Source organism: Pithys albifrons, chromosome 12 (assembly GCF_047495875.1).
Source record: "Pithys albifrons albifrons isolate INPA30051 chromosome 12, PitAlb_v1, whole genome shotgun sequence".
NCBI lineage: Eukaryota > Metazoa > Chordata > Aves > Passeriformes > Thamnophilidae > Pithys > Pithys albifrons.
Genome location: NC_092469.1, coordinates 8,293,730 through 8,437,908, shown reverse-complemented (window position 1 = coordinate 8,437,908; position 144,179 = coordinate 8,293,730). Strand labels below are relative to the sequence as shown.

The window sequence follows — 144,179 nt, the reverse complement described above, 5'->3', positions numbered from 1 at the left end:
TTGTAATCATGTGTTGAGTAGTCCAATGTCCCTATTATTCATCTATTTTCTGATATATGTCTGTTAATTGCTCACATAACTGGAAGGTTGTTTAACAGCTCAGCTTATCACTTTCAGTGGTGGAGCCTGTTAGAGCACACACTTTGCAGTCCACTTTCACAGCCTTTCTTGTTTAAAACTTCATTTTTTTCAGTGAGATGATAGCTGATAAGCACAGTGTCACTTCTGAGGTTTCAGAATCAATCACTCTTTATTCAAGTACCTCAGATTGGCACAGCTAAGCAAAACGAGCACTTGCAGCATATCCATGTGGCCATTTCCCTGCAAATGTTGAGTGTGCTTTGGGTTTAGATGAGTTCACTTACCTATCAAATATCCCTGCTTCAGGTTGTGGTGTCTGTTTCTTCAGTGCAACTTGTTTCTTTCTTTTTTTTTTCTTTCTTAGTTTGTTGGGTTTGGGTGTTTGGGTTTTTTTCCCTTTCAGTTAAATCAGGTCACTTTACTGTTAAGGTATAATCATGTTACTAAAATTTCCCCCTAATCTCTCAGTCTCCCTGATACTTTCTGAGGGTACCTCTGCTACGGTGACTGGGGTCTGTATAGGTCTAATGAAATAAGTAATTCAAAACTGCCCTGGGTTCTCGCAGTTTAGCTGGGAGAATGTGGAGTCGATACTGCTAATCATGTAGGTATTTGCACTGTTTATTGAGTGAATTCTCCCCAAGTCAGGTTCTGTTCTACAGAACTGTAGCAAGAATATTTGGCACATCTTCTGGAGTCTGTGGTTTTCTAAGAGCTTGTGTTAACATCTGCTATTAGTTTTACTTCTGGGGAAATTCCCCTGCATCAGATTCTCTTCTTTCAGGCTGAGTTTAGTTGAACTGTTTTTTCAGTACAGATTTCCCCTTGTCCATAAGTGATTCCAGAAAAAAAATCCTTGTGTCTTAACTGTAAACAGTTAATTCTATGTTTGCTGGTTTTGTGGCTTTCTGCATTTTAGCTACGTGTTGATGATCTTTACAAGGAAGGGAAGTTGAAACAATCAGAAAATGTGCTGTAATCATCTAGAAAATTCCACCCTGGTCTTGTTGCAAAAATTGCATCGTAAAACAGTTGCCGTGAGGGAAAAAAACCCACCAAAACAAAACAAAAAGCTGTCTCTGTGTTGTGCAGTGTAAGGGGAAGAGTTCTCAGCTCCCGTTGGATTGGCAGTGAATGCTGGTTGTAGCTCAAATGGGTTTACTAATTAATCTTGTGATTCCTGATGTGGTGGCATAAAGCGCCTCTTCCAAGGCAGTTTGTCCCAGGCTACAAAGGTGAAGGACAAGGATGTGCTACCTTGTTATTTAACACTATTGGTGGAACTCTCTTGCAGGTTGCTCCAGTACACCTTTGCTGGTGACATATTTATGGTTCCCGACGATCCTTTGGGAAGAAATGGACCCAGATTAGACGAATTCCTTCAAAGTGAAGGCTGTTCTAGGTATAAGCATTGCTTTCACTTTTGTTTCAGACAGTTCCAATTTCACATTTGGAATAAACTTTACGTGGTTCACTCAGACACTGTAGAAGCACAGTAAAATTAAGCATGAACATTGTAGGATATAGTAGCTTAACAAAAAACATGTTCTTCCTGCTCAGAAACTGCTGGTGACATTTGTGACTAATCAAGAGGTCGATCAGAAAAGTAAGACAAGAACTTCCTTTGAGATTTGTTGGTGGTGGTTTTCATGCAAAGGTGTGTTAACAGCACTCTGAGGTGCCAGTCATTTGGGTATGTGGTAGTCAGGCATCCTGTTAATGACACCGATATTATCTCAAACACCTTGGTTGGTCACTTACAGTGGGACAAGGTGCTATAAACACTTTACACTCTTTTTTTTTGTCATGGAAGTGACAGTTCACCTCGGGTTGAGGGTACAGGACTGCTGTTAAAACAACCTCTGAGGGTCCTGAGGCATTGCTGATAAATGCATTTTATTTAAGTAATAATTATGAATATTAATGAAAGTATATTGTTCCTTTAAGATTAACATACTTGTAAAATGTGCATATATTCAAACTATGAATTTTTTTTGCATTAACTACCAAGACTTGAAGATTACTTTGCTCTTTTGCACAAGAAAATAATCTGCTCTTCTTTCACCAGCTTACAAATGATAAGTGGTAATAATCTGAGGAGTATGGAGAGAGCTTTTAAAAACATGTGAGGTCATAAAAAATTGGCAATAGAAAAGGTAAGCTATACTTAAGGATTAATATAAAGAGCAAGCAAGAATCTCATCGACTGGAAACATTTGAGGAAAGTGAAACATGGATATACCAGTAGGTCACAATCTGATTTGAAAATGTGTGTTGACATTAAAAAAGCAAGTGCAGTTCTAGAACTCCAGTAGGAAATGCTAAGAAAGTATTCAAGCTCTATTACAAAACTCTTATGTTATTTGGAACACTGTTTTACCTACCTGTGTCTGAGAAAATCAAAATGAAACTAGAGTGTGTTGTGAGAGGTGAGTGTGATGATTGTAGGAATGGAGAGAGACTCCTTTGAGAAGACTGCAGAAGAGCTTGAGTTCTTATTTGGGAACTTGCAACTGGAACTAGGCTTTGGGGTTTGTTTGGTTTCAGTTGGGGGTTTGTTTGGGGGCGTGCCAGGTGAGGCAGAAAAGCTGCCAGTGTAAAGAGTTAATTTTGTGCCTTCCCTGAGACTTTTCTAAATGAGTTAAATGATGCAGAAAGCATAAAGGGCACCAGGAATAAAATCCGAAACTAGAAGGATCTGAGCAAATAGAGAACCTTTCCACGTGAGCAGTAGGTGGTGTCATAACCCAAATGCCTTTAAAATACAGCGCTGTCATTTAGATACTGTTTCCTTGGTGGTAGGAAACTAGACTACAACATGAGTTCCAGTTCACATTTCTGTTACCAGTTGTGGCATCTGAAGTAGACTGGGCTTTAAATTTTGTACTGCTGGCAGTTTATGGAGTAGCAATAACTTTTCAAAGTCTGAAATAAAAGGTCAATAATGAAGGAAGAGTATTCAAATGCTGACATTGCTAAAATACTTCATTGCTCCCTTGAAGATATCATACAAGAGAAAAGAGGCCTTGGTCTAAATATGAGCTGAGCACAGCTCACAGTCAAGAGCAAAAATAGATGCGGAATAGTCTTGTGGGGCACTTGGAAACCCCTTTGGTCTGTCAGTATTTCCACATGTTCTGACTCTGTGTACATGTGTCTTTTTATCTGCACCTGTATTCTGTCAAATAAAGTACTCAGCATATTGAGGTGATACCGATGTTGTTAGTTGTGCCAGATTCAGATTGAGAACTGTTAAACTTACTGTTTTGTCTGACTTTGAAAGAATGCTTGTCCCTTGGTTCCATCAGTGAAGTGTGTCACATACATTGCTCTTGTACAGAGACAGCTACAGCTACGATCTGCTTTAGCTTAATCTAATTGAAATTTGTATTTTGTTTCACAGAGATTTTCGGTCAGCACAACAGACTTTTCAGAGCAGTGGACAAGGTTTTCCTGAGACACCTTTCTTCACCCCCAGAGCCTCCAGCAGCAGTCGACAGCCCGAAGGCAGAGCACATGATGATCACTCATCACCGTGGCTTCCCATGGAAGAAAAGCAGGCTTATCCACCACAGAGATCTGTCTCAGAAACTGTACAGCTGAGAGAAGCCCTGATAAAAATCTTTCCTGATTACGATCAGAGACAGAAGATTGATCAAATTCTAGCAGCTCATCCATTCATGAGGGATCTTAATGCACTGTCTGCCATGGTGCTTGACTGAACATTGTACAGAGCTTTTATGTCACAACTCATCTGACTAACAAATATCAACGTGAAGAAGCATTTTGCTCTGTTATGTTACTTTGTGAATATTCAAAAGTTAATTTTATTTGTATAAACAAAGATATTTTTGTGTATGTTCTCTTGCTAATAGTTGCAAGGTTTTAGTAAATTAAAAACTGCTACTACTACAGATTTGTAGTAATATTTTCTATGAAAAAACCCAAAACTTCTCTTTCATTTGAATTGCTTATTGAAGCAGTAGCAGTACTCCTTTAAAGCCCCTTTCCAGGAGGGAGGAATGTGGCGAGCCCCGGGTGGGGCGGCGCGCCGGGTGCGCTGCTCAGCGCTGCCACCAGGTGGCGGCAGCGGGCCCGGCACTGCCCGGGAATGGCGCTGGGAGCGCTCGGGATGCTGGAAGGAAGGACTGAAGGCAAGGCAGGAGCAGGAAGGGTGTTATGGGCAAAACTGCGTTACATGAATCACTTAGGGACACTGAGAAGCCTTTTGATACCTCGAGCAACTAAGAAACTTTGTATATGAGTAAATCTTGGTGCCTGCAGAGCGAAATCCAAGAAAATCCATTTGTATGCTCATTCAGGCTGGGAAATGCTACGCTGAGGAGTTAGAAGAGAAAGCATAAATTCACAGCTCTCACCAGCAGAGGTTATTTTGAATGCTTTAAAAGAGCTGTTGTACCTACCTTGGCTTTTGAGTTGGAAATTCTCTTAACCATCAGTGCTCTTTCAGAATAGTTTTAATATCCTTAACAATTGCACTGATACCTGTTTGTCCTTGCCCTGCCTGTTCTAAATCTGAATGTTGTGATGTTAACAGAATGTGATGCTGTTTATATAGACATGACATGTTTGTGCAGAGCTCACACACTGCAGTTAGCATTCAGCTCCATCCCTTTAAATCTGTTCTGGGATCCATCCCAAAAGTAACGTGATAAAAAAGAACACAGTTTATGAAAGCTGACCAATAGGACCACTTTCAAGAGCAGAGCAAAGTGAAGGCTACTGTGTGTCTGTGTCTCTGTACACAATTATATCTGTTATATCTTTCCTCTGGTGCTAAGTAAAATTAGTAAAAATCGAATTGGACCATAAAGAAAACGTGGGCTAGGAGAGCCCATGTTAAACTTCAGATGTACTGAGCCTTATCTCCAGTTCCCTGTGGTCTGAAATCAGTCTTTGCTTAAATGCAAAAGAGCTGAAATATACTGAGAAAAAAGGGTGTTGAGAGTCTGTTGTGTTGCATGGCCCTTTCACATGTCTTGTGAAGTCAGAAGGTTAAGTCTTACTCTTCCCTTGAGCAACCTGAAAGATAATTGCAACAAGTAAAAAAGGAAAAGTTTTAGCAACAGTTATTACACAATCTCAAAAATGTTTTTAATGTGTTTCTACATCCAAACAGACACATCTTAATTATTTTTATTCTGTTTAAATGAATGGGGAATTCATTATGCAGGTGGGCAGAGCCATTCTGAACAGCATGTTTTTCCAAGTGTTTCACAATCCCCAAGTTTCACCTTGCCTGAAGCCTGTGCATGTCTGAACATGCTCCTTGGAGAATCTCTTCTTTTGCTTATGTACATCCTGGTTACTTGTGTGGCCAATTTTATGTGCTAGTGTGGGGGTATACATGCATTGTAATCTTTATTTCATAGAATATGCTGAGTTGGAAGGGATCCATTTAGGATCATAGAGTCCAACTCCGGCCCTGTGCAGAACTCTCCAAGAATCCCATCCTGTGGCTGAGAGTGTGGTCCAAATGCTCCCTGAGCTCTGGCAGCCTTGGTCCTGTGCCCATGGGAAGCCTGTTCAGTGCCCAACCACCCTGTGGAGGAAGAACAACCTTTTCCAGATACCCATCCTAAACCTCCCTGACTCAGCTTCAGGCCGTTCCCTCAGGTCCTGTCCCTGGTCATAAGAGTGGAGATATCGGTACTCTTTCTTCTCTATTTCTTTAGTAGAGTCTGTTTCTGAAGTGCTTACTTTGTACTGTTCAACCTTTTGTTGCTGAAACAACGCAACTAGAAGCGGTGTTTTGAGTGGAAAATAACAGGAACCTTCCCTTCTGCGTGAGTGATGTGGCATTTCCCTCTCCCTCCCTTTAAAGGGGTAAAGTCCTGAGACTTTATCTCTGATTCCTGGTGTGAGGCTGACTACGAGATTTCTGTGACAAATACAGTTTTCTGTTGAAGGGAGCTTTTTCTCTTAAGTTTTAAGAGTATGTAATAATTTTATTCCAGTTGTAAACAAGCAAAGCTCCAGTGAGTCCCAGTAGTCAGTGCCAGTGCTGCTGTTTTTCCTTTCTGTTTCAGTGCCATATTAGGGGAGCTCGTGTTTTGGAAGAGCATTTCTGAACTGGCTTTTGCAACAGCAGAGAAAGTGCCTGTGAAAGTTCCATGACAAACGGTGACTCATACAGTGTCTTTCTAATGCTGGCAGTGTCGCCTTGTGTTTTGCAAGCTTGCAGGCTCTGTTTGATATGAATGCCTTTCTTGCTAGAATTTTGTGTAGCTGCATCCAGTGCTATTTTTAGACCTGGGCCTGATTTATGTCCTGGATGACTCTGTTTTATTGGGAAGCTTGTAGCTCTGCTATAATTAATGGACAGGACCTGTTATTTTCATAAATACAGTTTTGAGTAAGAATGACTTTGCAGATTCAAGCTTGATCTGCTGTGAGAAGCAGTAAAGTTATCACGAGGTATTCAGGTATTTGGAGAAATCTGGTTATATAAGTAGGTGTGTCTGATGTGTTTAGTTTCTGGGTTTGATCACAGAAAGGAAACTCGGGTGCCTCACAACAGTGCAACTCACTGTGTTCAGAGTCTCCTTAGTGCCCCGACACCCACTGGGTGGGCTCAGTTCTGTACGTACATGCTGCTGTGCTCAAGCAGATGGGATAGGCATAGAATTTAAAAAAAACAGATTTTAGAGTTGGACATTTTTCACCTATGTGTGTATGCATTCATGTTTAGGATGTGGTTCCATGGTACTACTGAAATTACAGCTGTATATGAAAAAATCAAGTTTTCCTGTCTGCCTTATGGATAGGTAAAGTCTGTCACATTGCATTATATAATTTTAAATGGTTAATTCAAATGAAACCTTTTTTTAAGAAGATACTGGGTTTGAATGCAGTGGGTCCCCTTTTCAGTCTCCACTGGAGTATTTTTAACTGTTTCAGGAATGGTACTTTCAGTGTACATAAGAGAACTAAAATATTATGTATTTTTTAATAAAAAATCCCAGAAACTACAGTCTAAAGACTGATATCAGAGTTCTGCTGAGTATACCAATAGAGTTTTATTTTCTTATCATTTGTCACTAAATGTAGGAATAATTGTGATTGAAATCCAGTGTAATGTATAATTTTTCCCCCTGGCTGTTGAATGAGCATGCAAAGTATTGAGTCTTAGAATTGTAATTTTAAGATAAACTTTGCTGAGCAAAATATTAAGAGGTTATTCATAAAAAAATACAAGGCTGGCTTGCATGTGTTTTATACAGAAACAAAGGCATACATCCTTCTTAAAAAGAATATTAAAGGCGAGTCCGGACTGTGAGCGTTTCACTTCTTCAATTTTATGTAATTGTTTTGATGGTCACAGAAAGGTTTTAGTGCTTCTGGAAAGAAATAGCAGCGCTGACATCGGTGTGACAGCAGAGGGTGCCACGGGCTCGCTGTGCCTCCCCCCAGCCCCGCTGCGGCGATGGGAGGGGGGCGGGGGGATGTCAGAGCACAGCCTGTGCCTCACTGCACACCTGGACTCCTGGGTCTTACTTTCTCTTTTTACTGTTTTATTGTACCCTTACAGCTGTATGTGAGGTTTCATTTGCTTCCTGGCTCAGGTGCTGTTCCTTTGTTTGTTAATGGTTTGGGGTTGATATGCAAATGAATTTGGTAGTGATGTATTTACCTTCAAAATGAGTTCTTCGAATTCAAACTTGCAGCCAGAAGTCTGTTGTTTGAACAGTTCCGGTTGCCAAAAGTTATGATATCAGCGCAAGAGAAATTGGATTTTTTTTAAAAATAAATCAGATAAATTCAGAGATTCAGAGGCATTCCATTAAAAAGAAGACATCGCAGAAACTCAACATAGCATGAGGGCAGAGCGGCTGCCTAAAGCCTGGGGAGGAGCAAACAGGACCCGAGAGTAGAGGCAGGGAGGGACCAGCCCCCTGACTGGGACACGGACTGGGGGCCACAGGACTAAGCCCAGTCAGTGTCGGGGAGGAACCAGCCCCGTGACTGGGACAGGCACTGGGGGCACACAGGACTAAGGTACGAGCCCAGTCACTGTGACCCCGTTATGTGAGGGGCATCACTGCACCTTGAATCCTCTGTACCCAACCAAAGGGGTTTTGCAAAGACAGAAGGAAATTGGGAATATCTAAAAGGCAGAGCATGAAGGTCTGGCAATATTTTCTGCAAGGAGGAGAAGATACATTGTGGTTTATAAGCACTTTGTGTGGGAGGTCTTTGCAGCAGAGCGCCTTGAATTAAGAGAGGCGCATCAGAGTCCTTTGCCAGATATCCCGCTGGCAGAACACCAAGAATATGGATAAGGACATTCCTGACATTCTGAAGTGAAGGGGCATTAAAATAGTAATATTTGACATTCACTGAGAACAAATTAATGTTTTTTGTTGCATTTGTAGCTCCCCAATAATTCTTTACATTAGAAAAACTGAATTTGTCGTATTTTAATTTTTACCAAACTTTTATTTTCTTGGCATTTGTGTCTACCAGCTGTCAGCACCTAATCTAAAGAGAAATTTCCTGGGCTGAATGTAACTTGCTGTGGAACATGTTACATCAACATGCAGCTTCACAATGTTCAAACTTATTTCCCTTCCAGATTTGAGCCAGAAACAGACCTTGGATAAATGGATAAGTAGAAAGAACTAGAAATCAAATGGTTTAAGACAATGGCAGCATGATCATGAAATTAATTTGGATTAAAAATTATGTAGGGCTCTGATTAATAAGCGATATATGTTGTAGTGACCTAAAATGTTACTGTGGGTGTTTGCAGGAAGTTCCCTCCAGCTGCCCTTGCTCCTGCTCGATGCTGTGCTGGTTTCCCAGTTGTCACAGCTGGCATATTGGTTTAAACTGGCACAGGTCATGAGCCTGAGCCCTCAGTTCTCTGCTGTCAACAAAAATGCAGAGAAGATAAAGACATAGTAGCTAGATTGTTATCCTTTGTTTTATAGCATCCGTCAAAGCCCTACTTTGTAAATGGAAATCAAATTAAGCTTTCCAGTATTACAGCAGCTATGAGTCTTCCAAATGATGATGGATTGAAATAATTCATGCAAAAGCCCAGGATATCTCATCTATCCCATCTGGTAGGTTTAGTCTCAGGGCCTTTCAGGGACATTATTCAAATGTTTCTGGTAGGAGGTGTATGTAATTGCTGCTTGAGGAGCTATTTGGGAGGGGAGGTTATGATTTCTTTTAAAACAATATTTAATTATATACAAATAATAAAGCAGCTTAAATAAGTTTGTAATGTTCCCGTAAAAATATTGTAACCTTTCATTTCTTTCTTCACCAACAGGCTCTTGCTTGTCTTTTGTTACTGCACTCCTGGTGAGTGGTGTGTAGCAAAAAGGATGCACTGGGAGTCTGCCCCAAACTGTATCTGCCCCAAACTGTGAGAATCTGCCCCAAACTGTGAGTATCTGCCCCACAGGTGGGACAGGAGGAGCATTAGCAGAGACACCAATGGTTAGTCAGTGCTGTAATGGCAGAGACAAAACAGAACATGTTTCTTTTTTCCCCCTCTAAGGTACATGTGACACCACCTTGTTACTAGGACTGCTATTCAGTTCTGGTCGTTCTGGATTAAATCCTAGTGTAGCATTCATGTGTTCTCTTCCTCCTGTAAAACAAAGGGGGGCTGCACTTTGAAAAAATCTTGTTAGGATTGTATCTCTAATGCTGTAAACATAGAGAAGAGGAATTCAGCTGAATTAAAGAGAGCAGGCTGGTGTGCAGGGAGTTTCCTTGTTTGGTATCAAACAAACAGTGGAGATTGTGTGCTGTTCTATCTAGAAAGGCCTTTCTACTGCAAAGGATGACATCCTGACACAACAAAGTGAATAGTCCTACACCCTGCCACAAAAGTGGGGGTTTTTCCTAAAGATGAAAAATTGAAGTTATAAGTGTTTGTTTCCACAAATCTCTCCATTAGACTCTTGTCTCAGACTCTCTTGTGGTTAGTGAATGCAGACATGGAGAGAAGGTCTGATCAGATATCAAAGAGCACAAGGGTGAGGAATGCAGCAGCATTTAGCAGAACCCTCTGAAACACTCTGTGTGTGTATGGAGTCAATTCTATTCCATGAGTAAAAATTTGAGAGTATATTTGAAAACTGAGGTTATATTTCAGAAAAGATTGTGTTTGTCAATTCTAACAACTTATTATACTACCATAGAGAATGCTGCTGTCTCACTCTGTACAGACTGTGAAAAGGGCTGGGTATTGAATCATATCTTACTGTACAATACAAGTTCAACAGGCTTAAAATTTTACATTTTCTAATATTTGATCTGAGTTAATGGCCTTTCTGAGAATTGTCTGTTCTACTAATTGATATGACATTCCATGGTATTGAACAGTCTTGGAAATAGAAGCACATTTTCTGTTGTGTGTATCTCAGAAGAAAAAGGCCTTATACATATGTATATATAGGTGTGTGTGGATAGATCTATATTTATATACTGTGTGGCTCTTATGTGGTGCACCCATTGGCTTTAAGGGTGTGTGAAGGTCTGTGCCAGGACCTGTCATTATGCAGCTCATCAGGGCAACACTTGCAAAAAGGTAAAACTGCTTCTAAGACATTCTTGCCAAGATGGGAAAAAGAGCAGGGAGGATTTTACCACCTCTCAATAGAGCTATGGGGAGAAAACAGGGCACAACACACTGTGATGGGCTGCAACCTCCTATATGCTCCCTTTCAACCAGGTTGCTCCCTGAACCTTTCTGCAAGCATTCTATTGAAGATGTCTGTGCTACCCCCCTGCCCCTCGGCCCCTGAAGGGAGCTCTGCTCTGACAGGGTAGTGTAGCTCACAGGGAACACAGTATGTGCTGGGATGGTTGGTAATTGGTAACACCTGACAGGCCCACCTGAATTAAGTTCTGCTGTGCCACCTTATCTGCAAATTCAGAGTAAAAGATAACCATGCTATGAAGAGACTCTTTCTGAACAGAAAATTTGAAGAATGAGGAGGGCGATATAGGCATGTAAAGAGTCTGATGGCTGTTTTTCCATATAAGGTTTGAGGGTGTTTTTTCACCTCTAATTTCCTAGTTATCTTGTAGTTCTGATTGTTGTTTTTAATCAGTTTCTTGCTTTTTAGCAATCTATGAAGTTATGGCTTTAGTGTAAGCCTATGATGTTTTGGTTTTGATTCTAGTGCATTGGTGAACGACTGGGGCTGGGAAAGAATTTAAACCAGTGCTGGAAAATCTGAATTCTGACCTTGAAAAACATATGACCAACTCTTATGTGTAAGGACAGTTTTTAACGAGACATTTTTGTATGCCTGTGCAATTCCATTTTCATGTTGGCCATAGTCATCTTGCTGCGTGTTAAATAGTGAGGTATGTCATAATGTTTTAGTGAAAAAAAAAGAAATGTAAAAAAAGAAAGCTATTTATGGTTTATTTATAAATAAGCTAGCAGGTTAGACCTGTTATTCCATCATGTTGGGTTCATTTCCCATGACAACTCTGATTCAGAGTAGAATTAATTTAAAAGTAAAAATAGCTACTGAAAGTCTTGCTATGATTCTCACTGGTATCCTCAGGTGCCTCTATGCCATTTGAGCTAGTTACATGTAATATTTCTCTCAAAGATGTACCAACCCTGATATAAATTAATGCACTTACTTGGCTGAACTTTTGTCTGTGCACATTTTTCCCAAAGACTGAAAAAGACTAAAATCAAGGAGCCCTAAAAGTGTTCCCTTATAAAAGCAAAAAAATCAAAAGCTTTTTGTAGGTAGAAATCCATTTAAAGGTGCTGCAGAACAAAATATTTTCAGACTAACAATACTTTTGAGATATAGAGAGGATTATTCACAGGTAAACTCTAGAGAATTATTCTGAAGGACATACTATTTACTTACATTGATGGGTAAAGGAGTTAAAGTGCCAAAGAGCCAGGGGTTTTGCCAAAAGGGTTCTGCTTAGGCGATTTGGAAACCCTGTAGTTTGAAATGGTAATAAAGAAAACTCTAGGGAAAAAAATCCTGTACATAAATCTCAGTTTGTACTGTTGGGACTATTTACCTTCAACTCATTCCAACCCCCTGCCTTGGGCAGGGACCCCTCCCACTGGAATAAGCTGTTGGGAATTCCCAATACAAAGCTTGCAAGCACCAGAATGTTTGCAGCCAGGGAAGGAGCATCCTGGTGGTTTGGTGTCCTGACAGGGCTGTTAATCTGCCCAGCCTGGCATTGGGAACTAAGCTCCTTACACAGGCTTGTCTCCTCAGGAATTCCCCTCTGCTTAACCACTGATAAAGAGATGACGGTCCATTTAGCCAGAAAGGCTTCTCTGCCAGCTGCCTCTGTATTCATTAGCACGGTTTCTATAACATAAGAATAATTTATAGTACAATGCCATATCTGATTACAGAAGCATTTTGTGATATTCTCTGGTTCCTGTGAATTGTTTAATATGAAGCAGCCATGCAGAAATGCTTGGATGTGTGAAGTTAGTGAGGCATTTAATTAAGTTGCAAGACCCAATGCGCTTGCAAATGGAATATTGAACATACCACTTATTTAATTCATGAAAGAAAATTGGTCGTGGATTTGAAGAGGAAAAGACTTGCAGACGTGTCCTTCTGAATTGTAGAGGCATCATAACTGGGCTGTAGTTTGGGTTTAATTCGTAACTGCCCTAATTTGGGGGTTTATATTTTAACTAGTTTAATAAAGTCAATCCACCCTTGACTCTGCTTCAAATGAATGAAAAATAAGTAAATATCTTTGTTTCTCTTTGAAATGAAAATTTAATTCTTTTTAAAAAAGAAAACAAAATACTTCCTGTGGAGTTTCTCTTTGAGTGGGGGTATCTTGCTTTCTGGTGGGAGGTGCCTTTTGGAGGGGTAGGCTTGGGGTTTGGGGGTTCTTTGTTTACTTGGGGGATTTTTTGAAAGAGGGGAACTCTATTAGTTACTCCTATTGCCTACAAAGGTGCCATCTGTGGGTTTTGAGTTCACACAAACTGGGTTAATCTGGGGCTCTCATAAAGGGCATATGGTCTTGGAAGGAGCATATGGTGTGGAAGAAGGCATTCCTTGTAGTGCTCCAGAACCATCCTGGCTGGTTTATCTGTGGGGTAAACTGAGGTGTTCCCTGGGCAAGACTGGGGAGCCAGTCTAACATTTCATTATTTGAGCCAGGATGCTCAGCTCCCATTCTAACTTATTTATTGAAACTGTTTTCCCTCCAAAAATAGCTCAGAAATTAAAGAAAAACCCTGGCACAAAGACAGTCTTTGGAAATAATCCATATGCCAGTGAAATTGCTACTTGGGAAGCTTATAGCCATGTGAATTTCACTAACAATGTCTATTAAATACTACAAAATTTTATTTGAATATCATAGATCCTCTTTCCACATGTCATTCTCCTGACCTTTAATAGGACTACCTGCTTGTTTGGAATTTGTAGAATTGAGGAAGCCATCTGAAGATCTAAATTTCAACATGAAAATTCTTGTTTCCATGAATATCACAGTATCCTGTCTATACAGCTCCTCTTTCCAAAGTGGCAAAGCCAGCATCTAGAATGTTTAGTCCTCCTCTTTTACTTTTTTCAGTATGTTTTTACTTAGGCCTTCTCAGTACTCATGTTCCTTACATTCTCTGAAGTGAATGCTTTTATGAAGCCTAAGCATGTCTGATGAAAGATCTTAACCTGCTCTTGCATTCAATTAACAGTTAGTGCAAGACAGGGCTCAGTTTTTCTTACTAAGGCAATAGAAGCCCAGGTTAATTTATAAGCCTAGGTTAATTTGAGTTAAAGACCTCAGGACATCACCTAGTCCAGACTTACTGAAAGCAGGGTCAGCTACAAGATCAGGCTGCTCAGCACCTTGGCCTGTTGGGTCTTGGAAACCTCCATGAGCTGAGACCAGGCAACTTGTTCCACTGCTTGGCTGTGCTCAGGATCAACAGATTATTTTTTTTTGCTTGCATCCATGTGACCTTCTCTTGATTCAAGCTGTCTTTACCTCTGATCCTTCCACCCTACATCACTGTGAGGGGCCTGCTCTGTGTGTTTGACAACCTCCTTGTAGGCACTGGGGAGCTGCTGTCCAGTCCCTGCAAAGACCTTCCTTCTCCAGCTGTTAGTGGACCAAAACTTAAGTTAAGAAATCTGATGTGTTTCTGTGCAGAAACAATTAAGCCACAGCAGTTTTTAGTAGGGTCATCTTTTCATGTTGATTTTATGTACATACATTAGTTGGTAGATGCAGTTGCAGACACAGCAGATCTATTTTGTGGAAAGGAAATAATCTTCCTCTGCAGCATTTCAGTCTGATCTGGCATTTTCAGAAAGACCAGGACATGTGGAACAGGGAAATCACACACAGAGAAAACCTGTGTGTCAGTGTACAAGCCTCAAAATACAGCCCAGTTTTGGCAACAGAAAATCCTGCCAATGAAAAGGAGCTGGATACCTAAGCAGAACAAATCAACAGGAAACAGCCCATGAAAAGTTTTCCAGCCAAAAGCCATTGGGGGATTTTAGCACAGTGAGAATAAATTTCACAGATTATATGCTTGTTTAGTCATCAAGGTAAATCTGGGTAAGACAAGATCTGCTTAACGGTAACACAATTAGCAAATGGTATGGAATTGTTTAATGTTCCATGTATTAACATTCTGGTTTTAACTTTTTGAGACATTCTTTGCCAGTCTAAGTGCACTGCATTTGGTAATTAACTCCATCTGCTGAAAGTCTGGTCTGACAGTTTAATAATATAATGAGTTGCTTTATTAAAAAATTGTGCCTGAATGTGCTACTGTTGGTTGAGACAAAGAGAATTTGAGGCAAATTTATCTTGGAAATATCCTTATTTTGCTAGTGGTGTCAACAAATCTTTACCTGTTATAACTATAGTTCTTCACATTTGAGGTTTATAGGAAATGATATGACATGCATTTCATTATGCAAAATATTAAATTTAACAGAATAATATTTATCTCATTGGCCTTATTATGTAGATTGTGTTCAGAAATGTAAAGAAATCTGCTGAGAGCCTGAGAGGGCTTGAATTTTGCAGGTTTGAAACTGCAAGAGAGAGAAAAGAGCTGCTCATAACTCACTTCACATCTTCTTGATGGATTGTGTTTGAATCTGGTAGAGATACTTGTATTCTATTTATTAGACCTTATTCCATAAGTGATTCTCTACTGTTACATTCTTAATGACCATGGAGAAGAAAAGGATGTGATATTTATATTCATTGGATCCGTATGTTGTAAGTCCATATTGCTATTGTTTGTGTAAGTGCTATCATTTGAAATACATCCTGAGGCAAAATGATGCCTTGATGTAACAACTTAATTATTCCTATGGAATACCAAGCAAATTTCTGACTTGTTTTTTAACTCTGGCTTCTTCATTACATATAATTAATTGTAAATAAGTGATATCTTTTAAAATACTTAATGTTTGCTGTTCAAGGGATGGCTGTGTCTGGTTCTCCAGAAGCCACTAACTCTGCTGTGTGCATAATTAGTCTGCAGGCTGTTATGCAGTTGGTAAATACAGTTATATTGCACTTCCATGGAGTTTACAGCCAAGCAGCCAGGAGATTGCACAGCCTGACATGGGGATGACAGGCAATTGTAGTTCACCCAGTAATTTGGCTGATTGTCCTGGGGTTCAGCTCTTGGATTCTGGGAGATTAAGTGCTGCAGATGGAGATTTAGGAAAGAGCATGCTATTAAGGCCCATCTAATGATGAGTAAATGGATAGGTGAGAGACTCTTCTGCCACCCACATAGATAAAAATGTTTATCAAAAGCAGTGGAACTCCACCAGTAGGAAATACTGACATTTTCATGCACACAATTCTATTTATCAGCAGAACTGAAAAGCTTTACTGAGATTTAAGCTCCTGTCCCCTGTGTCACTCTTGGGGTCTCTGTGCATAATGTCCAAAATATTCTTATAGTTGAGGGGAAGTTGTCTTTCCAAATGTCAAGTGTTATGTTTCTATTTGATATTCTTGTTTAAAAATATGCAAAAATCAATGGTAAAGAACTCCTGAAGTAATAAAATTATTAATGTGTGGATTGCAGACTCTTTTTATTGCACAGTTGCACAAAGAGCTGCATTGTGTTAGTTACAATGACCCTCAGGCCTTCCTATGAATTGCTGCTTTTCAGAGTGGCTTCCATCTTAACCACATGTTTTTGTGTCCTTCCTTCCTAGATATATTGTATTATGCTCAATGATATTAATATTCAACATGACCATCAAACATGTTTAACATCCTTTGTGTAACTTGACATCCTATATAATTACTGACAGTAAATATTTTGCACAACTGTTTATTGCCCATAGGAGTATAAATGACATGATCATCTGGTAACCTGCAGATGTTGGTCATTATGTTTAAAAATCTATTGCCAGCCTGCTTTTAGTCCTTTTAGTATTGTCCCTGCTCCAAACAGAATGTTTTTATATATATGTATCTCATGTATATGTGCCATATATATGTGTATATGATACTAAAAGAAATGCTCCGGTACAGGCAGGACGAGTCATAGTTGCCTTAAGTGCTGATCTTTTCCCCTATAAATTACACAGATTATTTGCCACGGTCTACTCTGTATAACTGGAGCAAGAGCTGACCATTTGTCAGGGGTTTGTGTAGACTGGTGATGCTTGCAACAAGGTAAGTGGTAGTTGGTGGCAAACACCCAGAATTCTCACCAGTTCTACCTCTTACCTGCTCTTGGGTACGTTAATCACAGTTATAAGCTCCTAATTCAGACTGCTCCTTAATTGCTTAAGCTTCAGGAAGGTATATTTGCAATCACCTATTCATATATTTTTAATAATAAATAACTAAATCTTGGGGAGTTGACCTGACTATAACCATTAAGCAAATCCTGTCTGTAAGTAGATACAGTTGTAACTTCTTTTGTTTCACTGAAAGTGTCTAAATGGAAAGTAAACTCTGCCTATGTAATTGAGCTCATGGAGATAATTAGGCTGAAAATGACATTACAGATTAAAAACAGGGTCCATGGGTTGCTTATTTATGATGTAGCCTGACTGTTCTCTATCTGTATGTACCTGCCCTAATGTCTTTTTGTTTTCTGGGAATAGGATGCTTTTTATTAAAAACATGAGTAATTTATGTTACACTAGGACATGATCTCTATTGACTTCTTTGAAATCATACAAAGAGTACATTTGGATGTTCTTTGCTTCAGAAGATGCATTTCTCTTCTTTAAAGTATAATCCACAGCATCAGCTACCACAATGGGTCATAAATATGCAGCTTACTCAGGCCACTATAGTTCATTGAAAATTCTGGCTATAAATACATTTCTGGTAACTGAATATTCAGATATACCCAATAGAATTTTCAGAACTGCCTAATTGGCTCCTTCCCATTGATTTCAAGGGAAAACAAGTGCTTTTGGAACACTACCCCTCTGCCAGAAGTTTTTCATTAATTGAAAACAGGTTATATACTATGAGTGCATTTTAGTTTGATTACTCTAAGTGTCTCCATAATGTCAAGGCAATATTTATTTGGCCTGAGAGAGTTAAAAGCGATTGCACAACTTGACTAATTTACTGTTTTAAGGGATGCCTGGCTAAGGGTGTGTTGTTTGGCACAAGTTCAAATGTAGTAACTAATTAGAAAACAATGTGAGGGCCAAGGTGATGGCTGAAAAGGCCTTAGTTTGCTAAGCTCCATCAAGCATTACTTAATTTTGTCAGTGTTTGAAGAGCCTTTTAGAACACCACAGGAACATGTATGGCCAAAGTGGTGTTTCAAGGGAATTTTAGCATCTCAAAGCAAAGCAGATGGGGTTTTAAGCAATTTGGAAGAAATGAGAGTAGTCAGCTTAATAAAGTAGAAAAGGGGAATTCTCTGTGTGCCCAAGGTAAGACCATCAGGCTCTGACTAATGATTATTGATTTATTAGAAAAATTAATTTTGAAAGGAAGACGTTACCTACTCAGAGCTGGTTTGCATTGTAGACTCTCAGAAATGACAGTTCTCGTAGCCACCTTGTGCCTTCTGTATCACATGCAATATTGCTCCTTTCAATGTACCTCATTTGCATTTAGTTATCTGGTTGTTTACAATAAAGTCCAATTGAGCCATGGCCAGGACTGCCGAGTGACTCTTGAAGGTGTCTGGGGTGGGTTACTCAATCCCTTGTGTTGTGCAATGTGATTCAAGGCAGAGAGGGGTTTGTGCTGACTGTGAACTTCATCACTTAATGTTATGAATCACAGCTAAGGAATCCTAAAACCCAAAACCTCAGAAGGCCTTTTTTTGAGTGCTTCCTGTCAGTGCACATGTCTTTGATGGCTGGTTCAGGATTAAAAACTGCAATGTTGCTTTGCTTTTTACCCTGAATTGCTTACAGAGACCTGGAAATATTGGGCTACAATTTTTTTCATGATGTCTAATTTTTTCAAGTCAAATGTGATACCCAGTGGTGTGAGAATGGCAAGTAAATGTTTCCTTTGGATGACTACACGTGCTTTCTTCAGACATGATGTGATTTTTTGCTATGCTTTAGTCTTTTTGTAAAGAAAATGCAACTCTCGTGTCTTTTTCAGATGTTTCAGTTCTGCTGAATGCTTTGCAGGAAAACAACTGACAAAACTGTGTCTCTTAAGAGTAACCCCAGCCTGGGGTCTGGGTGACACCTCCAGTCAGCCTTTCCAAGCTGAATGATACCCAAAGAACAAAGGAAGGGAAAACAAGGAACAGGGGGAAGTGCTTATAATCTACAATATTCATGAGTCCTTGGTGTGGTTTTGGTTGCAGAAAATGTAATCCCCTGACCAGACTTGCCCATTGGGCTCTAAACACTCAGATGGACTTTGGATCTTTCTTTTCCTCTTTTGCCTTTGACTGTAAGAAATAGCAACAGTGCAGTGTCCTGCATGTTAAATCAATGCATAGACCTCTAAGGAAGTTGGCAATATGTGTGCAGAAGGCTTTAGGAATGCAGTGCCAACAAATAAGGAAGAATAACATCACTCCTGAGATCAGCTCAGTTGGTTAAAACTTGGTTGTAATAATGCCAAGGTCATGAGTTCAATCCCCTGTGTGGGCCATTGACTTAAGGGTTGGACTCAATGATCCTTGTGAGTCCCTTCCACCTCAGAATAGTCTGTGATTCCTGATCAAGGCAGAGCAGGTGTACATGGGAAATGGAGGTTGGGCTGTTTCCTCAGCCATGTTTTTCTATACAAAGCTGGCAAAAGTTTGGCATGCCCTGGAACTGAAAGCTACACTCCAGAACGAATAGAATAGTACAGCAAAAATGTGGGAACTAAACGTAGAAGGTGTGTCTTCATCTGTAGGGAAGCATGACATTTTTTAATGTCTGTAGAAACCAGCCCTGTATTCTTTTTGTAGTGGTTTCAGTTGTTCAGGGTGAGATCAGGAGGTTTTGTCCCACACTTGAGGAATTTAAATATTTGGTTTTCTTTAGTGCATTCCATTGCAGAGCATCTTGTTTTGCTTTGCCTCTCCCACTTCCTTTCAGAATTGTCCGAGCAGCCTCCAGGCTAGTTCAGCATTTCAAAGGGGCAATCTGAGCACTGGTTCAGGGGTGTCAACAGCAGACACTCTGCCCAGTGTCACTTTTTTGTGAGTTGTTTCTTTGTTTACACCGTGAAATGAGAAGGGGGGAGGAAAATCAAATTGTGCACAATAGTTTCCAGTAAATGCCAAGTGACAGCGAATGCCTTGTTTATGGCCTGGGCAAGGCTGGTAACTTGCTGGATTTCCATGGAGGCTCCTCCATAAAGGAGCAGGCTCAGATCTCCCTTGGAGCTGGTTATGCAATGGCTGGGGCAGGGTTTGGCTTCTGGAGCAGCAGCCCTTGCATAACAGGGTTTATAATCCAGCACTCCCTTCCCAGCCTGAAAGGACCTTTTTCATGAGGCATTTCCTACAACAAAAAACTGCTTCCAGATTCCTACACAATTACTGAAATAATGGTACCCTGACTCCTAAAAAAAAATTGTTATACAAGAGATTTTTGGCCTCATCTTTCTGTATATAGGCACTTTTTAAAAAAGTAATGAATCATTTATAAGCTCTCTTTTTTTTTCCTCATACCATGAAGGCTACTTTGTCTTTTCTTAGCAGAATTCTTGTTGATACAACACTGAAGAAATTGAATTATACTAACTAAGCATTTCTTGGAGGTCTTAGCACAAACAGGCTGGTTTCTGAGAGTTTAATTTTTTTACATGACCTATATATGAAAGCACAGGTGACTAAACCTGCATCTAGAAGGTTCAGTCTGTGTACCTGGGGGAGGAAGGCGTGAACAACAGCGTGACATTAATGCCACAAAGCTGCTGTCTGTGGAGATGGCTGCACTGGTTACTTAAGGACACTGGGATGGGGATGGCTCGTTCTTTGTTGCAGCCTGGGGGCACACATTCTTCTTGCTCTAACAAGAAACTTCCAGCTATTATTCTTCCACTCCCTTCATAACATAGGCTGCCCATCTCCAGATGTTTGATTATTCTGTGCATGTTTCTGCCCTCACAGAAAAGTATGCATCTCCCTGTTAGTGGGATTGAATACTCCAGAGCAGCCCATGGGTGGTGTTTGTGCAGTCCAGGTCCTACACTGTGCAAATTCACATGGAGGTTACTTAGGGACAACGTGAGGAATCATGCAGCATAAACTGGCATAAATGTTCATATTACTATTTTATCTTCCAGTTGTCCTAGTTCAGCAGGTGGGACCAGCTATCACTGTGTAGGGGTGATCAAAGCTGTGTATTCTACCCCCTCTATTCATTTCCCAAGGACAATGGACCATTAGCAGCAGCTGCCCAGGGAGTCATTAGCACCTTCACACCCAGCCTGGGGAGGCGTGGCTGCTCATGGGCCATCAACGGTTCAACACCCCCTGGCTCCCAGAGTTAATCACCCATTGTGTGAGTCCCCACCCAGGGGGAGGGACTGGGTGCTCCCTGAGGGTACATAAGTGGTGGGGAAGAAGACCTCGGGAACCATTCGTTGGATCCAGAGCAGCAGCAGGACCTTGACAGGAGGAGACCACCACTCTCGACCAGACTACAGCCCTCGCCTGCACCAACAGGTTTCTCACTTCCTTTTGCTTTGGACTTGGGGGACCCACGCAGGTCTCAGCACAAGGGCAAACAAACCCCTTTGGGTTTGTGCCCCAGGGCACTGGGTTATACTGCTGAATTTTGTGGGTTGAAAGCAATTTCTCTTTGTGTCAGTGTATTTATTGTAATATTTTTCATTAAATTGTAACTCTGACTTATAATCTCTCTTATGATTGGGTCCATTTCTCCTGCTGGTTTACCTTTAAACCAGCACACCAGTTTATAGAACAAAAGTCAGAAATGTAGGAAAAACGTGTAGATGTAGTCTTCTTGGGAATTGGAAGTAGGCAATTCAATAATCCTTCTGTCCTGTCACTGAACTGCCCGGCAAGAAAAATGTTCCAAGCTTGTTACATGTTTTGGGGGTTGTCTGGGTACTCATAAATTAGGAACTGGTGACTTGGAAAGAGCTGAAGTTATGTATGCATCTCTCATCACTGTCAGCTGTAATTGCAGATGATTGGTCTTTCTGAAAATATCTTTGGTGGCAAAGAGGTGACAGTGCTATTTCAGAAGGCAGCAATCAGAGTGAGTTGCATGAGGTCCCATGAAGTCTGTTATTATCATGTCTGAGCAGTCATTACTTGCTTTCCTTGTGTGAAAGGAGAAACTAAGAAATGTGTTTATTTAGATATTATTACTTTAAGGTTTTGGATCCTAAGAATTCTAAACCTAACTGCTGAAATCCTCCTTCCCAGAAGGAGCAGTATGGACAGCAGAACTGAAAGCTCCATGACTGTTGCACAAATATGAGTTGTCATATATTTATGGTTTTTTAACCCTCTCTCTTCAAAAATTGGACTCTGCCAAGGGAAGGTTTTACTGGAAAATGTTCACTGACAGGGAAATTTGTTTTCCAAGTCTTGCTTTCTGCATTGTGCCTTTTCTGGCACGAGCATTGTAACCAACACCTCTGCTGCTTCCTTACACAAACTGTGCAGCACTTCTGGACTCCTTTCACAATATCTAGATTATACCTAATGAGGTGGGACTGCTGTTTTTATTTAGTGGGTTCGCTGACACTCAGGGAGATGATTATTGGATCAATCACAGTATCATAATAATTTAATGTAGGTCTCTTGGATTCACTAAGTGTTGGGGTTTGATTTGGATGTGAAGGGATAGAAAATTATTGTCTTTCAGAATCAACTTCTTTCAAGTCCCGAGGGTGTTGGCAAAAATAACACTAAACCTGCATCAGGAATTGTTCAGATTCATATTTTGACAAGTCAATAGTTTGGTTGTAGTAAACAAAATCTGAGATATGGGATGGGAAAATTGAAGTAAAATCTCAGATTATTTTGGATTTTATTACTGAAAGGCATTCTTAATATTTATCTGAATCTAAATCAGGAGGTATGTTTAGAGGTTACTAATAACAGTTAAATCTTTTATGAGAAACTCCACATTTTTAATTTGTGGTTACCTAAAAGGCAGAGTATGTATCACAGCACACAGTCTGGCTGATCTCCACCAAGCAGCCCCAGAGTTTCATCTGGGAGAAACTGGAACCCAATCAAACATACTGTTTATGCAATCTATGTTATTTAATGACCTACTAACTCTAGAGTTATTTGATCTTTGACAGTGTAGGGTGGGGATGGGAGGTAAAGTTGCATCCTCACCAGCAAACCCCACAAGAATTTCAGAGTTTTGAAGTGAAAGAAGTGTAGGGTCAAGTCGGTCGTATAACAACACATTCACTAAATTTTGTATGATTGCTAATCCAGTTCTTACAGTAAAAACAACTAAAGTCATGTGGATTCAATGTTAAATTCAGCCTTTCATGTTCTGAAAGTCTGCAGTGACTAATAATGAAAGCAAAACCTACTTCTGAAATTTTGAGTTGCCAGATATGTTTCCATGGACAAGACTCACTAAACAAAAGAACTCTCACTTTTACTCCTTTAGGAGCCCTCAGCTCTGTCTGGCTCTTTAGGAATAAGATGAAAAACTTCAGCTCATCTCTCCTTGAAACTGTTCCACTGAACTCAGGAGCAAGTCCAGGACAGAATGTGTGCAGCTCTGGGATTATCTTAAAGCTGTGAATTAAACTAGAAGCACATTATTAATATTAGAATATTTATATGCTGTAGTAGCATTTTTTATGGACATCAATATTGATGACTGCAAAGTTAGTGTTTGGGTTTTTTTCCCTTAGCTATGGGGGGAAAGTCTCTGTGTGGACTGAATAAATGATATCTGTAAGAGTAATGTTAATGTAGAACAGCTACACCCATACAATGAGCTCCCACCAACTCAACAACACCTGCCCAGCTGTGCCATGTCTGTGCTGTAGATCTGTGTCAGTGCAGGCCCCTGATCTTACACTCCTCCTCTTCTGCTACCCAAGATGTATTACTGCTGTATAAATCAATCAAAAGTATAAAGTATGTTTATTAAAAAATCATTATATCCTCACTTTACATTCATCATGGTATGTAGTGGATGCTTTGAATGAAGGTTATTTGCAACAAACAAAATTTGTCTTATCAGATTATCTAGTTATGTAGCAATCTGGGATAATTCATGGCAAGCAGAAAGGCCAGATAATGGTACATATAATGGGGAAAGTTTTCTGTTTATTGGAAAAAAATCAAATTAGCAGCTTCAGAAATAGCCCTGAGTCAGACAGCTAGCTCTATTATTATGTTACTTGGAAGCTAATGTATTATGAACAAGTGCCAAATATTTCTGTGTAATGCAGAGGAGATTAAATGGAAGCTTCTATTTCTGAGATCTGCTTTGTGGCGTCCATGTAATCAACAGAAAGGCCCAGATAACAAGCAGTGCACAGATAGACCTGCTAATTATTAATAATTATGTAAATGGTTATAATCTGAGAATTGTACTTATCCAGGGGATTAAGAATACATACAAATCAACAGGAAAGTTTTGAAAATGAGTTTACAAGAAGTCAGTTAGCAGTTTATTTTTAGAAGGTGATGTGGGAACACAATTCACTATGTAGTTTTGTTTCAAGTTGCATTCCCAACGTGAGGAAGGAGAAAACTCCCCAACAGGGCTGACCTGCAGGAGTGGGTCAGGTTTGGGATCTGCTCAAGTAACTTGCAGGGTACTTGGTTGTCAGAGATGACAAAAGCTGTGAGTTTCTGAACACATTTCTGTGCAATCCTTGGCTAGCTCAGTGTGGGATTATACTTTGTGTCCTTTCTGTGCTGGGGAGGTCACTGTGTAGGGCCATGGTTGGATATGGAAAGAGTTTCTTCAGGTAATGCATTGCAGGGGCAGCTCCAGAACTATTGTTGGTGCACATATTCCTATTTCTGAGACCAATGCCAACATTGATTTCAAAGATCTCTCTGTTCTGCCAAGTTCAGATCCAGTTAACTCTCTGCATAGCATTGTCAGTAAGGGGGTTAAACTGATTTGCTCTATTTTGAAATATGATTTGCTATGCAGTTCTTACTGTTAAGAAATGTTCAGGACTGAACAGAAGTGTCTAGGATGTGTTTCATAGGAATGGGCCTATTTAAAAATTCTCCTCCAGAGCAAGTAGATGGCCTAGTTTTGAGTGAGAAAAAGCTGCAGCAAGTGTTGACTCACTCAAAATTGACCTCCTATCTTTCTAAGTCTGTGCTTGTGGAGCCAGGGCATGGAAGACATCAGGGAATTTATGCTTCTAGCATGGACTTAGAGGCTCTGATTACATTTGTATTTTCTGAATAGTTATCCTTTTAGGGCATGTAAAAAATGTTGCTGAATTTAGAGGTGATTAGCTAAGATTTTGTGAGTAGCAGTAGTTATTTGTGTGCAATTTTAAAGTGCTCATTGGAGGCTCCAAAGAAGTTGCTGAACTGAGTGTTATCATTTCAGCTCCACCTCTGTAGACGAGGATCCAACTCTGCAATGCCCTGTAAGGAAAATCTGAAGGGATTGTTGTGGCCATGGAGGAGGCAATAATTAAGGCCCTGGGAGAAGGAAGGGAAGGGTTCATTCCCAGCATCCCAGCGGAGCAGCAAGCGTGGCAGCACATTGCTGATTTGAAGAGAACCCTAAAGGCAATTACTGCTGCTCATTAAAGGGATTAAAAACACCTTCCTAGTACTGAGAACCTTTTCTGTGACGGCTCTGCAGGCTTTCTGAAAGTGGTTGAACAAGAAACCAAGTTGTGTTTGGGTTTTCTTTTGTAAGAGGACTATTTAAAAAGGACCCTACTCCTAAATCAGAAACAAACTGTCTTTTCAATAGGTGTTTGTTACAAATTCTGAAGAAGTAAAATGTACAGAGACACCTTGTTCCCCCGGCTTTCAAATGTTTCCAAGTTATTTAAAAAAAACTACTTGAGAGCTTAAGCAAGTTCAATTAGGAAGCCTTTGAAAAAGTTTTTTCAAAATGTATTAAATTCACTGGGTTTTTTTTTTCCCTTTAGGCTACCAAATAAGTTATTCTTCATAGAGGAACATTTTTCATACATAAAGATGGTTCTTTATGGATTAAATCCAAAAACTTTCACTTGGGCAAATTCAGTTTTGGTTTTAATGATGAAGTATCTTCAGTTTAGCTTTTTAAGTTTTGAAATTCAAAGTACAACATATCACATGATGTAGCAGTGGATACAAGATGATAATTATGCTATTTCTAAGTATTTTGATTTTAATAGATGAAAGTTTAGGGCTTTTTCCTTCTACCAGACAATCTTGATATTAGACATTCATTTTCCCTCAATATGCATTTACACATTTGTGCAATCAGTAGCTCATTTGGATGAAAATTAAGAATTGCATCATTCTGTCTCTGAATTTCTCTAAAGGCCAATATTCATTTGAATTTGACTTTCAAATTGTTACCAAATGGTTGGATAAAGTTTATTAACGGTCTGTTCATGAGTAGGAAATAATCCTGTGATCACTGTGGTGAGATTGTGGTGTGTTTGTAGCATGTGCCAGAATTCATCCACAGCAGCCTCCTGGGAGCTGTGATGTGATAGGAACAGAACTTGCCTTAAAGGAGCAATTTTGGGTTAACATGAGTTAACCCAAAATTAATGCTCTGAGAAGTGGTAACAGGCAGAAGAGGAGGATCTGAGGTAAGACAAAGGTCACTGAAATGAAAAATTAATGCACAAGAACTTTTTTATACCCATTTCAAGTACTTAAGTTTAGGCAAGGAGGGTGTTATTTGTCAAAGCTTAGGAGGGTTTTTGGTTCCTCTCTGAATGTCGGAGCTCTCCAGTGTGTGTTTCTGGAGCTGTTCTCTTGAATGAGTCGTCATTTCTGTTCATGAATCTTTATGTACAAAGGACCACTAACAAAGATGCATATTCTGAATATGAGGCTTTTTCTGTAACTGCCTGTTACTGCATTTTGGGTGTGGGAGACGTTCCATTGCCTGTGTCTCCCAGGAAGCCCCACACTCATCCCAGCACATCTGTACGAGGCTGTGCTGATACTCTTAGACTCTGATCCCTGACATTTCTCTGGTCACTGGAATTCTCCAGTTTCCAAGTGGTGACACACTCCCTTGGCTGCCTGGTTATCTCAGCACAGTGACTGGACCTCATCACTCCTGTCCCTGAGGCAGCTCCTGTGCTCTCAGGCCAAGAAGGACCATCTGGGATAACTTTGCAGATAAGTTCCAGTGCTTTTCTTACAGACTTGTATCGACCTTAAAGCACCATTTTTGTTTAGGCTGTGAAGCCTTGGGCAGAGATATTTGCATCTGAACTTGTTGCTTCCTCTTCTTTTTAACATACTTCATTACTTTAAGTCCAAGCTGCTCATGACATTGATTCCTCCCTTGTGGCAGCTCTGCTCTTCCCAACAGGAAGTTTGCCTCTTGTGTGGTTGTTATTTACCACATAATTTCCTTCTCAAGAGGACTGTACTCACTAAACATATTCTCTGGATGTGTCTTCTGTCATCAGTGCTGTGCTTGAATTGTTCATTATCATGTGTCTGACTCTTGTCATCTCTCACTGATGGGGCTGTTCAGGCTCTTTCCAAGCCAAGCTCAGAGCTCCAGATCTTGCAGCAGCCACACTCAGGGAAATGTGGATTTCTCCAGTGGTAATGCTTGCCTAAACAGTGTTGCTGTTACATGGATTCAATTTACATAACACATTGTCTTCCAAGATTTTTTCATTAATTTGGTGACAAGGCACAGTAGTTAATAGATCAAACCACAGCCACGCTGAAGATGCAGTTTCAGCCTCTGAAGTGCAAAGACAACAGCTGTGATCCCACAGGACAATGGGGATCATAAAGTCCTGGATAAAGGTTTTTTCATTGAAAAGGTTCTGGCTTAGAAACATTATTGCAGGGCAGATTAAACCCAGGCACTGAACATCTTGGGGAACTTCTGCAAATCATCTTCATGGGAAGCATCTTCTTACAGTTGGAAGTACATCTGGATATCAGCTTCAGCCCAACAAAAACAGGCAACACCAAATAATTATTTTGAGTTGGAATGTCTTAGTTTGAGGGAAAAACCAAAATGTTTAAAAAGCAGAGGAGAGGATTCATCCACAATAATCACTTAACTCTTTATTAAATTTAAGAAAAGGAACTTTAATTAGAAAATGGATATAAGAAGGATAACTGTTCTTAACTACTATATGTATACATATAACTGTAAACAGACCAGAGCAAACTATTTCCCCAGCACCAAAGGTAAAACAAAACAAAAGAGAACAACGCCCAAAACAGTAGATTCCTCCTGGATCAGTTATATTTATGGACAGGGTCAATGTCACACCTTGGCTGGCTGTGAAGTGAATTCTCAGTCTTTTTCCCAGCGAGGCAAAGGATGAACTCACGTGGACACTCTCTCTTTCTCTCTGTCCTCTGTTCCAAACGAAGAAGGAAAGCTGGGGGTGGAGGAAATGGTGATAATTCCCAGGAATCTCCTTTCATTCCAAATCGGTCCCCAGGACGAGGGGAAAAAAGGTCTGCAGTGTCCTGAAAGCAGCTGTGTCTCTCCCTTCTTTCTCTCTGAAACTCAGGGTGCCCAGAGATGGAGAGGGAAAAGCAAAGAGCAGAGACAGCTAAAAAAGAGCTCACCAGCAAGCAGTGGCTCTTTTTTCTGCTGCTACCCAAACAAAATCCCCCAAAAAGTCAAACCAGCACACAGGGAACAAAAAGAGAAAGAAAAAAAACTTCTCCCCATCCCCAGGTGCTGGGCTTCTGTTTTCTCACCCCACCCAACCATTAAGCTTGAATCTAAAAGTCATCAGCTATCTTTTGTTTAACTCCTGAGACTCCAAGCATAAGCCCTTTGTGTTGGTAAGGTGAGAAAAATTCTCTGAGGGGGCTCCTTCCAAACACCACCTTCCTTCCAACCTTTAAAAGGAAAAGAATTGTATTTTTAAAGTAAAGGTGTCTCAAACATTTGAGCTCTCAAGAAAGAGACGTGACAAAGTGGGTTTTTTATGGAATATGCTTTGGATTTCACTAATTTGAGTGCAGGAAGCATTCAGACACCATAAGTAGGTGAAAGCAGAGCAGGTGTGAGCACAAGTCCCAAGCAAATCTCAGCTGTTCAGTGGAACAGGATCTGGCCCAGCAAAGATTGCAAACCACTGTGAAAATCAGAACTTGAAGTTTTACAGCCAAATCAATCTGATATTCTTGATTTTTATCTAAGCTTAAGAGGTAGTGCTGACTTTCTGGTGGTATCTGCATTTTGTGTTTAATTTGTGTGCAAGTGTATCCCAAATCAGCCCTCTCCTTTTTGATGAATTCTTTGCTTTCTTTCCCTGGTTTCTGTGTGGTAATGAAAACACTGTTAGATGGTCTAACCTCCAGATATTTTTCCTTAGTGACAGCTGCAAAATACACTCTCCAAGAAGGACTAGGCAAAACACCAACGCCAAAAGACCTCTGACTAAAAGGAATGTAGAAGTTTAGAGCTACAACCATGTTTTCAAATACAATCTAAGTAGGAGACTACTAACTGTTGCTTTTTTTTGTGAAGTAAATTTCCATTGCATCAGGAGGATGTCTGGGCTGACTGAAAATTTCCAAATACGTAAAAGAAAATACAGGCTACAGGGGGTATCTTCTAAAAGAGAAATAAAAAGAAGCTAGAGAGAAATGGAAGATATGGACAGAGAAACATGTTTAGATTCCTTTTTTCTATGCAGGGGACCAAGAGTCTCTGAAGTGGTTAGGAATTTTGTTTACTGTCTGTTCCTTATAGATTAATCGAAGTTACTGGATCATTTACTGTTCTTGTTTTGTTTACAGGCTGCAAATGTTTACCTATACTGAGAAGCTAAAATAGTGAGCACTCTTTTCTTGACTCCCTGAGGATTAAAGGTACCATGAATTAATGGTTAGAATAAGATATTTTGGTCTGAAAAGGTTAAGCTCTTTTTCCTACCAAAGCACCTGTGTAAATACAGACAAATCGAGAATCAACAGAAGCTACAAATGTTATATGATGTGACTCAGCAGAAGCACAGATTGCAGATCCATATGTGAATGTTTAAATTCCAACCAGCTTTGTCTTTCATATAGATGAGTGTCATGACCATTAAAGTCAGAAATTGCTTTTCCCTTTTACTATTTATTATGTATTTTCAGTTCAGTCCTGAGTACCTGTAAAAATTTGTAAAAAATGTGAAAGTGCAGGGATGTGTGTGCTACTATTGCATTACTTTTACTCTGTAGCACTTGCAACCCATAAGTACAGTCAGTCTCTGACTCCTTTTTAGCTCTCAGCCATTATCTAAGTTCCACAGTGAAACACTTTGAAGATGCTATAAATAATTTTCTGGAACTAAACATGAAGGAAGATTAATTAAACTGCGAGGTCTGGCATGGATACCTCGTGCTCTGAGCACCCTCCCCTTGATTGCATTGCAATGTGAAACTATTGAGAAAAAGAAATGGTAGGACAGATCCTGTCACTTCGTTTTAAAGATCTGGCATTGGAAACAAGATGTGATAATTGGGAAGCAAGCAATGGCTGCAATGGAAAGGGAGTGGCACTCTCTGTCTCTGCCCACAGTTTTGCACCAGGTCTAAAATAACCAGAAGCTTCCATTGGGAACCTGAGTGCATAACCTCCTTAAACTAATGGACTGGGCCCCTCCAGGGAGCAGAGGGGCCTGGAAGGAGTGCACTGTAATCCAATTCTTATGGATTTGTGTTCTGCAGTTATCTCAGAGTACCTTCCTGGAAACTACTGCTTTTCTGTCAGCTAGGGAGTATCACGAGTCTGGCTTCCAAATAAATGTAGGCCTAAAGCTTGTTCTCCAAATGGTATAAATATGGAATATTCTGAGTGACACCAGCTATGTAGAGGAGATAAGAATCCTCTCTGTGACATCCCTTCCATATCAAACACTAGACTTTTTTTTTTTATTGGCATGCTCCCTATCTCATTTCAGTGACTGATATGAAATTCAAGTAGAAGAGAAGGCAGCAGCCCTGTGTGCATCTCTGGGTGGGCAGGTTGCTCAGTCTGTTCCCCTGGGAGAGCTCTGAGAGGAGCCCTTGGGAGCAAACCAGAAAGCAGGACTAGAAAGTCTCCTTGCATCGTTGCCTGTTTTAGTGTGCAAAGGAGATCGAGGAATTTGGATTCCTGACGTAGTTTGAGGTTGCAAAACTCATCTGATCCCTCCTGCTGCCCTTGACACCAGATAGGGCTGGGAAGGGCTTCACCATCTGTGTTTGTGTTGGCCTGGGCTGTGCATGGCTCTGGGTTGGGCCCACAAGTTTGCTCTGGGAATGGCACTCGGGAGTCTCAGCTGATGCATTTTTGCATGTTCCTTTGTCTCTCCACATGGCAAATGCACTGAAAGCTTTTAACAAGTCCCAGATATTTCCATGCCTTCTTTTAGGGAAGTTATTAAACAGGATGGTAAAACTCTCCAGTGTGTTGATGTCACTGAGTATTCTTTGAACTTGGTAATTCTTCACAGCATTTATGTACAAAGGCACTCTAGAAATGTCTGTGCCTTACATAGAATTTTAGCTTTTCTACCTATATGTTGCATTTTAACAGACATGTAATGCAAACAGTTTTCCTGGTTACAGAAGTGCTTTCTCTTGAAGTCTCTGGGACATGTTTCTACTCGTGATACAGCACATTTTACCACTCTTATGTGGTAAATCAGAAAGCTAAAGGTTCCTTGCATGCAACATGGTTGTAACAGCTGGGACAGAGAAGGGGGATGAGCTTTGTCAGAGAGAGGTTTTGGGGAAGAGATAAATTGGTGCCTGGAGTCTCAGTGATAAAGGACCCTTCTGGCTAAACACCCAGTGGCACTTCAGGAGGAGATTCTGCATTTGAGAGCAGTGGGATCCTGAATCTGCAAGGAAGGGAACCTGGCCTGTGCTTGGACCAGGGTGGATACAAATTGGTAAGTGCATTTAAGAAATTGAAATAAAAACCATAAGAATATTTAATATAACTTTTTAAATTATCAAAACACTTTTTAGTACCAAAATGCATAAGGTCACTTTTGGGATCTTGCAAGTTCCCAATAAAGTAAACTAGGGTAACCTACTCAAGAGGGAAGGTGAAATCCAAGTGAAACTCCCAGACTACCTTGCTTGAACATATTGAAAATTAATACTAGTTTCTTGATCTGCTGAGTCCTCACAGGTCAACTTCACACTGATTTCTATGAAATCTAGAAATTAGATTTCTGTGTACAAGCTGCAGACACAAATAAACTCTGTGTAGACAGTGTCAAGTAACTTTCCCAAGAAATGTAAAAATGAAATGTCTTTCCAGGAATCTCTTGTTAAATTGTAGCTTCCCTTTGAATTCAGTCTTCAAGAACTGCTACACTATTGAATAGTGCTCTGTTGTTATGGGGAGAAAACGGGCAATTGAAGCAGTTTTAAAGTGTAAATACAACTTTTCTTTTATGTCTAGTTTCCCTCTCAGAGATACCAGATTAGTGTTACAAAAATAAAACTACAACTAACTTAGGTTTATGGAGGGGGGGAAGGAAAAACAAAATTGGAACCATATGTTTAAACTAAGTTATTACTGCTTTCACAAATGGTTTGTTGTACAGCTTTTTCAGAATTATCCCAGATAAGTATTTTGTTGATGACAACCTGGAATTAAAGTAGGATAACATACCCTGCATTATTAAAAAAACTAAAGTAAAATAAACAAAAGTATCTTTCTGGCTAAAGGTTAGTTGTCACCTTAAAGAATTTTTAGTTTAGGTTATTAAAGCACTCAATAATGATTGGCTGCCCTTGGGAGACATTTGTAATATTTTATTCCATGTAAACATATGGATTCAATTTAGTCAAAGAACATTGTGAGTGAAAGTTGGCCTCTCTCCAGGGCACTGCAATAGGTGTCTGGAGGTTTGAATACTTCGTTTGCACCACTCTTAGGAGATAAAATTTACCATCAATCCCACTAATTGAGACCCAGTAGGTGTCCTTTAATACTAAGTATCTTAAGAAAAAAATTGAAAATTAAATTCCAGTTCACCTGCAGAATGCTGCTGCAATGTCATGGTCATAGGGCTTGTAAGGGAGGTGTACAAAAGCTTGTCAGGAATCACTTTGCAAAGATATGGCAGTAAAATAATTTCTAATTCAGAGTAGTGACAGTTTTCACTCTGAATTTAGTTTTATTGTTTGCCATTTGGTGTCATAACAGAAATAGGATAAGCTGCTTTGCAGGCCTTTCACAAATGTCCAATTTATTTCCTTCATGAGTAAATGAATTTGGACCTTTATGACCAAATCAAAGAAGTACCAAGCATCTCCCTTTGAGGTACTAAATTCTACATGGAACAGCAACACTGTCAGGAATCCATGAAAAAAACTCCCCTGATAATCATAATGTTTATGTTTTTGTCTATGAGCATTAGTACCCATGAAGATCATCAATATTGTTGATTAGTTAGTGAACAAATCTAATTCCTTGGCTATAGCAATAACTTCAAAGTGATGGGCCTCCTTGATTGAATTCGAGTGGCATGGTCAAGCCATATTCATTTGGCAATTTATAAACCCCATGGGAAGCTGTTCCCATATGTAAGAAAAGCCTTTGGGGGTGAAGTGGGGGAGGTCTGACTGAACATCTGCTCCAGCCTCTGTTAAACCTTCTGGCTTTGGGCATAAATCACTGCAGGCAATTCCTTGCAATATTGTGGTACTTTGTGCCAAGGAAATCACATAACTGCATTTCAATTTGTGAAATTATGATATGCCAATATCTTGCAGATTAAAAGGATTAACTCTGTAAAGTTTTCCAGTTGTGGGAGGTGTTACCGGGGGTTTGGTTAAGCACTGTCACATCCTTGCAAGGTTCGTGCTCTGCAGCTGGTGTGACTCAGACACAGCAGAAAGGAACAAATCTCACGTGCTCCATCCCACTTCCCCTGGTTTCTGGGACTTCCTTTTTGGGCATGAATCAACTGCCAAAACATAAACGTCCTTTGCCATTGCGATGATCTAAGATACCTCTCCTCTGGCTTCCCATCCACAAGGCACAGATATCCTTTATGTTCTCTGGTATATCTAAATAAATTTTTAAAGTAATTTGAAGCAGTATGTATTTCACAATTGTTCTAAATGTTACATACTATAGGTGTGGTTCTAAGACCCTGTTTCTGAACTTCCTCAGAAGGCCAGAGGGATCCTTTGGACCCAGCTGGTGCATCAGGCCAACTTCTGACACACTTGCTCAGATGTGCTCTCTTCTTTCACTTCAGAAGTTCCAGCATTGGGGGAACTGTACAATATTTACCAACTGGCAAGAAAAGCACAATATAAAAATGCTCAGGAATCAAACAGTAGATATTAGTGCAAAGGGCTCTATATTAGGGCTCTATAAAGGGCTCTGTATTAGTATCTTTAGAAGTTGTATGATAGAGCAACATGGGCATGCAGAACATGGATGCAATGCCCATTCCATCTGCATCCATTATAGGAATATCCCCTGTCATGGATCTTATGAGGGCTTTTCCTTGTGATTTTTGTCTACAAAAATAATCAGTCCAGATTTCTGAAGCATAGAAATACATTCACTTTTTGACTGTCCCTCTGCAATTTTCCATGGCCTGATAGAAAACACAGCCATCAAAGCCCGAGGAAAGGTTGTTCTTGGCCTCCTTCCCAGTTTGTACTAGGTGAAGGTCCATGAGATTTTGGAATCCAGATCCCTGGGGGGGGATGTGGGTGCATACATGGACTATATAAACTATCATAAATCACATATTTCAAACATAGTTGGTCCTTTTTCTTGGCATCTAAATGATTGAGATTGTGCAGTATTTATTTTGTCTCTTCCTAAATGTTGTATTGAAAAGGAACAGATTCTTCCCTGCCCATTTCCTCTTATGAATTCATTTCAGTATTTTTATTTCTAAGCCTTTTTCAGGTTATTCAGAGGTATAATGAACTAACTCTCCAAAGTGGTGTAGTGCTTTTTTCACTAATTTCCCCATGATATTGTGTAAGAGCTCCGTCAATTGTATTGATCAGCATCCACAGCAAAAGTCTGAAATACTACATATGCCACTAACATTTTCTACCCTTAACTTTGGGAAATAAAATGAGAATGTGAACAAGAACCAACGATGAGCTGAAGAAAACAACAGCAACTGCTGCACTCAGTGAGGTTTGAGTATGATGGCAATGCCTCAGTAAAACAAACCCCACAATGGTATTGCTGAGAAATAAAATCAAGAGAGCTGGTTGTTCTCAAACCAATACACATCATGGTGGAAGTTACAACCTTTCTGATTATTTCCTTATGTACAAATGAAAAAAGAATAACTGGGCAGAGATTCTTTGCAAGTCAGGTCATTTCCAGCTATAGTCTCACTTCCCTATATTTTGTTGGGTACTTGAATTCCTCAGCTCAGGGGATTGCCCCAGTTATGCAAGTACTTGTTATGGAAAGGCAACACTTGTGTTTACACTGCCATGACTTTCAGCAAAGGTCAGATGCTTCTATTCAAGCTGTGGATTTTCATGCAAGGAGCTTGCAGGAGGTCTCCGACTCTTGTCACTGTTAACTAGTAGCTTTAGTTCTCTGCCAGGGGCTGAAAGTCTTCCCCCTTTGAGCCTAAACTCTGGGCAGAATCATGCAAAACAAACATAAAGAATGTTGCCTACAGACAGACTAAGGAGTGAGTTGGATTAGTTCTCACTTCCTTCTCACTGCACCAGCCACTGTCATTTTCAGGATTTATGGAACTTCCTGATTCCAGCACTCCCTCCCTGACAGTGAATAAAACAGCATTTAGCACATGATCTCTGAATATCTCAGTGTCTAATTTTAAATATGTTTTTCACTGCCATCTTTGTGTCTCTGTTTTTGCAGTAGCTTAAATGAGGTCAAAGATTTTTGTGCCTACAATGCAGGCTAATGCATCTGAGTAATCTAGACATCAATTTAACATGGGATTTAGGGGGGGTCTTCAGTCCCCATTTTGCCTGCAGGCATCCATGGGTTGAAAAAAACCCCAACAACAACAAAACAAACCCCCAGAACTGATTGAAAGCTGTCTTTTGGCTGAGTGCACATTTCAGCAGGCTCCTGAGTTATTCATGGGATGTGACCAGGCTCTGCTGGAGCTGTGGAGACCCTGAGTGCTGCAGGAAAGCAGCTGGGGAAAATGGGAGGCTCTGCTGGTCTGAGGCACACGCTGGTGTTGGGCAGGTGCAGGTTCTGGAGGACTCTGGGCAGCGTTTCTTGGGAGGAGGCTCTGCTTGTTCCAGCACAATTCCCCTGTGAGGCTGTGACTGCCTCTGCTCCAACCCTTGGCACGTGCCCTGCTGGAGCTCTGCTTTGCCAGGTTTGCTGGAGCCACAGAAAGTTGGGTTCATTTGGCTTTTGTCAATATTAACCCACAGAAGGCTGATGTTTGCATCACCTTTCTGAAGCACAGAATCCTTGATTATCCTCATGTATTTTTGAGGTGATGCAATCCCTGTGCTGCTGTTTTCCTATATATGAATAGCACTTTGATTTTAAAAAAATCATTGTTTCTTAAAGTGGGTTAAGGTATCCCTTTAAGATCTTTGCAAGATCTTTCTGTTTGGAGGTTTAAATTTAGAAACATGTGCTGTCATTAGAAGAAAAAAATGTTGCTTTTCATCTGCTTTCCCTCTGGCTCCCAGGAGTCAGTCTCGATGCAGCAGACACTGCATTGCCATTTCCTTTTTAAATCTAGGGCAGCAAAGCTGTGACACTTTTCAAAGTCCCAGTGTCCTTGTTAATATTTCTTTGTGCTGTGAGTGAAGGTAAAGCTTACGCAGGAAGTGTCCTAGTTTCCAGTTCCTAATTCCAGCAGAAAAACTTTAGAAAACAGAAGTTTGACAGCTTCTTGTATTGATATAAATTAAATCATATATATTGTAGTGTGGAAAAGCTTTGTGCAAGATGGAGGAGATAAATGCACAAGTATGAGAGTTTATGATCCACTCGTAAAATATTCTACTGCTGCTTTTGAAAGAATTTCAAACCTTTACAATTATTTAACTGAGCTGCATCTGTCTGGTACAGGAGGACTAGAAACTTCTTTAATGGATCTCTAGTACCAGAAAGACTTTTTTTTATTGGAGTTATTCAGCACAAGCCACTAAGATAACATGGTACAAAAGGAGAGGCTGAGAGAACTTGGTTGGTTGAGCCTGGAGAAAAGGTGAAGGGGAAACTTCATTGCTGTCCACATCTGTTTAATGGCAGGTATAGAAACGATAGAGGGTGATTTCCCAAGGACTGCAGAGCTATAGGATGAGAGACTAAGCATGTAAACTGGAACACAGTAAATTTCAGTTGTGTAGAAAGAGAAATGTGTCCACTGTGAGGGTGATCAAACACTGGACCGGATGACAGAGAAGTTGTGGGATCTTTGTCCTTGGAGAACTGGACAGGACAAATCCCCATTCCACCAGATCCAATTGCACCCACCTGGAGCAGGTCACTGGACCTGAGCTGTTCTGTGTTTCTCTGACTGAGTAAAGCTGCTACACTTGATGCTGGTTTTGCCACAAGAATAGAGCAGTATGTGTTTCATATGAAAGCTTAATTATTTTTATAGTTTCCCTGAAGATGGGGGGCTCCAGATGCACCAGCTCTGGTCACACTTCCTTGTCCTCTCTCTTATTCTCTGTACTAGTGCAGCTTTCATAGAAATTGGACAAATAATGCAGGAACAATTGACAGGCTAATACCATAATGCTTTTGCAAAGGGTTTGCCCTGGGCAGCAGAGCATGTTAAAACCCTATTTGTGTGTGACTTTTGGTCCATGGTGAGGAACGGTGGGGTCATCAGTGACAGTGGTTTGCATTCAGCAGAGGAAGGCCCCAATGAGATTTGTGTTTTGAACCACTAATGACAGGAATGTGTGCCTCACACAGAAATTCCTCCTTTCAGCTGTTTCACATTACCCAATGAAACTTGCTCAGAAGTATAAATGTGCACATACACACTTCTTTCATTAATGCAATCTGAACAATGTTTTTAACTGCTGCTGCAGCAGGGACTTAATTCAAAAAATTAAAGTGAATATAAGGGAAATAAGATTCTACATTCTGATCCCGGTGCTCCTGGTTTTATCCACTGTCCAGTCAAACTCAGTTGCTTGCAATGCTGCTGTGAGAAGCAAAGCTGAGATACAGATAGTCCTTTCCCATTGACTGCAGTATGTTTGCAACTCCTACTAGAGGGCAAAACTTTTGCAAGAGTCTATGCCATTATAGCTATTGCTTTCTAAAATGAAAGATTAATGGCTCTTTCTTCCTATAAATCACTCCTTTTAATTCTTCTCTGGTATAATAATTTTCTCCATCTCTTCTACCACTTGGTGGTAGGGAAAGTTTAGGACAGTAACAGTACCTGTTTAAGCCTTCTGGAGAATCAGCAAATCCTACCAATGTTTGTCAGAAGAAAACTGAGTGGCTCTTGGAAGAATGTTTGTTTATGCATAGCAGGGACATTTTCACTGTGGGACAAATGCTGTTTTCCTACAAGTTCACTGACCTGGTGGGACTGCAATTGTGCTACTGAATTCCTCAGGAGATGATTTTATTGTGTATTGATGTAATCCATGTGGGCTCTGTATATAAAAGGCTAGATTCCAATACCTGTACTGTGATGATACTCTGTCCTTGTCCAATTGAAGTTAGGAAGTCAGAATGAGGGTAGAAATAGAAGTAGGAGAAGCAAAGGGTCATCATTTCAGGGTATGGCAGCTATGTGGAAAATGGCATGAGAGTTCCAAAACCCCTTGAAGGGATAGTACCTATGTGGCATGCTGCAGGTTTTTGGGGTTTAAAACTAATATCTGTCAGAGTACTGGCAGTGGGGAAAAAAGACATGGAGCTAATCAGGCAGTCTTGGGGGGTTTGTCTTTCTTCAGTACACTTCCAAACCAGAGATGAAAACATCACTGAGTTCCATAAACCAAATGCCCCTCCATGCAAACCTGGTAAATCAGCAGAGTTGCATCATGATCTAGTCCTCCCTGCAATCTGGACTGCATGGCATGGAGTTCAAGGTGCTCATGTATCAGGGGAATAGATATGTCACCCTTGGAAGGTCCTGGCATGTGGGCTGGTTTGCTTCAGGGTCACAAGTTGACATGGAACACTATTTGGAAGGCCTTCCTTGGAAAACTCCCTCCTGAATGTGTGAGTTCAAGAGGAAATACGAATAAATGTGTATACTAGAGAGGGACAGACTCTGCAGCTCTGCAAAATAAGAATTAAAGGGAGAGCCATAAATTCCACCACCTTTTAACCAGTTTCTTTCTTGGGGTCAGGCAAACCAATGGTAGGGAGTTCTGCTATCTGTGACCTTTCCCTGATACATGAACTGGAATTGCACCTTCCTGTGCAAACCCCTGTCCCTGTGCCCCTCTGTAGCATTGCTGTGCCAGTGGGCTTTGACCCACCCATGCTCTGCATACTGACCTTCTTCACAAGCTGACTATAAAGAAATTAAAGCAGCCTGTGTATTTATCTCTGCTGGCCCCTCACATGGGTGAAGATGAGCTCAGGTTCTGTGAGGGGACTGCAGTGCCAGCAGGGCAGGAACATTTAGCAGCAACTGAAGCACAGTTGCCTTATGCATTTCATGATAAATTAAAGGTGTTCTGACAACATCTGGAGGTCCTCTTAGGAGCTCCTAGAATCTCTGAAAAATAAATCTAAGTAAACTCTAGGCTTTAAGCTTCCTCTGCAATGGACTGCAGAAGTGCAGTGTGTTAAAGATAGCAGACATTTTCATGGTTCTCATTTTTATCCCATGTGTGTCACATTATACAGCTGTCTGCAGTTGGGGCAGTGAGCAGAATATATTGGGTGTATTTTCTTAAGAAGCATTTTATGTTAACATGCTCAACCTCATCACTAGCTTATAGCTTATATTGTTTTCATAGTCGCTAGAAAGCATTTAATATGCAGATCAATAAACATCAGTGCTCTTCTTAACTCTCGACTCAATACAATGTCTTGATGCTGAAATAACCTGGATTAGGACCTGATATTTACTCTGCTTGTCTTTGCAGTTAAAAGAGTTTTATGGGTTTGTGCCCTCTCTCAGCTGCTGCTCAGGTTGTCAGCTCTCACACCACTATCCAGTTTCCACCCAAGTGATGATGGTGGGGTTTTTCTTACTGTATTTGTGACAGGGAGTGATCAGATGCCACAAGTGCTTAAATTCCAATCAACTCCAGAGGCTGAACATGATTGATGTCACTGCTCAGAGGGTGAATGTTTGTTGGTAATCGTGTTTTCTCCTCATACCAGCTAAATATGTGATATAAACACAGTTGTACTCAGTGTGGAAGTACAGCTAATATAACTTGCAAATTACTATATAATATAAGAACTCAGCCTTTCTTTCTTAATGGACTTAGCCTTGCCAGTGCTAAATCCTCACTAATGATGTAATCTTTGCTAATGAAGCTTCAAATATATCTAGCCAAATAGTGCAAGATCTTACATAAATAATAGGGAATAATCTGAGGTAGCTAAGGGTTCATTCTGGTGTGGCAGAGGCTTGATGGAGTGCTGACAAATGGGTAGCAAAAATGACAGACGATGTTTCCAGAAAATGTGAAGTGGTGACATTGTTTTCTATTGTGGATTTGACTCAGAAGATTGGAACTTGACTTCTGGCCTTCATATCCAACACTTGTTGGCAGCATATCACTGTATAAATAAACATATTTAGATCTTTTATTATGGTTAGTTTCCCAGATCATCTCAAAGTCCATGAAAGACATGTTAAAATCAAATTACCCTTTATCTTAATCATTTTTATTGTTATTATTGAAATATTCTTCAGTCTGATATGTAAAATGAAGAAAAATGCTTTTGATACTAGTTTAAACAAATACTTGTACTTTCTGTGGGAAACAATGGGAAAGGTTATCAGTATCCTAACATAGCTGAATCTCTGTGCAATGCTGTGAGATGAGGTGCTCCTGCACAGCACACTTGAACCTCTCCTGGCTTACACTTTGAACCCTGAACACCCCTGCCCCCTTCCAGAATACTGGAAAAATACTGGAGAAATACAAGTTGTACTTTGGGTGAAAGTCAGAATATGAGAAGTGATTCAGAGGTTTTGATGAGAAATGGGCAGAGAAAGTTCAGGTGCAGGAATTTTTTGTACTATGAATTATAATACAAACACTGACAATCTTATAAATTTCCACTCTAGAGCGATATATTAATTACAGGATGTGAGGCTGTTCACTTATCACTTGAGTAGTGACAGAAGGACAGAGAGAGAAGGATGATGATTATAACAAATCAATGCAGAGAGTTAAAATAAGAGGATAGCAAGCACTAAAATGCTCACACAGTCTCTGTCATGATAGATGCTGCTCCCACGTTCCCTTGAAGCTTAACAGGGGATGCCTTTTGTTCCTGTACATGCAAACTCGGACTTACATTTAAAGATTTATGTTATGGCCATCATGTGTGGGAGGAATTGTGAGTATGACAAACATGTTCTTTGAAATATAACCCAAGGAGTTACTAATTTGTGTTGTGAGCTGTTCTATTGTTCCACAATGTAGCCAGAAAACTGTGGATCTGTTAAACTGGAGAACAGTCTTCAACAGAGTGGGGACTTGGTTACATTTACCATACTCTCATCTTACTGTGTGAGCTGTATGAAAACACTCCCTCCATCCCTTGTGATTAATCTAAAATGTGCAGTATATTTTACCTCTCTAATAATTAAATTATTTCAGATCTTCCTGTGGATGAAATTAGATTGTGGTCACTGGAAAGGAGAGTGCATTTAGATTATATGGAGTGCAAAACCTTATTATTTAATAATTTGTAAGTTCTTCAGTTGTGTTTTTAAGAGTATTACTTTCCTGTTTAAATTACACTCCAGGCAAGAGGTGCAGATGCTGTCACTGCTCTGTTTCTCAAGTGCTGAGCCTAATGCAGATTTGCATCACCTTGAAGAGGGGTCTCAGACCACACAGACACTCACTCTATCCTGGACCATGTCTTGCTCTAGCTTAGAAAGTTCCTTCTGACTTGGGAGATTCCCATACACTATTCTCCAAACTTGCTTGCAAAATCTCCAGATAAAGATTAGTCAGGTAAAGTGAAGACCTGGATGTTGAAGGTGAGTTTGAATCCCTGCTGAATTTCTCAGTGGTCATTTCTGTTTCTTTACAAGTTATCCCTGTTTCCCTTTTGTCTTAGTCAGGCCTTTCAGTAAAACAGAGAGGAAAAGAGAAGAAAAATATGATGGATTATGCAGTAACTGAGGGAGTTAATTCATAGCCACTTGAATGCATGGCTTCAAGATATATTTTTCCCCTTCTTATTCTTTACATCATTTCTGTAGAGAATTAAGGGTATGTGCACAGCTTATAAATTAAATTACAGGTAGCAATCTCTTTCCAGTTGAGAGATTCAAAGACTTGAGCAATTAGTCTGCCTGTTGGGCTCAAATCACCAAAGCTATGAAGATCCTAGCACAGGTTTTGGTAGAAATGGAAAAGGTTTAAAGCAGTTATCTTACTCATGTTTCACTAGGAGAATATAAGACAATAGAACTTTTTCTGAGGACAATCAACAAGTACCAGGGGAGTTCCCTGAAGATCTGATGCCTGACAAATTGCACCTGTGTTGATGGAAAACCAACAGGGTTAATGCCCAAAACTACTGAGGAAAATTGTAAAACAGCTTAATGCTTCCAGATCTCTTCTACCAACTATGGAAATATATGGGAGGTGTTTCATTAATTATAGCTCAGAATGTTGGCAGATCCTTACAGAATAATGATGACAGCAGTTTCCATTCTCTCCATGAAACTCTAAGCAGCAGGAAGAGTATCCATACAGCTTATTTTGTACCAATGCACCATCATCAGAGGGACAAAAACATTAATTTTAAGTGCACTGTATTCATTAGTCTGGGAGAGCCATTTGACTACAGCTCAGCTCTTCATGCCTGACCCCCAAGGCAGATGCTTGTCTGGTGTATGGGCAGTAAAGGGCTGTGCTCCCACAGCACAAACAGGGTACAGACCTTTCCTGCCACTCACAGAGTTCTATCATGGGAATTTCAGGGCCTTTTACAGGCTGGAATAAGTCCAGTGTAAGTTCATGTGTGTCACTTTGTTCAAGCAGAAGCAGATGAAGATGTGCTTCTCTGGAAGATGAAACACAGCCCAGACTTCCAGTAAATGAGGAGGGTCTCACACAGCTTTTCCACGAGGCCAGAGATACAACAGAAAAAATAACTCATCTTTTCCAAACCAGAGAGAGGTCTTCTGGCCAAAATGATCTCTCCTAATGAAGCTCTTTCAATCACCAACCATGAAAATTACTCCTTACAGCCAGCAGAGGAACACAGTGAAAGGCAGCAGATGCTCTCCTGTGACTCTGGATATAAAGTAACAAAGAACTGGTAGGACCCAGAGAAACAGAAGCCTTGTCTGACATAAAAAACAGTGCAGAAACCCCAGTAAGGTTTCTCTGCAAGTAATGTTAGATGGCTGATGGGGGCACCTCATGAAAAATGGAATGTGTGTAAGTGAATCTGTGTGTAAGCCAGTGGCGATGCCAGGGGATTCTTCTGCTTAAACTTTTAGCTGGCAATTGGGAAATGTTTTCAAAGACTACATTGAGGATTGATTCTCAGTACTGTAACTCAGTACTTCTCAACAAATACAGTAGGCCAGCCAGGAAAAAAGAAAGAAAGAAAAAAAAAGCCAAAGAATGCCATATTTTAAGATTCTGTATCTGTTTCATAGTAAATGAACATACTCTGTTACTAAACAAAGGATAAATAATCAGGATGTCAACATACTGTACTACTTCCTATATTGCTTGGGGGGTTTTGTCTTGCCACTTTCTTTTGTCTGTGTTCTCTTTTATCTCTCCATCTTCTACAAAAATGTGTGTGGGACAAGAAGTGTCCTCCTAACTTTATATCCATTGGATAATTGGCAATCTGAAGCCCTGGCATATGATTAGGATACCCAGGCATGGTGCATTTAATAAACAAAGCATTACCTGTGTAATTTAGGCTGGTGCAGAGCTGGAATTGCCACTGTTAAGGCTGTGGAAAGGGATCTGTGATCAAAGACATCTGAAAATCCAATTACACATCTTTTCCTAACACACTTTCGTGTCCTGTAATTTGCAGAGGTCACTTGAAGTTTGTATATAGATAACACTAAATTGGGTCTCCCATCACAAAACCTGTGTGTGGGCTGAGTTTAACCCTTTACCCCGGGATCTTGCTTGCAGGTGACTTGGGATATCAGAAGGAATGTCCCTCAGCATTCTGATGTGCTGCTTGTTTAGGAGAATTGCTCCATGAATTACAGCCAGGAAGAGCTGGATTTTCTTAGTCCTCTTGTATGTACTGCAAGGATAGAGTGTCACGCCAGTCTTTTGTTTTTATGCACACATGAAGACAAAAATGGCAATTTGGGAAGTGCAGTGGCTATTCCATCTCCCTCCACAATACACAGAATCTGCTGATGGGAATAGAGACACAGGATTTCAGGTCCCATTTTGCTTTTCTAGTTAATTGTCTGAATTTAGAGTACCCTAGAATGTGGAAGATTGGTAATGTTTGCATTAAATAAGTGCAAAAGGAGATGTATCAGAGTATTCCCAGGTCATGCTTGTCTAGGTGAATCTCTGTAGACTGCTAACATAGGGTAATGCATAGTTTATGTTGTAGATAATAGAATCCTTTTGATGTAGGAAATAACATCTGTCAGAGCTCCAAAAGAGCAAATGATATTTTTTTTAAATTACCCTTGTAACTTGTCTGTATGAGTAATAACATGTAGTTACAGCACTTGGTCTAAGCCAGTCTCTGCTGGTGAACAAAAAACCCCATGCATACAGTAACTAATCCAAAGGTAGAGAAAGCAGCATTTCTTAGCCCACTGGCTGGAATTTGTTAGTTGTATAGTGTTTTAGCTGTCTTAAGTCAGATCACAGTATTTACATCTTGATGTCATTGCAACTGTAGTTGCAAAAAACATCAGACACTGGGAATGGCTTAGAAAAGGGCCTCACTCAGAGCCAGAACTGGCTGCTTTTTTCCCCATTGGCACAAGAGATTGTAATCAATAACCTCTCTGCTAATTTGTATTGATAATGTGTAGAGATTTATCTCCCTTCTAGGATATGGTCTTGTCACCATCCTCTTTGAGGTAAGTGGGGTTTGGGGACAGTATTTTAAATATGGGGACAATATTTGCAGTCTTGGTACAGATTAGGCACATGCAAGCTTAGGCTGCTGAGACCCTTTAGCAGAACTGACACAGACATCCCCCCCCCACCCAGACTCTCTTTGTGTTGGTTGCAGTTTATACTGTATAAAATCATGCTGGAAAAAGTTTTGCATGGTAAGAAGGGGTTTCTTATGGTTTCATTAAGCACCATGTTTTAACAAAGTTACAGAACTAGCAAGCTACAAGGACAAATGAAATTTAAAATAGTTTGTGAGGATTTATGATAAGCATGTACACAGTTCAGAAGGCCTCTGGCACTAATAAGGCCCAGTGTCTCTCCTCTAACTAGATTAAATTCATTTCCATTAGAATTCAGCAGATGCAGTAGCCATGGGTTGTTTTTCATTCCCAAGGGGTACTTTCTCCTTGATAGAAAATCCAGAAACCCTTTTGCTTTTCAATATCTAAATGATAGACAACAATCAGGAAGGTGGCAATAAAACTGAGAGGTTTTGCTAAACACCACTTTAAAATGGAGGAAAAAGTTAAAATGGACATGGATTAAAGTAGTTTCTTAATGGACTTCACAACTAAGGAGAGAAAACAAGATATGCAACTCTGAAAAACACAATGCACAATTTGAAAATTTGAACACCTGAATAGTGGAATAAAACAATTTAAGAGGAATCAGTCTGTAAAAAGAAGCTAAATTGTCCAAAAATTGGAAATGAGGAGGGATGGCAGATTTAGTAGTTGGAATCAGGAAGTTCTTTCCTGTTTTCCAGGAATATGCTGAAATTTATCTCTGCCTCAAAAAAACCTCCACAACAAACGCCCAAAACTTTGGATGCAGCACTGTAGGAACTCTACAGTCAACAAAGAGAAGAAATTTGAGAGGGTGAAATAGTTGGATTTTCTGAATGAACTCTAATTCCTTGCTAAAAGCAGTTTTAGAGCTGCTTTGATGTGCAGCTGGAGAAGATTCTGCTTTGGTCCGTTCACAGGATAGGTCACATCCCAGGACTTCCCATTGTAATGCACTTCTAAGGACTATTTGTTGTAAGCTCATGGATGAAATTTATTGATTGTGAAAATTATTGTCTGTCACGCAAAGACTAAAGGGACAAACATGTTTGTTGAAACTGTTGGAGTCACTTTGTTTGAGATTTGTCCCTGAATAATGAAGTTTAGAAACCATACAGAGATGATTGATTTTATTGCTGTACAGTAGATTTCCCTACTATCTCAATGTGTAGGATGCCCAACAACAAGAATAGTTCTGCAACAAGAAATTCCCATGTTCTGGAGCTTAAATTCTTCTGAACAAATGTTTTTTTTCCATTATCACTCCTACGGAAGTGTGTGTTGCAATAACATGTTAAGAAGTTGGTGAGGCCATACCTTGAGTGTTGTGTTCAGTTCTGGGCCCCTCAGTTCAGGAAAGAGATTGAGAGGCTGGAGCAGGTCCAGAGAAGAGCAACGAGGCTGGTGAAGGGACTGGAGCACAAGTGCTGTGGGGAGAGGCTGAGGGAGCTGGGGGTGTTTGGCCTGGAGAAGAGGAGGCTCAGAGGTGACCTCAGCACTGTCTGGAACTGCCTGAAGGGAAGTTCTGGCCAGGTGGGGGTTGGTCTCTTCTCCCAGGCACTCAGCAATACGACAATGGGGCATGATGGGCTCAAGCTCTGCCAGGGGAAATTTAAGTTGGAGATCATAAAAAAATTCTTTACAGAGAGAGAGTGCTCAGGCATTGGAATGGCCTGCCCAGAGAGCTGGTGGATTCCCCATCCCTGGAGGTTTTTCAGCTGAGCTTGGCCGTGGCACTGAATGCCATGATCTGGTAAAGGGACTGGAGTTGGGTCAAGGGTTGGACTTGATGATCTTGCAGGTCTTTTCCAAACAATTGATTCCATGATTCTGTGATTCTATGAAGTAGGAAGACTGAGGCTGTGGCAGACCTCTGCTTGGTGTGATGTAGCTGCAATGACAGATTATTTAAAAGAAGGAGATGGTGTATTGCAGGTTTCCCTCACGCTGTATCTGAGGCCAAGCAGGCAGACAGGGCTGTAGCACTTTATCATGTCTGGCAGTGCCTCCCTGGGGTGTGCCCGCTGGAATCCAATCTGCCTGCAGGTCCCTGTGGTAAGGGCTGCTCCGTGCTGTGCTCCTCATCCCCCTGGGCCAGCCAGGGCAGAACTGGCTCCAGAATTATGGAAAAGGATGTGTGTTTGGCTGTGCAGGTGTTCAAATGATGTGCTTGCTTTCTTCCATTTAGAGAGAAATAAGTTTTTAGCAGTATCACAGTGAACACAGGCACAGCTTGCAGAGGATTTCTGTTTAATATCTTACTGAATGTTGTTGCCATGTCACCCAAAAATACTTTGGAAGATGATATCTTTATGCAGCTGACAAGCTATAAATTTTCTCTCAGGCAGCTCTGCAAATGTGAAATCTTTCCAAGAGCTTTTCATTTTAAGCAAATGTGCAAAATAATCAAAACAAGTACGGATTTATTTATAACTACCTCAGAGATTTTACATTGAATGTTGGGCTGACTTTGGGGTATAGACTTAATCTTTAATGAACCGAGTCTAGTAATTTTACAAAAGAGTCTTTCACCTTGGCCTCTCCACACAGCTGAAAGAAATGAAAAAAAAAAAAAAAACAACAAAAAAAACAAACCCTCATACTCCCCCAAACCAAACCAACAAAGAACAGAGATGAAAACAACATCTTCAGCAGGGAAAATCATGGTGACATTATTGATGGTCAGTGTCACATGCTCATTGGGATGGTGAACCTATTCCAGTCATATTATATTTTCTTTTAATTATCCTGTTGCAAACCAGACTGTGTTTGAACTCTTTTTTTATTTTCCTTTGTAACACTGTTATAACAACCTTGCTGAATAAAAGGAAGCCTCAGAAGCTTCCCTGTGCAGCACCAGCAGTCGATGGCAAGGCTGGAACAGAGGGGCTCCACTGGTAAGGGATGCTACAGCAGGAAGGGAAAAGCTGTGTGCAGTATGAATTAGGCATTTATATCAAATAACATCATAATGCCTCAAGCTTTCTCTACTCAGGTGTGAAACACAGCATGTTATCATTTGTGATTTTCCCTCTTCTCTGGTAAATCAGAAGTGTCAGGGATAATGCATGTAATCAGATTTCTGTGGCCAAGAGCTTCTTCGGTGCTTCACCCACCCCAGTTTTACAATCATCACACTCCGTGTGTCTGCTCAGACTTTCTCCCACTCAAATTAACAGGAATGTTGAGTGACAAAGGATGCCTGAGAATAAATATCCTTGCACTGTTCCCAGAACACCTAGTGGAAAGTGTTATGCTTATCCAGTACATGATTTGCTGATATGTTTCTGGTGAGAAGTCTTTGTTGACATTGGTAACACTTTTAAAGTGTATTTTAAACAGAAATAGGAATGTGAGTAAAGTTGACCCTTCCTGTACTATATGTTCTTGCTGCATTTATATCTTGGTGACCACCAGAACTCTGCTGAAAAATTACTAACAGGAAAATTCAACACTCTCCAATACTCCTTCTTTGGAAGCTGAATGCAAACCTTTTTTCTCTGTCCAGGCTGCCCCACAGTAATGCTCTCATTCTTACTGATTCATGCAGAAAATGAAAACCAGGAGACTTTTTGTCCGTGTTTGTATGGATAGAGGCAGAAAAGAGTTAAAAAAAAGACTGGAAGCATGACCATTTTCTTTGGAGGTGTTCTCCAAATGGTCTTTTCCCTGGCAATGTTTGTGCCTGTGCTCAGTCATGGGCTGTCAATAAGTGAAGGCTGAGCAGGAGAACAATGAAACATTTATGTGTACTGAGAGAGCTGGAACAGCAGGAACGGGGAGACGTGGCAGGATCTGAGCAAGGTGTTGATCATGTGCCTCAGGAGGCTCATTGCAAGGACACAGAGGGGATTAGTGTGTGTTTTCTCACCAGAAAACTTGAAGAGAGGCCATGAGCCTCTGTCAGGTATTTCACAAAAGCAAAAAAAAAAAAAAAAGGATTTGTAAGCAAAGAAAGTGATGCCACTTTCTCTTTTTCCCTCCAATATGTACAAGGCAACTATTTAATAAATAAATAGGCTTATGACAAAGACATACCTAAATCCCACACAGGTCTCCTCCTGACTGAAACATCTTAGGAAGGCTCAAAAGATTGGCTGTTTGCCTGAACTGTGAGTAACTGTATAATGAAACAACCTGCAAAAATTTAGAGAAAAACTACCTCTAATGTGCTTGCTGTGGGACTGTACCTCTCAGAAAATGGACTTATTTGTGCCAGCTACAAATGTTTGCATACACTGTTTGCTTCTGCATTAAACTAAAGATGTGGTGAGTTTGGTTCAGAACTTTTTATATGTTTAGGCTTTAGCTGGCACCTGATTATTTGTATATAGAGGTTATCTGTAGAACAAATTCAGATCTGGTAATAGTCTCAGACTTAAAAATGCACAAAACCCCCAAACTGTTTAATGGATGACATTATTTTATATGGTTTCTAATTACCTATGACTGTCCAGTATTGTTGTTCTTCCTGGCATGGTGTAAGACTTATTTCTTCCTCCCAGGCATAACCTCCCAAAAACCTTCCCAAAACCCTCAAAAACACTCGTTCAGCCTTAGAGACATGAAAAATTAAAAACTTGGGAAGTTGTTATGTATGTTTCAAACTATTTTAAAATCACTTTTTCATCCTGTAGTTGACTTAGTGAATTAACATGTAGTTATGAACTTATTTCTATATGGTATCCCATGTTACATGACTACAGAATTTTTCCAATGTGATACCATTTAAATGCTGGGAAATTACACATCTCACTTTTTGCTCAGAAGGAGTTAAATGAAGACTGGGTGATTCAGATTTTTGTTGGTTTAAAAGACTTTTAAATTTAGTTAGCTGTAATCTAAAATAGGTCAGGGCTGATTGGAACAGTATTTTGTCTAATGACTAGGTGAGGATTCTTGCAAAATATCCTGCTGGTCCTGAGCCTCTCCTTGGACTCAGACTGATCCTCAGGAGGACACTGATTGTGGTGCTCCTTCTGTGGCTGAGAGTGTACCTTCTATCTTGAAAACCAGAGCTTGTTCTAACACAGAACATAGATTAATTACTTCACCACACTGGCACACAGTCTCTTGCTTCCCTCCTAAAACAGCAAGGTAATAACTGCCTAGAAATGTGCTGATCATAAATATTTCTGTGGAGCTCTGTGGCCTATCAGGTCTGTGAGCTACCCTGCAGTTGGCTGATAGATTATTAAAATGTGTTTTTTAGATAATTGCTACATAAAGAAAATCTACATGCAGCCTAATCCTGTGGTTCCTGTACCTACAAAATATCTACAAAATGTCAAGGTGCTGGCCTTTGTGAGGAGGGGCAGAAGGCATTAACATCTATAAGAGAGTATTCTTCTCTAAGTAGTATTCTTCTCTAAGACCTAATAGATTTGGGATTGCCTAAAATCTCCAGTTCTGCAAATGCTTTTGCAATGTGTTTATATGATTTAAAGGCTAACACGGCACCTTTTCCTGCCCAGAATAACTTTAAAAAAAATTTAGAATATTTTTCACTTTAAAGTTATGCTTTTTGTTTGTCTCCCCAACACTGCACCCATTGTTGGTGTTCCTAATCCTTTGGTGTTCCTAATCTTTCTATGAAATCTGTCTTTCACCTTTTCTTTCAGATTCAGCTTCTTATAAATCCTGAAAAAAGGACCTAAGTGGTAAGTAAATCAGATGTATGAAAGTCAAACAAAAATGGAAAACATCCCTTTAAAAAGAGCTGAGATGAGTTAAATCAGTCAATTATGATACTTCTAAATTACAGAATATCAGTCTGATATTTTTCAGGCTGGCTGTCTTTCAGGTGTTTGAGACTTGGTACGTGGCTGCACTATAATTGACTGTAGCATACAGTTTCTCTGACTATATCCAATGAACTCAACTGGTGCATCAGGACCAGCAAATCCAACCAGTCTAACACATTAGCTTCAAAATTAAATATTTATTATTTTAAATACTAAGTTTTGGATTCTATTTGCCTTCTGAAAGTTGAGGTTTTACTTTTGAAAGTTTTGTTTGTTTACTTATATGAGTGGAAACCAAATCTGAGGGGTTTGCTTGAATAGGTTAAGGGAGGGATATCACACCTAGTGCAGAGAATCTCATTACTCTCTTACAAACCAAGTTTAGTTCAACATTTACAGAAGAGATTCAACATACCCAAAAGTGCTTTCTCGTGGAATTCTTGTTTAGCTCAGGATTTTGTTACTACACAAAGTGTGTGGTTCAGGTACACATATGGAACAGCTATCAATGTTTCTCTGCAAAAATAAGATTATTTTTTAATTAACTGCTTTAAGTAGTCATGCTGTTCTTTCACTTTCTTGCTGTCAGAAGGTCCCTAAATAGGCTGGTTGGGAATACAGATGTTTAGCAGCCTAGGCAGTGAAGAATATAAATTAAAAAACCCAAACTCATCCCACTGCAGAATGAAGAGATCAGTAGAGATCTTAGATGTCCTTTTGTAATTTGAGTAATCACTAATTTTTAATTAGTGTACTATTACCTTCAGGTACTTTATCTACTCCAGTCTCAAAATAAGTGTGTTTTGTTGGACACTCTGTACTCAGTTTTCTTAAGGGCTCAATGTTCTTATTTCAATATTAAAAAAGTTATGATACTGGGTAAAAATTAATTAATTACTTTTAGAGGCTTTACAAGTAGGAAAATCACCTAGGCATGTATATTTTTGCTGCCTTCAGTGTTGTTACAGACAAGCTTAGGATTGAGTTTGTGTTTGGGGGCTTTACTTAGGGAGTGGGCACTCATCTCGCAGGACTGTTGGTCTGAATGATCAGCGTGTTTCTGCCTAAGAAATCAGATCCAGGCACAAAATTCAAGTAGCCAATTTATCCCCTGATAATCCTGTTTCCTCATCTCAAGAGAATGCTGCTATGAGTTGCTAGTGCTTTCCTTATTTGTGAAACAAAAAATGTGTTTTACAGAAACATGAAATAACCACCAGTGACTTCTCACATAAAAATTCTCATATACTATAATAATATATTAACTTTGTAAATTACTAAAATAACTCATATAAATAGTGTGAATTAGTCTATCCCTTTAACTAAATGAATGTGAAATAATAGGACTTTTAAGGAAAAGGATACTATGTAAAGTTTAGAGGAGAAAAAAAGTATTTTATTATGTAAAATGAAGATGAAGATCCACAGACATTATTGTCTGGTAACCAAACACAATAATCCCATTAAACTATAGCCCTACATACCTGCAGAACTTCAATGACAGCAGTATAATACACTTCCCCAGTGACAGGAGATACTTTTCCTAGTAAGCAATGCATAGAAAAGTAATATCAATAAATGGATAATTAGTAAAACTTGATGTTAAAACTATTAACTTTGGTTTGAAATTATGTTAACGGGTACTGCTAATTCAGTGGCATCTCCATAGTCAGCCTTTATTACTCATCATTTAAAAGGGCCTCAGCTGGAGTGCTGTGTCCAGTTGCCACACATATGGTCAAAAAAGAATAAAAGGGGCAGTTGCAGAGTATGCAGAAAGAAAAGAATGATCAGTGGCCTTGCAGTGCTGACCTATAGATGGAAAGGAATCTATTGAAGATTAAAGTCATCAAAAACTGAGAAATGAAAAAAAAATGTTCCTGTGTTCACGGAAGTGTTTCAAGATTGAGCTGAAATTATAATGTGAGATTTAGGTCATAATGTAGAATGACTTCTGTGAGCTGTTTAGACAAACTTCTAGTAGGAATGATATCCTGCCTTGGAGCAGGAACATCGATTAGATGACCTCTTAACATGTCTTTGAGGTCTTTTAGCCCTCACTTCCTACAGGAATGGAACTTGTGCCATTTACTAGCGGGTCTGTTCCAGTCAGTCCTCACTACTGACTCCTGGCCCTGCGAGTTTAATGACACCCCAGTCTGAGGAAGGAACGAGACTCAAAGGCTCTAAAGTTCTTGTAACTTTCTTGAAAATTGCAATGATCAGCAGTGGAAAACTGAGATAAGGGGTCTGACTGATGCAGGAGGGAAAGGTGAGTGGTCTGGAGAGCTGGAGGTGTGAGCTGGGTCATGGAGCAGGGGGTGTAACACAGCAGGGGGGGACGTTCTCCCTGTGCTGGGTGTTCCCTCTGGGGCACCTCCAGTGACAGGAATGAGTGAGCTGATGTGCTACAAAGGGTTGAGGCAGGTGGGAGAGCTGGAGGCATTTCAGAGGGTGGCAGGAACATGGGAATGAATTGGGAGGTTTCTGTGGAGAGGTCAGAGAGAAGGCAAACCAGAGACCAGGTTTAGTTACTTTCACTGCCCAAGAAACCAGTTTCTACCCAGGGAAAAGCAAATGCTTGGTATGCTGACCAACCAGCAGTGCATTGATCTGATACAGGACTGTGAAACTGTCACTTGCCTGTTTTTAGCAAAAAGTTGGTGTGTTTCCAGGATCAAAGTGTTAACCACAGAGATGCTCTGCACAAAACCACACATACCAGAACTGATAAGCTTTCTGGTTCTCTAAAAATATCAACTGCTACTATTATAGATACTTTTCCCCTTGTTCTCTATAGGATACTTTTTTGAAGTTTCCACTGCTAAATAGACTTCCATATGTTTAAAAATACATCAAATGATTAGCCCTACTCTGTACTGAAATCGAAGTGGGGAAAAAATTTAATATTGAGAATAAGTTGCTTCAGGATTGTGCCCTTCCTATCCAGGGCAAAAATAGTACCTGATTTAATCACAACATATCTCTTTGAGTGTTCAGTAAGTCAACCCAACTATGAGTTGGCAGTCATTGCCATGTTATCACTCCTCATTAATACTTAAAGGCTCAATAACCACTGCATAGCTACAAGGTGTGCATGGAGAAATGATGTGCAAAGAAGTTAAACTCCTCTAGTTGCCATTCTTTGACAATAAATAATTGATATTATCCGTACTCAGGAGGGTTCTTAAAAGAGAGGGTTTGGTACATGCATCAAAACAGTGATATATTTTTGAATCTGCCTTAAAACTTATCACAAAAATCTCCGAAGAGGAGATTTGGCAGATTCAACACAGGAATGTTACACAAAAAGAAGGGCTTTACTGGTCATCAAAAGGAATGAGGAGGATACTGAGAACCATCTGGATAATCAATTAAACTGGCCAAGAAAATGCTTTGGTTGTTCAAAAAACAGAACATAGAAAATATGTACTTTTAAATATTTTACTGAAAATAAAGTAAACACGTGTCTCTCCTCTGGCAAAGCTCTGAATAACTTCAGTAGATGAACAGGGTCCTAATCCAACAGAGCCTTTGTAAGCACACGAGTAATTACATTTATTTCATGCTGAAAGTTACGTGTGTATGTAGGGCCCTGCCGGACGGGGACCCGAACCCGAGCACTGCTCAGGCGGTGCCGAGCCCGGGGCGGGGGGGCCGTGCCCGACAGTGCATCAACGACCGGCCGGGCCGCGCTGGGTGCGCCTGTTTGGTGAAACCATTTACGAGCCCTTGGACAGCCCCGCGTGGGCACCGCGGCCCGGCCCGGCCCGGCCCTGTCCTGCCCCTGTCCCCGGCCGGCCCAGCGCCGGCGCAGGTGAGAGGGGCCGATCCCGCAGCATTCCCGCGGCCTTTGTTCCGGGCCGGGACCCGGCGGCATTCCCACACCATTCCCGGGGCAGCGCGGCCTTTGTTGGCCGGACCCCGCGGCATTCCCACACAATTCCCGGGGCATTCCCGCGGCCTTTGTTCCGGGCCGGGACCCTACGGCTTTCCCACACCATTCCCGGGGCGGCGCGGCCTTTGTTCCCGGCCGGGACCCCACGACTTTCCCACACCATTCCCGGGGCGGCGCGGCCTTTGTTCCCGGCCGGTTTCCCGCGGGGCTCCGCGCGGCTGCGGGTGCGCGTGCGCTGTCGGGGGCGCGCCTCGGGAGCGCGCGCGGGGGCGGCGGCGGGATCGCTGGGGCGCAGCCGGCGCGTGCCCGCGGCGGGGGGAGGGAGCGAGCGCGGGAGCGCGCGCTGGGCTCGGGCCGCGCACGGAGCGTCTCGGCCGGAGCAGCGCAGAGTCGGCCCCGCACGGAGCCCGCGCCACCGGGGGAGCCAAGGCCGCCGCAGCGGGTCCCGCCCTGCCCGGCGCCCACAGGTAAGCGCGGCCCCACGGGGAGCCCCGAGCGGCGGCGGAGCGGCCGAGCTGGCGCGGCCTCGGCCCCGGCCCCGGCCCTCAGTGCCCGGCGCGGCCCTCGGCGGGCTCGGGACAGGGCTCGGCGCGGCCCTCAGCGCCCCGCGTGGCCCTCAGCGCCCGCCACCCGCGGGAGAGGCCCCGGCGCGGCCGCGGGGCGGGCTCGGGACAGACCCCGGCGCGGCCTAAGCGCGGCCCGGGCGGGCGGAGCCGTGTGGCGGCCGCGGCGGGGCCTGCGGGCCCGAGCCGTGCGCGGGGCCATTGTGTGCGGGCGGAGGCGCCGGGCCGGGCCTGCGCCGCCCGGCCGGGGCTGCCCCTGCGCTCTGTGGGCCCGGCCCGGCCCCGCCGCCCTTTGTGCTCGGGCAGCGCGGCGGGCCCGGGGGGCGGCCCAGCCTCGGGACGGGGGCCGCTCGCAGCCCCGCCGTGACAGGGCCCGGCAGCGCGGCTGCTCTTACCTAATCCGGAGACGGCAAAGAGGGAGGGAGGGAGAGCCTTGCGCGTCCCACGGGCTCCCATGCGGAATGAAAGGCCTGGAGAAGCCCTCTGTGCTTTCCCCTTCTCCACGGTTCTAAAAGGACGGGAAACAACAGCGTTTGTAACGAAAGGCAAACGATCCTAAGTATTTCTTCACTAAGTTTCTATTTCCCGTGGTGAGCTGGTGGTACTTTTATTATAAGCTCATGTTCATACACAATATTTCTCTAATATTCTCTCTGCAATCTGTATTTCAGCCAGTCTGGGTGAATATTGCCTTTCCTCTGAAATAAGCCTTTTACTCTATGTTAAATAAACACATAAAGTGATTTAATTTGTTTAACGTGGCAGATGAGCGTCTGTTAGGAAGCCCGTGGCTAATTGGACTAGGTCATAAAGGACATGGACTATTCCACGTGCGGTGCATGGTTTCGGTTGTCTGTTTATCTCCCTTCTAAACTCTGAGGCTGGCACGGTACATTCCAGAGGGGGAGGGAAAGTGGAAGGTACTCTTCTCAACTCTGATTTATTCAAGCTTCTCTGCAAGACGATTTGAGTTAGTGGGACACAGATAGACTAATACAGACGCTTTTAGGATAAAACTTGGATCTCTGAACTAGGCGTTTGTTGCAGAAAATAACTTTGGGGAGTATACCTAAAGCATACAGCGATTAGTTCTACTTGTATCATTTGTTCTGTTCTGTAACGTTGATGTAAAAATTGAGTGCTAGAAATTATACCTACGTTAATTTCAATGGAAACTAATGTTCTTAAATACTAACACTTCTCTCAGCAGTGAAAAATTATGTAGGAAGGCTCATCCATCAGTGATACAGGTTTAGGAATCTGTTGTGACCCAAGAGTTCTGTAACTGATGAAATGATGGGCATTTTTGACCTGACAGTGCATGTTGTGATGAAGTATCTTAACCATTAATGTGTCATATCTGATGATAAGACTTTAGTGCCATAGTCTAATTAGACTGTACTAGAGGAGTTAGCTCAGAAATTCAGTGGCTCCAGCTTAGTAGGTGTGAACTAAGGAAAGTAAATACTTTAAATAACATGAGTACTTTTTATAGTTGGGTTTGACTAGAGGTACTGCTGTTTGCTTAGTGTGAACTGAGAAAGAAATCCTGCTCTGATGTCAGACAGCTGCCTCTGATGGGGAAGAGGAGGGAGCCATGAGGAGCATGTTCATGTGAGAAGCAACTCTTTGGTTTGAAAATTCAAAGAAATCAGGTAGGACAGTTTTATGAACTCTGGTCTTCAGGTGAAACAATCTAGAGGGCTGTGCATGCAACTGCTATGAGCAACATGATGTTCTTAAGTTAGAATCACTTTGCTCTACTTTTCTGCTATAGTAGTGCTTGTGGTCTTGTAACTGTCAGCTTTAAGGGTTGGATTATAGATTATCAGGGTGTTCTGTGCTTTAGTGATTGCCTCATTTTCATGAACTAAACTGACCCAGAATAGTCAGGGTAAATCAGTGGTGTCTGACATTCTAGACACATACAAGGAGCTCAGTCCTGCAGCTGTGATGCCTGTACCCAGCCAGAGTGCTCACTGTGTCCAGCTGCTGCCTGCACTCACCTGGATCCCTGCGGGTGCTGGCAGTGCTGGTCGCTGCAGGAAGCAGCAAAGTGAGGGTGCTGGCAGGCTCCAGTTCATCCCAGCCAGCACGTGGTGCCTGAACCTTGGGATCTCATCTCTCAAGTTTACACTCTTAAGTGTCAGGAGCATTGTAGATGCAGGAGATTATTTTTACTGGATTTTTTTTTTGTTGCTTTGGTTTTTGAGGGGAAATCACCATTAAGAGAAGTCTAGTAGTGATTAAAAGAACATAGTAGGAGATAACACCTTTTGACTTTTAACAAAAATACACAACAGCTAGAGACATACACTTACCTTAATAGAATGTTTTCTCTCATTAATAAGAAAATTTGTCATAAGCAGTTTACTCTTTTTCAAATGTATGTACTGTTCATTTCTTAAATGTTCAGTGTCATGATAAAAATGCTGTGTACAGTATCACAACATGGACCAGAAATAAGGAGGTATTCATAAATACTGAGTTGTTACCATGAGCTGTTACTTCAGGCTTACCTGAGTTTTTTGTATTAGCACCATTGCATGTAGCAAAAATCATCCCAAGTCGTTGCCTTGGGGCTGTTTGATACCGTGCTATGGTGTGTTTAGCTGTTGGCTGTGTGAGGTAAGGAAGGAAGACAAACCCCAGCATTGATGCTCCATTGATACTCTCTAAGTTTTATGCCACTATGGAGATACATTCCAGTTATGATCCAAACTGTTTCTGCAGTGCCTGGGACAACTGCTCTAAATATATGCCTGAGTGAATATAAAAAATGGTGACTCTTTGTGTTATCATAGGAGTAATGAGAGATTTGGTTACTAATTCCACAGTACTTTAATCAGCTAAAGTGCTAGATAATTACAGCTAACCAAATGGTCCACTTCTGATTTTGAATTGTTTGTAGAAGCTAAATAGGAGAACTGAGGTTGGCTGTTTTCAGTGAGGAAGTAAAATATTATTGAAATGTTAAAGCCTGTATTTGTCCTTTTGCATCTGGAAATGAATTTTATAAAATTACCATGGATATTCCAGGGAAACTGATAGAAAAAGAGCAGCAAATTGTTCTACAGACAGTTGTTGACTATTCCTTTTTGGTTTGGTTATCCAGAAACGTGTTTGTGTCTTTTGTTGTAACAATTGATGACCTTGCTGAGAGATGAAGAAAAACAGGGAGAGTGTGGTGATAACTTCTGCTGCTTAAAAAATTAGTCATCAGCTCCTTAAAAGTGAAACAGAAGTTCTTTGAACTGTGGTTTGTGTGGCTGGTGTGGTTTAACCCTGGCTAGCAACTAAGTACCAGGCAGCCACTCTCACTTCCTCACCTGTGGGATCCAGGAGAGACTTGGAAAAGTGAAAAGCACTTGTGGATTGAGATCAAGGCAGTTTAACAGGTAAAGGGAAAGCTGGACAAGGGATTCATTCACCACTGTCTATGGACATCTCCAGGAAGGCAGGGCTCCATCTTGAGTAATGGTTACTTGGGAACACAAACTCCATCACTCCGAGTGTCCTGCCCTTCCTCCTCCTTCCCCCAGCTTTGTGTGCTGAGCGTGATGCCAGATGGTCCGGAATGTCCCTGTGGTCAGTCGGGGTCACCTGTCCCGCTGTGTCCCCTCCAGTGTGCTCTGCCCCCCCCAGCCTCCCACGGGGGGTGGGTGAGGAGCAGGAGAGGCCTCGAGGCTGTGCAAGCTCAGCCCAGCAATAGCAGAAACATCTCTGTGTTTGTCAGCTCTGCTTCCAGGCAGACCCAAAGCACAGCCCCACACCAGCCACTGCAAAGAAAATTAACTCTACCCCAACCGAAACCAGCACAGTGGCACGAAATCTTTAAATTAAATATTTTAAGGTTCTTTTCTGCAGTTCTTGCAGATAGTACTAAATGGAGCAAAAATAATTTAGTCTTTGATAAAAGACCACAGTTGCTTTTCCAGCGTTTTTTTTCCATGCTGTCAAGGAGGAAATACGTGGTCAGATGAAATATGTCAAAGAAAAACTATATATGAAGGAAAATTGTGTGTTAAATTTTGCTCATGTAAGGATTGTACAGAAGTTTTAACTTTTTTAGTTTTTTAAAGAGTATTTGGAACCAATTTAGGGTTATACTGGAGGAAGGAAAGCTTGAAAATAAATTGCATAAAAATTGCTAGAACTGGTGCCTAGCATAGAAATGTGCATGTGTTAAAAGGCCTGTGTTTGTTGTTTCTGTTTGCTCTGTATTACAGATCTTTCATGAGGGAAAGTTCTGTGTCTTTATATTTTGCAAGGGTGTGACAACTGAAATGTGAAGTTTGTAAGTTCTGGTTTGTACATCTTGGTACACATTGCTCTCTGCTGACGTGATGAAGGTGTTAGTTTGAAGTGGGGTTTAAAAGTTATTGTTTTCCTATGATTTTTCTGAAAGCATTTCTAAAATACGTGGTTAGTTGCTGTTTACACGAGTGGTAGGAAAGAAGAAATAATAGAAGATGTAGCCCTGCAGTGTGGGGGTGACAGTGTGTGTGTCTGTGGACCTCTTAAGGTCTGAGGTGACTGATGAGTGCACCCTTAAGGACTGGAGAACCACCTGTACAATGTGGATGCCTTGTAGCCAGTAGAATCTTTCCATGTATGATGTGAGGTGAACTGCTGACCAACAGTGTGCTGGCAGGTTGTATACAGGAGTAGATAAAACTGAAGCTGTTACTAAAGTCCTTTGTCTTCGGTGAGCCTTCTGATCACACTGCAGCCTGAGTGTCTCTGCCTCCTCTGACCACCACAAAGCTAATCTGTGTTACCCAATAAAGGGTAACCCCAGTGCTGCACAGGCTGTGGGACAGTTTTGCAGTAGCTTCAGACAGTTTCTGTTGGGCTGCCAGTGTTCACTTGCAGTGTTGCTGCACCAGTGTGAGCGTGAAACGGGCAGCTGTAGCCCCAAGCTCAGTTGGAACCTCCCGGCCTGTGAGGAGCAGGTCAGGTGCCTGTTCGGGGTCTCTGTGCAGAGCGGTGGTAACTGAGGCCCAGCACCACCTCAGGAGGAGGGGGGTGCTCGAGATTAGGGGGCTGCTCGGGATCGGGGATTGCTCAGGATCAGTGAAGTTGCAGGCTCAGAGCTGACAGAATGGCCGTGCCCTCCTGTGCCACTTGGCCTTGGTGTCTTCCTGGAGTGCCAGTTCTCAGCTGGGTGTGCAACACTGATCCTGAACACCTTAAAATGGAAGAAAACCAGTGGGTGAGGAGCAGGCAGCAAACCATTCGTGCTGGTGGCATCCTGCGCTTGTTTGGTGTGGACATGGTGGGATTCCACCCTGGCATGATCTGTACTCGTGCCTGGTGTCAGGGCCTGTACCTGGTGTGGTGTTCTTTGGGCTATGGATAAACCACTTTCCTCACTGGTTTGTACTGGTATCTGAAAGCTCTTAAGAAAAACTGTAACTGAGCAGTTCTTAAAAGTGCTATTAAAATATTTAAGGACCTTTAGAACATGTAATGTTGCTACTTTTAGAGATAATGGCTGTAACTCCCAGTATCAGCTTAGGTAGTCCTTAATCCTGTCCTCAGTTCTGCAAAAATGGACTCTGAATTTTTTTTTTTGAAAACTCACTACCTCCTTTTTTTTTTACCAGACATAGATCTGCTACAGTTTCAAATTTTAATCTTCTTAAATTACCTAATGTTTTGAAAATGATGTGACCTGTGCTTTGATAGGCATTTGTGTGTTGATATAACCCCACTTTAAAGAGCAAAAGATAAACTTCTTGTGTAACTAAAGCTAGTTTTTAAATTCATGTAAAGTTATTCACTTTTGCCTACGTGTGAGCCTTAAGTTTTTCTCCTTTCCATCTTCTTATGGGCATGTGCAGTTGTTTTCTTGTAAAAGCTGTGAAAATGCTCTGCTCAGCTCATGCTTTGGTTTCTGAATGCCTGTTTATTTGGAAATATATATGCACATACATTTTTATAAAAATCTTTAGGGGCACAAAATGACTTTCATTCACAGGAGTTTTCCCTCTTTTTCATGCATGAAGGCATCAGTTGAGAGTTAATTTGTGTGGGGTTCATCCCTCCATGGCCAATATCTGTGTGATCACACAGGTCTGGCGAGGATGTAATTTGGAGACTGGTTGCACAGGTGTGACTGGGAATCATTTGGCTGGCAGATGTTGCTGGTGTGCTATAAAATCTTAGTCTGACTTTTGTGCTGGGTCAAGTGCAATTGTTGGAAAGGAAATTTTACAAATAAAAAGTGTGCATTCCATAATAGAAGTTGAGATGGACATTTTTCTAAAGCAGTGTCTGTAAAGCAGTAATTTTAAGAGCACTTTTGTGCATATTAAAACCAGCTGCTGCCTTAAATAGTTTTATTTTCAAATCAGGTGTTCTGTTTAAGCAAAAGTTGTTCCTCCTTGTACAACCCCCGTTCTTCCATGATGTGCAGGTGCTCACCCACTAATGGAGTTGAGCGTGGGGAAAGTGTTTCATGGAGGCTGGAGCAGACTTAGGGTTGTCTGTGAAACTTCACATTTTTTATTTCTCAGTTTTTGAGTGCTGGCTCTTCCAGCCTGTTGTATTTTTGTAATACTCCTGTAAAAGAAAAAGGCTAAAAAGTACTGAAGTTTGCAGTTGTGTTTTGCATAGTGAGTCATTGCTGGGATTTGAGGTTTGAGGTTCAGCACTGTAGACTCAAGTGTTGTTTTCAGCTGCGTAACAGAAGAGAGGACAATATTTAGCAGAGAAAAACAGGGATAGGTCTTGAATTTAGAAAGTGCAGATAAAGAGAACGTGAAGCAGCAGAAAGATGCATCTACTCCTGTCATTTCCAAACCTTTTATAATATCTTATGTTTTAATTTCTGATGCAGACTCAGGTCTGACTTCACAGTGATTGTGACTGAATTTTAATGTTGGATGCCATGAAGCATTTCCCAAGCAATACAAATAAGTGAAATAGAGAGTGCATTTTACTTGGCATTTGAGATGCACCTGATCAGAATTTAATGACAATAAAAGAACATGTAATTCTCTTGCCTAAGAGCTTTTTTGCTGCTGAATTTGAATCACTTGAGGATCTGGGTACTTGGAGCTTCTCAAAGGAAGTTGAGGCATTTTTTTTTAATACAAGGATCCCTGTAAAGAAAGGTTATTTATTTACTTTTACAAAATCAGAAGGCCTTCAGATTAGATACAGCAGAAGTGAGAAGGGTTTTGCCAATGTCTCCCTAATTTGTCTCTTTGATGTTCAAAATACTGAAATGAATAGAGGGCAGTTATCCATATGTGAGCAGGAGTTTGAGAGTAAACAGTGATTGAAGTCTTGTGATTGCTGGCTATAAAAACTGAGATGTTAAATAATTTAGTGTGTAATGATATTTAGTTATTACTGCTCTGAAGTAAATTTGAATGGGGTCTAACAGGGTTAATTTAGTATCCTTGTCAAGTTATTTCACTCCCTTTTGCATTAATGTCTGAGACTCACAGCTATTTGTGGGAGTTTAAACCCTGCAAGGAGCAGGGAAGTGCCTGCCTGTGGTGACTCAGACGCTTGTGACAGAGCAGGAACTAACCCCAGGTCTCCCCTGCCACAGATTTCTGCTTTTTACCACTAATGGTGGGTTTGGTTGGGGACTGTTTAAGGTTTCAAGGAATGCTCAGTGTTTCCATGTGACCCGGTGCTGTGTGAGGGCAGCAGTGCCAGCCATTGCTGGGGCCGTGCTCAGGGTGGGCACTGCCTGGGAGGGAGGGAGGGAGCTCTTTATATCTGTGAGGTAAAGGTGCCTTTTAGGCCTGGGGGTTTGGTGAGGAGCTGTAGAACTCTTGCTCTGGGCAGTGGGATCTGCCTGGGCTACAGATTTGTCAGTCAGTTTGAGAATTTGACTAATGTTGTAATAACGACTTAAAAAAATACTTATTCTTGTGGCAGTTGAATCCTTCTGCAGGAGTGTTACAGAAACAGTTGATTCAGAGGGGATGAGTGGGGAAAAGCTGAGCCACATAAAACAGTGTTGGTTTTAATGGATGTGTCCATGTGTGCTTCAAAGAATGGATGCTGGAAACAAGCCATGCAGAAGGTAGGAATTAAAGAAATGTGCTGAAAAGTGTGGAACCATCAGAAATGCGAAAATCTGACTGTAATTTTGTACTTTTTTTACTAAGATCTTATATTTCTTAAAATGTAAATAACTTCACCGTTTTCTGTTTTCTACCTGTGGCCCATCTTAGATTTCCACAGCTTTCCTTTTGAATTAGTATGTGTAGCAGGGAAAAAATCTTACTTCTAAAATGTAGAAATGTCCATTTTAAAAATAGAGAATTTGATCCTTTACATTTAAAATGTTGTGTGTTTTATTATCTTTGTAGTGCGTATCTGTAATAAAACAAATACCTTATCTTTATCAGACATTCTTTTAAACATTCTCTCTTCTGAAGATTAAATTAATTTTTAAAAAACGCTTGTAAAAAAACTCACTCAGAATGACTGGAGATTCTTTGTAGGTTAGTAGTAGAGTTGTGAAGAATGAGTGATTTCTGAGGAGTTAAAGGTTGGGCTTCCTGTGTCACTGGTCTGTGTTCTACGGGTGTATTTACGTGTGGATGCCACACTGACATTCCTTGGGGCACCAAGGTCTGTGCTCTGGAATTGGTGTCTCCAAGCCCTCCCCTCCGTCTTTGCTCTCTGGAGCTGGGGTTGCCTTTCCTTACAGGGCTCCACTGTCCCAGGACTGCGTACAGGAATACAGAACAAATGAAGGATCACAAGAATAAAGCATTATTTAAAATGGAAATATGTATAAACCTAAGCCATGAACAAGGTGGAGGGATCTTTATAAAAATAGTCAGTGTATGCCATGCTGTCCTGACTCTTCCTACGGGTGGCTTTTTGTGTCATGTCTCTCTTTGTAGGCCTTGCTCAGGTGGGTTATTTTGATGCTCTGCTCCTTAGCACTGTTAGGTTATGCAGGGAAGTTATTTAGCATAAAATAAGTCTTGAATTTGAATTGGAATAGTTATCATAGAAAGACTTTGTAAGTGAAGGCACATCAAAGTGCATGTACTGGGTTTAGTTAAGCCCTCTGAATTAGGGTAGGTGCTGCCATGCCACACCCTGTTGTTCCCCGTGTCTGCCCCAGACACAGGAGTGGTGATGCAACATTGCCTGGCAGTTACAGCATGCAGGGAAGAGCACAGGGTTAGCAGAATCAGACTGAGGGAAGAAACAGCCCCCAAAGTGTCTCGTGTGGTAGGATTTGCTGTCAGTGTTTACAGACGGGTTTGAGGGTTTTTTCATCCCTTTTTTCCTTTTTTTTTTTTTTAAGTTATTGGTAGAGTGCAATTGTACACAGAGCCCATCTATGATACCTTACAGAGCAACGAAGTGCTTCCTGTTTAGTTACTTCTGAATGGCAGCATGTGTTAGAGCATGAAAAATAACTTGTTTTTTTCTCTGGTTACTAATTCACTTTGTAACTGAGCCTCCTGTGTGCTTCTTACTGTTGATTGCAGCATTGTCTGCGTGGAACTTCTTAAAAGGTACCTGTCTCCCAGTGTTTGTAGAAATTACTGGGCTGCATTCTTGCTGGGAGATGGTCCTGATGCAGCTCAGTTCAATGTGCTCTGTGCACAGTGAAAGGAAACCAGACATTAATAAAAAATAAAAACTGTTTTCCCTGTTATGCATTGTTTGCATAGAGATATCTGTATTCCTATGAAGTTTTTCTGTTTTCTAAGTGTCTGTGGTTTCTGCCATCTTTATTTGGAGATGTATTTGTGTTTTATCTCTGAGAGCTTTTCCGTGCCCACACCATGGCAGGCTGGAGCCAGGCACGCTCCCTTGGGTTCCTGCAGAGCCTGGTGTGGGACAGCTGCTGGTGTGAGCCCAGCCCGTGGTTCTTGGTGCTGTGGGTGCTGTGTGCGGGTTCTTGGTGCTGTGTGCGGGTTCTTGGTGCTGTGTGCGGGTTCTTGGTGCTGTGTGCGGGTTCTTGGTGCTGTGTGTGGGTTCTTGGTGCTGTGTGCGGGTTCTTGGTGCTGTGTGCGGGTTCTTGGTGCTGTGTGCGGGTTCTTGGTGCTGTGTGCGGGTTCTTGGTGCTGTGGGTGCCCTGTGTGGGTTCTTGGTGCTGTGGGTGCCCTGTGTGGGTTCTGGGTGCTGTGGGGCTGCTGGAGGGGCCGCTGTGCTGGGTCAGAGGGGCTCTGGCCATTGCCTGACTGGCACTGGGGACACAGAGCGGGGAACGTGGGACAGAGAAGGCTTTTGTCACAGGGCACTGCCAGGTCCCTGCAGGGTGTGCAGGTCACAGTCCCAGCAGGGTTTCCCTGTGCCCATCCTCGCACCTCTGTAGGATGTGGGATTTGCCAGTGACACAGCAGGATAAGTTACTGTCTTGTTTTTAAAAACAAAAAATACGAAGTCCAGTTTGGAAGTGGTCCATGATCTTTTTAATGCAAGTGTTTGGGTTTGATTTGTATTTAAAGAATGGGAGTTTTTCTCTGTATTTTTTAACTGTGTGTGGTTTCACTGCTAGTTTGAGACTTAACTTCCTTTTATTACACTGGGTTACCAAATATCAATAATTTTTGATATTGTTGCTTATGCCAGTTTATTTAATGTATTGCTGAATTTTCTTTTTCTTACAAAGGCATTTGGTAAATTTATTTTACGGTAGCCTAAATTTTCACAAATTTCTTTGATAGTTCCCTTAGGAACAAACTCAGGTTTTGGCTATTGATCAGACATTTTTAGTTTTCATTATGAATGAAATTTGAGGTTTTCTCAGGTAGTTTGTTCCTCAGCTTGTCCTTCTTTGCAAAGCTGGAGTTTCAGAGCAGTATAATCTCTAGTATTCCAGGCTGAGTTGGATGTTGAAACTGTTTGGCTACAGGTTATTCACATTTTGTGATGGAGTTCTTTGTTATGTTTAAAAATGAACATTTGAGTCATAGTTGCTGTTTGCCAATGTGGTTTTTATGTAGTTTTATGTGTCTTCTATAGGACACTCTTCCCTCTTAATGTTACATTATAAAGTTGTTGGAAAGAAAATGTTTAATAGCTAGAGAAACCCACCTCCTGGATTGATGTTCAATAGTCTGGCATATCTGTGCAGGATAAATAGTGTTGGTGATGAAGCAGAAGTCAAACAGCACCAGCCAAACTCTGGGGTTTGTGTTGGATTAGAAACAGGTCACTGTCATTTGGTGGGTGTAATAACAGTCGTTGTGTTTACATAGTGCAGTTTGTGTCTGCACCTGCCACGTCATGTGTGTTGAATTTGGGGAGGACCTGGATTGTCCACCAGCTGTGACTCCGTTGGGGATGGTGTTGTGTGTGATGAGCATCAGGAACACCGGGCGTTAGGGGCTGGAGGGTCACTGCATCGTAGCCACAAAGGCAGTAACTGATTCCATGGTCATAGAAATCCATTGGGATTTCTTTGCCTGGTGGTTGGAAAGCAGGCTAGGTAGGGTGATGTGCAAGGAAAAGAGCCACCTACAATTCCAGGCAAACTGGGTCACTGCAGGGTAGTAGGAAATACTGTAATTGTGTAGGAAAAGGAGATGAATTGGACAGATGACGTTTTTGAAAAGGAAATCATCATGAGACTTGCCTCAAGTTTGTGAATGTATATTTGGCTTATTTTATAATATTCTGTTAGATTGGATTGATCTGGCCTTTGCTTATTGTGCAGGAAAAAAGAAACCCTGAGGTGTCTGAAATAACAACATAGGTAAGGGCACTAAAGAAAACAGTGCCTGGAAGGGTTGAAAAAATTCATAATTCCTTATCGTGTTATACAGCTGATTAATAATTTATTTCATGAACTGTCTTATAAAAGTGTTAAAGTAGGCCAGGAGGTGCAGGGGCCGATTATGGGCAGGGAGGCACCTCGTCCGTGTCCAGGGAGGCACCTCGTCCGTGTCCGGGGGAGGCACCTCGTCCGTGTCCGGGGGAGGCACCTCATCTGTGTCCGGGGGCTCAGCTGCAGGAGCTGACTGTGCCAGGCCCTTGGGATTGAACATCTCCCAGGAGCTGTGAGGGATAAACCCATAGACTTCAACATGGAAAAACCTTGGGCCCTAAAATGTCTTTTAAATTAAATAGAAAAGTAAAAATATTATTTTAAAGTATTTGCAAGCTTTTCTCCGATGGATCTGTGCACAATACACTGTATGCTGGATGTGTTCAGACTGCTGAAATGTGGGTGTGGTGGTGGTGAGGACAATCTGCATTATTTTCAACAGAGTTTGCTCAAACTTCTTTCCCTTCTGTTTGCTGTATGTTGACAGTCATGAGTGCAAGAGGGGACAGAGGAAAGGTGGATTCCTTGGACAGTTACTTTCAGAAACAGTACCTGTAGCAGAAGATCTGGCTTTTCCATCCTGCTATAGATGATGTCCTCAGCAGTTTCAGACTTGTCATAATTGAGCAACTATGGCACAAAACTGTGGGATCCAAAGGCTTTTTTTTTATGTTGAAGTAACCTAATGCTACTTAATCCTCTTTTAAGTTCAGATTTGCACCTGTTTAATGGGTATTTTGAATGGTTCGTTTAGCTTTTGTGTTTTGACATTCTCGCTTGTATCTCAAAAAGAAGGAACCTGTCAGTGTTTTTCACAGCTTCAAACACTGTCCTGTTCTCATTTCCAGTGCTGTCAACAGGGTATTGTGTTTGAAAAAGTCTCATTTTCAAATACGATTGTACAGTTGAAAAAGTTGAAAGATTTTCTATTTGTTGGTGGCTGTAATGCATTAGGAGTGCACTCTGAATGGAAGTCCCTGAATTCAGTTAGCTGTGAAATGTCATAGAAAAAATAGTGTATTGCATCACATACAGACATTGTGATAGATCTTGTGTCACTTCTAGTTGTGACGAGAGGGCTTTTTTCCCCTTCCAGCCATGAAGATGACTATACAGAACTTGGGTTTTTTCCTAAAACTAATACTCAGTTACCCTCTCAAAAGCGAATTAAAATGTTATACTCACGTCTAATCTATTTGATACGGGTGAAGGTACAAGAGAAGATCTGCTATTTGATATCAGAGAAGTGGATGGTATTGAGTTGAGTTTGTCAGAGGTGCCCTGTATTGCAGTGAAACGCAGGAGATGTGATTTCTAGAAGGTGTCTGGAGGTAGCACCTTGGAAAGGTGAGAAGATGAAAGTGTATCAGTCTAGTCCTGTGTACTGTTGTTAATTCCCTGGCATGTCAGGTGCAGCATCTTGGTGAACTGCTTTGCATGTGCCTGGGCCTCAGCAGAGCTTTTCAAAGAGTGGATTGGTTGTGTCTTCCCCTTGTCCCAGTATTTGTGTTACCTGTGCAGGGTTCCAAAGGCTGTGTCCCCTCAGGCACTGTACACCCTGACACAGTGGGGCAGAGCTGTAACCTGTCCTGGGCCTGTGGGGCTGCTCTGGGACAGCGCTGTGCTGCAGGTCAGAGCCCAGGGCATGGTCCACACTCTTCAGAATGTGCTCTTAGTTTCTCAAAAGCCCTTTCTATGCAGGTTTTCTTCAGCTTTTCTGTTCTGCTTGGAAACTTTTTTGACTGTGCTTGGTGGGATGATGGATATTGCAGGTTTGGGGGTGAGGCTGAAGGAAGACTTGTATCACATTGGTAGTTTTTGGTTTTGGTAATTGACTGTGATTTGCATGTATTTGAGTGCACGTACAAGTCATCTTTGAACAGAACTTGGATTGGTTGTAAGAAAGCATTTTTAAAGATCATTTTCTTTACTCAGATACTGTAGCCTTACTTTTTATGTGACCAAAACAAATGACTGCAGTGTGTTGTTCTGTTGCCTCCACTGCAGCTTGTACTTCCATGATCTTGTCATTGTTACATCAGTTTCCCAAGAGGTTTAAGCTCTTCTGAGCCCAGTGTTGCATCATGCACGCGTGTTGACTTGGTTTTCAACTCCTTTATCCTTAAACTGTTCCAATTTTTTGAGTCCATGTGACTATTTAAATATGCTGCATTATTCTAGTTCTGTTGGTCATTTTTTTCCTTGAGATTATTATGGTTTTGCTTAATTGAGTAACCTTTATACAAATCAAGAAAATTCCTGTTGAATAGAACTTTATAGATCCACAGTGGGAAATGCTTATCTGAGGAATATCCTTGAAATAGCAGTGAAGTTCATATATTTGAAGAGTTTTGAATGGACTCTGAGCCTTTTAAGAACAATTATTAAGAGAAGATGATGAACTCTGGCCGTGTGGAGCAGAGGGCATTGCCCGCGGGGTGCTCAGGGCCACCCCGCCGTGCAGAGGGAGCTCCGTGTGCGGACCGTGCAGGGCTGCGGGGCACGGGAGAGCCGGGCCCTGTCCCCGGGGCCGTGCCGGGGCACGGGAGAGCCGGGCCCTGTCCCCGGGGCCGTGCCGGGGCACGGGAGAGCCGGGCCCTGTCCCCGGGGCCGTGCCGGGGCACGGGAGAGCCGGGCCCTGTCCCCGGGGCCCTGCCGGGGCACGGGAGAGCCGGACCCTGTCCCCGGGGCCGTGCCGGGGCACGGGAGAGCCGGGCCGCTGTTCCCGGGGCCGTGCCGGCCCTGTCCCCACCGCAGCCGGGCCGCTGTTCCCGGGGCCGTGCCGGCCCTGTCCCCGCCGCAGCCGGGCCGCTGTTCCCGGGGCCGGGCCGGCCCTGTCCCCGCCGCAGCCGGGCCGCTGTTCCCGGGGCCGTGCCGGCCCTGTCCCCGCCGCAGCCGGGCCGCTGTTCCCGGGGCCGTGCCGGCCCTGTCCCCGCCGCAGCCGGGCCGCTGTTCCCGGGGCCGGGCCGGCCCTGTCCCCGCCGCAGCCGGGCCGCTGTTCCCGGGGCCGGGCCGGCCCTGTCCCCGCCGCAGCCGGGCCGCTGTTCCCGGGGCGGGGCCGGGCCGGGCCCTCCCCCGAAGGGCGAAGGGCCGGGCGGGGCGGGGCGGGCGCGGCCCGGCGAGGCCGGGGAAGGCTCTGGGAACCATTTTGGAGCCCGGGCCGGAGCGGGTGCAGCGTGGCCGGGCAGGGCAGTGGATGGGGGCGGCGGGGCCCGAGGCCACGAGCTGCGGGGATCGGCGGGGGCAGCGCCCGGGCCGCGCGCACACGATGAGCCGCCCCGCGCCACATGACGGGCAGAGCCGCCGCCAGCGGGCCCTGCTCCTGGAAGGGCGTCTGGGCTGCCTGCCTGCCGGGGAATAGAGCCTGCAAGGGGAAAGGTAGCGGCGTGCGGGGCGGTACCGCGGGGTGCGAGGCTGGGGCGGCAGCCGCGGGGTCGTGTCCCTCGGGAGGTCTGCCTGTCACCTTCCCCACAACGCTGTCGAGAACCCTTTTATCAACAGGTCGGCGCGTTCTGATGTCATCAAGAACAGTTTTTCTTGATTTAGAATTAGGAAATATTAAAATACATTTTCCCCTTTTAATTCTTGGGTTTTTTGAATATATACTTTTTTGATAGTTTAAGGAAATAATACTTTCGAAAATTACACCTAGTATACCTTAGTTTGTCACTGTTGCTTAGAGACCCACTCCCAGTGTATGCAAACAAAGATAGCACAACTACTGCATGTAAAGAGTAAGGAGTTTGTAGCCAAAAATATCTTTAAACTGTATTTCTAGTTCTGCTCTTGTTCTTCCTTGTTTTGTAATTGCATGGATTTCATAGTTTGGTGGCTTAAATGTATTACACTGTCAAAAGTTTTACTTGTGATTAACTTGTAGTTTTTAAGATAGCCATAAAAATTAACTTCTCTGACTCTTCCCTCATGATGTATTATTCATCTCTGTGTTAACAGGAGTGATGAAAATGTAGGCTTTGGACAGGTTCAGGCTTGGTAAATTACAGTTTATAGCTTTATCCAGTGTCTTCCTTGCATGCTAATAATCTCAGTGGTCTGGTTCACATGTTCCTGCTCATTTTCGTTCCCTGCTTGTGGGAGGTCCTGGGCTGTGGAGGGTGCGTGTGGAGGTTGGTCACACAGTGATACCCCACAGTCCTGCTCTCCAGGACTTCCATACCTTAGAAAGCTCAGGTGGGAAGTGCATTTGTGCGTAAGGTCTTTCGCAAAGTTTGCAAGTTGCTTAATTTAACAGTTGCGTGGGCTGTGAGAGGTGTAATTAAAGACACCCGAGCTCACCCAGCTCGTCAGACTGCCCAGGGAACTGGCTCAGTGGTTTTCCCCAGCCTTATCTGAGGGTTGCTGGGGATCCCTGGATCGGGAGGTACGGGGTCAGGCAGAGTGAACACACACAGCCTTCTGAAATGTGTGTTCCTGATGTTTGGAGGGAAGCGCTTCCAGAATGTCACATACGAATGTGCTTTTGATTCCCAAGCGAACAGCGTGATGGCAGCTGGTTCCCCCGTGTGTGTGCAGTCCCTCTGTGTGTGGTTTGTTCCAGAGCAGGGCAGGGGCACGAGCTCCCACCTGCGGGTGCTGGGGAGGCGGCAGCAGGGCCGTGCTGGGTGAATCTCCTTGCTGGGGCAGCATCACTTCCCTGGAACACATTCCTGATTTGTCACAGACATCCTGAACTTTTCATCTGAGCTGGAATGCCTCACCGTAGGAAGATACAGTCAAAGACACATTCTTGTCATATCTCTACAGTATCAATTAAGGCCCTGCACTGAAAACCACTGCGTGGGTTTTCTTTTTTCTGAAGATGGTAATTGGATATTTCTAGACCTGAGATGAAGGAAGAGGGTTTGGAGGGGTAAGAAGATGCTGTTATTGGGCTTGTGAGACTCATAAAATCAGTGAGTGAATATCAAGTCTTAGACTCTCATGTTTTTCTAGCTCTTGACTGAGAAGAGGTGTACAGGAATTTTCAGTTGCTTGTCTATGATTACTTTGTGAATGGCAAGGGATAGTAATTTTGCTTTGTGCCCTGGCCAGTGCATGTCTTGCAAAAGCATGCACAGTGTGCTGCTCTGAGCTGTCTGGTCCAAGTATGAGTAAGTTTGTGGGTGAAATGATGCTAAATATGGGAAGCTTGCCTATTGCCTAATATTCCCATGTCAAATAGCAAGGAGATTAAAGATGAGGTTTATTTTGAGAGCTTTATATGTACGTGACAGACACAGAGCTGATGTACTCGCAGAGAGGCACTTGGAGTGACTGAGTATTGTACTGTGGAACAGAGGCCAATTTTGGATAACTGTCCTTAACCTACAAAGGTAATGTTTATTTTTTCACTAGTAATTAATTCCTTTTGCACAAGAAGGAGGAGAGTTAGGGGTGCAGGAAACAGTGTAGCACCCATAACTTGGTAACAAACAGGGTACTTGTGGCACATCTGCAGAGTGCTCAGGCAGGAGTTTGGTCAGGCAGCTGCCAGAGCTTTGTCTGGGGACACAGAACAGAAGGTCACTGTGAGCTCAGTGAACACAAAACTTCACCAACAGGGCCTTTTTCAAGGGGCTGCAACAGTTTGAGTTATTTACATGGTAAAATGAACTCTCAAATTTAATCTTTTTCATTTCATGTCTTATTTGGGAAAATGAAGAAAGTAATTCTTTGTTTTTCTTTTCTGGTTTCCTCACAAATGGTTCAGTTCAGGAAGCTGAAGCAGTGCATGTGCTTTACAGTTTGTGGGCCTCAGTGACAGTAATGCAAATGAAGTGTCACTGTCCTATCCTGAGAAAAAAGCAGGGTAGCAATTGTCTGAGCTTCTTTTGTCTTGCTACTGTTTTACATCTTTTAAAAAAATATACAGTAAACATGATTACTGAGGTGATATCCAGAAGATCATTTTTTTCATTAAAAATGCCCAGTTTCTTACACACAGCAGCTTAAAATTCAGCCTTAGAATTGTTCCATAGTTCTCTGAGTTGTTACATGCAAGTGATCTGGGTGAAGCATTTCATAACCTTAATAAGACCAAACCAACAAACTTCTTACTTTCAGTGTATCTTTACTCATCTCCCTTGCACCTTCCAGGAGATTAATTCCACTGCAGAGCAGTCAGCAGAACTTCTTCACTTGTTAAATTTCCATGTTGTCGCAGGTTTGGCCAACCCTGGACTGGCCCCCCTTCCCCCTCCCAGAACCTTCCCAGCAAAGGAAAGGGAAAAAAAAACCCAGAAAAGACATGCACTCTAAAGAAACTGAACTGAATAAAAAGAATAAATTATATTTACTGACATGTACAAACCACACTGTATACACAATACATAGGATCCCACCCCCCAGGAGAGAGGGGAAGGGAGAAAAGGGGATTGATTAGCCGGAAAATAGGGAAGACACCAACCCAACCCAAAGAAACCGAATGAATCAAAACAAACACAATTAAAAACCTCAAGGAAGGGGAACAAGAATGAAACAATCTCACCCAGGACAGGAGAACCACCAGGGACCGGAGGGACCAGACTCCAACCACCTCCCACCAGCTCCTCAGCCCAGAAAGAGAGACAGCAGCAACCCCCCCCCCCCCCCCCCCCCCCCCCCCGCTTCGTGGAAGACACCTGTGGAACACTTGTAACTTCCTTAGATACAATGGTTACTGAGGAAGCCATGGGTCAAACCATTACACATGTCATGCAGGTGCCTGAGTCAAATGTGCACAGCTGATCTTCTACATGTCACATATCCACAGCTTGTATGACGTGGGGTTTTTTGCTTTCATTTGTATCTATTTTCTGTTGAAGCTTTATTGTAAATCAAGAAATACTGTGTGCAGAGGCCAGTGTGTTTGGATGCTCATTGTGTGTTGTCTCCTGTGTTGCAGACATGAGCCGTCAGACTGCCACAGCTCTCCCCACGGGTACCTCCAAGTGCACGCCCTCGCAGCGGGTGCCTGCGCTGACGGGCACCACCGCCTCCAACAATGACCTGGCCAGCCTCTTCGAGTGCCCCGTGTGCTTTGACTATGTGCTGCCCCCCATCCTGCAGTGTCAGAGTGGCCACCTGGTTTGTAGCAACTGTCGCCCCAAGCTCACGTGCTGCCCCACCTGCCGCGGCCCGCTGGGCTCCATCCGTAACCTGGCCATGGAGAAGGTTGCCAACTCTGTACTATTCCCATGTAAATACGCCTCTTCGGGATGCGAGATAACTTTGCCACACACGGAAAAAGCAGACCACGAGGAGCTTTGTGAGTTTAGGCCTTATTCCTGCCCGTGTCCCGGTGCTTCCTGTAAATGGCAGGGCTCCCTGGATGCTGTAATGCCACACCTGATGCACCAACACAAGTCCATCACAACACTGCAGGGAGAAGATATAGTGTTCCTGGCTACGGACATTAATCTTCCTGGTGCTGTTGACTGGGTTATGATGCAGTCTTGTTTTGGCTTCCATTTCATGTTAGTGTTGGAGAAACAGGAGAAATACGATGGTCACCAGCAGTTCTTTGCAATTGTACAGCTGATAGGAACACGCAAGCAAGCAGAAAACTTTGCCTACCGACTGGAGCTAAACGGCCATAGGCGGCGATTGACTTGGGAAGCAACTCCTCGGTCCATCCATGAGGGAATTGCAACAGCCATTATGAATAGTGACTGCCTAGTCTTTGACACCAGCATTGCACAGCTCTTTGCAGAAAACGGCAATTTAGGCATCAACGTAACTATATCCATGTGCTGAAATGGCAATCAAACCTCTTCAGGCCAGTGTTCAAACCCTTGCATTTAATTTAGCAGAAGGTAGGGAAACCATCTGACTGTCAGACAAATTACTTGGTAGATGGAGGGTAGGCATAAATGAAGGTAAATAAAAGGAAAGGCAGTTAAATTACAGGAAGCAGTTGCATGTAGTAACTAATATATTTAAAATAAGTCAACAGTAAACCACTGAAAATATATATACACCCAAAACGGGCATCTTTTGTATTAAGAATTGATTCTACAGGAAATGTTGTAAAATAATTCTAAAAACTTGTTTGTAGATTGATTGTACTGTTGAAAAGGATACTGTTTCGTGTTTTTGTTTGTGTTTTTTCCTCCCCCTTTGACTGACAAGCCATGTTGAGCGGTCTGGTCTGGCCGCCGCTTCCCCTCCTCCTCCCACCCCCCTTTGTAAGTCACTACATAGTATTGCTGCTGTTTGTGTATATTTTTTGTGTATTTGCTAATTTTTATTAACTTCTAGTTTTTCATTAAATAAATATGACTTTCTTTTCTGTAATTCAGGTTTTTCTCTTTTTTGTATATTTTTAAAATTAATTACAGGTGTCATCTTTTGATATGCATAATTGCTATGGTAAAACTTCTATTTCTGTATGTTTGGTAAATTTTGTCTCTTTCCAGTAGTCAATTCATTGGTGATACTGTTCTTAATTGAGCTATTTGTGAATGTACTGAACTCGAAAGGAGTGCTTATGTTCAAAGATGTGTCAGGACAGACAGCTCCTTTAAAAACAGGTCTAGATGTCGTTGTACTTTGAGTTACCTTCTAACAAAACGGAACAATTATTAAGAATTTTCCAAATTAAAAAAAGATAATAATTCACATTTCAGATTTAGAGATGCTTAGAAACTTGAATGCATCCTTGTATTTGTTGGTTTGCAGTACAAAGAAGGTATTGTATTACACAGTATTTGTAATTATAAAAGCAGACCATTTGTTAAAAAAAAAAGGCAGTCAGAGTGAGATGTTTTCAGTCTTTTTATATTTGTCATTAAAAGAATACCTGGCATATTAAAAAACACAGCCAACTTCTGCTTTTTGCTTTAGCTCAAAGTTTGACACATTGATGCTCTTGCTCAGTTTCTTGTCTTCATGTCTTTTGGTTGTTACTAAAGCAACTGTCTGGAAGTGATTTTGGTGACACAGTACGACAGTGCAGATGAATCTCTTGCAGGTGGGATTCTCCAGCCCTAAAGGCTCTGGAAGGATGTTGGGCTTTTTGCAGACTGCCTGTATGTGAGAACCTTAACCACGAATGTACGTGGCATTCATGTCACAGAACAGAGACAGAGAGAAACCAGGAAAAGCTGCTTCATCTCAAGCTGTTTGGAAAAAATCTTTGTCTAATCTTCTAGTCTAGCAGGCATCTGTTGGGGAGGTAGTCTGGCTATTAACTACTTTTGTAACACATTAAAATAGTTTATTTACTGTGCACTGTCTTAACTTTGTTATCAGAGGTTGTTCTTATTATTTTGATGCATGATGAGGTAAGTAGTTCTACAGGTAAGGAACATAAAATCCATCAGGTTGGATTATTAAAATACTACAGAGATAGTTGGCTTCATGTAGTAAAAGTTTCACTTCTAAAATTTGATCCTGTTTGAACTGTGCACAGATGTATTTGAAAACATGTACTGGGTCCTTGTGGCAGTAGATAAAGTGCTTCCAAAAGTGCTGCAATCTCGCATTTCTTTCCACTTGAATATACAACAGTTTGCAGTTCTCTAAATTCAGTAATTATTCTCACCTAATTAAGCTTGTCTATACTTACCTCCATTTTGTCTTCTGGTCTTTGACAGAATTTTGGCCAAGCCCTTCCCCTCAGTGGTGCCTGGCCGAGGTCCTGCCCCCGGGGCTGGTGCCAGCCCTGGCTTTGCCAAGGGGAGGGAGCGCAGAGCCCGCGTGTTCCCTGAGGGGCTCTGCAGGCACAGGGGCTGTAAGGCTGGCACTGCTGGGGTTGTGTCCCCGAGAGAACTGTGACACTAAAACCACTTTATCCAGCGACTTTATCCAGGCTGGGATGGGCTGAAGGGCAGGACTGTGCTTCTGAAGGGCACTCCAGAAGGGGTTAGCAGTGAGCCCTGGGAGCTGACTGTGTGGGCAGGCAGGTTGGTTCATGTTTTACAATGGCAAATGTTATAGCAGAACTACTGTATGCTGACTTACTGTAATGTAAACTAGTACCATTTGGTGTTAAATCTGTATGAAATGCTCAATGTCCATCATCAGATGGAGTGATTAAAGAAATTACACTTAGGCCCAGATCCTCAAAAGTATCAGGAGCCTAATTCAGTGATCTCCTCTAAGAGTGTGAGGGTCTGGTAAGTCAACTACACTGTTATATATGAAAAACGAAAACATACTAGAAATCTGTACAGTTTACTACCTTATCTAAAATAAATGGTGTATTAAAGCCTGGCATTGTCTTAACATTAGCTATTTATTTTAGAAAGTGCTGTTTTACTTTGCTGTATTGGGGAAAGAGTATTCAAATTTGTCTCTAAAGGATGAAACACAGTAGACCTTGCATTTGTCTGCTTGCACTACCTCTGTGGTTTTCATTGCCCTTTAAAAAGAAAGCCTTAAAATGTTTGACAAATGTGGATGTAAATACTCTGGTTCTGTTGTGACAGTTCCTGCTAGTTCTTGTTTGCAGTAGTGCTTTAAAATTAAAGCAGGTGAACAGTTTTGTATTGCTGCCTGTCCTGTTGTTTTATCCAGAATCTTTCCAAAGCTACTGCGATTAAAGCAGGAATTGCACTCGTGGGATATTTACTATCTGTACCAATTCATAGTGTGGATGGAGGAAAGGAGCGGCCACTGCTTTTTTATTGCAGTCTCTGATAATGAGCTGTTTTAGGGTATTTTGCTGAGGGACACATGTCATACCAGGTCCATTTAAGTGTCGGTGCCAAAGCAGAATCCCCAGTGCATTGAAATTCCCTCAGAAGGGATTTACTGCTCTGGCTCTGCTGCTGCCGGGAGGGTTATTATCACCTGCTCAGTGAAAGCAAAAGAAAAGGCACCCAAGTCTCTCTGTAGTGTCTGATACCCTGGATAATGCCTAAGTTTTGTTTTGAAAAAAAAAATTTCAACAGCGTCAGCTCTGCCAGCAGGAACAGGAAACAGGCAGTAAGTGCCTGGCATTATCTTCAGAGGGTGTTAAGCCCCACAGCCTTCAGGTGAAGTCCATGTGGGCAAGACTTGGGAATGGGAGTGGTGTGTCAGGCAAAAAGCCATTGCTTCTCTGGGCAGCAACTCCCTGTTTTGCTGTGGTGGAAACTTTTTTTTATAGTCCTTACAATTTTTTTCAAAAATGCAGGTTTGCCTTCCATATGTATAAAGAGACTGCTGGAATTCTGTGCATGTCTGTGCTCTCACCAGTGCAAATAGTGCAGGATTGTTACTTGCTCTGTGTCAGTTTGGGTAAGGATTTTTCCCTTCTGGTTTGATGAGAAGCAAAGCAGCAGCACTCTCGTGACCACACTGGCCTGGGGTTGTACCCAGGGTGTGGTTTATCTGCACTTCCAGCCTGCAAGTTTATTGTAAGGCAGAACATGTGAGGCTGTGTGTGTTGCCCATGGTCTTGGAACTTGGCTGGTGAATAAGAGTAGACTCTTAAAATAGTGACACAAAAGGGGTTTTTATTTTTATCATTATACTAGATTAAATCTTTGTAAAATCTTTTGTAAAACAGGTGCAGAAATTCCCACCGAGTTCATTACCATCAGTGCTATTATGTTCCAGGTAAATCAGCATTTCTTATCTATGAAAACAAAAGCAAAGCAAACTATTCCTTTTGATTCAGAGGCTGCTGCCAGAACAGGCTGTTGTCACTGGTACAGTTGGTGTGTCCTGAGCACGCGGGAGTTTGTTTCAGAACCAACGAACAAGGGACAATGTAACAACACGTGGGGCTTGCTCAGGGTTGACTCTGGTACAGACAATGCCAAAGGCCCAGATCACACACTGAAATGTAGTTTTCCCTGAGGTTCAAGAGAAGAGCAGAGACAAAGCTATTGACTGAGAGGGGAGACTGACAGACTTCTTGAACCTTAAATTATTCAGTGTACAGTACTGAATGCACTTTAATGATTCACTATTTTCTTGGCATTGTTTAATTGGATCCAATTTCCACAGGCAGCCCAGAATCAAGCCTGTTTGTATTAGTGAGAACAAAGGGCATGTGCTTTGTCCCTCCAAAACGTTACCAGGCTTTTTCATGAAGGCTTTGAGTTTGCTCCACCCTGTGCTGCTGGAAGGACACAGGAAATTGTGGTGTTACTGCCCTTTCTTACACAGCAATTCCTGCATTTCAGTTCTTCTGGCATTGCTTCCTGTGTCCAGGTTTGAAAAACGATGTCTGCAGTGACCTTGCTACAAACTAGAACCAAGTGCTGAAGGAACTAACCTAATTTAGACCACAGTGTTTCTGTCCAAGTTCCTTAAGCATGTTTTTTTGGATTCCAAACCCCTTATTTTTCCCCGATGTTACTGTTCCTTTGCATATTATTATTATGAATATTATTTTTGAAATAGGCAAACTCTCATGCTGAATCAGTTGGCTTTTTATCCCAAGTGCACCTCTGAGCCTCTCCTGCTGCCTTTGCTGCACATACAGCTCTCCCAGAACTGCAGTGACTCCCTCTCTGTGGGTGTGCCCCCCGTCTCAGGGTGGGACCGGCCGCTGCCGGTCCATACACAGGTTCCAGCTGTGCTAAGGAATTCTTTCTCAACAGCTTTAATTTTCTCCCACTTGACTCTTACCAGGAAATGAGTATTTTTTCAAGATTCTTTGCTGATCAAAAGCAGCAAAAGCCCTTAAGCGGGTTTCCAGGTTGATCTGCTGCAGTAACATTTGCCTTTTGATTGCATTTACACCCACATTTACACAATCCCGTTACCTCGTGGTTACCCCGACCACGTAGGAGCTGACAGAGCAAGAGCCGTGCACTCAGCCAGCAGCTGTGCCAGCCTGGCTGCCTACAGTTTGCTATTCAGGTGCTCCAGCCTGGGTTTCACTGCAAACCCGCCCTCGAAGGCGGCGTTGAGGACGTCGTCGAGGCCGGCGGCGAGCACGAACTGCAGCTCCTGCCGCACCGGCGCCGAGATCTCCTCCAGGTCCTTCTCGTTGCGCTGGGGAATGATCACTCTCTTCAGGCCAGCCCGGTGTGCTGCCAGCACTTTGTCTTTGATTCCCCCAACCTAGGCACAAGAAGAAATTATATATACATATATAAACAATGACACTAATCTAATAAAGTAATTATTGTAACTTCACATCAGGAATTAAATCAAATTTAACTCCTGATGGAGGTTCTGCCTCCCCTAGTCATTTAAGAAAACAATTAAAATGCAGCCACATTTGTAGCTCATTATGTGCTTAATGAGGGAAATATGCTAATATGCTATAGTATTCTTTCTGTGACAGTGAATAACCAGGGGAAAATTAATCTAGGAGTGCAGGTACAAGAGCATCAATACTGGAAAAGTCATTACTTTCCAGGAATTGTTTCTAACAAAGGTGGCCTTCAATCCCATTTTTTAATATGGTGTGCTGAAATCCTACATTAAAACAGAACACTTTTCAGGTAAAGGCAGAGTTAGATTTAGAGGGACAAAAGTCCTGAGGAAGCACCGTCACACAATCAATAACTGAAGGTGTACAACAGAAAATGCACAGAAAAGCAAACCTGTGCTCTACACTGGAGAGACACTTTGTGCTACAGGCACTGCTCTGCTGAGCCCCCTGGCTGAGCTGGTAATGAGATGTAAAAGGGGGGGATTAAATTAGTTTTGCTTACAATCACAGCTGTAGCGTCTTCTCCCAAACCATTTTCTATCCTAATTAAAAACCATCTTACAGAACAAACTTGTAATGCTTTAGAGGAGAGCAAAGCTTTGTTTTAGAGCACAAAGGGCAAAACTCAGGCTGCTGTAATACATGGCAGGAGTGACCATAATCCCAAAGTGATCCCACTGGCCTGGAGGTGCTGCACTCTCAACACACATCTGGGGCAGCTGCTCTGAGGAATTACGAGACTGACAACAGCAAGATCCCAGACAACACTCGGGAAGAGGGCAAATCTGGTTTAGCCTTTCCAGGCACCTGATGCTTCCCCCACCCTCACCAGCAGGCAGTGTGAGGTGGTGCAGCAGCCCCTGGTGCAGCACAGACAGCCTGTGTGCCCTGAGCCACCTCCCCCGTGAACGCAGAGCTCACCAGAGCCCCAGCCACAGCACATCTGCTGGGCCCGCTGCCCCACGGCCCCCCTGCCCCACGGCCCCCCCCCGCCGGGCCCGCTGCCCCACGGCCCCCCCCGCCGGGCCCGCTGCCCCACGGCCCCCCCCGCCGGGCCCGCTGCCCCACGGCCCCCCCCGCCCCACGGCACACTCCAGAGATCCCCCTCTGCCACCTCACCGGGGCACCTCTGCAGGGAACAAAATCCTATCTCTGTTTCCCAACGTTATCCTCCTCCTCTCCAGCATTTGGTATGAGATGGTAACTCCTGTGTCTGCTTAGTCACTTGTGCCAGGCTGCACTGACACTTCAAGTGTATTTGTCTGACAACCTTCCTCTGCCCTCGTGCTTTATTTTCCTAAAAAGCTTCGTGGCTGAACTGTATACAAAGAACAACATTTAAAAGAATCTAAAAAGACATGTATGGAGGATGGTTTCAGGAATCACCTCTACAGTTACTGGGAGAGCTTTAAGAAAGAACTTTTCAAAGAAACCAGAGATAATTCTGCAGTAACAGTTTGAGGCAGCACATGCAGCCATTGCAAGACACATTCTGAACCCACCTTGAATTTTAAGATTTCTAGGTTTCCTTTCTAACTAGACATTTTAATGTGTTTTCTGGCTTTGTCTTGAAAAGCAAAGCAGAGAGGGTGGGACAGTGCTGCAGCAGGCTGCCTTCCACTGGCCTCTGCAACTGCACCAGAAGAGACTGGATTGCTGCTAGGGAATGATCCAGCAAGGTTCTACTGCTGTCAGTGGCTATAAACAGATTTCATATCCAGAACAGCGAGAATTAATACAACTTAGCTCTTTTCTCAAATGATGCTTACTGGAAGAACAAGGCCTCTCAGTGTAATTTCTCCTGTCATGGCTACATCTGAGCACACCAGCCGCCCACTGAAGAGTGAAGCAAGACAGGTTACTATGGTAACACCAGCAGATGGTCCATCTTTTGTGACAGCTCCAGCTGGGAAGTGCAGATGGATGTCAGTGTTGTCAAGGAGATCAAAACTTCCAGAAGCTTAAGGAAAAAAGGAATGGTTTCAATGTTAAAAATCTAAATCCATTTTGTTCCCAGTCTTTATTCTAAAAGCCCACCAAGAACTCAAAGCCTTGGTACTATTTTTTAACAGGAGGCTGAAAAAAACCAACGTAATATTGCAGACACCCTAGAAAAAAACAACAAAAAGAAAACCCAATGAGCTTTCCTACATCCAGATTCCTAGAAGAAAACCCTGTAACACATTAACCAATAAGCTCAGAATTTTGCATTACATTAATTACATTTTGGTTTTTAGCCTATCTAAACTTCCACAGATAACAACAGATACCGGACAATTATTTGCAAGTTCAGCAGATGATGCTAAAAAGCACATTTCCACAACTCTTGGGAGGCTCAAATAAAAAAACAGAATTAAAATGTTCTTGTCTAGAGTCTTATTGCACTGCAGTTCAACAGCTGCCATACAAACCCAACATTCTCAAAATATTAAGACTCAAAAAACTCTTTTAACAGAATCTGTGTCCTAATTTTAGATGAAAAACTACAGACTTCCATACTTTATGGAAGTACTGATGGAAAGCTGGAGTGTAAAAGTGAGAGGCAGTGTCTGCCACAGCTCAGGAGAAGCACCAAGGCACTGGAGCTGTCCACAGCCCCCAGGCTGCCCTGACTGCCACAGGACAGCCTGCAGTGCCAGCTCTGACCTGCCCACAGTGCCCTGTGTGTCACCAACACTCCAGCCTGGCAGCAATCAGGGAGGAACTACACAAAGGAACTCTGGAGTTGTTTCATCTTCACTGCAGCACTGATGGCTGCAAACTCTGTTATGGCAACACTTAATACAGCCCAGAGGGAGTGTGGGGAGCTGCCCCGTTCCCCAGCCATGCTGCAATCTGCTGAGTCACCAAACACACCCACTGGGGCAGTGCCAGCCCTGCCAGCCCGTGCCCCACGCACCGTTGGTCAGCTGGTATCTCCTGGCGTTGCTCCTCAGCCAGCTGATGGCCAGGTGTGCCGACTCCTTCATGACGTCCCCCAGCTGCCCCGTCAGGGTGAGCTGCCCCTCGCCCTCCATGCGACTCGCCTCCACAAACATGATCTCCCCGCCCAGGGGCGTCCAGGCCAGCCCTATGGCCACCCCAGGCTGGCTCAGCCGCTCCGACACCTGAGGGAAACACGGCAAGAGGCTCAGGAAACAGCCGTAAAAAATCCACTGCAAAAGCAATCTGATAGTGCCCTCAAAAACAGCTGCATCCATTAAGACACAAAGGTTAAGCCAAGGGTCTGATCTCTGAGTTTTTTATTTTATCATCCAACGCAGCAGTAATTCTATGTGTGACACTACAGAACAGGAGCTGGATGTGGCACCTTAGCTTAAGGCAATGGCAAACATCTGGGTGTATCATTATTGAAACCTTCCCCAACCCCAAAGCACAGGAATAATCTTTCTCTTCAAAGGACTTCACGTATTTAGTCGATCCTAACAATGTTTATGTGAGTTAATCCATCTGCTAGAGGTACATTTGCCCTGGCTGTTACTCCTGTGAAACTGCCAGTTTTGCTCCCCAGTGCTACCTAAAAGCCTTTCTAAAGGTGGTTGCACTGCCCAGACTGGGGTCAGCCAACAAACACACTGATGTTGTTCACTGCAAACACTTACAACAATTTAGAATAATGGGAACATGAAAGTGCTGGCAGCCAGCAGGAAAGAGGATGGCAAATCTGCCAGACTCCCATTAGGAATTCCAAGCAGTTAAGCAAGCTCTGCCCCACACAGGAGACAAAGAGCCAAGGAGCAGAGGCCAGCAAGGCAGCCCTGGACCCAGCTGACAGCCAGCAAAGTCAGTAACTACACCTGTACCATGCTCAAACAAAGGAAGCCACACAGCCCTTCTCCTGTGGCTCTTGGTTATCTGCATTTGCAACAACATCATGCCATTTGCTTTTATTAGCATAATTTAGCTAAAATGGCTGTTTCTTTTTCTAGCATTTAAGAAAATTGTACATAATAGTGTTTCAGTTTTATGGTATCAAAATACTTCATCAAGCATTTTCATTTTTGCTAACATCAGTTTCTATATTCATTCTCTGAATTTTATTAGTTAGAGCTATTTCTCTGATTATCTCACTAACTGCTTAGCAACTCAGGTTAACCAAGTCAGTTCCTCTTGGTCACACTGAAATCCAGCAACACGAGCATCCTCCTTTGAGACAAGCATGTGTTTTGGCATCCCATTGTGGTTTCAGACACTTCAGATGTAATGAACAAAATGAGCTGTCCAAACCCTTTCCCACTCCAAAGTAGCCATGAATAAGGTTTGCTGTTTTGGGGGGTTTGTTTCAGTTTTTTTTGGACTGGCTCTGCATCAATTCAAATCAGTTTGCAGGCTCACTCTGGTGTTTCAGAGCTCAGGGGCAGAAAACAGCAAATGTGACAACAGTTCAAAACCCAAATGGTTCTAAAGACACATCACTAATCTCAGCACAAACTCCCTCCTCTGTCCTCAGACCAGACAGGAACCTCCGCCTAAGTTCTCTGGTAATCTGAGATCTGGTAAGAGAGACTAGATGGGTACTAGGTGTTAATCAGAGGCCAAGCAACTCTCCTGCTGTCCTACCAGAGACTGCACTGTCTCTACTGTGACCTCACCTGGGCCTGTTGACAGGCAAAGTTGTGGAAAAAGCCCTGGCAGTTTTGGTATCTGCCTGCAGAAAAGATCCCTGAACATCCCTGAACACACAGACACACAAGCCCCTCCACAGACACACAACATTGAGATGAAGTATGTTATACTCCATTAAACACCTGTGAAGTGTTACAGGGAGCTCCACAAGACTCTGTCACTCCTGGCACCTCTGAGTAATTTCTTCTCACCAAAAGGCAGATGAATTTAAATTAGAAGAAATCCTTTCTCACACTTTTTAAACAACTTCAGTTAAAAACGGCCACAGCATCAGCTGGTCATGTCTGTCAGATGATGAAGATGGTGTTAGTGACTCTAAGTCTTGGGTTTTGAGAAGTTTAGTAGATGAGACCAACCCAGATTTCAGCTGACTGGACACTGCAGAATTAAACTCTTGAAATTCAGCACAGTCATTCATTTCACATTTAAGGTTATTCCACAGTAAAGGATAAGAGACATTGCCTGCAGTTTTGCAGTTACTTTTTAAGGAAGGGACAAAATGCTCTTAAATCACTGATCCACAATGGCACCATGAGAACCAGTTCAGTCACTTGCTGGCCTTGAGCATCTTTGTTATCCCCAGCCTGACTGTACAGACCCTTTTTCCAATCTACTCTTCTGATTCATTCCCTGGCAAATCACTGCAGGCAAGCACGTGAACAGCAGCTTCCCTCTGAGGGAGGAGGATTTCCCAGAAATACCACCACAAGACTGACAGTTCTGCAATAAAAACACGTATCTCAACCTGTCCTTTGTCCAGGCTTTGCTTCTAAAAGATAATCTAATTTGCTCCTTCATTAGAACTGTGCACATCCCAGGGAACAGAGACATTATTTTATGACATCTGCACTTTCTTTTCCTAGAATAGGCAATTTCACTGACCTACACCTTCTGTCCCTTCAACTTCACTCACATTATGAGGATATAAACTAATCCTGACAGGCCTTCCTGTGGTGCCAGTGATGTTTTGTTACCTGAGAAAAAAAATCCAAGCCAAAATTATAAATAGTTCATTATGAACACACTGGATGTGTTATAAATCCTTTCCCCCAAAAGCCTGCTGTGCTGAAACATTTCAATAAATCTTTCACACTTTAAACTGTCAAGATTATTCTTTCAAAGCCTCACTGTGTGATTTATCCCAACATTTCTGTAGGGCGACACATAAGATTATTTATTTGTGATAAATGAATTAATCCTACAAGTATGAGCTGAATATTCTGTCGTGTCTTTCTGCTGGGAGAGCCCTGCAGAAAACAGACAAGCAATGAATGCACTGCAAAGGTGAAGGATTGATCCCTTGTGCTCAGGTATTCCCTGAAGGACAGCAGAGCAATTCAGTTGTGTCGTGTTTGCAGTTCCACTTGCTCAGCCTCACCCAGGGACTGGCACAGGGGCTCTGTCTCAGCTACTCAGAAATGCAACAGGCAGAGCAAAGGGGGAGCCTGAAGGCCAGATATGGAGAGGAAACAACACTGCAGGCTCCAAAGCAGGAGAACCAACAGCAGCAGCAGCTGCCAGAGCTGTGCTCTTGGTTGGAAACCATCGTGGGGGGACTTGAGAAAATTCAAAGGAGTAACAGGTTATTTGGGAAAATTCCTTCAGAGTTCTGTGGCTATCACACAAAGTGTGTACTGAAAAATACTTACTCATTAATAACTACAGCAAATAGTACATGAAAATGAATCCTGAGCTGCTCAGGGAATTGATCTGTGTGGATTCATCTCTAATGCTATTTATCCACTAAATTTTCCTTCTAAATACAGAAATGCTAAAAAAAAAAACTTTGATACAGAGGTCACAAGGTTTAATCAGCCTTATTTCAGCTTATACAGCTCAGAAAATCCATGAATGTTTCCCTCCATATTCATGGCAACTGTTCATGTTAAAAAACCAACCAAACAAACCCAACCCAAACCAAACCAACCAACCAACCCCCTCTGCACTCATGTATTTGTATATTTGGAATTAAGAACCACACTTCAAAAATTTGACTTGCACTACGTAATCCTGTAGAAAAAGGACAAAACAGCAGAAATTGTTTGCCAACACAGCTACATTACCACATTTAAATGAATAATCAACTCTGGAAACAAGATCAAAACTAGGACGAATGTTTAAGAAAAGTCACAAATTAACATATTTCTTGGCCTACAATCTAATTTTTAAATTTGTGTGATTTTGTTGTTGGGTATTGTGGCTTCTGAGAAAAGAACGAATGTAAGTAGCTTACAATTCAGTCATTTGCCTTAAGAGCAAACTCTAATTTCCCAAAGTAAAAAGAAACAAATCAGAACACAAATGACCAGTGTGAATAAACAGCCAAGAGGGCCATCAGGCACCGGCCTATTGATCACCCTCACCTCCCATTCCCCCCAGCCTTCACTGCTCCCTCATCATCCTCCACCACAATCAATCTCTCCTTTCGTTTCCTCATTTCTGTCTCTCCCTTAAGAATCTCTTCCATGATAAAACCTTCATATCCAAATCCCTCAGTTCAGTTGTAAAAACTGACTCCTCCATAACATTCATTTTCTCCTGCCTCCCCTGCTTATCTTGTCTCCTTGTTCTCCAAATCCTGCTGGAGCCTAGGCCTCTGATCCAGGAGAAAGCAATTCTAAGAAGAAGTTTGTCTTTTCTGGAAGTTTACCCTTCAGTTCTATTTTCTCCATAACTTACTGCTCTGCTGCCCATTTCTCCAGGATAAAATCCAGTGTTTCACCAGCAACAAGTTTCCTGTCATGGGCTCTGGACAGCACTGACACCTCCCCTGGGCCTGAGCTACGGCAGAGAGTAACTGCAGTGGGAATGGTGAAAGAAGAATCCCAACCCAACAAACTCCTTGGACTGATGGCATTTCCATAGAAAGGAGCAAAACACAGATGGGGGAAAGAAAAAATTCTGAAATATGCCTACTGGGGAACAGAGCTGGAGGTGCCTGACTGATCATAAAACACTTTAATACCTTAAGAGTCACATTAACCTAAAGAATGTCTGAGAACTTCTGGTGCACAGTGAAGTGGCTTTAATAGCAAAAATGTGACGGGCTTTAGGAGGTATGTGGGACAGTCAGCACAGCTGCTGCAGAGACAGCATTCCTGGGGTCTGCTTTTGGCTTCTTTCCCAAGACCACCAAACATCCCCCAAACAAAAGCAAAGTTGTTATAAACTGAAAAAATGTCACCACATTCTTAAGCACAACTCCAGGCATCGCTGCTAACAAAGTCATGGCATTATGTTATTTATGCACCCTGAATTAAAAGAAAACAAAAACTTCTGTAGGTGAAAACACATCTGTTGGAATACAAAGGAAAACAATTCTGTTACTAACACATTTTTAAGAAGTTAAAATTGTATAAACTCAGTTAATAGCAATAAAATACACAACTAGTCAAACCAGCCAGAAACAAGAGTCAAGCAGAAACAAATGATGTTACCTCCATTTCATACATGGGTGGCCCCAGGATATCTTTTAAAGCATGGAAATCAATTAAAATCGGCATTTCAGGTGGCAGAGCCAGGTCAGCTGTGTCACTGATGGATTCTGGTTTTGCATCTTCTGTGATATGCTCCTTGCAATCTAAGAGAAGAAAATCTAATTTAGGATTTCAAAGTCTTTCTAAACAGAGGGATTTTAAAAAATCATGACAGAGAAAAATAAAACATTCAAAGAAATGCTCAGATAATTCAGGAAAATGTTCTTAAACCATCCTTCATAAAAATCTTGTTAAGTTAGAGATAATATGGCATCAAATTTAATCATTAAGCCTAAATATGTTCTAAGTGTTCATCAAAGAAAATATTTAAAATCTAGAGCACTGACAGAGATGCAACTCATCTGCTTAAATATATTTTAAAGTAATTAAAATAGCAAAACTCATTAAGTTCATTGAGGACTTTGCACTTTTCATCAGATTTCTGCATAGGAACAGTATTTCATAGAACGGTTTGGGCTGCCAGGGACATTAAAGATCACCCCATCCCAATCCCCTGCCACGGGCAGGGACACCTGGGCTCTGGTCTTTGCTGAGACATTCCTAAGGTGTCTTGACTAAAGAAGCAGCAAGAAATTCCTCAAAGGTGAGGCATTTTCAGCAACACCTACGGGACTGATGTGCTCTTCAGGAAGGGCTACAGACCCCTTACAAACAGGTAGCCAGGCACTTCTGAATGCAAAACACTCACTTAAGTGTCGTCTAGAAGGGACCACAGAATTAAAACAACAGTTATGGTTCAGAAATGAGCCCTTCCCTCCCTTCAGTTACAGTAGGACTGTATTTCTTACCTATGCAAGTGTCTTCTTAACAGAACTGCCTTAACATTTCTGTTTTCTGTACAGAAGTGAACTGCAGTGGGAACCACAGAAAAGCCAAGGCTCAGACCAGCCTGGTCTCCCCTCAGCCTGCACAGCTGGGTGTGTGCAGGACCGACCCCAGAGCTCCAACAGCGTTTGCAGGAGCCGCTGGGTACAGAGGGGGAGGCCAGCAGGGAGTCATTCCCCCACGGAACCTGATCCAGATGCTAAAGGCTCATTACCATTTTCTCAAGAGCCCTAAGCAATATTTTAGTGAAACGTATCACAGAGATGAAAAATACTTGGATAATACAGATGTTCCTAAAGTTCTGAGGCAGTTTCCCAGCAGTGCCTCTCTGCCATTGAGAAAAGCATCCTGCACATGCAGAGAGTGAACATCTTTCCTCCCACCCCAAACACACAGCCCTGATACACATTTAAAGCACACTCTGCATTGCACAGGAATGTACACTGAGCTTCGAGACTCCTGGACCATATTTTGGGAAGTTACCCAAATATGGGTTGCTTCCTTTCTTTGAATTCTTTTCAGTTTTAGTTTGAAAAGAAAATTACAGTTTCTTCCTTCTTCAAAGGAATTAACTGTCTCCCTTTACATATTAATGCATGCAAAGTAATTGAAAATCCAGGAGTTTAAACAATTATAGAAAACAGAATTCACTGGTCTAATCTATTGCTTATAACATTAGAGGTGTTCAGTGCTGCAGGTCAGTCTCAGGATGGATGACCCAGAATGTCTCCTTTCACAAGATACAAACTGTGCTGTTACTAATCCTTTTCACAGACGATCTGGGGGCAGTGCGACTCACCAAAGCCTCTATACAGCCTGAAGGGAAACCTCCTACATCACTATTGCCCCAACAGCAGCGTTCACTCAGGACTGAATGTGAGAGTTATTATCCAACAGCCACTGATATTTCCACTGTACAACTGGCTCCCCCCTGCACAAACGCCATTCCTGTACTGCAAACACTGCCTTAGTCACATGGCCCTTCTGTTGTTACAGAAGGGCCATGTCTAGGAAACACAACCCTGCATGCTGTTCTTGCAACTCAGACTGCAATTTCAACACTACAGATCTTCAAATCCTGAGTAATTTGATATGCAATTCATAATTTGAAACAAAATTGAGTTTCAAACCCGCTGCTTTTGTTCTATACCAAGATTTTCCTGTCTACCAAGCACAATTACCCGTATTCCACCCAGCTCTACGTATGCAGCTGAAGACAGAGACTTCTCATAAACAAACCAGTGGGGCATCTGAGGCCACCTGCCCTAAAAAAGAATCAGAAACTCTGAGTTTATCTAATTAGTAGATGCCATTTTATAATCTGAAACAATAACAAACTCCAGACTTCTACAAATATTAACCTAAACTCTGACATTATCTACTTTTCTGTAGAAGCACACAGTGATATCCCAAAATATAACATTTTATTTGAAGGAAAAAACATTTTATCATCTTCAAACAAGTGCTGACTATGAAGAATCTCTATAGACACAAGCAATTAAGATTTCCATTAACAATGACAAATGCATGTTCCCTATCTATGAACAGTCATAAACCACAGTACGAGTTAAATGACACATTTATCTAAAATAAGACAGTTAAATTCAAGTTTTCAGAACCAGCTTAATCATATTACATTTCAAGGTAAGTTGGAAAAATAAGCTAAAAAGTCAAAGCATTGCCCTTAACAGCTCCAAACAGCACTACAGGAACCAGCTGCTGATCTGCTAAGACATGACTGCTCCAAACAAAAGCACTATGGTAAAGGAGCTGTTTTAACATCTAAAAATTGTAAAAGTTAAACATAAATAGCAACAAACCAACACAGAGCCTTCCCCAAGGAAAAAAAAAAGTTCAAAAATGAACAAACAAAAAAAAAAGAAAATTATTGTCAAATTTTCCAAGCAGAATCTGCAGCTCCTCAAAGATCACGACCACGTCCCACAGAATCTGCCTCTGTAGGTTCCCAAAATAAAACAGTCCCACAGGTAAATGCTGGATGTGCAACAAAATGCACTTCTAAGGAAACACTGACAATGAACTACGAGGAATTCCAAGGCACAAAGACACAAAAATTTAAGTCTGCCACTTTGGTCTACAGATGTAATTGAACTTAGAGAATACAGGAACCTGAAACTTCCTCCACACGTAGCAATTCCTCATCTCCTCATAAAACACATTTAAAGGAAGCACTAGCAACATTTAAATCTCAAACCCAAAGATTTCTAGCCATACTTACTGACCAAGCCAGACAAACACAGTAACAGCCTAATATTTTAGAGCAGTTTTTAACATAGCACATCCTGATTTGCTGAATTGCTCTGAAGAGAAATAGGAAAGACCATCAGAATGACCAAAAAGGTTTCAAGCTTGTGGGCAAAGAAAGGGAAAATAACATGTTCTCTCTTTCTTGCCTGACTCACCAGCAGGTGCTTCAGCACACAACAGGCAGACCCAGGGTTCTGCTACCCCTCCAAACTAACCAGCTCCCCCAAACTGCACTCAGGTAGGGAAGGGGGGGATTGCTCTTGCTCACAACGGTCCACATTCAAACCCAGGCATAACACTGAACTGCTTCCCAAAAGCAACATTCCCCTGTCTGACTTAAATCTTACTACATTTTTGGGAAGCATAATTCCCACAAGATTTTCTTTAGGAAAGGAATAAACACCTTCCTGGGACCCCAACCCTACTAAAACTTACCTATATGCCTAAATTTAATGGTATGTGTATTTTCCCCCATGGAATCAGAAAAGGTCTCTTTCCACGAAATAATCACACTCCTCCAACTGAGATCTCCAATAACAATGTGCACTTGAAGCACTTGCTTCATACAGGAATGTTTAGATAAATTAACACGGAAAAAAAAAAGTTTGTGTATAAACCCAGCTTCTCATAACATTTGTGCCTTTTTGATCTCCAACAGAAAAGTCATCCCAAGCAATTTTTGGGAAGAGCCCCTGCTGCAGGGAGCAGAGCTGGGCTCAGGCCGGAGCACCTGCCCTCACACCCCCATGGGACTGCTGATCACCACGTCTCACAGACTGATTTCTCAGTGCTGCAGCAGATCCTGTGCTGTTGAGGGGCTGAGTTTTGGCTGGAACATGAAACAGGCCACCTCCTGCAAGAGCAGTGGTGCCAGCCCAGCTGTATCAGAGCCCTCACACATGTCGAAAACAAGCAACTCCCCCTCAAAATGCACAACAATGTTTTGTGACTAAATGCACTATGCCCAGGCTGAGAGAGGCAAGTAAAGACTTCATGTGTCAGTTCACACTGACCACAAGTCAAACTCACATTTAAACTCAAAACCAAGTATTGTTTCATCCACAGGGAGTAGAGCAAACTGCACTGTATTACTGTGTTAAAGCCTTAGTTTCAAAATAAATAGAATTGTCATTTAATGACTTTTACTTATTAAATATCACCTGTCCTAAATCTCCTTTCAGGTCTGAATTAGACAAATCATTTTTCACTCAGTGTTTCATCTGCTGTATCACGATATGATGCCTTAGTGCCCAGTTGCTGCATTGTATTCTCAAGGCAGTTGCACCAAAATAGGAAGGAGAGTTTCACATATTTTTGTGACTCCTAGAATTTCCTCTACTGTCAGAAGACTGGAGGAGTGTCTCATAAATCTTAGATAGTGTTTCAGTGAAATATCAGATGGCATTACTGTACACAAGGATGGCTCCCTGGAGAGGCTGAAAAATGACTCCATTTGCCTCTGCTGAAGTTCACGGCACAAACTCAAGGACTGACACAAACCAACACTGTCGCCTTCCTCACAAAGCTCAGGAGGCAAAGGAGCAGGAAGGCAAAGAAAGCTCCCAGTGTGCCTCAGTCGTTCATTCTGGGAAGTGCCAAACACAGCTTGAGCTATCAGGCCTGCCTTTTTAGAGCCCATTACCAAACAGTGTCAAAGGCCTCATCTCTACAAAGCCCTGAAAACAGGTGCTGCACTTCAAGTGAATAATCTGACTTGATCAGTGTGGCAATGGAAATGCTGTGATTCTGCTACCTAAGGCCTTTTGAGCTTTACTCCAACCCACAAGGCACTCAGGTGACTAAACACAAAGGCACCAAGTTACCATCTGGATGTGCTACGACTCAGATACAAATCATGCTTTAGAACACAAGGCAAGCCCGTGGCTTCCCCCTCCCAGTCACAGCTCAAGATGAATCAATGCACTACTGTACAGTCTCAATCCCACACCAGTAACTGACAAATGTGTAAAGCAAAAATCAATTATAGGCCTTTCTATACAAAGAAAAAAAAATCAAAAAACAGCTCTAAATGAAACTATTAAGAGACAACAACTTGATTAACTATTCTTCTAGTCATTCATTATATGAAATAAAAATTCATCTTCATGATGCACAACTGCATAAATGTCCACTAATCAACAGGAGAAAAATGCCAAAGAAATAAATTTAGGCTAAAAATCCCATTATTTGCATCTACTTTCAACTATTTGGAGATATTTACAAGCTTTGTTTTGAATACTTGGCTGTTTCCAACAGATAAAATGAAAACTAAACAAAAAGTTTTAAAAAGAGTCCTACACCAACCAAGTGACACAGTCTGCTAAAAATACAGCAGGGTCTAAGCACAAAATAAACCAGACTCTGCAGACTGCTCCATTCTATACAAGTCTTCATAATACCAAGTTAAACCACAGAGCCACCTGTCCCTGCAAGTCCCTCTTATTCATTCAGCTTTTTCTTATCGACAGTTCCCACTCCAGAAGTACAAAGGCAGCTCTTCACTCCTCATTTCTTCTGGGCTAACTCCAAACTCTGCCAACCAAAAGCACCAGCATTCTGCCCTCTTTTGAAGCCCTTAGCTTGCTGTTTTCATTGAGCTTTGGTAAACTGCAAGTCCAGTACTAATTCTAACAGTGTATAATTCTAACTGTATAATTTTAACAGTGTAAATACCCAAGTTGCAAGCACGGTGCTAATTTTAACATGGTAAATACCCCTCTTGCCTGGTTAGGAGATCTAACACAGTTCCTTTTTGTTATTTGCCTTAATAATAAAGTGTTTCTTCTCTGTAGTGCCACGAGCTGTGTTCTGAACATACTTTTCATTTATTTTATCAGAAGGCTTGAAGAGCAGAATGACATTTCTTTTTTTATTTGCCACTTGCAACAGACCTTTGAAGCACATTTTAGACACAGCTGCCCTTCAATGCAAAGAAGTGCTTTAAAAATAGCATTTTGACAAGTTGTATCAAAAAATTGCCAGTAGCAAAGACCCCTGATATTGCCTGGTGTTTGTGAGCCCGGGCACCACCCAAAGGCTCAGCCTCTGGGTTCAAGAGCAAGTCCAGCGACACCAGAAGCAACAACACACTCAGTGTTTGTCTTCAGAAAAGTCCATCACACAGGAGAGAAGGTACACATAATATAAATGGAAAGCATTAATAAATATGTCTTGAAGGCTCTTCCTTTTTATGTAGGTGGGGTGATTTAAACCACAGGATCATTCACACATTCACAGCCACTGCGGTGCTGAGAGTTCACTGCCATTAAGCCAAACATGCAGAGAAAACTGAGCTGAATCCACTCAAGCAAACACAGACCAATTCAATCTTCTGACATTAGAGCCTCCACAGACAGGGTGATGATCTTAGAAAACTCAACAAGGTAAAGAGAAGATTCAATTTTTAGATGGGAAATACTGAGCTAGAGAAAAAAGCCACGGTAAAGCTGAAAGACCATCAAGAAACAGATTTTCAGAGGCAAATTATGTAAGTTTTTACTGTGGGTAAAACTTCCCTTCAAATACCCTCTAATTAATACCACTGCTTGTACAAATACCAATTATACTGCCTCCCCTTGGCTTTACCCTCTGAAAGGGGTGGGCACCATTCAGACACATGTACACTGCCTTGGTTGAAAGGAACAGATAATGGGTCTCCTTATTTGTCCTCCTCTAACCCAGACCAGAACCATTCCTGCTGTACAGATGTCAGAACTCACAGGGTTTGTCCACATCAACTAAATTGGGAAGTATTTCACATCACACCAAGAGGGCTCTGTTTAGTATTTTAAGTCCTGGAGCAAAAGTAACCAGCCACTCTGGAGTTTTGGCTTTCCAGGGTCCTCTGACACACAGTTGTTCTCTGACAGACTGGCACAATTCCTTGTCTGAAAGTGTCACCTGAACTCATTTCCATCTTTAAAAAAACAAACAAATGGAACACCCAACACTCTGCTTGCCAGATTTGAGCAGATTAAGGGCTATCCACATTTCAGAAGTCCTTTCATGTTTCACAGCTCCCTCACACTGAGCTCCTGCAGACACCCAGCACTGCAAGGAGCACTCTGGAGCTCCAGCAGAAAACTGCTGTGTACAGGGACATCCTCCACCAGAAATGCCTGGAACAAAAGCACCACCATCTACCCTCTCCATGGGATCTTTCACCAGACATAGTTTGGATGTTCATTTTCATAAAAGAGAACACTCATGCAGGGATGAAAATGGCAACACAGGCACCAGTTGCTTGGTGCACATGAACTGGATTATGGGCCTGGCTTCTTCCTTCCCCTCTTCTACTTCAAGACTAGAAAGGGGTCTGCCTTTACTGGTGTAGCAGTTACCTGGGTATTTTTGCTGTTTGAGAATTTTTAGTTTTCATTCAGTCTGGCTGGGTGACTGGGAATGGTAAAACACTACTGTCTGTATACATGGGAAACAAGAACAGACTTACTGATGCTCAGAAGTTACCAAAGCTCCAAGAGATTTTAATTAAGTCTAGTCTTAAAAGGCATATAAAAAGACCCTCCAAACCTTTCTAATTTCAAAGCTCTTCAAGCAGACCATTATTTCAGAGCATAACAGGATTGAGTTCTGAGCCAGCAGAGCATGCACAGCACAGTTAAAGAACCTCTTTAAATAAAATAACTAAAGCCATGCTAAGTTTTTTTATTAAAGAAAGTGAGAGACTTGCATTAAAAAGCAAAAATATACACAAATCATAATTGCATCCCTAAAATATGAAACAGATCCATTATACTGCTCAATTACCAACTTGGCAGACTGAAATCACGTTCCAAGTACCACTTGGGCCGTGCATAACAAAAATGTCACACTGTCTGTGAAGCTTTTGAAAACAGCCCTTAAAGAAGCATAAAAAAGAAGAAAAAGTTGCTAAATTAGTGACTATGTCAGAAGTTCCCTTTTTAATGAAACGTGCAAACATACACACCTTCTCCTTCCCCCGCTTCAGCACGCTCTGGCTTTGTTTCCTTGTGCTGTCCCTCTGCCACTTTGACGGCCACAGCCCTGCAAATGGCTCCCAGCTTGCGGTCCAGGGCGCGCACTCCGGCCTCCCGCGTGTACCTGGGCAGAGACAGCTGCATTAGTGCTGCGGGTGCTCGGGAGAGAGCTCGGAGGGCAAACACATTCCTCAATAAAGGCATGCCCAAAAAAAATGAGACACTGTCTTGGGTTGAGCTGGCAAAATGCCAACTGCCTAACACAGAGTTTCCCTCCTTCTCCCACCAAGAAAAGGGACAAAGGGGAAAAAGCCCCTCAGAACGGGTGTCTCAGGTTTGGCCTAGTTTGTTACCAACCCTGGACTGCCCTCTCCCTCCACCCGAGTCCTCCCGGCAAAGGGAAAAAAACTGAAAAAACCCTGAACTGAATTAAAAAGAAATTATATTTTTCTGACATTTGCAACCACATTTTATTTTAAGCTGAAACTAACTACATGTATTTATATAGAAAAGAGAAAATTAAGAGAAAACTACCATATAACACACGCTTACACAAGTTACAAATATATAACAAGAAATAACTTCCCACTCCACAATTAATACAAAGCCCATTACTCTAGATTCATAAGCACTCTAAAAGACACCCTGCAAGAAAGAGAAAGTATAACAACAAAAAACGATGTAGCAGCAGCAGGTTTAAACCTAAACTAATTATATATATTTATACAGAAAAAATTAAAACAAACTACAACACAAGTTAGATATAACAATAATTTTCTACCTTCCACCAAAAACAGAATTCCATCACTCTAGATCTATAAGCACCCCAAAAGACACCCAGCAAAGAACAGAAAGAATAACTACGAAATGTTCCTACTTCCCTGAACTCAAAACAAAATCCAAAGCAGCGGCAGCCACAGCAAGGCCCATTTCAGCAGGACAGCTCCACCGTGTCCTGCCTCTACTGCAGACATGATGGAACTGAGAAAACTCCTCCTACCTATCTCAGGTTTGTGTCATCTGGTATGAAATATTTCCTTGGTTGCTTAAGTCAGGTGATACCTGTCTCTCCTAATCTCAATAGATTCTCTGAGCCTGCTAATTTGAGGCCTGGCTAAAACTACCAGAGACGTGACAGGCAGGGAAACCTCAGACCATTTGTTTTCACCTAAAGTCATTTGTTTTCATCCAAATCATTGTGGTTGCTGATAAAATTGCAGAGAAAGACAAGTCACTGAGTGGGAAAAAGACATGACTAACCCTGGTGTCAAACCCTCATGAAATGCCAAACAATGCTCCAATAGCACTGAGGATAAAAATTAAAAGGAAGAACTATTTTAAATTTTAACATATGTAGTTCACTGAAAGATGAGGAACTAACTGTAAAAGCACTTTTTTCTTATAGTCTATGAAAGAAAAAGAGGCACCAGACAATAACATCAAACTAAGCTTCCAAAATGCTGTTACTGGTCATAAAATACTTCAATTCACTGAATCTTCATACTTTTTCCACTGGAAATGAGCTCGTTTCAAGTTCAAAAAATGTTCCAATCAATATATTTGCTCTCATGCCCAACCAAAAAAAATAGTGCTAATTAATACAAGCTACTTCCAAAACACACATCTTAATATTTTTAACCTAATTCCAAATTGTAAACAAATGTGGTCCATCAAGTCACACAGGGCAAAAAAGGTAATTTCCATTTGTTTAATGAAAATGTAGAAATATAACTTTGTTCTTTAAAATCAATATTGTCTGGTGCCAAGGCTGTGGCTTCACACAGGGCAGCAACACAGGCCTCAAGTGCTCCTGGTTATTCACAGGGCCTGGTGGCAACACAACCACTTGTGGCCACACTTGGAGAGCAAGAGCAAGGAATTTCCTACAGAAGGGACAATGATTCACTTTACACAGCAGAGTGAGACAGAGCTGAGGAAAGAGCCATTCCAGAATTTGCCAACTGGTGAACTGGTGAAGTTATTAAGGACAATAGATCTTAAGACATGTTTTGTGTTGCCACTCCATAAATTGATTTTCTAGTTGCAAAAAAAGAAGTCATTTAAACTGAAAGCAATGAACAGACTTACCTGGTAATTATGTCCAAGGTGGTTACTTGGGGAATCTGTATTTGCTGTGGAGTCAGGCCATGCTGTTCAAGCTGTTTAGGAATCAAGTGTCTATGTGCAATTTCAATTTTTTCTTCTTGTGTGTACCCTTCAAAAAAAAGCATATATTTATTAATTTTTGCTTATACACTACAATATAATCAAATTTCTTACCTTTTATAATTCTACCCGACTGAATTTACCAAAAAACCACCCCCAGCTATAATTTAAAAGCTGTTGGTATGACCTTCTGTGGTTATTCATAAATTCATGTGAACAGGAACAGAATTTTAGTGTTTTAAAGACTCCTTTCTTCACTGGAATCTTAAGAAGATGCATCAGCCAACAGACAATTAGAACACAAACAAATCAATGAATGAAGGTATCATTACAGAACGTATCAGTGTATCACCACAGACCTGAGCTGCATTTTCCTCAGTGCATGCTCTGTGTCATCCTCATGCCAGAGCCATCCTGCCTAAACTCTTGTTAATGACTCTGGCCATACACTCCAGATTCCTGGCAGGCTTTCTGTAAAGAACTGCCCTTCATTTTGGGAAAAACACCCCAAACTTGTTTAAGGATTTGCAACAGCCACTTCCATGAGAACACTGCAGGTTACCTGGGACTTGGATAACTTCCATTCTGTCCAGCAGAGCAGGTGGGATTGTGGCCGTAGTGTTGGCTGTGGCAATAAACAGGACTTGGGACAGGTCAAAGGCTACATTCAAGTAGTGATCAGTGAAACTGTGATTTTGTTCTGGATCCAAGACCTTGACAAGAGTGAACACAAAAGTGATGCCATTGCTCAATTAGAAGTAAATAAAATATGGGCATTTTTATTACATTCCACTGAATCTGTCAAATCTGACATTACATTCACAATGTATGAATATCACTAAAGCCTGGCCGTGCTCAGGTGAGTCTGATCACATTTCACACCACATGCAAAACACAAAGAAGTTGTTTCTGTATTAGTGGTGTTTCCCCTTTCCTAACTATGGCTGCAGCATCTCTCCAGCCCTCCAGTACCTCCCATGAGCTGTATCTCCATGGCCTTGCACAGAGGGCAGAGAGTGGCCCATCAAGGACCCTCAGCAACCTTGGGAAAGCAGCCTGTGTGGTCCCATGGAACAAGCAGAATCCTCTCAAGTAATCCCTGACTCCAATTCTCCTCTGCTGCTGGCAGCTCTTCCTACTCTAAGCACACCAACCTGTGAGACCCCCCTGCGAAAACAAGGGGGAAGAACAATTCCAGCCTTTTCTGCTGTCACCCATTCAGCTTTGCCCAGCCTTTTACTGATGAAGGAGGACAAGTTGCTCTTATTGCCCACGACACCCCATGCAAGTCTTGACCCTTTGTGAGCTCTGGCTTTCCTAACACTATCTTTGCATTTTAGTTTTTTCCCAAAAAAAATTAAAAGACAAAACTAAACAAGCACAGCAGAGTAACAACACACAGTTCAACCAATCTCAAAAATACACTGAACAAAGAGAACTATGGCTTAAATAACTGTGTTGTCTTCCCAGTGCTGTTAGTACCACTTATGTCTGCCAGTGCAACCATGTGTGTGTATTTTAGGCTATTACTTGAATGAGCTGGTTTTTCCCCATTAGGTGGTAAATATTTAATATATATGTGGATCACAAGGGTACCAAGATGTTGTTCTGTGTTTTTTTTAACAGTGCTACAAAAGGCAAGTTCATTGTATATAGCAATGAGCACTTGGCTTCCCTATCACACCTGAACCACCTTCACTCCACCACCCCTTAAAATACTACCACACTTTTCCTTCACAAATGATGAATTATCAATGCTACACCAACATGAATAATTCTCACGTTACAAATAATGGGACCCCTATGCATCTCCTGAGAAATAGCATAGCACTGTCAAAATAATTTATCTGCCTGCACCCAAATGAATGCATGTAACTTGAATTATAGACAAGAACAGTGCTGATAATGAAAAAAACCCTGAATTTGAGCTTAGATGGTTATAAAAGAAACAAGTCTGAATTTTCATTACTCTTAAATTTTGTTCAGACTTTGAAAAGTGAAAAAAATCTTTAGAACAGAATTATGATCAGAACAAGCCAGAAAAATACTGTTTTTACATAATATCAGAATAGCTTAAAAAACAGAATAAATTCTGATTTAATTTTTAAGTATTTCACAGATTTAAGAGCAATACTTGGAAACATATTGCAACTGTAAGAAAATACAAGTTAGATATTCCCCTTAATAGTGAAATCTTAAAACATACCAAAGCATATGCCCAAATTCTGAAACTAAGGCTGAACTCAGTGGCTGCCACTGTCCCTGTGCTGTTAAGCCACTCAAAAGCTTTCCTTACCCTCTTCAACGAGCAGCTCTTGGCATTTACTGCCTTCTGTGAAGGCAAAGGCCTTGAAGTGCCTGAGGGGCCAAGTTCAATTCAACCAGTCACCCCAACTAGTCTTACCATCCAGCCCTAAAATCCAGGGACACACAACAGCAGTGAATCCAAGCACAGCATCTCCACATTGTCTTCAAAGAAAGCAGATCTACACTAAATATTAAGTCTCCCATTCAAAATCTACTTCTGCAATTTTTTCAAAACTGCTTTAAACAGCAAATCCTAATCCAACGTACCTCCCCTTATTTTTTTTAACACTGGTAACAATATTTCCACAGAATTCCAGTCTATTTATTAGCTGAAATATTTGCAGTTACTTCCAAAGCTGTTGAGAAACAATGTATTTTATCACATTTATGTACAGCTATGTTTCTCTCTTTCTTCTTCCACTCTGCAACTAGAAATCCTCATGAATCTATTAAGTGCCAAGTCAGTGATTATAATATTATTTACAAAGATACACAAAATACTGATGCTGTACTCATATGCAAACAATACTATCCAATATAACACTGAAAAATGAAACTGTAAGCCAATGAAACTGTAATACAAACCAACTTGGACTATATCTGAAACTGTGAATTATCTAAGATTTTTTTATAATGATCAGAGTTTCTCTGGACTCATATTTCTTTGTCATGGTAACTACCTCCCAGAATAAGACATACAACAGTAATAAGCCCAGGCATTTAAAAAACATCTTGCAAAGCAAAGAGGACTGTTCTTCAGTTAGGTATCTGTGCTAAAGTTAAAGTTGAAAAGTTTTCAAAGATATTCAACTAATACCAAAATATTAAGCACAGAAAGAACATTCAGTGCACAAAACTTCTTGGCTAATTTATGGCCACAGCTCACATGCACACAAAGGCTTCTCTGTAACAGCTTTATGTTACCACAAAATCCAGAATAAGTTCCATGAACATTTAATTGCCTGGCTATGCTCCTGGTCTAATTTCCCTGCATACAAATAGTCACTATCAGGCACTTGGATCCATTTCTGTTTTCTTCTGTTTTTAACAGAGGTCATCTAAATTTAGACTAAAATATTCCCTTGTTAACGAACAGTAACTGGAAATAGGAAGACATTCTGTCTTGTTTAAGCAACAACTCTGCAGCAGCATTAGAACTAAACTCATATCAGCAATTATAAAACATCAAGCTTTGCTCCCCAGCTCCCAAGGTTATGGCAATTTTCTCCATGAATACATCCCATTGCAGACAGCGAGAGCTGAACACACCTGCACATTAGGGAAAAAAGGATGTGCCTTTTACACTTAATGATGGCACTCACTAAACAACAACCAGCAGAGTGGAAAGCAAGTGTACCAGTGAGGTGACCATCGACTGTTGTTTGCTTTCCTACATAACAGCCACCTCTGCTCCCTCCAGATGGACTTTCCAACAAGGCAAACCACAAAAAGCAGATGAAAATTAAGCTATTAGGTGCAGACACGAGTTGTCCATTAGAAGAGGTAAAGCACCTGCTTCAAGATGTTTAGACAGCGGTAGAGGGATACACAGACCTCGCAGGGGAGCAGCCCAGACATGGTTAACAGAGCAATTACTTCTCCAGATGCAACTAATGGTCAATTAGCAACGGCTTACATAAAGATTGCAGCCCAGGCAGACAGCTGGAAGCAAACCTGCTGAGACTCAGCTGGAAAAATCCATGGCAGGAGCCGAACATCACTGAGAATGTGGTTTTAAAATATAGAAAACACCTCAAAGCAGCAACAAAGTATCCAAAATTCAAACCCAACTAACTACAAAAGAAAGACATTTCATTTGCCCTCACCTGAGGTGATAAAAGAATACAATTGTTCTCTACTACAGGACAGGGAATGAAACACAAATTAAAAGAAACAGCAAAGGTTGATACAATGAACAATATTAATGCACAGATCTAGATTCGTTATTGGAACACTCCTTCCAAGAAATGCCAAATCACTGTGTCATTACTGCCTGGCAAACAGCAGCCAGCCAACTAACAAAATTTGATTTTCAGGTGTATTTATCCATGCATTGACCAGATTTAGGACAGCTGAGCTACACCATCTAAAGGACAAATGACAGAAGAAATATTAGCAAACTCAGACACAGAGCTCATTGCCATTACAGCAAAGAGTAAATAAAATTCCACAAGAGAAAACTAGAATGAAAATGCATGTGAATATGTTACACTCTCCTGCTTGTTTTCCTTGCATTTTGGCTTTTCATGCACCCTAGAAAAGTGTACTATGCATTTGAGAAATACAGGCAAGGGATGATAGCTGCTGTCATTCTTAACAGCTGAGGAAGTGAAGCCATGGCATTTTCTAGCAGATTTAAACTATTACTAGTTCATGTTAACATGCAAAGATCAAAACAGAGCTCTCAAACCACAGCCTGCTCGTACACTGATTTTCAAAGAACTAGTTGGCCTTGTCAAAACAGTAATTTTACAGTCTAGCAGGAAGAAAATAATGACGTTTGTAGAATGTCAATTGCCATTTCACTTGCAGTGTCATACACCAGCCAGATGAGCTCATGACACCTTCACTTGAGTAGCATTTTTCATATTCAAATCACTGCATTAAGCACTGTCAGTCAAAAGAGATATTAGAACTACTCTGGAGGCAAATATTATCAGAACCACTTTCATCCCCACTTACCAAAGTTACCACACCTTACATCTGATAACTGAGATGCTTCTGGGATCAGGCCCTAATTAACTTCAGTGAAAACAAGCCAGCTTAGCTCAAAATATGTGGGCAAGTATTTTTTACTAACCCACCCACTTTTGACTGAGACAGGTAAGGAACAATGACAGAAACTTTTCAGCTGGAACAGTGACAGGATGGTCCCTACAGCCAGAGGGTACATCAAAGAGGCAGAGTGTGAAAATAGTGTAAGGAAATTCTTAATGTGCCCAATACCAAAACCATTAAGTGCACTAGTGCTGCATCTGCTCTGCACTTCAGGAATTGTACTGGGATAGTGTCATATTCCAGAAAATAGAAGTCAGAAAGACGGTTCTGACAACTCATTGCTGCTTTCAGCTACATGATGACAAAGGAAGCTTGCAAGGCACAGGTCTCAATTCATCTTCATAATCACTCCAGTTTTAGCCTCCTGAAAACCTAACAACTAACCTGACTAGTAACATCTCAACACTTGATGGGATTTACAAAATATTACAACAATATCTCATTCACCAAAGTCCTTAATTGGATCTCCTGGATTTTACTTTGTATCTTTAAGCAAGGCAACTTTAAAACCTCTAAAACCTTTGTGATAAAATAATTGTACCATGTACTTCAAAATCAGATACATTTAAATCTTAGTCCAAGTCCCAGAATTTCAGAAGAAATGCACTTGTGGAAAAACTGACTCTCATTTAAAACTAACACCACACCATAAACAGGTAAGGAATGGGGATCTGTGACTTCAATGAAATATTTAAGTTTAGAAATATAATGATAAAGAAATGCTCCTAAAAGAACATACAACTAGTCCATATTACACACTGGATAAAATGCTTAGCTCAAACATAAGCTGGTACCATCAAAAGCTTCAAATATATATTACAATTGTTCCAAGAAAAAAAGAGAAAACTTGAAAAAGTCAACTACTGTCTGGCTGCTCTACAGTTCTTTCCTGCTAACAACATTTGGTCATTAAAAATCTGTCTTCAAGTTCCCCAAGTAAGAAACACATAAGGCTTGAACAGTATTTAAATATACAAACCACAAAAAGTTCATCCTTGTGTTTAAGTGCAGCTCAGTGAGGGTTATGGTACCTTATTTAGCACACTTTGTAACAGACTTTGCACTGTACCCGAGTAACTGACAGAAACCAAAAATGTCACAACTCAGTAGCATTTGAGAAATACTCGAGCAACAAAGATGGCACTGCCAGGTTACCTTTTGTCCAGTCAATCTTCTGAGACCAGTATTTTAATTCTTTTCTAAATACAAACCCCTCTTACCTCAAGCAGGGCTGCTGCAGGATCCCCCTGCAGGCTCTTGGCCAGTTTATCCACCTCATCCAGCAGGAAGACGGGATTGTTCACCCCCACAGTCTTGAGCCCGTTGATGATCCTGCCGGGCATGCTGCCCACGTAGGTGCGCCTGGGGAGAGGGGGAACAGGGGTGAGAGTGTGCAGGGCAGGGGAGAGGGAGGGAACAGGGCTGAGAGTGTGCCAGGGCAGGGGAGAGAGGGAGAACAGAGCTGAGTGTGTGCAGGGCAGGGGAGAGAGGGGGAACAGGGGTGAGAGTGTGCAGGGCAGGGGAGAGAGGGGGACCAGGGGTGAGAGTGTGCAGGGCAGGGGAGAGGGAGGGAACAGGGCTGAGAGTGTGCCAGGGCAGGGGAGAGAGGGGGAACAGGGGTGAGAGTGTGCAGGGCAGGGGAGAGAGGGAGAACAGAGCTGAGTGTGTGCAGGGCAGGGGAGAGAGGGGGCACAGGGGTGAGAGTGTGCCAGGGCAGGGGAGAGAGGGGGAACAGGGGTGAGAGTGTGCCAGGGCAGGGGAGAGAGGGAGAACAGAGCTGAGTGTGTGCAGGGCAGGGGAGAGAGGGGGAACAGGGGTGAGAGTGTGCAGGGTAGGGGAGAGAGGGGGGACCAGGGGTGAGAGTGTGCCAGGGCAGGGGAGAGAGGGGGAACAGGGGTGAGAGTGTGCCAAGGCAGGGGAGAGAGGGAGAACAGAGCTGAGTGTGTGCAGGGCAGGGGAGAGAGGGGGAACAGGGGTGAGAGAGTGTGCAGGGCAGGGGAGAGAGGGGGAACAGGGGTGAGAGTGTGCAGGGCAGGGGAGAGAGGGAGAACAGAGCTGAGTGTGTGCAGGGCAGGGGAGAGAGGGGGAACAGGGGTGAGAGTGTGCAGGGCAGGGGAGAGAGGGGGAACAGGGGTGAGAGTGTGCAGGGCAGGGGAGAGAGGGGGAACAGGGGTGAGAGTGGGCAGGGCAGGGGAGAGGGAGGGAACAGGGCTGAGAGTGTGCCAGGGCAGGGGAGAGAGGGGGACCAGGGGTGAGAGTGTGCCAGGGCAGGGGAGAGAGGGGGACCAGGGGTGAGAGTGTGCCAGGGCAGGGGCAGCAAAGCACAGACAACTCACAGGGAAATACAACAACAAGCAGCACTGTAACAATTCTTGCTTTTTTCGTGAAAATGTTTGGAACTAGTTAATAAAAATACAGAATATACGACTGAACTAAAACAAGCATTGTGGCAGCAGATGAAAATCTGAGCTCCATGGTGTACCAGTTGGTCTGGAAAGATAACCATATGCATCTAAGGATAGCCAAATTTTATGACTTGCAACCAATTTGTATGTTTCAGTACAAGCATCTTTGTACTCTAAGAACAAGCAGAAGCAGATCTGGGAACCTCATTAATACTAGTATTTTAATAATTACAATACTAGGATTTCATCATCACAACAGAGTTCAAACAGCATGTTACCAATCAGACCAAAATCTCAATTATGCTGAACTATCAATGCCCCCATAATATCCAGCATGCTTTAATACTCAGGAAAAAAATAATTTTATTTCCTGTGTCATTTCAATATGAAATGAAAAGCTAAACAGTGCAATTTAACAAAAAATTATGAGTTTGAATTTATTTAGTAAAATCAGGAAAAACTTTCTGCCACAACAACACACACGGAGCAACTGTATTTTGCATGCACAGATCCCCTGTTTGCTGCACTGAACACAATCTCTTCTGCTTGTGCCACAACTACGACAAATACTATAACTAAGAGGATGAAATTCTGGTCACTCAAGAAGAAAGAGGTACATTAAGTGCTGAATTACAGTGTCTATTTCATGAACCTCACAGAGCAGATAAGCAGAACAGGCCTGCTTTGCCACATGATCTGTTTTACTACAGTCCAAAATAAACAGGATGACATTTACTAAGATGAAACCAAAAATACCATGGGAGTAATTTCAAAAGTTACTAGAGACAACTTTAAATATAAAAAAAAAACTAACAAAACCAGAACCCAAACCACAAAGGAATTATCTAAGTTCCATGTAACATTTAACCACTGAGGAAACAAACTGCAGTTACTGTATTGAATTCTAGATGTGAACAAAAATAAAAGCTTTGAAGATCTTCTAAATAGCCAGCAATGCAAGAGAAGTTCAGTTTGCCTCTTACCACCTTCCTGAGGCAGCTGCTAAAGCCTGAAGCAGCCAGCAATGCAATGCTTTGTCACCTCCCTGCTTTTGTGTGCAGCAAGGAGGGGATTCCTCTCACTGAGGGATGTGCTGTGTCACATTTATTACAGAGCAAGTCTCTGCATGGGGAGCTATGACAGCACCTCCTCCTCCACCTGCACATGGACACCTTGCCAAAAGGATGGAAGGATTCTATAAAATGCAATCACAAAATTACCAGACTGGAGCAAAGTTGAAGTACACAGAAATAAATCAGTTACCAGTGTAACCAATTTAATCATTGTAGCAATTTGGGCACTTCTTTGGGGTTTGGGTTTTTTTTCTTATGGTTTTTTTGTGGGTTTTATTTTGTTTTGTTTGATGGTGGTGGTTTTGTTCTTGTCTGCATTGTTTTTAACAAAAGGTACTCACTGCACTAGAGAGTAATTTTATAAGAGACAATGCAGCCCAACCTTTTCTAATATTCTGTTTATGCCAGTAATAGGATAACATAATTAGGTAAACATTAAACATTCTTTTTTCTTGCTTGGTACATTATTCTCAAGTTCATGCTTAAAGACATTACACATTTATAATGCATGTTTCTGTTTTTATATAACCAGAATTCTACCTGATCATTTTAAATTCTATAAAATTTTGGACTATCTTGTGTCCCATCTAGTTTTAAGAAACAGATTTATTTTATAAACTAAATGAAGGCAAAGAGGTGTAACAGTCTAAATCTGTGATACATCTTCATTTATTAGAGAGGGACCAATACCTATTATAACATTAAACAAAGACTGACAATCTCCAAGGGTGTATGTCCTTGGTAAGACAGGCCCTGCAGGTATTTACACATAAACCCACAAGAATATATTAAAATTACAAGCAGATATGGCCATTTATCTCTCTGGATATTAACTTTTGCCTTGTAAGTTGTGAAACAGAACACTGCACTTTGTGAACACTAGTCCCAAATACGGTATTATTCTTTATTTCATTATTTTTGCTAGGGTTGAAATGAAGAGAAGCAATATTCTACACGAGCATTTTTGATGATACAATGCAGCTTTGCTCATCTTTGATGCAGTTTCTTTCCATGCACCAGGCCTGGAAGGACAGTCAGCTGCTTCTCACTCAAACAGAAAGCACAGATCGTTTCCTGCTTATCTCACTTCCGCAGGAACACGTCGAAAAACCCCCTAAGAGTTCATGCCACAAAACTTCTGTAATTCAGTAGACTCTTTACTTGTTAAGTCAGTGAAAAGTTAAATGAAACACTAGAGTTGTACAGCATGTCATTAGGAATTATATAACCTCGAAAAGGCAGAAAACCAGGTGGGAAATCCAACCTTCTTGGTTCTCCCAATGTAAACTAGGAATGTACAGGAACTGGAACCCTCAGAGCAGTGCCAGTGTTACTGACAGAAACATGACTCACTGTCTTCATGCTGATCTAAGGACAAAGAGTTCTACATCATTTTTAACTGCAGAGGCAGAAAAGGATAACAAAGTTAGTGCCACCAAAGAGGCTATTTCTGAACTTGGCTACGCAACAAGGTCACAGCTAATTGTGTTTGCAAGGCCAGAGGTTGTGCCTGCCCAAGGACTTCAGGAATATCTCTGTGCTTTGTACTTGTACAGCAAAGCTGTTCCTCTCGTGACTGGAACTGCCTGAGGGGTGTTTTTTCCAGTGCAACAAGGCCTGTGCTGGTCCTTCTGCCAGCTGTGCTGGTGACAAACCAGTGCAGGGAGCAGGTGAGGAATCACCTCTCCTCACGCGGGGCAGCCTGAATAAATCCTCAGCAAAGGCCTAAGCCCAAGGTAAACTCTTCAAACTTCCAGAAACTGAAAAGCAATGGTAATGTAAGAAAGAGCTTCACAGGAAGGTGAGGAAGAGCTTCACACTTATCTCACCAGCACAACTATAAATAAATGGCACAATTACACCTTTCCTTTTCAAAAACAGAAAACCACACACACACACAAGAGATAGGCTCATACGGTTCCTGTAGAACACAAAATATCAATACTGAGGAGATTTTAAATGCAGTAAGCTTGCAAAAAGAACTGTAAGTAATCCTTCAGGGTTGTTTGTTTTGTTGGGGTTTTTTTTTAATACAAGTAAACTACAAAAGTAAACCAGAAAAATTTAACATATGGTATAGATGAGGGGTAAATGCAAACAGCAGCTGAAGGATGTCTGATAAAACAGTTCTGGTTTTGTACCAAGATGATTAGTTCATTTTGAGAATACAGAACAGTAGCTGCTGCTCTTCACCCTGTCAGAAAGATTCACAACCCCAGCTGCAGGCACATGATCCCCACTGAAATGGTAAAACCTGGGCGTTTCCAACTGCCCCATTTCCACATCACGTGGAGCAGCAGTTACTTAAACACACGCCCCACCCTGCTGCCCTCTAACACATCTGACTCTGCTCAGGCTCTGTCTGCATTTTTCACTTACAACAGGAATAGGCAGCCCAAGTCAATGCTATTTCAGGCACTGTTTGCTTACAAGTCAAGCACAGTTCCTTTTTAATGTCCTAGTACATTTAGTACATGTTTTTCAGTGTTTAGTAGGTACATACAGTCTCATTCTTCTGCAATGTTAATGGAATCCTTAAGCCCTAAAGCCTAATAAGGAACTTGGAGAAGAAAAAGAATGTCTCCTAACATGTAATATTAGAAAATCAGCCTACCCAACAGTAAACCTCAGAACACAACAGCCTGTGTCTCCTCCACTTCTAGACTACCTCTGATTCCTCCCTCTGACTGCCACCCAATGCACAATATGGATTCACTTGATTGGGAATAACTTCAAGGATTTATTCATGCAAAAGGACATTACAGAGGCTGTAGTTCTAATCTGATTAAATCTTATGCTGAGCAGCAGAAAAAAACCCCTAAGCATAATGTCAAAAACAGTATGCAACAGTTGGTTTTGATTTTACCTATAAAATCTTGGAAGAGCAGTCAGTTACAAGGGATTCCTGGTACCAACTGCTCTAAAGTTTGGTTTTAAACCATACACTTGTTTGTTGAAGAGTAACCCCACAATACTCCTGCTAATTCTAGATTATATTTTCCTTTTCTGGTGAAAAATAAACTCTCCTATCAAATACTTTCCATCAGCTAATTTCAAGTAAATTTTTAATCTGAAATTTATACTGGTCAGCCTCTAACACGCATTAATAATTTAATAATGCCCTCAAAAATGTGTGAAAGCCACAAACACCTGAAGTTAAATGTTTTTTAAAGGCTCTATCACACGACTGTCTTTATTCTTTATTAGGTCTAAGCACAAGACAGAAAGTTTGACTTTGTTTCTAATGTCAAGTTGAAGAGGTAGTTTCCCTGTTCCAAAGGCTTCAGTCCTTTCTGCCCTGGAAAAGCTATTCCTGTTCCCAACGCTGAGTGTTCCACAGCCTCTAGTGGCTTCAGCTCGAATAGCAACGTGCTGGTGAATAAGAAGTTGTGTTTAGGACCATAAGTAATCTGAAACATCAGAATTCTTACTGACTAAACAGTGATTGCCCACAGTTTCTGAATCACAGGAGTAACAGGTAGTGAAGGGGGAGGAGGACAGAGTTGGGCTCTTTTTCCACCAGTGTGTCCGTGGATGGGTCAAAGGGCCAGCTCTGCACACCTGGACAGCTCCAGTTCAAACAAAGGTGCCACAAACCCCAGGGGGCTGCTGGGTACACTGACCAAACCTACACTAGGAAAAAAACTTAGAGATGGCTCTTTCAAGCTACAAACACCAGGAAGTGTCAAACACTCTGGAAAACAACACTCCTGAGCACTTGCCACAGGAGATGCACAGCAATAAACACGCTGCTCATCTTACCAAGGGTGCTGAACTAAAGGTCTACAAAACAACTGTGAATTTTCGAGTTGTCATTGTACAAATGCACCATGTTGTCACTTTTTCCTCTTTCATACTGGATACCAAAGAAAAATCAATAAATACCTACCATTGCTTCAAATAAGCAGGATTTTTCTGCATTAGCTGAACAATGAAAATAATCAATACATTCTGCAGAGAAAAAATTGCAATTAGGAAAGGAAGAAGCAGTTACCTGTGGCCTCGAATATCAGACTGATCACAGACTCCTCCTAAAGCAATTCTGTGGAATTCTCGACCCAAAGTCTTTGCAATTGATCTTCCAACACTAGTTTTACCAACCCCTGGGGGCCCCACAAAACAAAGAATGGGCCCTTTGAGGTTGTTTTTAAGCTGTCGCACAGCTAAGTACTCCAAAACTCTCTTCTTCAGCTTCTCCATAGCATAATGATCATTATCCAGAACAATCCGAGCTGCTCGGATTTCAAGGCGATCTGTCAGTGCAAACAGAAGAGAGATCAGCACACTGGCCTGTAAAAATGGTTACTAATCTTTCCTCACTCTCCATTCTTGCATACTGTTTCTGTACTGATAGTATCAGCCTCACAACTTTTGAAAACTGGTACAAAGAGGACATGATAATCAGTTTTTCTATTGCACCTCAAGTTGTAATTATTAAAATTAACTACAATTGTGCTTTTCCATCCTTTTGCTCCTTACCAAACTTGCTTACCTTAAGATATACCAGAACCTTTTTCAGGAAGATCAATGCTACAGAAATGTTCAGAAATCTTTTTGTCCAACATATAGAAAGTATTGGTTGCTCATTTCTTCATTATTTTTGATACATGTTAGCACAAATTGTAAGTAATAACCCCTTCATTTTTCTGTGAAACTGTTCCTAATACTTTTTAAATTCATATTCTTAAATGTACAGTTGAGCTACACAAGGTATTCAGTATAGATATCACTGAAGTCTAAAGGTCTACCTGGCTTAAACTAACATATTAATGATGTTTTTACAAGACAGAACTAAGTACTTGATGGTTACTTGTCCTAAAATGTCTATGCAAGAGACAATCACCAAAAATAGAAGGGTTTACCTTTTGTGCTCTTGTTCCATGGCAATTCTACCATCAATTCCAAGTAATTTCTTGTCAAAGCATATTCTGGCATTGACTGAGGCATCTTCTTTAACCTGGAGATATACGCACTGAATTCATAAGGGCAACCAGGAATTAACTGCAAAGTCAGACTCTCCTGCACCACGAGATTGCTACTGAGCAAAACTGACGTTTAAAATAATTTCCAAAACACAACCAACACAAACATGTATCAATTGACAAAGGTTTGCAAAATTTGTGTTGAAATATAAAATATGAGAAGAAACCACCGTTTTTACCTTTTAATTTCCTTAAGACAAACTTTAAGAGCTTGTTCTGACATGCTGGATGTTCTAATCTTTTTTTCCAGCATGACCACATCATCATGATCTTCTTCTTCCTCCTCATCTTCTGTAGTGTTTGCAACGTGGCTGATTCTTCTATTAGGGCGAATAGCTACAACCTAAGAAGTGGAGAACAGAGTCAGAGAACAGCATCAGGTCTTGTTCTTTAAATAAGGGCTGCACTTTGGCTTTGAATGTAAACCAGGGCATAAACACATGAGGTGCACAGAAAAATACTGAAGATTTTACTTAACCATAACTTAGCAAAGTGTTATTGGTACAACAATAGAGTTCTTACTTTACACTAAGTATTCCCTAAGTGCATTTATCATATAGTCTAAACCAGCAAACCACAGAAAACAAGAACAAAACTGAAGGGAGTATTTGTGATTTTTCAAGCACTGCAGCCCCTCATATTAGGCAAAATAAACCTAATCTTTACAAAATGGGTAAGTCTCTCTCACCCTTTTCCATTTCTCAGTTACTTCCCATTGACTAACCTGCACAAGTGCAGTTGGATGCAGGAAAAGTCTAAGCTGCCATACCTTACCAAGCTGCATTTTACAGTGCACATTGTTCATCTGAATGTCCAAAAGCCACCATTCACCTGCAATGCCACCAGTTAAAGATACACCTTTCACTGCACAGGCCAAAGCTCAATGTGTGCATACCATGCAAGTGAACTGGGCATCAGATACCTCTTTAAAGGAATCTGAGCATTTATTCAATGTCAGTAAGCAGGTAAGTAAGTAAATAAATAAAGTAATAAAGTCTAGGCAGTTTAAAAGAAACATTTTCTCCTTTAGGTATCCAAACAGCCAAAGTTGCCAGCTGGGTGCTCTCTGCACCTCCAGACTTACCATCAAATGTTATGACTATACATTAAAGTTTTGCACAATTAAAATCATGCACATTCATTAGCCTGTTTAAAAAGTGCATCTTTTTACTGATTTAGGATGCTTAAGTATCCCAAATGTAAAGATCCATACCCTTTTATCATCATCCTGTTTGGGCTTTCTTGTTTTCTGGAGCAGCTTCAGGCCTTCAATCTGTCTCACAAGCAGTGGTATGGTCATCTTGAACCGTTCCTCCAGCCGAACAGCATCTAAAATCTGAGGGCAAGAGCTGTCAGTGGGCACCACGTTCACACCGAGCCATCACCAGTTTGTGGGCAGAGAACATGGAGGGGACAGTCACTGCCTTCTGACCAGAGCTACAGAATAGATGTACTAGGAAAAATGTTGCAAGAAAAGCAAAAAGAATACTGCACACAAAATCTGTCCTCAAGGGTCTGGATGATTGAACTACATGCACTCCAAACTAGAAAAAAAGTCCTTTATTCTGCCTCTTTTTAAGTGTTACAATATTTCAGTTGCATTTTCTGCAGCAAACGTCTATCAACGTTCTGTTTTTCAATTCCTGAGCCTCAGGAAAGAGCTGGCCATCTAAGAAAGTTAAATGACTTCCTTGGTTAACCCAGGGAAAAAAAGTCCTTATACCTTAAGATTTCTCTGTTGTGAGATTTTTATGTTTGTTTTTTTTAATTGTATACACATTCCATTTTCACATTGAATTCATATATGTAAATGGGTAGAATTCTGCTCCTCTGTATTTCCACAGCTTCCAAGGGCTGCTCTTTTCTTCACAAATTCAAATAAAAAGGAACACACTGAAGTTAATAACTAGTGTACCTTCCTCCAGCAGGATATTCAGCTGTATTCACCTTCCCTTCACATTACTGCATTAATTTCTCTGTGTGGGGCTTTGAAAGAACCTGACTTACACCTTCAATTCCAGGTGCAGCAATACCAGTGACAAAGGGAACAAAACTTACAGACACAGCAAGCAAGTACAGAAATCAGACTAGTAAGAATCAAGCCATAAAGATCATTCTTGCATGAAGTTACACTGACATATGATGGACATTTAACCTGTGTACCAGTATTTAAAGAAACCATATTTTAAGATGTTTTAAAAAAGACTTTAAGAAATTACTCTGAAGCTGTTAGTATGATCTGTCAGCTGTGATGGGTAAGCAAGGTTTCAACACAATTTTAGATTTATCATCTTCAGCATGGGAAGGGGAAGTCTGTGCTGTATTTATTGTTTAATAAAATGAACCATTTCCAAGGCTAACTAGATGAATTTGGCTGTTAGGTGAGTTCTGGCACATATACAGATATTAACACTTTAAACAACAGCATAACTTCTTACAATCATTCATGCTCAGCTGTAACACAAATACCTGCTGGAACAACATCATCACTGTACAGTAAGCAATTTCAAAATTATCTAAAAGTGACTGACCATAAAATAAGTTATCAAATACCTAATTGTCTTAAAAAGTTGAAGACCATGATACCTGAAGCTTCTCTTGGTTGGATGTACGGATGATGGAAGTCAGTATATCTGGCAAAGCTTCTCTAGGCAGATTGTCCAGAAGACGTCTCAGCTTTGCAACTGCAGGCACTGACATATCCAGCATCTCAACCAGCTGTAGGAAACACACCATGAACAACATTAATGGGTTTTTTATATTATCTGAGTATCTGACCTAAACAGGATTGCATCTTTCACTGTGAAGCATGTCTAGACAGTTTGCCAAAAAGCTACTGAAATAAATTCACAAAAAATTCACAGAAGAGGCACTAACTCAGCAAAGAGCATCAAGCCTTTGTGTTTTCTCCTTTTTTGAGAAGTTCAGAAATATCATTGCGGCCTTTTTATTTCAATATCTACATCTCTAATTTCCCAAGCACACTCTGTTTAAAAATTTCCTCAGTTATCTTAAGTCTCCTAAACATTCCTTAAACTCAAATTCATTATATCCAGTTTATACATACATCTGTTTATAAGCAAGGTTTTTTCCTTTTAATAATTAAAAAAATCCATTATATATATTTTCATATACAGGTATTTAATAGTGGGGAAATTAATCAAAAGTATTCCTTTTACTGGACTGTGCATTGCTATATATAAAATACTAATTTATCATAGCACTAACACACGGAGTTAGACTCATCCTGCATTGAGCTGTACAGCCACCCTGGAACGTGACACAGAAACCTCAGCTATAACAAAAACACTTATTTTGTAGCAGAAACATTGAAACTTTACTGAAAAAGATAAGAAATAGAAAAACAGAAGGGCAGCTAGGAAACAAATAAAAAGCCCAAATACATGCATAAATAACTGAAATTATGACATATTACCTGCACTGCATACTTGTAGAATTGTTCTGACAGCTCTCCAAGCTCCTCCTCAGATTTATGCTGATTAGTAAACTGCTCAAGTCGATCCAACTGCTCCACTTCAGCAACGGGGTACGGCTTCTCCTTGAGCAGCTGCAGGATCTGGAACCGGCACAGGCCCGTGACCAGCAGCGTGTAATGAGGCTTGGGCCAGTTGCTGCCAACCACCTGGACTGCCAAGGCAGCAGTGCCAATCCTAAAACAGATCACATCCTTGTTCTATTTGCCACCTTCCACCAACATTCTGTGTGCCTCCTCAACAGAAGCAATCGAGCCACAAGGCTGCAAGACCCTTCTGGGTCACAGCTCCTTATTACAACAGGCAACCAAGTTATACAATTTCCTTTGTAACACTGACTGCAAAGCCAAAACCCAAACCTCAAAATGAATGAATTAATTGAAAACCCAACAAAGATACTGTAATATAGTCATGCAATTTAGAAACCCATGTAATTCCTTCATAATTAATGGACGCTGGTGTGGACAGGCAGCTGACAGTTCTGCCCAACCAGGCCCTGTGTTTGCAGGTCACATTTCCCGGTGAGACACTGCCCGCCTCGGGCTCAGCAAACGTTTCACATCACAGCGCCTCTTTATACACTTTTAAAATAGAGTATTTCCTTACCAAACCTCACTAAGTCTGGATAAAGTTCGGAGAGAGAGAGTTACAGCACGTTTTACTCGTACTTTACCCCACAGAAACACAATTAGTTTTCATTTTACACGAACAAGGCCACTCTCCGTGTTACACACAGAGTGAAAAACGCCACTGTTTACCAGCTGGGACAGCCCTGGCTTGCGTTCTTTGACCTTATTTCCCTCTACCCCTTTAGTCTGCTTTTCCAGCCTCTCCCTCCGGACGCCTCCCGCTCCGGCCTCGACACCTCGCACGCCGGGCCGGCGCAGGACGAGGTTTCCCCGAGGGGAGAAGCCTTTCCCACAGACAGCCCCAACCCCCCGGGGGCGGAGGGGAGCAGGACCGGGCCGAACCTGTGCAGGGAGGGCAGGTCGTCGCAGTCGGAGGTGGGGTCGCTGGTGTTGGGGATGACGCCGATGATGGTGCTGCGCAGCGAGGTGCCCTTTAGCAGCCGGCTGCGCACCAGCTGCATGTTGCGCGGGGAGTCCACGCTGGTGCGCATGGTGGAGCCGGGCAGCAGCACACCCTCGTGGGTCAGCAGCAGCGGCAGCCGCGTCGGGATCTGGATGGCGCTGCCCGAAGCCATGGCCGCCCGCCACCTTCACACCGCCCGCGACACTCACACCCACCTGGGACCCCTCACACTGCCCCCGGGACCCTCACACCGCCCGAGTCCCTTCACACCCACCCGAGTCCCCTCAACCCGCCCGGAATCCCTCACACCACCCTCGGGACCCTGACACTGCCCGGGACAGTCACACCGCCCAGGAGGACCCCTCGCACCGCCCCCGTCCCTTCCCTTACACCCACCCGGGACCCCTCACACCCGTCTCTACCGTCACACCGACCCCTTCCCTCACACCGCCCGGGACCCCTCACACCGCCCGCAGCCCCTCACACGGCCCCGCCGCCATGCCCGGCCCTCCCCTGGCGCCGGCGCGGCCCCGCCCCGTACGGGCTCCGGCAGGGCCCGGCTGAGCGTCCCGTCCTGTCCCGTCCCGCCCCGTTCCGCCCCGCTCGGGCCGCTGCGGCCCCACGGCCTGCCCCGGCCTCGGGACTGCTCCCCGCATCTGTCCCGGTGCTCTCCCCGGTGCTCCCGGGGCTGTTCCAGCCGTTTCTCCTTCCAGACGCCGAGCCCGGTGCGCTTCCCGGCCCGCTCCCCGCGGCCGCCGGCAGGGGTCAGGCTGGCACCGGCGACGGGCTCTGGGAACAGAATCACAGAATCATGGATTCAATTGGGTTGGAAAAGACCTCCGAGATCATCAAGTCCAACCCTTGGTCCAACTCCAGTCCCTTTACCAGATCATGGCACTCAGTGCCACGGCCAATCTCACTTTAAAAACCTCCAGGGATGGGGAATCCACCCCCTCTCTGGGCAGCCCATTCCAATGCCTGAGCACTCTCTCTGCAAAGAATTTTTTTCTGAGATCCAACTTCAATTTCCCCTGGCAGAGCTTGAGCCCATCGTGCCCCCTTGTCCTATTGCTGAGTGCCTGGGAGAAGAGACCAACCCCCACCTGGCCAGAACTTCCCTTCAGGTAGTTCTAGACAGTGCTGAGGTCACCTCTGAGCCTCCTCTTCTCCAGGCTAAACACCCCCAGCTCCCTCAGCCTCTCCCCACAGCACTTGTGCTCCAGTCCCTTCTCCAGCCTCGTTGCTCTTCTCTGGCCCCACTCCAGCACCTCAATCTCTTTCCTGAATGGAGTCACTTGGTTCTGGTACACACTGTCTAGGAATTATAGAGACCAGTGTACCATCTATTAAAAGTCATACCTTAAAGTAAGCTAGACACTTTAATTGGATGAAATAGTAAAGATCCAAGATTTTGTAGAGTTAAAGACAAGATTTTGCAAGTTTGACAGGTCATGTCATTGAACAAAGAAAAGACATGTCTAACAGTGATGAAGACACTTCAAGACCACCCGAAGGATGAAGTCAGGAGACCACTACTGAAATTTCAAGCCAAAAGGAAAGCTCCGCCCAAGATTTTGCCCAGCATTAATATGGAAATTAGAAGGTGTTAACTATGAACTTAAGACTGTATAAATAGCTCATTTTACACAAACAAGTTAGGCAAGTTTTTGCCCAGTATGAGCTGTCTTGCCTCCAATGTTGTCAATAAATACCTTTGCTGCTGAAAAGACAAAAAGCTTCTTAGCAGTTATTTATTTCAAAGCGTTTTTCGCTATCAGAATTTTTTTCTCCATTGGTGAAATGAGGTGCAATATCAAAATTGCATAATGCAGTGAACCACGTTAGCCAATCTCTTGTTAATCACTGACTTGCATGATTCACGTTGAGCAAAGGTAATCCTGCACAGAGGGGAAACCACAGTAACAACAAACAGATCATTTGAAATGCTGCAAAAGGACAGCTGCAATAAAAACCTCTGCTTAATCATGTGGTTTATTAACACTTAATCTCTTGGCCTACTGGAAAGTGCAATTTGGAAATACCAACTATATATTTAAATGCAAGAAGTTATTACAGCTGAGACAAATATCTTCTAAACCAACTGCCTTGGTTAGTTTAGAAAGAAGCTGGAATTTAATATACTAGTGAACGTGACATTTATAAAACATTAATATAAAAGGGCACATAACAGGAATATGGAAAGCATTCCGTGACTTTCCGAATGTTAAATATAATTACTCTGTAAACATATGTTCAACACTCACAAATGTTTAAATATCCTTAACTATATTTGTTTGGAAAGTGAACACAATCAGAACGTAAAGGTTAAATATTTGCTCATCACATTTATTGATGAATTTTCTCAGTTTGAGTATTTTGATTAAAAAGAGAATCTACCAATCTCTTCATGTTTATTCTCTGGACTACCATTTTTTCCTTCCCTCAGAGATCACTGGTCCCTGTGGTCATTAAAAATAGTTTCTTCATTCATTCTGGAGCTGTATCAAAAAAATCTCAATGATTACCTTAAGATTCCTTTTAAATTCTACTGAACAACCCTTGATACCCAGGGCTGTATTTTACTGGATGTACTAAGCGTGCAACACAATAGGGTCACATCCTGATTGTGATGTCTAGATAGTACTTGGTCCCCCAAATTGTATTTTGCTTAAATAGAAACAGATCATGTTTGAGTACCAACCTTTCAGAATGTTTTTCTGGACTAGCAGAACATTTCATGATACATGGAGAAACAGTCCAGCAATAAGTATTAAGATGTGCCTCCAGCTCAGAGGATTTAAGATTAAAAGGGACAACTGCCAAATGGTCTGACTGATACTCACCAGCAACTTCTGCATCAAGTCCATAGTTTCTGACTTAACGCTGTATCTCAGAGATGTCCAGCCTTGGTTTAAGGAGTGACTAAACAGAAATTCACCCCATCTATGGCTATGCTGTTCAATAGTTGATTATGTGGTTAAAATTTGCCCTTTGTTTACTTTGTAATCTCAGAGACTGGCTTCTGTTGTATTGAGTAGATTGAACAGTTGCCCACTATAAGGGCAACACAACCAATATTCCATCATCAAGTTACATCTTAACTTTGAGCTTCTCTGTGAGCCCCATTTCTCAGTTTTCAAATAAAATCTCATCCTTCTCAAAATGTAAGCAGCCTGTACCTCATCTTCCAATACTTGTCTTGCAAATGTCATATAAAGGGAGTAATGTCTCCATTTAATGTTCCCTTTCTATGGAATCAAGTCTGGAGTTAATTGGGGTGTAACACCACTCCTCTCAGCTCAAGTACTAATGCCTTGCTCTGGATGTAGCATGAGCCTGACTGATGGGGATGGGTGTCAGTGGAGTATGGTCCAGGACAGTGAATGCTGTAGCAGATGGTGTAGTGCACCCCTGGTTCCTCTTTAATAAATCTGTGCCCTGCAGAGTCTCCTGCTTCCACTCTCTGAAGCTGGACTGACACAACTGGACCTCATAAAATTTTCATTGATAAAACAGATGGGCACTGGTTTAAATCCCAGTTCAACATGGTACAAACCCACCTCCTTCACATTAAGTTTGTAACCAATCCTCTTCATTTCATGTCCTGACAGGATAGCATTGCTCTTCCTGAGCTTGCTGGCAAGGTCATACTCGTGAGACATGTTTCTTTGAAAAGTAATGCAATTCACAGATTTATTTTATACCTGTAAAACTCATAACTTTTTCTTCTCTCCCCACCTCTACTCAATTTCTTCCATTTACACAAACACTAGAGAGTTCAGCATTTCCAAAACCAAGACTAAGGTACCTCACAAAGAAGACTTGAGGTTAATGTGTTGGAGATTAAAACTCACTTCTCCTAAGATGTGCATAGACTTCTCTTCTGCCCCCTCACTGGCACTGTCTAAAGTTCTCAAGCCCTCTGCAGTTATGTTATAAAACAAGATACTCAATCTGTCATCAGAGTTTTCTCCTTCTCATACTGCTTCTATTTTATCCTTGCAGATTGTTGATGCAGTGGTGTTCTTTAGGAACTATTTCTGTCTGGTCTCAACTGCCATGTCAGTGAATTAAAGAGAAAAAGAAGTTTGCCCATTTTCTTAACAAATTCTCTCTCTACTGTGTGAAAATTTAAGAGCTTCTCTTAACAAACACATTATCTGGCTCCCAACAAAGCACATACGCTTAAAGGTGCTATGAAAAGATGCTTTGAATTGATTCAAGGTGTATTTCTATACATCAATTAATATGAGACATGCAATAAGGAATATACAAGACTGGTATAATATAAAGAATTTACTGTCAGGATTTTGTAATGCATAGGATGATAAAACTTACATTTTGCAGTCTTCTGAGATGAGAGATTACATGGGTGCATGATCAATCCCCTGTGCACAGATGGACTACATAACTTGTCTGTTCTTTAGATTATTTTCCTCAATACTGTTTTCTCTACCCCAAGTGCTGAATGTATCCTACTGCTTCCTGCCATCTTGGAGTGCATCACCAATACCTCAAAAATCTTTAAAATGCCATAACTAGTAAGTTTATGTAAAACTATTGAAAGGATGTCATAACTGAACTGCATTTTAAAGTACATGTGTTTTCTACTCACTGAGGTTGAAGTGGAAATTTAAAAATCTGGAGTTTAATGTAGGCTTAGTAATACATATCCTCAATCACCCTTTCTTCACACACAAGAATCTGTTTGTTTTTTTTCACAAGCTGATTGATTAAAAGGCTCTCAGTTGGTTATGTAAGCACAGCACATGAAACCCATGCCAGGAATTGCTGGCAGCACGTTCCTGCCTGAAGAGTGCGAGACCTTTCAGAACTCTCTGAAGCTCCATGTAGGATCCTCTCACAGCAATTGTAAAATGCATTTTGGAAGTGCTAACAGACCTCACCAGAGCAGCTGAACTTAAAAACTTAATCTTTTATTCAAAAGCCTCAGTTCCAAGAAAGGGAGTGGGAAGGAAATACACAGAAAAAAAAAATCAAAGTTACTGTTCAGATTTGAAACTTGAGCTGGAATAACATGAGGCAGAGACAGTTCTTGCCTGTCTCACACCAGATGCATACACACCCCAAAAATAGTAAGGATTCAGACAATCTTCTGAAGGACAGGAAATATCCATGGAAAATTAAAGAAATGCCATCAGTAGAGCTGTGCTGATTAACACTCAGATGAGGATACAGCTGAAGGAATTGAAAGAAAATTTCACTCACACTTAGTTTTGCTGCACCCATTGTCATGCTACCTGGAATGTATTTTTCTCTTTAATCTGCATACTGCCAAATCAGCCATTTTAGGGAATGCTAGTGAGAGTTAAAAATATGTTTCCTTAGTAAAATGTAACTGAATGAAAGAGCTGAAGGGGCTGCATTTGAGGCTCATATATCTTTGGTATGGTTTTATAAGCTTAGCCCATTTTTTAACCTTACAAAGTGGAAAAAGTTTGGCTTGTAACTAAGGGCAATAAATTTGCTCCTGAAACCAAGAACATTGTCACCAAATAAGAGAAACATAGAAAATAATGGCGTTACTGCCACAGTTTATTGAAGTAAATGTTCTTCCAAGTCAAACTGAATAATATTTGTAGTCAATATTTTAAAGAAACATTAGTTTGAAGGAGCTGCAGAGTCATATTTCTATATTCCTCTTACCAGAGGAAGCATTTTCTTTCCCACTTTCCTATAGTTCAAATGGAATCTGCTGACTGCCCCCTAAACTGCCAGTTTTGATCATATTACAAACTGAAGGGAGTCTTCAGCCAAAATATTATCCTTAATTTCATATTTTAAAACATTTTTAAGATGTGAAATATTACAAATATTGTTCTAGCAGCTGCATTGATTTAAAGCCACTAAGTAATCATAACTGTGTACTCCCTGAGGATGTTTCTGGAAATTATATACTAGAACCAATTTCCTCTCTAATATGGTTGTGTAACTTCAGGTCAGGTATCCACTGACCTCCTTATCTGAAATTCTGAAGTCTCCATAGCAGAAACGTGTCATGTGTCAACACTCCTTTCTTTATGCTGATTGCTCTAATGTACATTAATTAAGTTTAAACCACGCTGGTTTTCATAGAAATTATTGCATTAACTAAGCACAACAGCATCCACTATTTTACATTTTTACCCAGGTGATCCTCTGGTAGAATATTATGATAGAATATACAAAACATGGCAGATATAAGTACATTTCTTTTTGCCCAGTGCCTCTTTATAAAGCTTCCATGTGTACAAACTTATTTTCAGTATCAATTATAAAAATTAAAAATGCTTATTGCTTTCAAAAATTCCCAGGAGTCTTGCCAAAAACTGCTGTAAATAAGGACATGTAGAAAAGAAAGACAGAACTATTAGACATTATAAAGTGCTTATTAAATAGCTTAGAAGTTTTTGTGGTTTACAAATATGAGATTAACCAAGACACTGTGATGTGCATAATTTTCTTGAGTTGGACAGACATTGCAGCCTCATGATGAAGCATGAAAGGTGCAGAACCATTACCAGAACTGTGTTGAGTAAAGAGCCTTACATTTAATTACCAGCTTCTCTGATAACATCCAAGACAGCAACTCACTTTACCAAATTTACTTCTATCTATAAATCAATCACCATTTTGGGATTAATTATTCAGGATAGGAAGAAAAACCACAATCCTGAATGAGTGCCAAAATGGACTACAAATCAGACAAGGGGAAAGCACCCCTGATGTCCCCACAGCTCTGCACAAACCTTGGCATTTTACTTCACTTTGTTCTCCTCAGTCATTTCCTTTTACGCCCCTTTTACCAGAGAGACAAACGCTCTCCACTGATTTATCTGGTCACCTCTGGAAAACATCCATATTGATAAAGAGAAAACATGCAGTGCAGGCTCCTTTTCACATGAGCTATTTTCCCCTAAATTAAGGAAATGCAGAACAGCAGAAGGAAGAAGCTGCTTTTTCATGTTTATTTATATGCTGTTTTAGAAAGGAGGAGCATATTTTCCTGTCAACTGTGTTCAAGAAAGCCTGTTAGTGTTCAATTCTGGCATGCAAGTATTGATGACAGCAATGGCTTTCTTCTTCTTAATTAATCTAAGGCATATTAAATTGCTGTGCCCTTGCCCATCCCAGAGTAACGTGTGGCCACAGCTGTGAGAGGCAGCACAGAGAGAAGAGTCTCCCCCAGCACTGCCTGCTCTGCACCTGTCCAACACCAACTGCCTACTGATAACCTCTGGTTAGCTTTCTTTTCATTTAGACACAAATTAATATCTCTTTTTGATACCTGACTATTGGGTGTGGAGAGAAAGAGAGATTTTTGAGTTGAGAAAAAGGGTTTTTAGAATGGCAGATGAAGTTCTGGGGCCTGCTGACAGGAGCAGGATTTTAGTTCTGTGAAAAGGACCAACAGTTAGCAAAACAAGTAAGATAAGAAGGTTTCAGGTCGGTTTGCTCATAGAAAGGAATCTTGAGAGATAACTTTTCTCATAGCAAAAATGAACATCTGCTGAAGAGTGTCATCCAATTAAAGCTGTGATGGGTTTTATAGACACTGTGGTTCAACCTATGGGATGAAGCTATGGGTGGGAATAAGGGAGAGATATATTCTGTAATTAGAAGTTAGAGTTTAGCTTTTACCTGTCTTTTTTCTCTCCATGGAGTTCTTGAATAAAACTGTCTTTCCGTGTGACACCTGTAAGCTGTGGCCTAATTAATCCTTTCTTGCCTTCAACATTTGCTACGAACTCACACACTTGCACTTGGGGGGTTTGTTGCTTGTTTGGGTTGTTTTGTTTCGTTGTTGGGGTTTTTTTCTCTCAAATCTGTACAATTTATGTTTGATTTTTTAAAAAGTAGTTTCCACATAGAAACATATGAAAAACCTGACTGCTTTCCTCCAAATTCAGGGAGTATTCTCTTTAGCCTCATCTGTTTCAATATAAATATTTATAAATAATACCTATACTAGATTAATAAAGGTTGAGCCTATGTAGTTTAACATAGTTTTAATATCAATCAACATGCCCAACAGTGGGTGGCCAATGTATTATTTGCAGTATATTTCACCATCTCCTTCCTCATTTAATTCCACAGTAGGTTTAAAATAATTTACAGTACAATTGTTGAAAAGCAAGGGGATAATTATTTTTAATTCTAAATTGCTACATTAAAAAAGAACAGCAGAAACAGCAAGCAAGCTTTTCAGGAAAGATTAGGCTATAGGAAGTTAACTGACAAAACATGGTGACAGCAGATACATTACAATGCATAATTTAAAAATTAACAGGAACTTACAAGTTTTGATTAATTTTAGCCTCATTTTTTGTTAAATCAGCTATTTCAAATAGGTAGCTGTGCAAGGCTGATTATTACAACTACAATGTCAAGTGAAATTGAATCTTCAGATCTGAACAAAAATGAGACCAGAAATAAAAAATTATAAAACCAGGTCCTATGAACACTTATATAGAGAAAAAAAAACCCAACACCAAACAACAGACTTTTCCTATTTCTTTTAAGATATATCTTTTTGGGGAAATTGAGGTCTCAAGGTAGGATATTCATTTTGATATCTGAAAGTCTTAGACCTGGTTCACCAAAAGAGCTCACATTAATTTATTGCATATTCAGTATTCTGCCTGTTGCATCAAGGGCTTTGTTCTAATTTGCCTGTGATGTGTGGAGTCCATTCCATGAAAAATGAATGGTTTCAAACATTCAGACATGGATTTCTAAGTTTCAGGTACACTTTATCACTTTAAACTTGGAAGAAAAAGGCAAGAGGCAGAACTTCTTGTCAGACTCTATGCTTCTAATGCTTCCAGGAACTGTGTGAGTTCCCTGTACTCTTCTCTTGAATAGTGGTTTAGTGAAAATAATCTAAGATATGTTTCTTCAACATTTGAAAATCAGTTGAATATCTGAAAATTAATAACAGTTCAAAATAAGCAGCATAAAGAGGAAAAAGTACAGGCATTAATAATCTGACTTTTTCCATTCTGTCATGACATGTTCTAGTAAATTAGTGTCAATTTTGCCATAAAAATACCAACTCTTGGGACATAGATTGTATGAAACACAGAATCACAGAACAGTTTGGAAGGGTTTCCTGGAGACCATCTAGTCCAAAGCTGCAGCTCAGAGCAGGGTCAGCTGGAGAAGGGTGCAATGTCCATTTGGGGTGTGAATACCCCCAAGGATGGAGACTCTGCAGGCTCTCTATGCAAACTGTTCCAGTGTTGTCAACCTCCCAGGCTTCTTTTCTGGTTTCCTCGTGATTGAAAAGAATCTCTGTGTTTTAAGTTTTGCCCACTGTGTCTGCTCTTTTCACATGATATCTGCATCCTTCTATCACCCCATAAAGGATTTATACATATTGATAACATCCCCCCAGGCCTTTTCTTTTGCATCCTGAACAAAGTCAGCACCTCTCCTCATATGTCAGGTGCTCCAAACCTTGATAACCCCGAGTCCCTCTGTAGGCTCAGTGCATTCTGTCCATGCCTGCCTGGTACTGCTGAGCCCAGAACTGGACACGGAATTCCAGACACTCTCCCACCAGTGCCCAGCAGAGGGGAAGGGTCACCTCCCTTGCTCCAACCGCAGCTCTCCTACAGAGACCAGCCCTCCTAATAAATCCTTCCTACAGTGTGAAACCAAGGGCAGGAGGATTAAGATCTCTGGAGTATTGAATGCTCTCCCTTCTCCCAATTAGCAGCTATTTTTCCATACTGAAACGATGAACAAAATATCTCTGCAGAAAAAAACAGATTGACAGTTCTGAGGGGGTGGGAGCCTGAAGTTCAAAACAATGTAGAAGAAACAAGAATTTCAGAAGAAACAGGAATTTCTTCTGCCCCAAATGATTTACAGCTCAAATTCCCCCAGTATTCAACCTTTCATAGGAAAGGTACAGAAAATACTGTTACAGAAAACATGTAGCAAAGGCAAGGAACATAGTTCATAGAATTGTAGAATTCATTGGGTTGGAAAAGACCTCTGAGATCATCAAGTCCAAACCTTGGTCCAACTCCAGTCCCTTTACCAGATCATGGCACTCAGTGCCATGTCCAATCTCAGTTTAAAAACCTCCAGGGATGGGGAATCCACTCCCTCTCTGACCAGCCCATTCCAATGCCTGATTACTCCCCTGTTGTAGCATTTCACTAATTTTTTAAACTTGTGAAGCTGTGTTTTAAGTTCCTGTTAATCCATGCTGTAAGTTTAGCTTTAGTGATGGTTTAGTTAAGAGAACAGAACTATCAAGATACTGGCAATTTAATGGAACACCCAAGGCCAGGTGATACCATCAGAACCTTTTCAGTAGAAAACAGGGAAAGTCCATCAGTTCTTTTTGCAGCACTAAACACAGCTTAGAGTAAGAGTTGTAAGCTCAGATAATACCCACTAGTCAATAAAATGGAGGATGTCCAGCAAATTTGTATTTTCCATGGTGAGAATTCCAGGAGTAGAAAGTCTAATCAGGAAAGTATAGTCAGGTGTTTTGTTTTTTCCCTCCCAGTGATGATTAGGTTTAAAATACAACATTCCTTCACTATGCCCTGAACTCCTCAAAGACCAAGTTCCAAGGCCAGCAGTCTTTGAATGAGACCAAGTGACAGCTTTGAGTAGTGTAATCCTTTTGTCTTGTGCTATAATGGTCCTTCCCTAAATGAGGAATTTACTGTAAAAATGTTATCAGTGGTTTCAACGTAGCTCAACAAACCTATTTCAAGGAGGAACAATGAGGTGACTTGACCATGAACACAGAGATCTGAAACACATTTTTGCCTGCTGGACCATTACCATAACAATTATAAATGGCACAGCATTAGCTAGGGAATAATTTCTGGATATGTGCTCTCAGAGTCACCAACACTAGATCTGCTTCAATAAATATTTAATATCTTAATTTTTATTATGATTTACTACTTGATTTAATATTTAATTAACATAATTAATATTTATGAAGACTGGAAAGAGCTGTATTGTGCCTTCATCAAATATGCAGGTGATCTAAAACCCTGCAGAGGAAAAAGATATGACACTTGATGCAACAGGATTGTGGTGACAGAGAGGCAGTGGGAGCCAGATATGGAACAGTGGGATTTCTGAAGTTTGTAAATACAGGTGTGTGTACACTGAAGTGATGCTTTTAGGCATGATGAGGGTGTAGCAAAACACAGAAAGGTAACAGAGACAAGAAAGAACATCCTAACTTCTTCTGTATGTTTTAAAGGCATATATATATATACATCAGGAATATACAATGGATTATATAAACCACATAATTCTAATCATGGAGATATTAACATGCAGAGTTTTCATTAAACAGGCCCTTTCTGTTTTAAAGTTTTTTTCCCACACTCCTTCAGTAGAATACAGCAATGATTATGAAAGGGGAGCCTTGACTAATGCTCTTAGTGAGCAACAGAATACTATAATAAGAAATAAAATGTAATAGAAGTGACAGGAACAAATGAATATTCAATAGTGAATGGGGAACCATATGTGCTTGAAAAAATAAACAGAAAAAGTAATAAAAACATCACTTTTAAAAGTATGGCACATGGTTTGTAACGTTTCTACTTTATAACACTCCTTGTTCAGTTATCTTTGTTTATGTTAATATTTTTGTCAGATAATTTAGTATTAAGCAAATGTTTTAACAAGACTTTTATGGCTTGATTACAGATGAAGATGGCTAAATTCACAACTGAATTTCAACAGGCAGCAATTTCATTAACTGATAAGTGTGGGCAAATAAAGAATGAGTTTTTAACATGCATTAAATTGATTATGAAGTACTTTTGGGAAATAGCCTTTGCAACAATAACCTAAGGCATAGAAAAGTGTGATTTCAAAGTAGTGAACACAGTTTTAATTGTGGGGGTTTTTCCAGTATCAGGAGTTCACAGAAACTGTATGAATTACTGTAGTTCTGAAACATTTTATATAGAATGATCTCTATGCATTCCTCTTCTGAGTGGTCTCTTGTGATAAGAGGCAAAGAGACCAAAATGTCAGAAATTGCCTCAAGAGAGTAGGATTTTTTTTGCTCCCTCCCAGGGGAACCAGGCCTTTATAGCAGATCTGGAGATTCATGCACTGCAGATTTCTTTTCACAGTTCTATTGCTCTGAATTTAGTTTTCTAAATCACCAGGGACTTTTTACAATCTTTTTACAATTTTGCTCCTAAGAAGAGCAAACTAAACAAAACCTACAAAGGAGGCCAAGCCAAAACACACCTCACTTACAGTAATGCCTTCTCCATGCATGCTCCTCCCTAGCATATGTTCCTAGGAATTGATTCACATCCAGTTCAAATGTTCCAAGCATGTAAACTAATTATTCTCATAATTCCAGCCATTCTAAAATCCAAACTCTGTCTTAAAAACCATGACACACAATGAAACGATGAACAGTCTCAAAATTACTTGATTCTTCAGAGTCTTTTTGTTTTGTAACCCTGATCTCAGGGCATGCTAAAGGTCACATGGGAGAAAAGATCTTTTATTTTTTTATCATTATTTTCTTTCTGATTTTCAGATGCTTCAAAAACCCCAAACCTGCTTCTTCTCCTTATTCTAGTCAGGTGATCAGCATAGTAATATTCTACTCATGCCCTCTTTGCTGTTATGCAGACCTTTGCAAAAAACATGGGTGCTTCTTTAAGCCATACATATTTAACTCAATTAATCTTTGCTCATAAATTATTCCCTTATTCTTCAAGTAATTTTTCATGCACTTTTCTAACTCTCTCCAGTTTCTCAAATAAGCTTCAATCTTGAAATGCTGATAGATAAGGAGCAACAGAGTCCTGTTGGAAATGTTGAATGGGCAACCATGCTCATAATGGCTTAAGAAAACTGGCAAAGGTAACAGTGTCTGTGAAAATGGGATGAAACAGGCAAATAATCAGCCTGATAAATCTGTACCCTGACTGTTAAAGCAAACTGGCCTATTACAGGAAAATATCCTGAGCATTGTATATCCTGAAAGAAAGCTTTTGGCAAGTCAATGTCTTGTTGGGTTGTAAGTGCTCAAAATTTCAAATACTGCTTCTTGTCTAAAATGTAAGCGAGAAAGTGCAACAATTTATTTCTTTTCATACAAAACTATAATTTAAGAATGCAAGAGACTATCACAGGTCTCACAGCATGAACCAGCTGCAACTGTACAGAGCAAACACCAGAGCTGGATGAAGGACTCGATTTTAGTCATATATCTGAACAGTTCAAAGCATTGTTTCAGAGCACAGATGCCACAATTAATAAAAATATATGAGATTTTATTCAGATGAGGAAAAATAAGAAATGCTGAAGTCTAACTCTCAGACACAATTATGCAGTTGATATGTAGCCTGGAGTGAGGTATGGAAATTCCTCCTCATGGAGATACAATTGAAGTAAGTATTGCAATTAATACTGAAATGCAAGCAACTATACTGCCTTTTAAGAAAAAAGTACAAAGAATAAAAGATAAAGACTAGATTTTAAAATTCTTATAACTTTTAAGTGAAGAGAATCCAAAACTGTGTTGTATAATCAATCTTATTGTACCATATTTACTAATACAGACAACCCTAAGAACTGCTACCCAGATGAAAAGGCTTTAAATACAGTCTCCTGCTTTGTGTCCCAGGATTGCTTGATCCATGCATGATTCTCAAACATACTGCCCAGCAGTACCTGTTCAGTTGCACCCATGTCTGTGCCCGGCATGATGCACTGTGGCCCATCAGACACCCTGCCATGCCCTGTGTGTGGATCTGTGTGTTCTCCCCAGCACAATCCTCTCTGTGCTCTCTTTGCCGTATGTTGGTGGGTTTGCCTCTAACAAACCAGGCAGTGTCTACACCTTTGGAGGTATCACTGCTTGTAAGGAGCTCCAAGTTTTACCATCTTTAGTCTTGTCACTAGTTGCATCACAGCCCATCAGGTGAGGAAATCAGGCTGGTAAAACAGGGCAATAAGGGAGGTTCCCTGGCTGTGTCCCCACCAGGCAGTGCTGGGTGGCAGCTGGGAGGGTGTGGGGTGCCCTTCTGCCCCTTCTGTGGGCGCTGCCAGTCACTCAGAGTCTCTGACCAAGGGCTGTGTCCCAGCAGGGGTAACCTGAACTGAATGAAGCTGTGCCATATTGCAGCTGCTGAGCATCTGTTGCTGGGTGTTTAAGTCAGTTATTTCCAAATGGTGAATTAACTACAGAATTTTGTCCTTTTTTTTTCTTTTGTTTTGATCATGCATTTAAGAGCAAACATTCCCAAATGTTTTGAAATTAGACATAATTTTTTCTAAAGTGTCTAATCCCTGATCTGCATTAAGGGATTCAAAATGCAAATGAAAAATTATACTATGACTGATTAAACGAATCCAGCTACTCCAGAGGCTGCATTTCAAATTATATAGTTGTTCCTAATAATCAGAGCAAATGCTAATGTGATCAGTCACAAAAGTGATGCAATCAGAGCAAGTCACTTTGTTTCCCTTAAGATTTCATCCTTCTCTTTCAAAAAACTTGGAATAGGAATGACCCAGTTCCACATTGCAGAAGAGATATCTCTATGCCAGCTTATAATAGATCAGTTATTCACTGACCTGACCTGTTCTGAGAAAGGTCTTTTCCTCTTCCTTGGCTAGAGAAGGATACATTTAAACAGAAGTCCTATAAATTTGTATTCCTCTTGACTGAAGCTCATCTCCTAATTCCTTCAGGTGCACACTGTGGCTAAACAGTTGATAAGTGCAATTTTTATTTCAGATTTGGGAAAGACAGGATTAAAGCCTTCAGAAATATTTGGGATCAGATGCTGTACTGTAGCCATATAATTATTAAATTCAAGGGGCAGCTGAAATCATAAAGAACCTTTGTACCCATTTTTCTGTCTGTCCCTTTCAGCACCTGGTGATCACTGCTGAAAAGTGCTGAGTGATCCACTTTGAAAACTGAAGGAAAGTTCATGTGATCCATCTGAAGTAGAGCAAGAAAAAAATATAAAGAATTTTCGTAAATATGCAGCACTTTGCCTGAGCAGTTTTGAAGTTATTTTAAATGCAAGTTACTAATTACACAAGATTGCATACTTCCTTTTCTTTAGTCTCTCCTGTTAAAAATTTTAATTTCAATGATGCCCTTAAATAAAAGAACTTCAACGCAATACTGTTGGCAATGCCTCAGCTACAGGAGGTAAACAGAGGAATTTTCTTTCACTTGTGAATACTGTGCTGTAAAATGTGTGCATGTATTTTCACAAAATAGGGACAATTCTTCAAACAATACATGCAAATAAGTATCAGAAGGACACCTCTTTCCTTGTAGAAATAGAACAGAAAACACACAATACACCTGAAGATTGCTGCAGGAGTACTGGGGGAGAAAGGAGGGATAACAGGTAAATGCAGAGTGCTGATGTTCTCAAAGGAAGAGATATTTTTGTGACAAATCCACAGTGAAGATCAGTAACAAAATAACATTGAAATTAAAAACTGATTTTTAACTTCACGTTTAGTACCTATTGAAACAAACAGAGCTTATGAATTCTCTCAGTCTCGTCTCAAGAAAAGACCAACCTGCATGGCTTACATTTGTTTCTTTGGATTTTGAGCATTTTTCATGGCCCCAGGGTCTGGAAACGTGTTTGTTTGCAAAGAGCAAGTGCCTTTCAGGAAATAAAAGCAGTGGCCATAAAAAGCAATTAGCTGATGTATAAATATCCAAGTGCCCAACTGTTTTGAAAGGTAAATCATTAAATATAAAGAACATTTTTGGCAAGCTAAGTGATTATCTTGGATCTACAAGGTAAAATAAGGGCTCTGAATGAGAGCAAATATTTACCAGTTGCATCACCTGTGTGTGTTCTGCCTACTGATCATCCCAGAACAATTCAAGCCAAAGTTGAAGCAAACTCTCCACTGCCAGTTGCTTTCTTTTGAGCTTGTGTTGTGACTCCACCTGATTCCTCCTTTGCCCCCAGCACAGTCCTGGGTTCTGAAATTCCTGCAGCTCCCCTGAGCAGGCAGTAGCCCACTGGATTTCAGTATCTCCCATGGCAAGACCCCTGCAAGCCTTTGTATGAGACCAATATTATCTGAACATTCCATTAATGGCACAGGCTGTGGGATTGGGTCGAACTATTTATAGGCCGTGCTCTGCAACTCCTGAATTAATTGTAGTTTGTGATTATTTGGTAATTATAGATAGATTTCTTCCTTATGAGGAAGTCTACCTTTGAAACCAAATAAAGCACAGAAAATAAGTGCCAAACATTTTCTGCCTATGGTGTGGAGAACCTTGGGCTCAGTTTGCTTTATCGTGGACATCCCAGTTACCACAGTAGACACCAACACCTCATTCCTACCCATCCTCTTCATGGCACTCTCATCTTTGCACATCTTTATTACATCATCCCACACCAATTTTCTTTAAAGTTTGAAGGTTCATTTCATAGATGACAAATCGCTTTTTAATCTATAAAAATTTTGTCCTCCTAGTTCAATTCAGACAAAAAAAGGAAAGAGGAAGGCAGAAAGGGAAATGGATTTATAACTTTTTTTCTATGGAACAAAACTTGGGGTTTGCATTTCTTTCTATTGACATTTTGTTTTCTCAAAGATGAGAAGGGAAAAATCAATACAATTTTGTATGCAGACCTACTCATCATTCTCAGTAAGTACATATAATTTATTACAATTTGTTAGTCAGTCAATAACTGGAAGGAGCACTTGCCATACAGCAGCATTTAGCAAAAGCAGGGACTCTACATGAATAAGTACATTTGACAGAACATTCCTGTGGAATAAATAACACAAAAGCTCTTTTGGGTGGTTATTGTGCTAAAATATGCTTAATATTGGCTGACATTAGCACAAGAATGACCTCATCTAGTTCTACAAAGAATTTTGTATTGCAGCTCCCATGGACTAACTTGCTCAAGAGGAGGAAAAACAAGAGTTCTCCTTTCATTCAGAATTCTCCTTTCATTCAGAACTAGGATCACACTGAATTATTGTTTCAGCCAAATATCCCTACTTCAGCTTTACTGAAATGCAACAAATCCAGTATGTAAAATGTATTTGAACAAAAAAACCCAACAAACAACTTAATAAACTCTGTGAAGTTTTCTAAATTCAAAGTGAAGATTGCTTTTTAATTTTCCTCTTCAAAAAGAAATATTTTTTGTAGAGAAAATAATTGAAAGGAATAATAAAAAAAGGAACAGTGTATAGTCTTAGTGAGGTTAAAGCAGTTAACATTTGGATCTCATTAGAATTTCAGACTTACCAAAATCTGGAACCCTTGGACGGTGTTAAGTGCATTGTCAGAAGGACTCAGCAGCTGAACTGGGATATGATGGGGACATTTCCAGGATATTTAAATAGAATATGGGGTTTACTGGCAATTGCAGTCTACAATGATTGCAATTTTTTTGTTTGTTTTATACCTTTATCAGTAAAGTTTTATTCTGTTGATGAGTCTCTAAAAAATAAATTAAAAAAAGACTGGAGACACACTGAAAATTTTTATGTGTATGATACAAAGTTTTAGAGTTTCTGTTGGATTTCTGCCTAGTGTGTGTTGCTAATTTTTGAATGCCAGTTCTTTTTAAAAAATTCAGATTCTTTATGCAGGGTCCAGTTGTTCCTCTTTATAAATATACAGAGCATCTTCTCTCAGTAATTAATTTAAAGCCAACTCACTCACAGATGATGCATGAAATGTAAACGTGCATGAATAGGGCCCTTTGGCATCCTTCTGATAAATTATATTCCCCTGGATCTGAACTAAGTTGTGATGGCTTTATATATATTTTATTTGGGCAGAATTTACCTTAATGTCACCAAGTAAAAAACAATTGCACTCTCCATTCTCATTTCTGAATTGAAAAAGTGTGGGGAACAGAAAACATGTACAAGAAAGATGGGGACAGACATTTTAGCACTGTCTGTTGCAATAGGACAGGGGATGATGGTTTTAAACTCAGAGAGGGTACATTCAGACTAAATTTAAAGAAGATTGGTTTTCCATACTGACTCATGAAACACTGGCACAGGTTGCCAGGGAGGTGGCAGATGCCCCATACCTTGGAACATTCAAGGTCAGGTTGGGCAGGGCTCTGAGCAACCTGATGTAGTTGAAGATGTCCCTGCTCTTTGCAGGGGGGTTGGACTAGATGAGCTTCAAATGTCCCTTCCAACCCTAAACCACTCTGTGATTCTACATAACTTATGCATAGGGAGCACATGAAACTAAATGCCTTATTTCTGGAGGAACAGAGGGAGCAATAAGAAATGCATCACTGCCATCTGAGTCTGGTTCCAATATCAGGGAACTGAGACACACTCTAAAAACTCAAGAGGATTATCCTCTGTGATTCAATTTATACTACCTGTGAAAAAAACTTCACACTGTTTAGTAGAGGAAATGCTAGAAATTTCCAAACTATCCAGAAAGCTAAACCAAAAGTCTGAAAAAAAAGTTCTGCTATATCAAATGGAAAGTGACGTATTAAAGGAAGAGAGTGTGGTTTGGGTGAAATGCAGGTTTTATATGGTGAAACTAAACACTATAAAAAGTTACTACAAATGTTCCATAACTCAATGCAATAAAAATTTGGTGTCTATGTGATATGTACAAAATCTATAGATCCAAGGCTTTCTCTGCATAAAGTAGAAGAAAGCTTTACTACATGACATGTCCTAAAACTGCTTTATATACCAGTCCTCCTCAGACACATTTTCCAATTTAAAGAAAATAAAAATAAAAAAGCACTGTAGAAAATGTGCCATCTATTTCAGCTGCCTTGTCTCTGTCCACTCTATCATTGTATCATGTTCTGTTTTATGTATTTTTTAGGGAAAACTACAACATTTTGGGTAACAAAAACTGTTGTGCTGGAAATAACTTTGATCTATTAGTCCACGGAATCCGTGCAGTGACCATGATCACAGTAAGCATCATTATTTTTTATAAAGATGACATTAAAGTTTCCTTCTGTGTTACCTGATAATTTAATTTAGGAGCTAAAGCAGCTGCCTTGTTCTTTCCAGTTACTAAAGAATACCTATTTAATGTCTATCTAGACTTCCTGATCAATTGAAGGGGAAAAGGAGAAATCCTGAGTGAGATTTTCCTGTCCTGAGATAAAATACCTAAAACAGGAGCAGTCCTTTAGAAGTGCCTACATATTTGCACTGACTGTAAAGACAGCTTAGATATCAGGCTTGGGTGCAGACACCCACATTAGATGGACCTGAAGCAGATTCCATCAATCTCAGCCTTTTACATCAGGTCTTCTATTATACTACAAAAAGCACCACCTATAAAAACCTCTTATTCAGTTAAAATGCCTGAGACCCTCTGACCAGGTCTCTCAGTAAAGGTGTCCCTCTGTGTAACCCAAGTCCACAGCAGCCCCTCTAATATGCTTTAAATTGCTATTATTCCTGTAGAAGCCACTGAGCTAATGGAGACAGGAGGTTTTGCTATGAAATCATCAAATCCTTGGTATTCTGACTCTCATCATGTTTTTTTTCTATTGCTTTGCTTATGAAAACAACAGGCAGACTTTAAGACTTGAAGACATTTATTTTACTCTTCATAGCATTATGTAGAAAAGGCAATTTATAAATGGTGATGTTCTAAAAGCTATAATCAAACTGTTTGCTGCTCCTGTAATTTTAATCCTAGCCAGGATTAAGGCTTTTTTATGTATTCCTACATAAATTCTAGGTACAATAAAAGACAAAGTCTACTATCTGATTCTGTCTTTCCCATTATCCACAGATCTTACAGAGCCCAATGAGCTTCTCTGATACAATTCCCACTGGCAGTCTAATGACCCTTTTTTTCTAATAATATGGCTGAATTGGATGTAAGCCTTCCATTTCATGCTGAGATTTCTTGCAGCAGTTTGAAGTCTTCTTTATTCTCATCAAAATAGCTCTTGTTTTTCCTTTTCTGCTAATTGCAGTTGCTATCAAGCTATTATTTTGGGGTGGGTGGGTGGGTGGGTATTCTGTTTAAGTGAGTTGATGTACTATTCTTTCAAGATATTTTAAGTGTTTTGAATTATCCTTTTTGTTTGAACTACAGAAATTTACAGTGTATCCTTTTGATTTTTATCCTTAATCTCCAGTGCTGCAGATTCTTTTGTAAAGGCTTATCAGAAGCTGAGAACTATAGAACCAGGTGTCTTAAATAGCAAGCACATTCAGCATGGGAAGCTGTCAATTATTCCCTGCTCTTTTGTGTAAAGGGCTCTGGTTAAAGCATTTTTTTCTGAATGTAGTCAAGTCTCTTCATCTGTGCAGAGTGTGATTACAGGGGTACAGGTCCCCACTACTCCCTGTTCCCCTGGAGAGCCACAGGTCCCAACAAAGACCCAGAAATAGGCCAGGAGAGAGGGGATGGCAAATGCAGTGGCTGAAATTCACTGCTGGGGCACAGGACAGAAGCACCAGCAATGCAGGAATTGAGAAAAATCAAAGGTAGTTTCTCACATTCCACCATCCATCCCTGCAGGGCACACAGGTGGCCAGTTTTGCAGGGTGTGTGCTTGGTTAGGTGTGCTGCTCTCCTTCAGGCTCCTCCTCCCTTCTCAAAATACCTATTTTAAAGTATTTTCCTTACATGTTTTGTTGCACTTCAGTATTCCCAAAATGAAAGGACTCAAAATAATGTAAGATAAACTCTGCAAGGATAAGGATCTTGCAGTATTTTTTTATTAATGCATTATGAATACTGAAACATGACAGGAGATTCTGAATGCAGAAAAGGTGTTAGTAACATTATTCTGTGTTAAGACCTTCAGGGAGTAAAGATACAGAAATAGCAAGTGCAGCTGGTTTCCAACTGACAAGTGACCTGAGATAACCTGCAGGGAGCCCATCCAAGTATTAGTAACTACTCCCTCAAACAGGTTTTTAAAGGTGTCCTAAGCCAGACACCTAAATTGGGAATGTTTCCACCAGAGACTTTCAAAAGAGTTTAACAAGCACCATGAAATCCAATCTCACTGGGCCAATTTTTACACACAGCACATACTTCTACCTTTGACTTTTGAGCTAGTTCTAGAAACTTTTTAAAGAGAGAATGTTCAATGATTCTCCTTAGTGGGTTCAGATACCACCACAGGGATCCCCAAGGAAGCTGCCTCAAGGTTTGTGTCCAGAACTCGCCCTGTGAGAAGCAGGGAATGCACTGCAGTTTAACCCGGTAACCAGTGATGCTTCAGGCTAATTAAAACACACTGGTGGGACAGGGTTCTAAACAGGGAGCTATCCACATACTCAGGGCACACTGCTCAGAGCAAGGGTGCTCTCATTGTCCCACAGAAATGTTCACTGGGATAGTAACAGCCCCACAGAGGTTTGATTCTCAGAAACACACAGTTGCAGCAAGACAGGATCATTCTCCTTCAACTTACCACCCCCAGAGTTCCTTGACTACCCTTTAGTCTAACCTGTGTGCAGGGACATGCATAGGAGGGTTACATACATAGTTATCTTTTCTACATTTGAGCAGAATTTAGCTTCAATCTCCATACATGCATAGAATTTCTTTCAATGTGTTTACTGAAGGAAAGATCACCCATCCATCTGCCAGACTCAGTGAACAACAGGTAATATTGCCATATTAAATGCTAGTCCTTTCAGATGTACATTTACATTCAGTAAAAAGATAATGGATCAAGGATGTCCCCCCCAAAATGTTTCTCAAACAGAGAAAGGTTCAGTTGGAAACATAGAGCATCTTTTAGAAAAAATACTCCTTAAGCAGCACATACCAATCCAAGTGTGTCCATCATGTGAGGCACAGCAGGAAGAACCTGACCACCAAACTGCTTTTCAGAACACGGTGCTTCCTTAAAAAAAGTGCAAAGAGACACTTCAGAGGGTCCCAATCAACGTGCCTGTTGCAGTAGGTGGTGCTTGCACAATATTTTGAATGGAAACCTTCAGGAAGCTTTTGTTTAGAAATCAGCACTTAAGCATTTGGCATGAAACTTCTGCTTATGTTGAAAACTGGTTCATGTAAAACTGAATGCTCACTTTTGCTTTCACTTCAGGTTTAAAAATCAGCTCATGGAAATGCCAGACATGTGCTGTTACCACTCTGTGCACAGAGCTCTGCTCTGGTTTGCAGTTAGCACTGATGTGCTGGTGGGCTCTGTGACTTTGTGTGGGATTTGTTCTCTTGAGCTCTCCTTAGGTAAGTGTTGCATCAAAACATTTGGCATTACCTTACATCACCAGGTAAACCAAATTAGTCACGGGTTAACCTTGCTGTTGAATTACTCTGTTACATGTAATTTATAAATTTTAGCTACTGTTTATACCACAGAGTTTGAGATGTGAATTTTCTTGGGGCACATTCTATCCCACTTATATTCTGAGAGGATTTTGCAGGCACGTCAAGGTACAGCAACAAACCAGAGAGAGGTAGAATTCCATTACTTGGAAAGAGCTTTAGTAACAGTTATACAGGTAGATAATCTATATGGCACTATTACTGAATGTGGAGTTTATCTCAATTTAATGCCCTTCTATAGCTTGTTAAACTCGAAGTATCTTCTCAAAAATAAATTGGAGGAAGTACTTGTCTAATGGCAAAGCATAGCTGTGTTTTCTTTTTGTACCTTTATCACATTTAGCACAATATGCCCAAATCTGATTATTTTCTCACTGTGCTGTTAAAAAATAACCAAGGAAACCCATCCTGTTCTAACCATAGTGTTTAGAATGTGTAAACATGACTCATCTCTTTTACAATGCATAAAAAATGAATCTTGGTTTGCTTATTGCATGAAAGGAATTAGAATTGCTTTTCTTCTCAATAAGCAGAAGTGTCTTACTTTTGTCTTGTCATCATTGTACAATCTCAGTGCTTCAGTTGTTTTTCTTTTCAGTTTTTGTTTTAGTTTGGTATTTAAATCACTCTTCTGTCTGCAAATATTTCAAATCATGATAAAACCCTGACATGCAATAAGCATTTTTTTCCATCTTAGCCTTTTTTCAACTCAGTCTTACTTCTATTTATGTTTAAAATTCAAATATCTACTAAAAATGAGCACAGAGAAATGAACTCACTGTAATAGCATTACTACTTGATTGTTAGTGTTGCTACTATATATATATTTTGTTATAAAATTCACAGTAAAAATACTGTTTATTGCCTTTTAATAACTACATAGTACATCCTTAAAGCAAGAGAGGCCAGGAAAACACAAGACTTTACATCAAATTGTGAAAAATCTCCTTGTAGCTCTTGCAGCTTGGCAGCCTCACAGGCAGTTCTAATGGCTTGGAAATTGCCTTGGGGTCCATTGCTAAATTCTGCTGTTGATGAGCTTTTGTATTGCTTCATTCTTAAGAAGCTTTTTGCTTTGATTAGTCACTTCTCTTTCCTCAGCAGAGCTATTACAGTCAAAATGAGCAAAAGGTGATTTTCCAGTAATCATATCAGATTTTTATTTCTCTTTAAATTATAGCTGGGTTGTCTTCTGCAAGTATGTGCGGAAACAGCAACTGAGACAAACCCAAAACTTGCTTTGCTTGAAGAGATGCTGGGTCAGGCTCTGGCAAGCCCCTGTGTGTGTGGCAGCAGGGCCCAGTTTACACAGATACTTTACAGTCTGTAGGAAAGTGAAAGGAGTATTAAAGACACTGTGTATGCACTGAATAATAGATTTTCCCCATGATTTCTGAGGTGTCTTCCTGAGATCCCAAAACACTGAGTCCCTGAACACTCTCAAAGGCTCACCAAGTCAAGTAGAAATTATATTTAAAGATTCTCAAATGAAATACAGGGGGAAACAGTTCTACCTCTACTTTACTGCCTTGCATTTTGGCTGTATCTCTCTTTCAGCAACTGTACCATGATCAGATCTGGCAAGCACTGGAAACCACTTCTATGAAACAGACAGTATGTATTTTGGGCTTTCAGTCAGTTTATTTTCTGATAAAAGTACTGAAATGAATTATGGCATATAATTATTCCTGAATGCCGTAATGAAAATATTCAATGAGTCCTCTCACTAGTGCAAGGGTACTACATGTTTCCTTCTTTCATATTTGTGTGTGTGGTAAAACACAGCCAGAGATACAGGTCACAACTAACTACAAAATCCGATGAATGCACAGTGAAGCATAATCAGTATAAAAAAAATAAGAGAAGTATTGCTTTTTTTTTATTTTAACCACACTCCAGATGTCACAACTGCCAGGAAACCTGTAAGCAGCTATTGAAAATGGAGGGGCACAGCAGGCCCCCTGCGTGGCAGGGGCACTCAGAATTCAAAAGTAATTGAAATTAATTTAGTTGAGTAAGAAATCTGACCACTGCAATTATCTGAAGCTTCAAATCAAATTCCGAACCAATGTTGCATATAATTCCACAGTTTAATCACACTAAAAGGTGTGCAGTGTTGCAGTGCTGTTCGTGCAATTGCATAGGACCAAAATCATTCAGCACAAGTTTCTTAAACAGAGAAATGATTTAATCAAAGTGAAATTCACTGCTAATTGGTCAAAATTCACTTGTTTCCAGCTGCCAGTATTTGCCCTGTTTCCATTGCATAGGGATCCATGGATTGCCAGCCAGGCTGCACAGACAGGGAGAGAGTTCACAGGAGGACCAGGTTTAGCAAAGGCTCTCCAAGGTTTCCCCTTTACTTACAGGACATTTGTTCAACCAAACCAGCCTCCAACCACACTCCCTTTGTGCAGCCTGGAAACTCCATGCAAACAGAACCATTATTACATTTCTTCTTCTGCCTTTTGCTCATCCTCCCCCAGGGCTGCTCAGCCCCTTTGCCCGTTCTGAGCCTCAGCTGGGGGAGGGCCAGGCAGGCCCCTCCTCTGAAAGCCTCACATCTTCTCCTGACATTTCGTGCCTCAGCCCAAAGCCAAGCGTGGCTTTCCCCGTGGGATGGGCTGGCAAACACTGCTCAGCACAACCATCTCCAGGAACAGCAATGGCCTCACACGCCCATTTCCAGGCTAGTGCAGACACTGTCAAGGCAAATTTGTGTTGCTGGGTACTGAGCAGCAGGTGGTGTGCAAGGAATACAGATTTTTGGCTTGTTCTATTTTTTATTTAAGTTTTAATCTCTTCTAATTCTGTCTCTGAACTACAGTAAGGCTGTGGAGACAGTGTTCTTAGATGTCTGATGTACCTTTTATATCTCAAAATTATTGTTTTAATGCATTTCTGTTGACCATTGTATGGGGGTTTTTGTTTTGTTTTCTACCCATACTTATAATCTGAAAGATATTCTAGTTAATAATTTACTTTATCATCCCATTAGCATCTATGGAAGAGAACTCCAACAAAATGAGCATTTCTCGATAAAAAATCAAACCTCCCCAAGAGGAAAGCATAATTGCTAGAAACATGCTGCCTGTTTACAGACTGAAGAGACCAGACTGCACACAAATAATGTGTAAAATATTCCTGACAGGACTTGCCATTTATGGGCTTGAGTCCCACTTGCACAAAGAGATGGATTTCTCTACAAATTTATGTACCAAGAGGCAGACCTGTTCTCTGCCTTAGTTTAATCTTCAGTTTTACAAATAGCACAGACCAGGTTTGTCAGCTTCAACCCCAAATACCCACAATGAGTCCTTTGCTTTCCCATCGATGATCATTCTCCATATTTCAGATTCCAAGCAAGTCCTGTGGGCAGAGACTCTTAAAAGCTGGATTTGAGGCAGAGTCTCATGACAAAAAACCACTATCACAGCCACTCTGAACATACAAGCCTCTCCCACTGTTGCCAGTGATTTTAGTTTTCCTCCTCTTTAAACAAAACTGTCAACTTCTCCTCTTCCATATTCCCAGGATTACCAGAGCAGTCCTCAGGCAGGATCAGCACCACTACAAACCTGGCTGGCCAGTAGCCGTTAAAAGACCTGCTCCCATTAATTTATAAGGCCTTGTTACCTTATCCCTGCTTCCCCCAAGATTCCAGATGTGCAAAACTCAGCTACTGCTGAGCACCTTCCAGTGTTTCTGGTCAGCAGTGCAAGTTCTACAATGATTGAGAGGCTGCAGCAGTGGGAAGTTTTTGTTTAGAAATAAACAAACCCCCAACTCCTTTATGAGTTAAGGAGTCTTTCATTTGCTAACCACACTTGACCAGACTAATTGGCATAAGAATTACACATCTCTGTGTTCAGCTCCGTTTGAACAAATATGAGCAAGTCAGTGTTAATTAAGTGTAGATCAAGAGCTACCATTCCACTGCTCAAATGTAAATTCCCTTCCAAAAGAACCATAAATAAATGGTTACTGCTTTACCCTTCACAACACTTAAATTGGGCAAACCGAGAGAATCTCAGAGCCAAAGAGCCCCTGACAAACCACTTGGGCTGGAGAAAGAAATAGATTTGTAGACTCAGATATGCTCATTTTTTCCTTATTAATAATCTTTCATTAGCAAATTAATTTCAGAAAGGTTTCTAATGCATCCCCCAAATCCTGTCTTGATTTTGGTTTTCCCAGGTGTGCATGTTCTCAGGATTGCTGACACCTCTGCCATGGACTGAGGGACACATCCTGCTGCCATGGACTGAGGGACAACCCTCAGCTCCAACCTGAACATTTCAGTGAGGCTGAACTTTCACAGCTCACCAGCTGCCAGTGGGACAGTCAGTGAGAGTTTTGAAGAGTTCAGAATATGGTTTTTCTGAGTTTTTTTTTGTTCTCAGCTTTCTATCCTGCTAAAACATTCCAAGCTTTCAATATAAACATACTAAAAGGATCTTGCGTTGTACTCTCACAAGTTGTTACACTAAAATCTGCAGGACTCACTACAACCTCAGGCAGATTAAGCTCCATCACATCAGATAAAAGAAGCAAATAAAGGAATAGGATATGGATGATATTTTCCAGCTGTTCCCCCAATATAACACCTACATTCACCCCAAGTCTGTGGAAGATCCACAGTGACTGAGTGCTGGGGCAGAAATGATGTGCAGCAGCTTACAAAAGGTTTCTCTGTAATGCAGACAAGCACAACATCTGGACAGACAAGCACCTGCATTGTAATGCCATTGTAGCTGAATGAGAGAAGGAAATTATTCCAGGTTTGAAGTGAATTCTGTTTTCAAATTGTAAACATAGCTGCTGTATAAATAATATTTAATATTGAAACATCACTTTTCAAACTTTGTTTTACATAAAATAATTATAAACCCTAAACCATGTTGAGAATTCACAACTTTTGGGTATGGGGGTTTTTGTTGGTTTTGTTGTTGTTGTTTTTTAATATCACTGACTTTGAAGTGTTTACCAGCTGCATTGGGTTTGTTCCCACTTGTTTTGAGATTTTGAGCTGAAGATTCTATGAGACTTATTTGGATGTTTGCAATCAGAAACACTGAAGGTACTTCAGCAGGAAATATTATGTAAATTAGTATAGCATTAAAGTGAGTCATAGTAATTGTACAGTTCTTGCTATGGAATTCTGCATGATGTGGAATTCTGCATGATCAGAAAGTGGCTCTCCCCTCTCCAAACCCCCGGCCCCTGCTCGGTTCGCAGAGCTGGTTGCTGTTCAGCCACTGGGTGCTGCTCTCGGTAGAGGAAACAACGTGGGAAGGAAACTCAGTGGCCGTTTCATACCCTGAGAGTGCAGTTCCACCACCCACCACCGGCTCGGCTTGTTCCTTGGTAACACTAACTCCAGAACTTTAGCCCAGTTCAGCAGGAGGGTTCTTGCCACCGGCTGCTCTGTCTGGGCTGGGATGGGTCTCCCACGAGATG

At 41.4% G+C, this 144,179-nt stretch overlaps 3 protein-coding genes and 1 long non-coding RNA gene across 8 annotated transcripts in view; 3 read left to right on the top strand and 1 right to left on the bottom strand.

The window, feature by feature from the left end:
- Nucleotides 1–3,995, top strand: part of N4BP1 (NEDD4 binding protein 1) — a 19,211-nt gene extending 15,216 nt beyond the window's left edge. For 3 of the 4 annotated variants that reach the window (XM_071567282.1, XM_071567280.1, XM_071567281.1), the window contains 2 exons: nt 1,376–1,483; nt 3,485–3,995. In XM_071567282.1, coding sequence (XP_071423383.1) covers nt 1,376–1,483; nt 3,485–3,803 — 427 coding nt within the window. In that variant the 3' untranslated portion in view covers nt 3,804–3,995. Of the gene's footprint in view, nt 1–1,375; nt 1,484–1,641 lie in introns of all 4 variants that reach the window. The other variant, XM_071567283.1, reaches the window with a different exon arrangement.
- A 50,887-nt stretch (nt 3,996–54,882) lies between these two features.
- SIAH1 (siah E3 ubiquitin protein ligase 1) lies at nt 54,883–77,112 on the top strand. Of its 2 annotated transcripts, none has more exons than XM_071567884.1 (2): nt 54,883–55,052; nt 73,802–77,112. In XM_071567884.1, exon 2 carries the CDS (start codon nt 73,804–73,806, stop codon nt 74,650–74,652), a length of 849 nt encoding a protein of 282 aa, XP_071423985.1. In that variant the 5' UTR covers nt 54,883–55,052; nt 73,802–73,803; the 3' UTR covers nt 74,653–77,112. The 2 variants fall into 2 exon arrangements, with proteins under 2 accessions (XP_071423985.1, XP_071423984.1); XM_071567883.1 differs by lacking the exon at nt 54,883–55,052 and adding an exon at nt 70,050–70,296.
- Nucleotides 77,113–78,318: 1,206 nt separating this feature from the next.
- LONP2 (lon peptidase 2, peroxisomal) lies at nt 78,319–116,907 on the bottom strand. The gene is made up of 15 exons (XM_071567882.1): nt 116,347–116,907; nt 115,318–115,552; nt 114,468–114,599; nt 113,095–113,217; nt 112,061–112,224; nt 111,762–111,856; nt 110,894–111,152; nt 104,642–104,783; nt 98,899–99,049; nt 98,259–98,385; nt 96,161–96,294; nt 88,060–88,202; nt 82,896–83,103; nt 81,766–81,956; nt 78,319–79,899 (listed from the first exon to the last, which is right to left on the bottom strand). The coding sequence occupies exons 1-15, from the start codon at nt 116,577–116,579 to the stop codon at nt 79,678–79,680; spliced, it is 2,559 nt and encodes an 852-aa protein (XP_071423983.1). The 5' UTR covers nt 116,580–116,907; the 3' UTR covers nt 78,319–79,677.
- A 21,695-nt stretch (nt 116,908–138,602) lies between these two features.
- LOC139677355 (uncharacterized) lies at nt 138,603–142,942 on the top strand. Its single transcript, XR_011698858.1, has 3 exons — nt 138,603–138,620; nt 140,277–140,333; nt 142,917–142,942. It is a non-coding gene; the product is annotated as an uncharacterized lncRNA (long non-coding RNA).
- Nucleotides 142,943–144,179: the final 1,237 nt, after the last annotated feature.

Bases quoted from the DNA above. Each gene is read 5' to 3' on its own strand.
- SIAH1 (XM_071567883.1), top strand. From the start codon at position 70,206: ATGACGGGCAGAGCCGCCGCCAGCGGGCCCTGCTCCTGGAAGGGCGTC. The intron at 70,297-73,801 runs GTAGCGGCGTGC...CCTGTGTTGCAG, and splicing joins TAGAGCCTGCAAGGGGAAAG to ACATGAGCCGTCAGACTGCC.
- LONP2 (XM_071567882.1), bottom strand. From the start codon at position 116,579: ATGGCTTCGGGCAGCGCCATCCAGATCCCGACGCGGCTGCCGCTGCTG. The intron at 88,203-96,160 runs GTGTGTATGTTT...TTCTTCTCTTAG, and splicing joins TGAAGCGGGGGAAGGAGAAG to ATTGCAAGGAGCATATCACA. The intron at 81,957-82,895 runs GTGCGTGGGGCA...TTTTTCCTTAAG, and splicing joins GAGATACCAGCTGACCAACG to CTTCTGGAAGTTTTGATCTC.